Consider the following 144,179-nt stretch of genomic DNA (forward strand, 5'->3'; position numbering starts at 1 on the left):
TCTCCCATCACTATTCGCTCATTCATTAGCAATGTGTTCTTTCTGCCTTGTTCACACATACCTGCTTTAACAATCATTTCATTATGTTTTCCTTTACTCTGTGTTGATACTAACTGTGTTGGGCAGGAGTTCATTTGTCATAGCGATAAGTGTTATAGCGATAGTGTCCATTACCAGGCATTTTTTCATGCATTTATATTCATATATTACTTATCTCATGTGCTGCATGGCTTGTATGTCCTTTTAACCTGTTGGTTTATGGATTCGTTTTTTATTCTAGTACGTCTATATGTTGTTTTTCAATAAAGCATTTTCTCAATTTCATATACTTCTAGTCTTCAGGCATCTTCTTTTGTAGGTTATATATTTATGTTTTGGATGCTCATGTGGGTACACGCCCCAGGATCTAGCTCATATTACATCAATTAATTTCTTGCTTGCTGACAGCCGCAGGGTACTTCTGTTGGGCTGTTCAGATCCATGCTGTGTTTTTCGGTCATATTATTTGTTTTGTTTCTGTTTTTTACAGATAACAGCAGCAATCCAACTATGGATTTTCGGGCCAGGGAATTATCATGGCTCTCCCAAATTTCAAATGTTTTTAGAGATGGATCCTTAACCGCAGGTGCTGGCAGTCAGAGAGATGTTAGGGAGTCCCAGAATTATTTTAAAAACCTCATGCACAAAAGGATGAAAATATGGTGGAACCGTGCTTTTTTGCAAAACTATCTCCAGCATAATCTCATTCCAAGGGGCTTGCGTGTTCAGGTGTTTCCATCGTTTCCCATCGAGGATGTGAATTTCACATCCTCGTGGGAGAATAATTGCAACGCCTGTTCACGTAAAATGATGGATCTTCTTATTGACTTAAACTCTAAGTCGATAGATACTATGGACCTGGAGTTGGAAACAATTCAATCACGTTTCAAATCTGAGATGACTAAGGAGAATTTAGAGATTTTCAATGTACAGCTGGAGCAACAATGCACCATATGGGAGAAGGAAATAGAGTCTATTAAGACCAAAAAACTGATACGTGATCATGATGATTACGTACAGAATAGGATGTATAGATGGAATCGTAGAACGCCTGTTGCCAACATCAGTCGTTCGTCATCTATCTCATCCATATCATCTCTCAGCGACCAATACGAAATGACCACACGCAACACGGTTCCTGGTCGTACTAGCACCAGACTAAAACGTAAAGTCAATTACAACAATTCTGTATATCCAAAAAGAAGGGCCAACAGAGGAACTGATTACAATCCTAGACAATTGAATCCAAATTTTAATCCGGAAACCAATTCAGGCCATCAACATCTAAAGGTAATTAATCTATCTAAGCATTCACTTACTCCCAGTGATATGTCTTTGTTGGCAAGGGGTTTGACTTTCTCCCCTGCTTCTTCCTTTGACCATTTTCTGGCAGTGAAGGATCTACAGTTGTTCGGGAGATCTCTGATTTTTAAGAGGTGGTATTTCAAAGAGGATGATATTACCTTCATAACAGCACAGGAACAAGAAACACTACGTGCACTGGAAGATTTACTTAATCAGGATGATTCCTTACCTAAAGGTAAGATACCCGAGTGCATAGTGAACAAATCCACTAAATTTCCCCCTCTTGCCATCTGTCCAGCAGTGGATCTGTTCGTGAAACTTGTCTCGGATGAGTGGAGTACGATATCTCGTAAAATCAGTTATGATAATTTAAATCAACTAGAGAGGGATAGTCTTGCTAAAATTAAATCATGGAATGATGTTGTGGTGAAACCAGCTGACAAGGGGGGTAATGTAGTATTGTGGCCACGTCAGTCATATGTCAACGAGGCAAACCGTCAATTACGCAACTCAGTTTGCTATCAAAAACTTACTTTTAACCCCCTGTCATCTTTCAGACTTAAGTTTTACAAGATTTTGCAAGATGCTTTGGAAAATGGTACAATCACGAAATTACTGAGTGACTCTCTCTATGTACCAGAACCTACCATACCAACTATGTACCTGTTACCCAAGATCCACAAGGATGCTAAAAATCCGCCAGGTAGGCCTATTATCTCGGGTACAGGGGGTCTGACCGAAAAGGCATGCAAATGGATTGATTTCCATCTTAAACCCTTGGTAGAATGTTTGCCGTCCTATCTGCGTGACTCGGCTGATTTATTGCTGAAGATTGAGGGGATCCATTTAGATCCGGACCATTTATTGGTCACTTGCGATGTCGAGTCCCTTTATACCAGCATCCAACATAGGGACGGCCTTCATGCAGTGGCAAATTTCCTACTTATGAGTGATATTGAGAAGGAAACTTCTCAACTCATTTTGTCTCTTCTTGATTTCACTCTTCATCACAAATTTTTTTTACCTTTAATGGTTCTTTTTTCCTACAGCTCCAGGGCACGGCTATGGGGGCAGCTTGTGCACCCTCATATGCCAATTTGTTCCTGGGGCTGTGGGAGAGGAACCTTTTCATGTCAGATCATGGGCCATCGATGAGCCGTGTCCTGTTTTGGGCACGGTTCATTGATGACATTTTCATGATCTGGCAGGGTACTTCAGATGATCTCTCAACGTTCATCAATGTTTTGAATAGCAATTCCCTCAATATCAAACTCACCTATAAATGGAGTTCTTCAAATATTGATTTTTTGGATATTATGATTAAAAAGGATATTGATGGTCTTTTGCAGACGGACCTTTTTCGGAAGGAGACATCGACTAATTCACTCTTGCATGCCACCTCTTCACACCCTCGACATACTATTGATGCGATCCCAGTAGGCCAATTTTTACGCGTCAAGAAGATTTGTTCTAGTGAAGTTGACCTCAAGTCACGTTTTGATGAATTGGGAGACAGGTTCACCCAGAGAGGCTACAGTCAACGTTGCATACGTAAAGCCCGTCATCGTGCATCAGTAGTGAGTCGACAACAACTACTCCAGGTCACTCCTAAGGAACGTAAACAATCAAAGGTGAGATTTGTTACCACCTTTAACTCACGCTGGGCTGAGATGCGGGATACTTTGAATAAATTTTGGCCCATTTTGATGACCGATTCCATTTTACAGAGGGTTCTTCCACACTACCCTGCCATGGCGCCACGCAGAGCTCCCAATCTGCGTGATGCCATGGTACACAGCTATCTTTCACCTACCAAGCCTGGTAAGGTTTTTGGCACAAAAGGACCCAAATGGGGCTGCAAACCGTGTGGTGACTGTATTAGCTGCCCCAATGTAGAACGGTCGAATACTTTTGTGGACTCTAGTGGTACCAACAACTTCAAAATTTGTTGGCCCATATCTTGCAACACCAAAGGGGTCATCTACTATGCAACTTGTCCGTGCCCGCAGATATATATTGGCATGACCACCCGCGAATTACGGTTGCGAGTCAGAGAGCACGTTAGGGACATTGAAAACGCGAAAAATGCAGACGATGTTGAACAACTTAAAACAATCCCCAGACATTTCCGCCTACACCATGCTTGTAAATCCAGTATGTTGAAGGTGAGGGGCATTGACCACATTAATCTGGACATGCGTGGGGGCGACATTAAAAAGCGTCTACTACAGAGGGAGTGCAAATGGATTTGGAGGCTCCAAACCATGCACCCCAAGGGTCTCAACGAGACCATGGGGTTCTCATCATTTCTCTGATTGCCAGTAATTTTAGTGGTGTTGGTTTCTTTTATTTAGCAAATTCATAGAGATGTGTATATACATAGAGATTTGTGTTTCTGTGATTTTAACATTTTTTTATTTGTATTCGACAGATTAGTTTCTTTTAATTGAGATTTTTCTCAGCATATCCGGATTTCCTGCTTGTCCATGTTTCTTGGGGACTTCCATCTTGAATTATCATTCGTCTGGCCTCTTCATTGTGTTCATCGATTATACTATTGCAACTATTTTTGACGTTTTTTAACACAATAAATATTTATTTTTTATGCATCACAATTATACTACTGTAACTATTTTTGATGTTTTTTTAACACAATAAATATTAATATTGTATATATCACAATACTTTATGTGCACTCATTCTTGTTATGACTACATACATATATTTATTTTGCACCAACACCTCACTTTACTTTAGTTCATTTATTCATGTCACTTACATTTTTATTAATGTTCTATATTTATTTATACATCTTATTACCATTTACCATCCACTGTATACGTTCACTCACATACACTCTTTCATTAATTTCACTGTTTAACATTCCTCATTTTTTATTATTTTTTATTATCACAATTATATGGCCCCATGCGATGGTTTCTTCTTTTTCTGTCGATGGCGCTGTTCGTCACTTTTACACATACACACATGTCACTCACACGGTCTTTTGTCCCTTTCCCCCCCCCCCCTCTTTTTTTCATTATTTCATTCTTCACATGTCATTTTGGCACATATATGTATATTATGTTTCTTGTTGTGGAGTGTTGTTCACAATCCATTCTTACGTCATGCACTTATACACACTTTTTTGTTTGCATTTGTTTATTCATTTATGTCAATATATCAAATATATATATTTTGTATGGTTGCACAGATGATTTCGGCCAAAACACCTAACATTTCTTTATATTTCTTATACCAGCCAATATATTCTGTCTTTGTATCCTAGGGTTACCCCTTCCTCACTGTGTCGCTCCTTTGGGTGGACGAGTGACGGGCCTCCGTTCCATCGCCGGTGACGTGTCGGATCTCGGACTCACGTGACCGTGTCAGCTGACGCGGTGACGCGTCTCTGATTCCGGCCCCTCATCGGCGGTGTTTCCGGCGGCGCGGCCATCTTGCTTCACCTCGAGGCAGCGACCTGTATTCAGACAGCGAGGTATGTATATAGTTTTCACTCTTGGGACCCCTCATTTTGGATACTCTGTTACTATTGGCTGGTCTCCCCTTTTTAAAGTGGCACGTACATTGTCCAGCACTACCCCCAGATGAAGGCATTAGCGCCGAAACGCGCGTTGGGGTGGACATACTGCTGTGCATCCAGTCCTGGACTTATTATGGGTACGTTCTCCCATCACTATTCGCTCATTCATTAGCAATGTGTTCTTTCTGCCTTGTTCACACATACCTGCTTTAACAATCATTTCATTATGTTTTCCTTTACTCTGTGTTGATACTAACTGTGTTGGGCAGGAGTTCATTTGTCATAGCGATAAGTGTTATAGCGATAGTGTCCATTACCAGGCATTTTTTCATGCATTTATATTCATATATTACTTATCTCATGTGCTGCATGGCTTGTATGTCCTTTTAACCTGTTGGTTTATGGATTCGTTTTTTATTCTAGTACGTCTATATGTTGTTTTTCAATAAAGCATTTTCTCAATTTCATATACTTCTAGTCTTCAGGCATCTTCTTTTGTAGGTTATATATTTATGTTTTGGATGCTCATGTGGGTACACGCCCCAGGATCTAGCTCATATTACATCAATTAATTTCTTGCTTGCTGACAGCCGCAGGGTACTTCTGTTGGGCTGTTCAGATCCATGCTGTGTTTTTCGGTCATATTATTTGTTTTGTTTCTGTTTTTTACAGATAACAGCAGCAATCCAACTATGGATTTTCGGGCCAGGGAATTATCATGGCTCTCCCAAATTTCAAATGTTTTTAGAGATGGATCCTTAACCGCAGGTGCTGGCAGTCAGAGAGATGTTAGGGAGTCCCAGAATTATTTTAAAAACCTCATGCACAAAAGGATGAAAATATGGTGGAACCGTGCTTTTTTGCAAAACTATCTCCAGCATAATCTCATTCCAAGGGGCTTGCGTGTTCAGGTGTTTCCATCGTTTCCCATCGAGGATGTGAATTTCACATCCTCGTGGGAGAATAATTGCAACGCCTGTTCACGTAAAATGATGGATCTTCTTATTGACTTAAACTCTAAGTCGATAGATACTATGGACCTGGAGTTGGAAACAATTCAATCACGTTTCAAATCTGAGATGACTAAGGAGAATTTAGAGATTTTCAATGTACAGCTGGAGCAACAATGCACCATATGGGAGAAGGAAATAGAGTCTATTAAGACCAAAAAACTGATACGTGATCATGATGATTACGTACAGAATAGGATGTATAGATGGAATCGTAGAACGCCTGTTGCCAACATCAGTCGTTCGTCATCTATCTCATCCATATCATCTCTCAGCGACCAATACGAAATGACCACACGCAACACGGTTCCTGGTCGTACTAGCACCAGACTAAAACGTAAAGTCAATTACAACAATTCTGTATATCCAAAAAGAAGGGCCAACAGAGGAACTGATTACAATCCTAGACAAGTGAATCCAAATTTTAATCCGGAAACCAATTCAGGCCATCAACATCTAAAGGTAATTAATCTATCTAAGCATTCACTTACTCCCAGTGATATGTCTTTGTTGGCAAGGGGTTTGACTTTCTCCCCTGCTTCTTCCTTTGACCATTTTCTGGCAGTGAAGGATCTACAGTTGTTCGGGAGATCTCTGATTTTTAAGAGGTGGTATTTCAAAGAGGATGATATTACTTTCACAACAGCACAGGAACAAGAAACACTACGTGCACTGGAAGATTTACTTAATCAGGATGATTCCTTACCTAAAGGTAAGATACCCGAGTGCATAGTGAACAAATCCACTAAATTTCCCCCTCTTGCCATCTGTCCAGCAGTGGATCTGTTCGTGAAACTTGTCTCGGATGAGTGGAGTACGATATCTCGTAAAATCAGTTATGATAATTTAAATCAACTAGAGAGGGATAGTCTTGCTAAAATTAAATCATGGAATGATGTTGTGGTGAAACCAGCTGACAAGGGGGGTAACGTAGTATTGTGGCCACGTCAGTCATATGTCAACGAGGCAAACCGTCAATTACGCAACTCAGTTTGCTATCAAAAACTTACTTTTAACCCCCTGTCATCTTTCAGACTTAAGTTTTACAAGATTTTGCAAGATGCTTTGGAAAATGGTACAATCACGAAATTACTGAGTGACTCTCTCTATGTACCAGAACCTACCATACCAACTATGTACCTGTTACCCAAGATCCACAAGGATGCTAAAAATCCGCCAGGTAGGCCTATTATCTCGGGTACAGGGGGTCTGACCGAAAAGGCATGCAAATGGATTGATTTCCATCTTAAACCCTTGGTAGAATGTTTGCCGTCCTATCTGCGTGACTCGGCTGATTTATTGCTGAAGATTGAGGGGATCCATTTAGATCCGGACCATTTATTGGTCACTTGCGATGTCGAGTCCCTTTATACCAGCATCCAACATAGGGACGGCCTTCATGCAGTGGCAAATTTCCTACTTATGAGTGATATTGAGAAGGAAACTTCTCAACTCATTTTGTCTCTTCTTGATTTCACTCTTCATCACAAAATTTTTTTACCTTTAATGGTTCTTTTTTCCTACAGCTCCAGGGCACGGCTATGGGGGCAGCTTGTGCACCCTCATATGCCAATTTGTTCCTGGGGCTGTGGGAGAGGAACCTTTTCATGTCAGATCATGGGCCATCGATGAGCCGTGTCCTGTTTTGGGCACGGTTCATTGATGACATTTTCATGATCTGGCAGGGTACTTCAGATGATCTCTCAACGTTCATCAATGTTTTGAATAGCAATTCCCTCAATATCAAACTCACCTATAAATGGAGTTCATCAAATATTGATTTTTTGGATATTATGATTAAAAAGGATATTGATGGTCTTTTGCAGACGGACCTTTTTCGGAAGGAGACATCGACTAATTCACTCTTGCATGCCACCTCTTCACACCCTCGACATACTATTGATGCGATCCCAGTAGGCCAATTTTTACGCGTCAAGAAGATTTGTTCTAGTGAAGTTGACCTCAAGTCACGTTTTGATGAATTGGGAGACAGGTTCACCCAGAGAGGCTACAGTCAACGTTGCATACGTAAAGCCCGTCATCGTGCATCAGTAGTGAGTCGACAACAACTACTCCAGGTCACTCCTAAGGAACGTAAACAATCAAAGGTGAGATTTGTTACCACCTTTAACTCACGCTGGGCTGAGATGCGGGATACTTTGAATAAATTTTGGCCCATTTTGATGACCGATTCCATTTTACAGAGGGTTCTTCCACACTACCCTGCCATGGCGCCACGCAGAGCTCCCAATCTGCGTGATGCCATGGTACACAGCTATCTTTCACCTACCAAGCCTGGTAAGGTTTTTGGCACAAAAGGACCCAAATGGGGCTGCAAACCGTGTGGTGACTGTATTAGCTGCCCCAATGTAGAACGGTCGAATACTTTTGTGGACTCTAGTGGTACCAACAACTTCAAAATTTGTTGGCCCATATCTTGCAACACCAAAGGGGTCATCTACTATGCAACTTGTCCGTGCCCGCAGATATATATTGGCATGACCACCCGCGAATTACGGTTGCGAGTCAGAGAGCACGTTAGGGACATTGAAAACGCGAAAAATGCAGACGATGTTGAACAACTTAAAACAATCCCCAGACATTTCCGCCTACACCATGCTTGTAAATCCAGTATGTTGAAGGTGAGGGGCATTGACCACATTAATCTGGACATGCGTGGGGGCGACATTAAAAAGCGTCTACTACAGAGGGAGTGCAAATGGATTTGGAGGCTCCAAACCATGCACCCCAAGGGTCTCAACGAGACCATGGGGTTCTCATCATTTCTCTGATTGCCAGTAATTTTAGTGGTGTTGGTTTCTTTTATTTAGCAAATTCATAGAGATGTGTATATACATAGAGATTTGTGTTTCTGTGATTTTAACATTTTTTTATTTGTATTCGACAGATTAGTTTCTTTTAATTGAGATTTTTCTCAGCATATCCGGATTTCCTGCTTGTCCATGTTTCTTGGGGACTTCCATCTTGAATTATCATTCGTCTGGCCTCTTCATTGTGTTCATCGATTATACTATTGCAACTATTTTTGACGTTTTTTAACACAATAAATATTTATTTTTTATGCATCACAATTATACTACTGTAACTATTTTTGATGTTTTTTTAACACAATAAATATTAATATTGTATATATCACAATACTTTATGTGCACTCATTCTTGTTATGACTACATACATATATTTATTTTGCACCAACACCTCACTTTACTTTAGTTCATTTATTCATGTCACTTACATTTTTATTAATGTTCTATATTTATTTATACATCTTATTACCATTTACCATCCACTGTATACGTTCACTCACATACACTCTTTCATTAATTTCACTGTTTAACATTCCTCATTTTTTATTATTTTTTATTATCACAATTATATGGCCCCATGCGATGGTTTCTTCTTTTTCTGTCGATGGCGCTGTTCGTCACTTTTACACATACACACATGTCACTCACACGGTCTTTTGTCCCTTTCCCCCCCCCCCTCTTTTTTTCATTATTTCATTCTTCACATGTCATTTTGGCACATATATGTATATTATGTTTCTTGTTGTGGAGTGTTGTTCACAATCCATTCTTACGTCATGCACTTATACACACTTTTTTGTTTGCATTTGTTTATTCATTTATGTCAATATATCAAATATATATATTTTGTATGGTTGCACAGATGATTTCGGCCAAAACACCTAACATTTCTTTATATTTCTTATACCAGCCAATATATTCTGTCTTTGTATCCTAGGGTTACCCCTTCCTCGCTGTGTCGCTCCTTTGGGTGGACGAGTGACGGGCCTCCGTTCCATCGCCGGTGACGTGTCGGATCTCGGACTCACGTGACCGTGTCAGCTGACGCGGTGACGCGTCTCTGATTCCGGCCCCTCATCGGCGGTGTTTCCGGCGGCGCGGCCATCTTGCTTCACCTCGAGGCAGCGACCTGTATTCAGACAGCGAGGTATGTATATAGTTTTCACTCTTGGGACCCCTCATTTTGGATACTCTGTTACTATTGGCTGGTCTCCCCTTTTTAAAGTGGCACGTACATTGTCCAGCACTACCCCCAGACGAAGGCATTAGCGCCGAAACGCGCGTTGGGGTGGACATACTGCTGTGCATCCAGTCCTGGACTTATTATGGGTACGTTCTCCCATCACTATTCGCTCATTCATTAGCAATGTGTTCTTTCTGCCTTGTTCACACATACCTGCTTTAACAATCATTTCATTATGTTTTCCTTTACACTGTGTTGATACTAACTGTGTTGGGCAGGAGTTCATTTGTCATAGCGATAAGTGTTATAGCGATAGTGTCCATTACCAGGCATTTTTTCATGCATTTATATTCATATATTACTTATCTCATGTGCTGCATGGCTTGTATGTCCTTTTAACCTGCTGGTTTATGGATTCGTTTTTTATTCTAGTACGTCTATATGTTGTTTTTCAATAAAGCATTTTCTCAATTTCATATACTTCTAGTCTTCAGGCATCTTCTTTTGTAGGTTATATATTTATGTTTTGGATGCTCATGTGGGTACACGCCCCAGGATCTAGCTCATATTACATCAATTAATTTCTTGCTTGCTGACAGCCGCAGGGTACTTCTGTTGGGCTGTTCAGATCCATGCTGTGTTTTTCGGTCATATACATAGTTACAAAGGTTGAAAAAAGACACAGGTCCATTAGGTTCAACCTTTCTCAATAAATTACCCGTCATTCATTGCTTGATTAACTATAACCCTCAATGCCATTCCTAAATAAATAAGCATCTAGCTTTTTTTTAAATGCTGACATAGTATCTGCCAACAATACCTCTTGGGGAAGGGTATTCCATAGCTTGAACCCTTTTCTATATTGATGTCTGAAATGTCTTTCTTCCACACGCAATAGATGTCCTTTGTAGAGTCCTTGGAAGGAATAGATTATGTGATAGTTTTCTGTATTGACTACACATATACTTATACATATTAATAAGATCCCCTCTAAGATGTCTTTTTTCCAAGCTGAACAAGCCCAATTTTTCTAGCCTTTTATTGTAAGTGACACCACCCATCCCATTTAATAATCTCGTTGCCCGCCTTTGAACCCTCTCCAGTTCTCCTATGTCCTTTTTATAATATGGAGCCCAAAACTGAATTCCATATTCTAAATGTGGCCTTACAAGGGATTTATAGATGGGTAATATTACATTTGAATGTAAGGTTTTTATCTCTCTTTTTATACACCCTAAAATCCTATTTCCTTTTGCAGCTGCTGCCTGACATTGAGTGCTGCTGCTTAGCTTATTTGTTACCAGAACACCCAGGTCCTTCTCGTGTTCCATTATCCCCAGTTTTATTCCATTTAACGTATATGAATCAGTACTATTATTACGTCCTAAGTGCATTACTTTACATTTATCGACCTTAAATTTCATCTCCCATTTTTTTGCCCATGCTGCCAACTTATCTAGGTCTTTCTGTAATATTTTAAAGTCAAGCTGAGTTTTAAGTATCCTACAAAGTTTTGTATCGTCAGCAAAAACTGACACCTTGCTATCAATCCCATTCACAAGGTCATTAATAAAGAGATTAAAAAGAATTGGGCCTAACACCGATCCTTGTGGTACCCCGTTGCTGACTTCAACCCATTTTGAGTAAGTTCCATTTATAACGACTTTGTTTTCTATTCCTTAAACAATTCTTTACCCACTTGCACACACGTTCCCCCAGTCCCTGTGTCTGTAGCTTCAGAACAAGACTAATGTGTGGAACAGTTTCAAATGCTTTTGCAAAATACAAATAAATCACATCAGCTGCATGTCTAACATCCAGATTTGCACTTACCTCCTCATAGAAACCGAGCTTGTATGGGTATGTGCACACGGTAGCAGGCTTTTACGTCTGAAAAGACAGACTGTTTTCAGGAGAAAACAGCTGCCTCGTTTCAGACGTAAAAGCTCCTCCTCGCATTATGCGAGGTGTCTGTGACACTCGTAAATCTTGAGCTGCTCTTCATTGACTTCAATGAAGAACGGCTCAAATTACGTTGCAAAGAAGTGCCCTGCACTTCTTTGCCGAGGCAGTCCATGTATGCGTTGTCGTTTGACAGCTGTGACTATGCTCTGTCCAATACTTAGCTTAATTCCCTTAAGGGTATGTTCATACGCTTAACAAAAAACATCTGAAAAATACGGAGCTGATTTCAGAGAAAACAGCCTCTGATTTTCAGGCGTTTTTGAAGCTTAGAATGAAATTGGGAGCTTCTTTTGAGGATTCTTTTCAGACGTTTTTTGAAGCGTTTTTTGAGGGGTTTTTCACAGTGTTCAATGGAAAATCAGCTCCAAAAAACGCCTCAAGAAGTGACATGCTACTTATTTTTACGGAGTGTCTTTTTACGCTCCGTTTTTTGACAGCAAAGCGTAAAATAAAGGCTCGTGGGAACAGAACATCGTAATTCCCATTGAAAGCAATGGGCAGATGTTTGTAGGCGTATTAGGGGCGTTTTTTCAGGCGTAATTCGAGGCGTAAAACGCCTCCATTACGTCTGAAAATAGGTCGTATGAACCAAGCCTAAGGGTATGTTCACACGACAGCGTCCGTAACGGCTGAAATTACGAGGATGTTTTCAGGAGAAAACATCCCCGTAATTTCAGCCGTAACGGCATGTGTAGGCGCTTGAACGCCGCGTCCATTACGGACGTAATTGGCGCTGCTTTTCATTGGAGTCAATGAATAACGGCTCCAATTACGCCCCAAGAAGTGACAGGTCACTTCTTTGACGCGGGCGTCTATTTACGCGCCGTCATTTGACAGCGGCGCGTAAATATATGCCTCGTGTGAACAGACAAACGTCAGCCCACTGCTTTCAATGGGCAGATGTTTGTCAACGCTTTCAAGCCGCATTTTTCGGACGTAATTCGGGGCAAAAACGCCCGAATTACGTCCGTAATTAGTGTGTGTGAACATACCCTCATACTCGTGGATGTATGCCGTCTGGGCCAGGGGCTTTATCAATATTTAATTTGCTCAGACTAGCTGTACTTCCTCCTGTGTTAAGCAGGTAATATTGGGTGGGGAACCTTTATCACTGTCCCCCTGAATATCTGGTACTGGCAGCTCATCAGTGAACACCGAGGAAAAGTAGGTGTTTAATATCTCAGCCCTCCCTTTGTCCCCTACAATTGTATTCCTATGCTCATCTTTAAGAGGGACAATATTATGAGATTATTATTTTTTTGGCATTAATATATTCATAAACATTTGTGGGATTAATTTTAATGTCGTTAGCAATTTCTTTTTCTGTAGATAACTTTGCTAACTTGATTTCATTTTTACATTTCGTATTGAGATCTTTGTAAGTCTGGAATGCTTTTGAAGAACCCTCAGTCTTCAATGCTTTTTGTTTTTGTCTTACTATATTCAGCAATTCCCTCTTCATCCATATTGGTCTCCTTTTATTTCTAGACATTTTGTTACCGGAGAATATAAATTTACTACACGAATTTTGCTTTCCTAAAATTCCAGGTTTCTGTTGCTCCCCTTCGTATCGTTTTTTTGAAAATGACATGACAACATACAATATTGTGGTCCCTATTGTCCAAGTGCTCCCGGACCTCCACATCTGATATTGTATCTGGTCTATTAGATAAGACCAGATTCAGCACATTATCCCCTCTGGTTGGTTTATTAACCGAGTGAAATAATTGTCTTGAATTGTGTATAAAAGCTTCCAGCTTTTAGCACATCCAGCTACCTCTATGTCCCAAATAATTTGAGGATAGGTAAAATCCCCCATAACAAGGACCCCATTATTATTTTCTGCTTTTTGTATTTGTTGCAGCATTTCATCCTCAGTCTGTTCCGCTATGTTCAGTGGCTTATAACAAACTCCGTTCCATGAATATTTACCCATAGAGACTCCACACTGTCACAGTCTCCCCCAATGTATTCATTCAGCAATTGTCTAAGGCTGGATTTTACAAACAGACAAACCCCTCCACCTTTTTTATATTTTCTATCCCATTCTAAATACGGTGTAGCCCCCCACATTTGTTACTCAGTCATGGCTCTCATCCAGTCATGACCTGCCTAGGTAGAGTCGTGCGTTAACCTTAGATCATCCTATCCCCCCACCCCCATTTTAGTAAAGACACGTGACACCGAGGTTGGATGTGAAATGGCCACAGCAGCCGTTTATTAATTTCACAGTTTTATAAAAACAATTTAAATCCGAAACATTCGGATAACTAGTTAGGAATCCGCCATAGAATTCCTCCTAATAATTCACATGACCCAACATGGGTCAGAATCGTAAATAACAATTTAACGTTAACATTAACCCGAGCAGAGGAAGTCCTTGAAGCCCCTTCAGATGTTCCTTTTTAAGAACACACCGAATTAGCCATCTGCAAACCACCAATTACCTCCAGCCGTAAACCAGCTCGGAAGCACCGTTCACCTCTGCAGATGGCTCCAACCACTAGAAGTCCACTTCAAGGGGATAACACCCGATGAAGCCCTCAAGTGATATACCGACCACTAGAAGTCCACTTCAAAGGGATAACACCCGATGAAGCCTTCAAGTGATATACCTTCTACCAGAAGACCACTTCAAAGGGATAACACCCGATGAAGTCTTCAACCATGTACCTTTTTTGGGGGACGCATACCCCCGATGCGACCCCCCCACCATTTTGTACTGACTGGCCTCAAGGACTCCCCCCGCCAGCTGCCATGACAACAGAACCTACTCCGGAAAAAAGAAAAACATGTTAAATAAGCGCACAAATAAAACACAACGCTCATAGACGGACGTACATAAGACCTAAGGAGTAACAAAACCAAGGGCGGGAGGGTGGGAGCTTACTGTTCTTGTGTTACTCCTCCCGCTGCTTCCGGCTCAATGCCGAGAAACAGCGGGAAGCGCAGAACAGCCCCCCCGTCCCCCTTAACTCCTCCCCGTCCCTCCTCCAGCTCCTACCAACTCTCCCTCACCTAAGTAACCCTTTCCCTACCAGGACGGTCATGTCGGCCTCCCTTAATCCCTGCGGGCTGCGTCCAGCCTCTTCTTGACCTGCCTAGGTAGAGTCGTGCGTTAACCTTAGATCATCCTATCCCCCCACCCCCATTTTAGTAAAGACACGTGACACCGAGGTTGGATGTGAAATGGCCACAGCAGCCGTTTATTAATTTCACAGTTTTATAAAAACAATTTAAATCCGAAACATTCGGATAACTAGTTAGGAATCCGCCATAGAATTCCTCCTAATAATTCACATGACCCAACATGGGTCAGAATCGTAAATAACAATTTAACGTTAACATTAACCCGAGCAGAGGAAGTCCTTGAAGCCCCTTCAGATGTTCCTTTTTAAGAACACACCGAATTAGCCATCTGCAAACCACCAATTACCTCCAGCCGTAAACCAGCTCGGAAGCACCGTTCACCTCTGCAGATGGCTCCAACCACTAGAAGTCCACTTCAAGGGGATAACACCCGATGAAGCCCTCAAGTGATATACCGACCACTAGAAGTCCACTTCAAAGGGATAACACCCGATGAAGCCTTCAAGTGATATACCTTCTACCAGAAGACCACTTCAAAGGGATAACACCCGATGAAGTCTTCAACCATGTACCTTTTTTGGGGGACGCATACCCCCGATGCGACCCCCCCACCATTTTGTACTGACTGGCCTCAAGGACTCCCCCCGCACAGCGAAACAGGCCTTGACCACCTTAAGCCTGTGAGTTCCTCCACACCACCACCGCCCTTTCTATGCCTTCTGCTATCGCCAAGCTCCAAAGATCAATGCCAACCTCGGTCAGATGAACCCCGTCACTCCTCCAGAAATTCCCCACTCCTGACTCCAAATCCCTATGCCTCACGCAAATGCCCCCGTTTCTTGCCACAAAACGGGACACCGCCCGGTTAACTTTAATGCGAGCCTTATTGACTCTCTCCACAGATCTAGCTAACCGCCAATGCTTTCTTGGGACTATGTCCGACCACACTATCACCAACTTGGGATAAGATACCCACAAACACAACATATCATGTTTGATATCCCGCACCAACTCACGAAAGGGGCGGACTCCTAAGTCATTCCCACCCACGTGCAATACTAAGACCTCCGGAACCCTATCAAGCCGCGCATATGTCTGGAATTCCGCCAACACCCTGCTCCATGACATACCTCTAAAACCCAGCCAATGCACAACCGCGTCCTGTCGCGGAATGCGCAACTGGCGACCATCCGGGCGGACGTCCGCCCTCAAAGCCCCCCAGTGCACGTACGAATGACCCATCAACCACACCAAACACGGAGGCGAATCTGAAACGGAAAACACAGTTAGGCACCACCATATAACATTTGTAAAGCGTAAACAACAACATTATAACATATGGGGGCGGACATAGGACTTAAACCTTTTAGACTCCCAACGACCAATACGCCTCACCCCCTCATCATCCAACCCCCAGCGCCCCGCTTCCGTTGCTGCGCCAATCCTGAAGGAATGAGATGAATATGAGCCTGCCGCAACACCAACCGCCGTCAAACATTTTTTAAATACAGCTCCAAACTGAAACCTGGACAAAAACGACCCGTCCACATGACGTAACAAAGGCAAATCTGGAGACCCCCTGTTTCTCGTAAAACCCCGCATGCACTCTACTGGGCACATGACCGACCCCGGGAGAGCGAACAAAACTATCAGTTTACCCTTTCCTACTTGGTCAGTTTTAGATCGACGCAACCATACCTCCAGCCGATCTGCAAAAAGGCTCACCTCCCCAGATCTCAGCCCCCCTGCCTGTTTAGTACTTGGCGACACCAACTCACCTATTCTAAATGCTCCAAAGAACGCTAACGAAAAAGCCAACCGAAACAAATCCATTTCGTCTGAAGAACGACAGACCGATGCTAATGAACCGCCCAACGAGCTAAGCAAAGCAAACGACACCGGCCTTCTACTATCCGCCTCCACCCTACCTCGGCGCAACCCCTTCAAAGCCTGCGATACCAGAAATTCCTTCGATACATCCTGAAAGCCCCGCAACTTAAACCCAAACGCCACCGCAGATATGAACCGGTTCACCTTCGCTACTGAAAACCCCGCCTCCCAGGCGTCCCCTAACCAGTACAAAAGTGCCACCAACCTGTCTCTATCCGTATTGACGTCACCCAACTCTCTTACCCACTCCTCCCACTGCCTCCAACAAGCAGCATAAGCACTCCACGTCGTGCGCGCCAAAGACCTTTGTAACAGCTGTTCTATGGGACCGATACCAGATCCCAAAGATGCTCCGGACAAGCCAAACCGAGATGTTCCGCTCCCGGTGCCAATTGCCGAAACCGGTCCCACTGCGAGCGAGAAAGAGCATCAGCGATACAATTCCGTACACCCGGGACATGCACCGCCACCACCCACGCGTTCAACGACAAACACACCAACACTAAATGTCGCAACAATTGAACTACCGGAGGAGAGGACGCCGTGATGTTATTAATGGCAAGCACCACCCCCATGTTGTCGCAGTAAAAACGGACCTTCTTATCCCTGAGCCTGTCCCCCCAAATGGTAGCCGCCACCACGATGGGAAACAGCTCGAGCAGGGCCAGATTCCGCGTGAGTCCACTGGACACCCAGCTAGCCGGCCATTGACCTGCGCACCACGGACCTCCCCCGTAAGCTCCAAAACCACCCGCCCCAGCCGCATCCGTGAAAATATTCAAATCACTCGTATCCTGCGCTGGGGCCATCCATAGCGAGCGACCATTGTACTGGCCCAAGAAGTCATCCCAAACCTGAAGATCAGCTCGGTGCTCCTCCTTGAGCCGCACAAAATGATGCGGCGCACGCACTCCCGCCGTTGCCGCCGCCAACCTCCTACCAAACACCCTCCCCATCGGCATAATCCGGCAGGCGAAATTCAACTTCCCCAGCAGCGACTGAAGCTCCCTCAGCGCCATTTTCTTCATTCTACAAGCCTGTCGAACCTCCAGCCTCAACGCACCCAACTTATCCGCCGGGAGACGACACTCCATTGCCACCGAGTCTATTTCGATGCCCAAAAAACAAATCGTCGCTACCGGGCCCTCCGTTTTTTCCGGCGCCAAAGGAATCCCAAACTCCCTCGCCACCTTCTGTAGAGCATGAAGCAAATTACCGCAAACCGGCGAACCCCCCGGGCCAACGCACAAAAAATCATCCAAGTAATGGATCAACGAATCGACCCCGGATACTCCCCTCGTTACCCACTCCACGAAGCTACTAAACGCCTCGAAGTATGCACAAGAAAGGGAACACCCCATCGGAAGGCACCGATCCACGTAAAAAGCCCCATTCCAAAAACAACCCAACAGCCGTTGGCTTTCTGGATGGACCGGCAACAACCTGAACGCCGCCTCGATGTCAGTTTTTGCCAGCAGCGCCCCAGGACCCGCAGCCCGCACTAACCCCACCGCCTTATCGAATGAGGTATAAACTACGGAGCACAACTCGTGATCAATCCCGTCATTTACCGACGAACCCTTGGGATACGATAAATGTTGAATCAAACGAAATTTTCCGGGCTCGCGTTTAGGGACAATACCCAAAGGGGACACAACTAAATCTTTTACCGGCGACTCAACAAACGGCCCCGACATGCGGCCCAACGAAACTTCTTTTAACAACTTTTCCGACACGACTTTTGCATGCAAGTAAGCCGATTTTAAATTCCTCCGCGTAACCGGAACCTCATAAGGAGGCGGAGGAATAACAAAACCAACACGAAACCCTTCATAAAGCAACTTATCCGCCGCCCTATCCGGATACTCATTTAGATAAGGGGCCATCTTTTCCACCCTCACCGGCGACACCCCCTTGACCAGCCGCGTGCTGGTTACCTGACCTCTTTTTTCGCAGACATTTTGCCGCCCCGTGTGATGCACCATTACACTCGGAACACACGTGCTTGAACTTGCACGTGGCCCCGAACTTGCACTGACCTTCATTAAATTGCCAGCAAAACCCCGCCTTTCCCCCGCCGCTTTGTCCAACCTGACTAGACTGGCCTCCCTGGCCGGCGCTCCCGGGAAAGGACTGCCTAACCGGGGCCGTAACCCGTAACCAGAGAGCAATATCCTTCTGGTCCCACCGAATCGCCGGCCGAACCGCCTTCCGCTGACGGAATTGCTCATCGTATCGCAGCCACGCTTGCCCCCCATACGCCCTATGAGCCTCCCCAATAGCATCAAAATAACAAAACAACGCCGAACAATTTTCCGGCGCCTTTTCCCCTATCACACTAGCCAATATGGCGAACGCCTGCGACCAATTAACGAACGTCTGCGGGATAAGCCTATACCGCCGCCGTTCCTCCTCGTCCTTTTTACTCTCATCCCGCTTGCTCTTATCCAAATTAAATTTAGCGAGCGGCAAGAGAGAAAAAATTTCAACATACTCGTCCTTCCAGATCCGCTCGCGCACCTCCTGCTTTAAATGCACCCCCAACGGACCTTCAAAACAAACGTACACCTCCCCCCGAGCACGATCATCAATACGCACCGCGACCGCCTCTCTAACCGCCGCCACCGGACCCGCCTGTAACGATCCCACGTCCCTGGGGCCTTCCCAAACTACCGCAGGGGACACTTCCGCTACTACCGGCGCCGCGGCCCTGTCCAGGCGCCCCACCAGCTCCCGTAAGCAACCCACTAAGTCTGCCAAACCCGCTCCGTCGCGTCCGCCCACGCCACTACCGGCCCCCGATGCAATGCTAGCAGCCCCCCCGCCGACACCCGACATAAAAATCGCTGGATAAGACAATGATGGAGTTATACACTCACCGGGCTGCACAGGCGCTGTGTTCCCGTCAGCCGGACCATCCTGACCTCGACGATACACGTCCAGTTCACCTTCCTCCAATTCTTCTCTCGCCGACGACTGTCCATCCCAACGACATCTTCGGAACGGGGATGAGGACGCGCTGACCGATGGGCCGGCAACCTGCCGCCCGACCGCCGGGACCCAGACTTCCGACCGGACCTGTTGCCTCGACGTCGCTGCAGATCTAGGCGTCCGTCTAGACGTTCCTGACGAAGCCTGCCCCCTGGCCGGAACATCACCATGCGGGGCGGCCGTACCTTGTACTCCACATCTTCCATCTGATGGGGGAGGGGTGACAGGGAGCCCAGCCTGCGACTCCCTGCTTACCGCCGGACCCCGTCGCGGCCTGGGATTCCTGCCAGGACGCAGGGCCTGGGAAGGGGCGGTCCTCCCAGCTGCCTGGCCTGCAGCGTCCGGGATCGGGCTCCCTCTGCGACGCCGTGTCCGCGGGACTGCCTCCGGGCTGAGGCGCTCTGGAGGTCGGGACCGCCGAGAGGGACGGGTCGACCCGGCCTGCGTCGCCGTCACCCCTGGCAACGCTCTCTGCCCGCCCAGCGCAGGAGCGGTTGTTGCCGACTCCCCCCCGCCGCCATAGCCATGCTCGTGAGGGGGCCGGGGGTGGGGAGCTTGTCCTTTGCAACAGACCCCGAACGCCGTGCCCGACGTGGCGAAACGGCGTCCGGGATCCTCGTTATGGCAGCCACGGTCTCCTCTAGCCATCCGGGACCGTGGTGCACAGCAGCGGCACGCAGCCGCTCCAACATTAAGGCCTCTGCCATCACTAAAAGCACGGGCAACGGGGGAGCTTACTGTTCTTGTGTTACTCCTCCCGCTGCTTCCGGCTCAATGCCGAGAAACAGCGGGAAGCGCAGAACAGCCCCCCCGTCCCCCTTAACTCCTCCCCGTCCCTCCTCCAGCTCCTACCAACTCTCCCTCACCTAAGTAACCCTTTCCCTACCAGGACGGTCATGTCGGCCTCCCTTAATCCCTGCGGGCTGCGTCCAGCCTCTTCTGGTTTCAGTTCTGCCCACTACTTAGATCCAGATATGTTATAATTGGTATTATCTGGTATATACAGTATGTGTATATGCACTAAGTTGTGATTCTGGGTACGGACATTGAGAGATATCCTCTTTCTGTGTCTTTGGACATATTTGTTTCCATCTTGTCCCTTTGCTCTCTCATTTTTAACTGTCCTTTTGATACTTTTGTTGCTTAATAATATATATAATAAATATATGTGTTTGGGGCTTTATCCTTCTTTTGGGTACATATGTAGGTTTTACATGCACACAGATTTGCCAGGTGCATGACATCTGGCACATTATATTTTACATCCTGCTTAGGTAGAGTGAATCCAGTTTAACATTTCAGCTGATGTATCAAATAGTTCTGCTCTGGACATTTTTGCATGAACTTTACAATTACATTATAAAAAAGGAGTTTAAAGAGTCTAAGTCTTGATTTATAAGTAGAAATCCACAGCAATGACTATAAAAATGTTTATATGTGTTTTAATGTGTTTTCTTTTTTAATTATTGCCTTACCTTTGTGTATAGATAATGTGCCATGTATAGTACTGGTGTCCTCTTATTTGGCAGATAGATCAAGCCCTTAGAGGCACCAGGGCCCAGGTGCGACTGCTACATATGTACCCCTTTTACGCCTCTGCTTATATAAGGGTATCATATTTCTTAACTTTCTAGTAATTCAAAGCAGAATTTGGAAATTTGCACAGAGACTAAAGAAAATCATTAATATATAGTATCTCCAATGGTTATATGATTGGTTCTCTTCTGGAGTTTGATACAGCTTTGTATTAGCAACTCCAACAAAAAACTCTTTTTGAAAAAAAAAATCACAGCAATAAATGATTGCCCTTTTGTCTTAAAAGGTATGTCATAGTTTATTGCTAATTTTTCATAGTCAATAGAAAACATATTTTTTAATGATAAAACTGTCTACCAATTCTGATAATCGAGTTAAAGGTTTTCTCTTATCAGCACAACTACCGTCCATATGTCCTAGTAGGGCCTTTGCTGGGCCAGATTTACCCATAGGCAAAATAGGTGTAACTTGAAGCTCCTGGGCCCCAATTCAAAATCTATAACATGGTCCCCACCTTCTATGTGCCATGTATAATACAAGTCTTCTTATTTGGCAGAGGAACCTTTGATCCCTCTCAGACATTAGGGCCTGGGTGTGATTGCTACCTCTGCACCCCTTATAGCTACGCCCATGACTTTACGTATAACCACACATTAAACAGTGTATATTAATCTGTGAATTACATGTATTTCTTTGTTATTTAGGCAATCATAATGGTGTTGAAGTGAGAGAAGGACAACAGGTCAGGTTCAAGGGAAAGGCTGCAGATGTTGTGAGAAGCACACTACAAAGTTCTTCTTTATTTTCAAACAGGCAAACGTTTTAAAAACCTACTTGACTTCACGAGACAACTTGATGGCCGCAGTCTAAGGCTAAGTTCGCAGCCTCCTTTGCAGATTCCATAAAATTTGTCTGGGAAAACAATCTGGGCCCACAGGCCCCTGAGACATAAATCCGTACTGGGCATATGGACGTCATAGAGTGAGTTCCCCCTATTAGTGGGAGAGGAGACCCGCTGCAAAGTGCAGCTCCCACTCTGCAGAGCGACCATGTATTTCACCTGCAGCTTCCCCTGATGATAACACAGATTACTGGGGTTTCAGCTGCCGGACCTGCTGCGATCATCTGATGGGAACACTTAAATTACAAACTAAAATGGTGTGTTGTGCCTAGAGCAGAGCCGGGGGATTGGGGAGTGAATGACAAACGGATGCTCTTTCTGGTATTCTTAAAAATCCCTGCTTAATGCATCTCTTCCATCAGAAACATATTGCCAGATGTACTAAGACTGGCGTCCCATACACCAGTCTTAGGGTATGTTCACACGCTAGCTGTCATTTACGTGTGAAAAGACAGACTGTTTTCAAGAGAAAACAGCTGCCTCGTTTCGCACGTAAATGCTCCTCCTCGCATTTTGCGAGCCGTCTGAGACGCTCGTAAATCTTGAGCTGTGCTTCATTGAGTTCAATGAAGAACAGCTCAAATTACGTGGCAAAGAAGTGCCCTGCACTTCTTTGCCGAGGCAGTCCATTTACGCGTTGTCGTTTGACAGCTGTCAAACGACGACGCGTAAATTACAGGTCGTCTGCACAATACGTCGGCAAACCCATTCAAATGAATGGGCAGATGTTTGCCGACGTATTGCAGCCCTATTTTCAGGCGTAAAACGAGGCATAATACGCCTCGTTTACGTCTGAAAATAGGTCGTGTGAACCCAGCCTTAGTCAGAAGCCCGTAGGGGTAAGATGTGAGAAATGTATTAACAGACGCATGCTTCTCAATAAATTAGAATGAAAAGTGATGCAAAAACAGGGATTAAATGTAGGGCTGCTAACATCCAAACGAGTCAATTCGTTTGTAAAGAAAAAAGTATTTATTAACATAACATGAGTGGCTACGTGTTTCAACGCCGGTCCGGCATCTTCCTCAGGTACATACGACTTTTTGATCACTTTTTATAAAAATAAATTCTAAGGAGCTAAGTTAACCAAAAAACAGCGATTTTGGAGTTTTACATTTTTAATTCTTACGGCGTTCACCGCAGGCGTTAAATAACACTATATTGTAATAGTTCAGACTTTTCCGGATGCAGCGATTTTGTTTACTTTTTTATTTTTTACATTACTTTAGAAGAAAAATGGGGAAAGAGGGGGTTTTGAACTTTTAATAGGGTTTTGAACTTTTAATATATTTATATATTTGTTCACTACTAAAAACTTTTTTCACTTTTTTTTTTTTACACATTTTATTAGTCCTTCTAGAGGACTTGAACCAGCGATCACTGGTACAATACATGGCAATATTAATGTATTGCAGTATACTGTCATTTTTACAGGCTTCTGTTAAGCCCTGTTACAGTCAGGGCTTAACAGAGGCAGAGTGAAGGCAGACCTGGGGGCCATAATTAGACCCCTGGGCTGCCATGACAACCATCGGCACCCCCAATTGCCTTTCGGGGGTGATGAACTGTGGGAGGGTGGGTTCCCCACTTTTTAATGCCTCAGATGCTGTGGTCGCGATTGACCGCAGCATTTGAGGTGTTCAACGACCAGGAAAAGCGTGATCGCTGTTCCTTGCCTTTAGCCCGTGTATCAGCTGTAAAACACAGCTGACACCCGTAGCATAAGGAGTGCGCTCCACACTTCTCCCCCTGCACCAGGACGTTATGGCACGTCCTGGTGTGTGAAGGGGTTTAAGTGGCATTACGAACTGTCACGTTGGGTACATGGACCCACTGGGCCGTACCGCCTTGACGGTACAGCAGCTGGCCAACAGGACAAAGGTCACAGTCTATAGTTTGTATAGTGTACCTGTGGTTGTGCAGACAGTAGCAAGACAGTCTCGGCTGGGACTAGGCAGCAAGCAGGCTCCAGGCCTGGTGTAGCAAAATAGGCATGGTATACAGCACAGCACGACTTCAGTTCAACACAGTTTGACCAGGATAGCATGGGATACAGGTTACAGGGAGCAGGAACGTGAAACACTGGGAACTGGGAAACATTAGGAGACCATTTGCATAGACATACTAGGATAATGACAACAACACTCAGGCATTGCAGGGAGGGGCGCAGCCCTTCTTATAGCCCATGGTGCTCTGGGAGAAATCAGCTCAATCTCCCACCTGTGTGCGCTTTGGCTCCTTAAAGAGGCTCGGTCACCACATTATAAGTGCCCTATCTTGTACATAGTGTGATCTGCGCTGTAATGTAGATTACAGCAGTGTTTTTTATTTAGAAAAACGATAATTTTTTACAGAGTTATGACCTATTTTAGCTTTATGCTAATGAGTTTCCTAATGGACAACTGGGCGTGTTTTACTTTTTGACCAAGTGGACGTTGTGGAGAGAAGTGTATGACGCTGACCAATCAGTGACCAATCAGCGTCATACACTTCTCCCCATTCATTTACACAGCAGATAGCGTTCTTATTACATCACTATGTGCAGCCACATAAACACACAGTAACGTTACTGCAGTGTCCTGACAGTGAATATACATTACCTCTAACCAGGACGTGATGTGTATTCAGAATCCTGACACTTCTGTAGCGTTTCTGTGAGATTTACAGCAAGGCAAACGTAATCTCGTGAGATTACGATGTAACCTGTCATTTAAAACGAAATTACGTTTGCCTTGCTGCAAATCTCACAGAAACGCTACAGAAGTGTCAGGATTCTGAATACACATCACATCCTGGCTGGAGGTAATGTATATTCACTGTCAGGACAACTTGCACAAATATAGTAATGCTGCTCTCTCCATCCTGTAATTAGAGCTGTCAGCAGTTTTGTAGGCTCAAAACTGCTGACAGAATCCCTTTAATATATTATGACATTACACAAATCATAATCTCTCCCATTCCTGCACACAAGTACCTTATTTGCATTATATACTGATGTTCATTTTATTAATAAACCACTACAGAAAACGGTCAAGTTAAACCAGTTGAAAAAAAAAAAAAACTTCAGGGATTTGCAAAACAAAAAAAAAAAGTGCTGACGGCTTATTTCCAGAATCAAAAATTATTACCCAGAGGACAGGTGACCTCACTGCTTATCGCAGTAATCGTAACAGCCCGTAGAATAAATGTAACATGTTATTTATACCACACAGTGAGCGCCGTAAACACAAATCCCTAAAAAACAATGGTGGAGGTGCTGTTTTTTGCATTGTCCCCCAAAATTTTATTAAAAGTCAATCAGTACATTATATTTCGACCAAAATGATGACAATTATGTCAACAGATAAATAAAAAAGTTATAGCTTTTAAAAAATGTTGATGGAAAAAAAAAAAGCTGCGTCCTTAAGGCCCACACTATGTCACGTCCCTAACAGGTTCAAGAAACACTCAGAGGGAAAAACGAAAAAGTATGGGACCGATGTATTTATGTAAATTTTCTGATGTAAATACATTGAAAAATATGGCTTTCGGGCTAAACACCATATTAATGAGTCAGTCACGCCAAGTGCAATTCATTTAGCAATTTTTTTTTAGACAATTTTCTAAAAAGAGTGTCATAAAACAACACCAGGGTGTGCACTAGGCATAACACAGTATTTCAGTTTTACCCAGAGTGCTCCTTTAATAGACATATGTACATTCACCCTTCTAGGTGAAGAGACAGAATACATGTAGTTTGAATACCCACACCATATGTGATGTGACTAAGCTTGAACCCATAGACCTCTGGGAGCCTGTAAAATCAAAATGCATACAACATTAAAGCGGTTATCTCACTTTATGGCTTTCCATTCCTTCTTGAACCAATGTGAGTGTGATTGAGCGAATTGTATTTAATGTGGTTTCCAGCCATTAACGTTAAGGGCAGTCAGTGGGGTTCTGACCACTAGGAGCTCCATCAATGCTTAGAAAGAAAGGGCAGTGGCTTCTTCAGCTTGTTTCCAAAACAGCACCACTCCTGTCAGGGGCCCCCCAAGCTATGAGCTTGGGGGACACATGGTCGCACAAACCCCAAAAATATGTGTTAATGACAGTTATTTTATATGGTGTTGTGTTGTGTATTTCTCTTCCCCTTTCCCTTCTTTTTTCCATATGTATTAGAATGGTACTTACCTTATTGGCGTCCCCTTTGTAAGCTGTACAGGTGGGGTTCCAGAGATTTCTATCTCCAGGCAGAAGTTTCCTGGAGATCAGCTGATTGGATGAAGGTCAGCTGTGCCTTGGCACGAGCAGGTTCCAGAGATTTCTATCTCTAGGCAGATTTTCCTAAGGACAGCTGATTGGCCATTGGAATTCCTAAATGGCGGGAATCCAAACTATAAATGACCGAGTTTCTTCGTGGGCAAGCAGTCGTCTGGAAGCACGGACCGTCGCCCACCCACCCTCCCTATTATGTGTATTTCCTTCGTGTCGCAATGTTTATTAGAGGGGTTTTGCCACCCAGCTTATGCTGGGCGGACTTGGTCTTTTATTAATTAAAAGCTGGAATTTTATTGGTGATTTTAATTCATGGTTATATATATATTTTAATTATTCTTTATTTGGTTACCCTTAATAAACATTGTGGCCATTATTATCCAAAAATTCAGTGTTGTGTGTTTATTTTGGTTTATTATTTTGTGGGTTGTGTGCTACCATGACCAGGTGCAGTGTTGGGTATGGCAAATAGAGGGGTATTGGTATTGCAATTCCAACACAACAGTAGGTCTAAAAAAAAATATATGAAGGTATTTGTGGGCGTTACATTGGTCAGACGTTGATCTAATCAATATGCCATCAATGTTAACACCCTTTAATGGCAATTGGATTTTGTGTAACATTAGTATTGAATGTTTGTTACTGGGTAAGGATGTGTGATTTCCTCCCAAATGTCCTCGCAGGCAGTCAGAGGTGCTGCTTATGTAAAGAGGCAGCCACATAAATGAAGCAAAAGTTGTACTTGACTTGTTAACTTCTGCCCTGCTTCTATGGATTGGAGGTTTTATGGTTATATTTTAACTACAAGAGACACTACAAGAGACCAAAAGCTTTAACATTTTGCTATCCTCAAGAATGTGCTGAGACAATGTGATTCCGGCAGCTTTTAGGCTAGTTCTCATTAACACCTGAAGAAAGAGTATAAAATATACTGCACTTATTACGTCACGGGCAATTTACATAGCTATGCAGTTTTGTTTTTTACAAGGTGCTTATTATGGTAACTAATGAAAATAATGACAGACCATGTGACCTCTCCTGTTTATTTATTAACCGGAACAAAATCAGAAACAGTAGAGGACAGACAAAGGAACAGGTGAGACAACAAATACTTAGAGTGTAACTTCTTATAATGGATACAACCATGAGGACACTTTATATAGGCATACATTTCTATACTTCATGTACTGCTATAAGGAGACCATTATCACACCGGTACTGGGTAGTGCCGATCGGAGGAGATCTTATTCTTTTCTATTGATTTTGACTGTGTTTGCTAATAACTTCCTGACATGGTAGAGGTGACCATAGACATCAATATTTTATACATGAAAAATAGAGATAATTTGTACATCTTTGGTAACAAAATGACTGAATATAAATCCAATAAATTACTGGGCACATTTTTCAACCCTGTGTTCACATTTTGATTTGCTGTTGATCGATATTGTGAAATCGTGACAAATATTTGACAATCCGACAGCTCTTATGTCATGGATTCTGAGTTAGTGATTAAATGTGCACAGACAAATTGCAACTTGAATAGGACATTTTTATTTTGATACTTTCCAAAAAATATTGGAATTTGAGTTCAATTTGTTGAATCAAGGGCCAACTTTTAACATAGTTTCAGGCAAAATGCGTATAGGCTGAAAAGGATTTTGTAGGCAGACAAACAATATACATGACTTTAGTAACACTAGCAGCTCATGACAGCTCATATGTCTTGAAGTATGGCTAATGGCTCAAGTTGTACCACACAACAGTCATACTCTGGCAGGGAGATACAAGTCCCCAGGCAGTCAGACCCGCGTAATCGTATTAAAGGAATGATGATTCAGCCTTGGTCGGAGCCACTATCTTCCTCTCCCAGAAGTGCTAGTAGTGTGTAAGTACCACCAGTCTTTCTACCCAACATGAATGACAATGCTTGAGCTCTCTGTCATCTTTTACTAAATGACGGACTGAATATATTTGGGCCAATCCCAGAGCAACAATGACAATGGAGTATTTCTTTAACATAATAACCATAATAACCTTAGCCAATACATACCAAACACATAACATATATTTTGGTATTACAATAAAGAAGAAAGTGGATCCGCTATGTTTAATTTATATTGCCTATTTTTATTTATTTTTTTCCTCCAATGCAGTTCCGCCATTTTGTATGATTGTCAGCCAACAAAATTCAGTTCTCATATGTTCCCAATATGGATGGATATAGACGTGTCCTGTAAACGGGCGCAGTAGTTGAGTGAGCATGCTCAGCTTTTTCCATATCTCCTATTGATTTGAATGAAAAGTGACGCCATGTTTTCCGGCATTTCTTTGCAAGGAACTAGGAACGGGCACCCTTGTTTTTAGGTATGATGAGGTTGGTTTTTTTTAGCAACTTTTATGACAGATCTCCTCTTCTTGCCACAAAAGTATTTAGAGCGTAAACTTCTTTTATTCCTTCATGTTTCAAATGATCACATCTTTAAAAAATATATTATTACATATATTAAGCCTTTACCATTTTGCAAGAAACTGGGCGCCGGTTCCTTAGAATAAGATTGCTAGGAACACAACAAGAAGCCAAAAGTACTATTTACTACAGTGTAACAGTGTTAAACAAGGCAAAGGAAAAAAAAGAATACAGTATCCGTACAGTTCTGAGCTCTACAATAACCCATTTAATGGAAGAACTTGGCCTGCTTCTATTTACTGGTTACATGATGCCAGGCAATATCTGAAGTAGTTCAAAGAAAGAAAATACCCATTGATAAAGAAAAGGAATGAAGCAGTACACACAATACACTGAGAGCAATGAAGGGAATATACCCTTGGAGTGATTGGTGTTTTTACAGGTTGTGATGTAATATTTATATTAACGACTAATGTCTTTTCTTTTTAATATGCAGGTTTCAGAGACACTGAGACAGTGTTTCCTTATCTACGACAGACTGGGAAGAGCTTCTATCATCTGGTATCAGAGGGCAGTTCCTATCCACAATACTAGCTGAGTTATCACTGGGAGAGGACAAGTGGAAAAAGACAGATGCAGACTTAGCTTTCTCTGCAGTAGACCATAGACTTGTGCAGGGCAGGAGGAATATACAGCCTATGCTAACAACCCTCACTGGCTATCACTTTCTATATTCTCTTTTTTTATAGTCACTAACCAGTTCTGCCAGCTTCGTGTAGTTAGATTTCAGCTCTTTGCTCTAATAGCTTAGAATAAACCAGAAAGCACACACAGCTGCTGTACCATGGGTATTGGGGGGTACGGTGGAGGTACATTGGTTCCCTTAGCACTTACCATAAGTGTATGGCTGGCAATGGCTCATTCCCAAGGAGTAGACAATGATTTGGCCTCAGAGCAGGAGTTCATCCAGGCTATACTGATCACCTATGGAGTCAATGGGAACCTCAGTGCCAGTCATGTGGACAGGATGCTGGATGGCTGTGGGAGACCTGAGGAGATGAACGCAAGTTTACACAAGGTAAGAACTTCATTCATGTCCTTCTTCACTACAGGATTCAAAAGTGTGTGGTTCTGGGGCTGGGATTACTGAAGGGTAGCGAAAGAGGGGAGCATTGCCGGGGGCCGAGCGAGGGGCTTAATTACTGTCAAGTTAATCGTTATAATAATAAATGAAGAAATAAATAATTAAGTATTTGTCTATGTAAATGCTACTGACCATTATTTCACTATTTCACTTAAAGACTGATCACATGACGTGGATATATATATATATATATATATATATATATATATATATATATATACAGTTACTTACTTTGAGCTGACTATACCCATTCTTTTTGGCTCAGAAATAACTAGATAATTCCCTTTAGAAATGTGCTGTCTTTAGGTGTATGGGTGACTTCCAATCATACCATGTTCCAAGTCAATGCAAAACTCTTGTAACCTGGAAATTTTTTATGATGTATGCATTACGTTATGTAGAGCAGTTGTTTGAAAGGACTATTTTCAGCGCCCTGGGGGGATGGTAGGGTAATGCCTTGGGCTGCCTTCATTACCATATGACTATTAGGTAAATGTTGACACCGCATTTCTTATTACAATTGTCACTGTTTGCATGTTTACGGACTGATACGTACTGCCAGCTTTAGTAATGAACTTATGTTTAACCTGTTTTACATGTTTAACATAAGTTCACAAATACTAGCAAAACAATGCCGTTTACTAATAAAACAATCATGCAGTACCAAATAACAGTACCATATAGAACCTAAATGATAGCACCATAGCGCCAAACAAAATAACCAGATTTCTGTGGATGTGGATGCAGCAGGACATTGTAGTACACAGTATTTAGCAGCGTTTTCCCGCAAAAAAACAAACCTAAAACCTAGTAGGCCTAATAATTCTTAATAGTGAAGGCCTCTAGATGGAGGGGGCTCAGAAACATTTAGACTTTTTGCCCCTCATAAAATCTAGCCCTTGGCATTAAGCAGCAATAGGTAAATATATGATATGATACACATATCACAGTAACATGTCATTGCTTCATTTGCTTACAAAGCTACAGCTGGTAATATACACAAAAAATGTAGCCAAAATCAGGCAAATGTTCTTTTATAGGAATGTTTATCTTTTGTTGCCAAATCTCTTATTACTGGAAATTTGTGAGCAGGCCGCTTGTTACCTGGATACATATTTCTGTCATTCATCTGCAAATATGCACAAATATTTTGATGATTATTTGGCTTGTATTAAAAACTATGTCGAAAATGAGGTTAATATTTGCATTGGCCTACATGGGAAATGGTTAGCTTTGTTGTTTAACATGCCAGTTATAGTGATAACGTTAATGACTAGCAACCGGGAGTCATTTTATTGTAGGTCTGATACATTTTTGGCCAATGAAATTCATTTTCATCAGTTTCAGCTAATAGAATTCCCCGTAGATTATCTCTCTAGCGGATAATTTTCAGTAAATTGGACTGAAATATCAATATCTTTATATCCATTAGAGTACAAATATATATTAAAATCTTTATAGCTGGAGGGTAGAATCACCTGACATGCACCTCAGTAGCTGGATCTTTTTTGCATTTGAAAGGGGCTATAACATAGTTTGTACCCATTTACATACAATTCCAAACATTTATGATGATTTAATTGAATTTATTAGTTGATTGTCATCCTATTAAGGCTGAATTCAGACGAATGTAGATTACTTGTATTTCAATGGACCATGTGAAGAGTCCGTTAAAAAATAGAACATGTCCTATTTTGTTCGGTTTTCACAGATCCCACCATAGACTCAAGTCTATGGGGATCTGTGAAAACGGAACCCGCACGGGGGCACCTCGGATGTGAAAAACATCAAGTTTTTAATGTCCGAGTTTCCGCACGTTCGTGTGAATCTATCATAATAGATTAGTGTCAGAGATCACCTCCATTTACTTTTAACTGCACTTTAAAGGGAGATGTCTGTGAACACAGAGACATATACACATCTGTGTGGTGTATAGTTTCACTAAAGTTTAAAGGTAGGAAATTGTGATTGTGGATTACAGCAGTTTTTTTATTTAGAAAAACGATTAATTTTGAAGGAGTTATGACCTATTTTAGTTTTATGCTAATGACTTTCTTAATGGACAACTGGACGTGTTTTACTTTTTGACCAAGTGGGCGTTGTGGAGAGAAGTGTATGACGCTGACCAATCAGCGTCATACACTTCTCCCCATTCATTAACCCAGAACATAGTGTTCTTACTAGATCACTATGTGCAGCCACAAACACACACACTAACGTAACTCAAGTGTCCTGACAATGAATAGGCATCACCTCCAGCCAGGACGTGATGTTTATTCACAACCCTGACACTTCGGTAACGTTAGTGTGAGATTTACAGCAAGGCAAGCGTAATCTCGCGAGATTACGCTGTAAACTGTCATTTAAAACAAGATTACGCTTGCCTTGCTGTAAACCTCACATAGATGTTACCGAAGTGTCAGGATTCTGAATAGACATCACGTCCTGGCTGGTAGTGATGTCTATTAACTCTCAGGACACTTGAGTAGCGTTAATGTGTGTGTAAGTGGCTGCAAATAGTGATCTAGTAAGATCACTATGTGCTGTGTAAATGAATGGGGAGAAGTGTATGACGCTGATTGGTCAGCGTCATACACTTCTCTCCACAACGCCCACTTGATCAAAAAGTAAAACACGCGCAGTTGTCCATTAAGAAACTCATTAGCATAAAGCTAATATAGGTCATAACTCCGTAAAAAATTATCGTTTTCCTAAATAAAAAAACACTGCTGTGGTCTACATTACAGCGCCAATCACATTATGTACAAGATAGGCCACTTATAATGTGGTGACAGAGCCGCTTTAAGTACCATTTTCTTAATATATAGCTGTTAGCCGAATGCTTTAACTTCCGTTTGGAGTGTTTGGCTGTGTTATAGAAAGAAGAGAAGATGCACGGCGCCACCATAGTGCAGATAAAAATGATAACCAGATTAAAAAGGGGATGACATGGCCTGCTGAAGACATTGGTTCGATGTCGTAATGCGTAGCCTATTAAACTATTATCTACATTCATCGACCTCTCCAATTTCATTATAGCAGCGTCGTTTATAGGTCATTTTTTGGTCTTTTCCGCAGTTTGGAGTGTTTTGGAATTTAGGACAGGGCAGTCACAAGGAATTTCAATGATACAGGACTTCTCTGCAGCCCATCCGCAAATTTTAGGCTGTACAGCACTATGCAGCCTGCAGAAATCCATGCCTTTAGGCCTCCGTCACACATGTTTTTGTTTGGTGCATTTTAACTGAAAATGAAAACTACATAAAAACAAATCCACATTTGGCCTTATTCACACTTACATATTTTGGCTAGTATTTTCCATCAGAATTTGTACGGCAAAGCCAGGAGTACATCATAAACAAAGGAAAAATATAATGAAAAGATTTGTACCTCTTCTCTGTTTTGCACCTGAAGGAAAATACTGACAAAAAATGCTGTTGGGTGAAAGTGGCCTTCGGGAATATTCGGGATTTGCTTTCTTCATTTGGGTTTTTACAAAATGCCTTTGTTTTGCTGCGATTACAAAGGATGCAAAACAAATGGCTCATGTCAATGTACACATAAGACTACAATCACTCATGCAGTTTTTGATGCAGGTTTTTTTAAACCTAAAAGTCAGGAGTGGATCCAAAAGAAAGGAAAACCTTTGTACTTTGTACGGTGAAGCAAATGTTTGCTATGTTGAAAAATTTGATAAATTCTTTGAAAGTGAGAAACCAATTTTTTTAATCCAGCCTAAGGTCTCATTCAGACAGAAGTATTTTGGTTAGTATCTTTCATCACAATTTAGGGTATGTTCACACACTTATAAAAATACTTATAAAAAGCTGTTTTTTAAGCATTTGAAGCGTTTTTTCCGGCGTTTTTTTTTACAGACGTTTCTTGAGCTGTTTTTCTATGGAGTCAATAAAAAACGACTCCAAAAACGGCTCAAGAAGTGACATGCACTTTTTTTTACGGGGTGTCTTTTTTTCGGAACAAAACGCTGTATTTCCCATTGAACTCAATGGGCAGTTGTTTGTAGGCATTCTGCTTCCAATTTTTCAGCCGTTTTTCGTGCCGCATACGGCTAAAAATGGCCCGTGTGAACATACCCTTATAAGCCAAAACCAGGAATGCAACCCAAACAGAGGAAAAGTATAATGGAAAGATTTATAACTCTACCGTGTTGTGAACTTGCTTTTGGTTTTGGCTTATTAATACAGATGCAAAATGCTGACCTAAGCCACTTTCACACGTCAGTATTTTGGTCAGTATTTTGTATCAGTGTTCGTGAGCCAAATATAGGAGTGGTTGCAAAGCACAGAGGTAAAAATCTTTCCTTTACATTTCTCCTCCGTTTATGTTCCACCCCTTGTAGTGTATTCTGATAGAAAATACTAATCAAAATATGCAAGTGTGAATGAGGACTAATACAACTTTCTAATATACTTTGTTGCAAAATTTCCAACCATTTTCAAGATCTCTGCTTGCCGTAAAGTGGATGAAAACATTGTTCTTTACATCCTAGTCCAGCTCACAGCTAAAAAATTGATACAACTTTGTAAAGTCTAAACCAGGGTTTGGCTACCTGTCAATTGCGATAGTCTGGTCGATCAGCATCGGTTGCCATGTAGATCACGGACAGGAGTTCAGTCAATGCTGCAGAATAAAGTTTATTCTGCAGTACTGACTGAACACTGTCCAGGTTGCCGTGGTGCTGTACTTGTCAACAAACTTACGCTAAGGCAAAGGAGTGGGCACCCCTGCTGTAGCATCACTAAGCATCAGCAGGCTCCACAGAAGACTGCACCACACTACTAAAGGCAATGTGAAATGGGAGTTAAGTGACTATTTATTTATTTATTTTATATCGCCCTCTTTGGTGAACTTAATTTGAGGGGAATGATTGGGGAGCACTTCTAGTAATGGCATGACTTGGGGTAAGTCGAATGATGTATGTGTATGCAAATAACACCTACTATCTGTTACCCAGTCATACCCCACACCTTTCTCTCAAGAAGACTCGACACCGAGGGTTTGGATACAGCAGCCATTTTATTAAGAAATAAATGGAAAAGTTAGTTAACTCAATTAACCATAAATAAATAATACTCATATTATTTATTAACAAAACAATAATAAACCAATAATACACGAACAATAAATTAGGGTTAGGTAGACAGACAGGTGAGCCCTAATCTACCCGCCACTCAGTCCCTGCCTACTTGCAACGGCCCGTCCTAGGCGACGACGTACAACTGGGCGACGATCCCTACGCTCAATAAGTGCACGACAGACAAACAGACAAGGGTACACAGAAGCTAAGGGGAATGGGGCAGTTGCCCATGGCAACACAGTGACCAACAAGAGTAGTGAACGAGCCGAGTCAAACCAGGAGTGCACGAGGTACAAATCGCAGAGCAGGAGCGTAGTCAGTAAAGCCAGGGTCAAAAATTAAGCAAGGTCAATAATCATAGCAGGAGCAGCAGAGCTAGGAAACAGAAAAGAATCACAGGCAAAGGAGGAGCAGGAAATGCAGGTATAAATAGACAGAGGGCGGGAGCTAGCTCCGTCTGGCCAGGCTGTGATAGGCTCTCCCACTCCTCAGCCTCCCAGCCTTACTGGTAGAAGATCGTGTCACTCTCTCAGACTTAGGAGCAGGTGCAGACTGATTAACCACGGGCGTCGACACAGAAGCTGTGTCTGGCAGATCCTTTACATAGACTAGGAGAAGTCCTTGGAGCTATCATTACACTTTTTATGTTACCGGCTATCTGCCCCACCATTTTACCCCAGCCGTAAAAACCCGGCTCAGAGGCACCAATATTCCTGGCAGATGACGTAAGGTAACTTCCACCACTCCCAAGGGATAACACCCTAAGGAATCCACACTATCCAACCGCCAGACAGTGTCCTTTCGTCTTTAAAACCCGGGGGGGATCCATAGCCACGATGCACCCCCCCCATAATTATTTGTCTAACTCCAGAAAGCTGCCATGACAAAAACAAAAAACACCCAAAGAGTCCTCCTAATTCCATGACCAAATGCACCAATACTAACAAGGGGGCGGGCGGGGATGTCTTTACAGTGCGCTGCTCCCGTCCAAAAGACCGGGAAATCAGCAGCACGTCCTAATAACCCCCACCGGATCCCTCCCCTCTCCTGGACCCACCCCCTCTACTAACCCTCCCGTTCACGCTGTGACTACGATCCTCCCTCCAATCCCCGTCATGTTTGGCCTACCCTCCACTGTGGCAGGGTCAGTCGGGACTGTGCTCTCTGGGGAGCACTACTATTAATTGTGGACACTCTGGGAAGCACTATTATTAATGGGGGAGCACTACTATTAATGGAGGCACTCTGGAGAAGCACGATTAATAATTGGGTTCACTCTGGGAGAGCACTATTATTAATGGCGGCACTCTGGGGATAACTTTTATTAATGGGGCACTCCTGGGAGCACTATTATTAATTGAGCACTCTGGGGAGCACTATTAGTATTGGAGGCACTATTCTTAATAGGGCACTCTGGGGGCATTATTACTATGGACAGCACTATTATTATTAAGGGAACTATGAGGGGCATTGTTATTAATGGGGCACTCTGTGTCAGCATTATTACTATTGAGTCCACTTTTACTAATAAGGCTCTCTGTGGGGGAGCATTATTATTATTGGGGGCACTCTAGAGAAGCACTGTTACTAATGGGGGCACTCTGGGCTAGCATTATTACTATTAGTGGCCACTATAACTAATGGGGCAGTCTGGGCTAGCATTATTACTAATGGGGCTCTCAGGGTTAGCAATGGTATTGTTCGGGCCACTTTAACTAATAGGGCACTCTGGGAGACCATTATTACTAATAGGGACACTCTGGGGAAGCACTATTATTAATGGGCACGCTCTGGGAGAGCACTAATTACTATTAAGGCACTATTACTAATCGGGGCCCTCTGGGGGCCATTATTTCTATAGAGGAGCACAATTACTATTAAAGGGGTTGTCACAAGATTAAATGTTATCCCCTAACAACAGGATAGGTGATGCATCACCTGCCGCTCCATTCATTTGGAGAAACAGGACCCTCGTTCTCGTGATCGATGCGGGTCCCAGCTGTCGGACCCCACTGATCAGCATGTTATCACCTATCCTGTAGTTAGGAGATAACATTTAATTTTGTGAGAACCCCTTTAAGGGCACTATAAGGGCATTGTTATTAATGCGGGAACTGTGCTAGCATTTTTAATATTGGGGTGCACTATTACTAATGGGGCTCTCAGTGGAAGCATGATAATTATTAAGGGCACTATAAGGGAGCACTGTTACCAATGGGGGCACTCTGGGCTAGCATTATTATTATTATTATTATTATTATTATTATTATTATTAAGGGCTATTATTACTGATGGGGCCCTTTGGGGGAGCATTATTACTATTGGGGGCACTCTGGGGGAGCATTGTTACCAATTAAAGCACTCTGGGCTAGCAATATAATTATTGGAACCACTATTATTAATTGGGGCACTCTAGGCTAGCATTATTATTATTGGGGGCCACTTTTACTAATGGGTCACTTTGGGGGACAAATATGACTAATGTGGGCACTATGGGGATCACTATTACTAATAGAGGTACTCCGTGCTTGAACATTATGATTGTCAAGTGCAGTATCTACTTCTCAATATAATTTTTTGGGGGTCATTTATTGGGCATTATTTCTGCCAGGGGCACAATTAGCTGGGAACAATTATTTTTGAGGACAGTATGCGTGGCACCAATAACTGTAGGAGGCACTATCTGTGTGGTACTAGAATTTTCAGGGGACTGCCTATATGGCACATCAATTTCTGCAGTACAATACTAGCACTAGTAGCACTAAGCAGCACAGCAGGCACAGTATTAGGGTATGTTCACACAAGGTCATTACGTCCGTAATTGACGGACGTATTTCGGCCGCAAGTCCCGGACCGATCACAGTGCAGGGAGCCGGGCTCCTAGCATCATAGTTATGTACGATGCTAGGAGTCCCTGCCACTCCGTGGAACTACTGTCCCGTACTTTAATCATGTTTTCAGTACGAGATAGTTGTCCGGCAGCGAGGCAGGGACTCCTAGCGTCGTACATAACTATGATGCTAGGAGCCCGGCTCCCTGCACTGTGTTCGGTCCGGTACTTGCGGCCGAAATACGTCCGTCAATTATGGACGTATTGACCTCGTGTGAACATACCCTCAGGGTTAGCAGAAGGTGACACTGTTAAGGCACTAAGATGGCAAGTTTGTGTTGAGAAGGTGGGGTAAATGATGTAAAACTGAGGAACCAAAGATGTCTCGGCAGCAAACTCTGCCGAGATGAGTTGTGGCTCGGAGAAGCATTTCTTGGGGGTCTACTTGGGGGTCTACTGTAGCGACGCCACTATAGCAGAGCAGGGAGGTATCTCCCCGCTCTGCTATGTGCTAGCCCCACTTTAGCTCCTTGAAGGAGCGGAATCCCCGTGTTTTCGGGGATTCCGCTCCTGGACAGAGCGCTTGATGTCTCTGTCCATATCTGGGCAGTGACATCAGGGGAAACTCCTGAAGCGGAATCCCCGAACACATGGGGATTCCCCTTCAGGAGTTGCCGCTGATGTCACTGTCCAGATTTGCACGGCCCGGAACGGATGCAAAACTTTATGCAAACCGGCCGGGCAAAATGGCCGGTTTTACCGGCCGACACTCGGGCTCGGGCGGGACCCTGTCGTGTGAATCCCGCCTTACCCTGATGCTGTTGTATGCAGCTCACAGAATATTGCCTACATCAGATACAATTGTATCCACTTTTCAGCTGAGAGCATTACGAGGAATGTACAGGTTTTCAGCCTCTGAATGTGAACAAGGATGTTTTCATTCACTGCGCGCAAACAAAGATCTTGAAAATTGTTAGGAATTGAAACACAAAGTATATTAAAAAGTTGCAGAATTTTTAATTATTTCTAAAAATGAATTTTGAGGCCAGGGCTTCATGGCGACCTATTGTGATTGATCACCGCATAAGTGAGTTCACGTTAAAAGGCAGGGCGATATCAGCTCTATCCTTAAGTCTATCCGGGTGCCAGACATTGAAGGTGTACATGCAATGTCATGAGTCCGCAATTTCACCATCACAAAAATTCAACATTCATGTATTTTTTTAGATTATCACATAAAACCAATTGAAGTACTTCCTCCACTTACTACTATTGCAGCTAGCATATTGTATGCAAGTTTAGGCTGGGTTCACACAACCTATTTTCAGACGTAAACGAGGCGTATTATGCCTCGTTTTACGTCTGAAAATAGGGCTACAATACGTCGGCAAACATCTGCCCATTCATTTGAATGGGTTTGCCGACGTACTGTGCTGACGACCTGTCATTTACGCGTCGTCGTTTGACAGCTGTTAAACGACAACGTGTAAAATGACTGCCTCGGCAAAGAAGTGCAGGACACTTCTTTGCAACGTAATTTGAGCCGTTCTTCATTGAAGTCAATGAAGAGCAGCTCAAGATTACGGGCGTCAAAGACACCTCGCATAATGCGAGGAGGAGCTTTTACGTCTGAAACGACGCAGCGGGTTTCTCCTGAAAACAGTCTGTCTTTTCAGACGTAAAAGACAGTTCTCGTGTGCACATACCCTTATGTTGCTATCTCACATGAGATCGCAACACATCATGTGCAATATTTTGCTGTGGAACCCCTGCCTAAGGCCCCATGCACACGTCCGTAAAATCGCCCCTAATTACGGGCCCATTAATTTCTGTGTCGGTGCCGTAGAAACCTGCCGAAAAAATAAGACATGTCCTATTTTTTTAATTTTACGGACCGCGCTCCTATACTTTATAATGGGAGCACGGCCGCCCGTAATTACTGGTCGTAAGGGCAACTGAAGGAATTTTTTAAAGGCTTATTCAGACGGATGGGATATACGTCCGTGCAACGCGCGTGATTTTCACGCGCCTCGCACGGACCTATATTAGTCTATGGGGCCGTGCAGACAGTCCGTGATTTTTACGCAGCGTGAGTCCGCTGCTTAAAACTCACGACATGTCCGTTCTTTGTGCTTATTTCGCGCATCACGCACCCATTGAAGTCAATGGGTGCGTGAAAACCACGCATGGCACACGGAAGCACTTCTGTGGGACGCGCATGATTCGCGCAACAGCAGTGAAAAGTATGAATGAAAACAGAAAAGCACCACGTGCTTTTCTGTTTACAAACATCCAAACAGAGTGTCATCATGATGGCGGCTGCGCGAAAAGCACGCAGCCGGGCATCATATGGTGATGACACACGGAGCTGTTAAGTGCCTTTTGCACACGCAAAACGCCGCGTTTTTTTGCGTCCGCAAAACTAACACGCTCGTGTGAATCCGGCCTAATTCCTACAGCTGTCCTGCTCAGATTACTACTACTTGCACCAGGAGCATACAGCTGATGATATTATAATAAGGGAGGTCCCTTCAAACCAATAGACACTTTGTATTAAAAGGGATCAGTGTCAGAGATATCACTTCACTGAGGCCATATTCACACGAGTGCATTTCACATCCGTCTTACGCGCGTTAAAACAACGGACGTCACACGGACCTATGCAATTCAATGGGGACATTCAGTGTTTTTCACGCAGCATGTGTCCGCTGTGTGAAACTCACTGCATGTCCTATACTTGTGCGGTTTTTGTGCATCATGCACCCATTGAAGTCAATGGGTGCGTGAAAATCATGGACAGCACACGGGCGCACATCCGTGTGCCATGCGGTTTTCACGCAACAGTTGCTAAAGAAATGATGAGGAAAAAAACCCACCTCCTGCAGTTTATTTTTCTGACATTAAAAACGCATGACATACGGATGATGTACGCACGTAAAAAATGTAGACACGCACTGTACATGGATGTCACACGGAACTGCAATGCAAGAAAAACGCAGTGTTTTTTACGTGCGCAAAACGTGTGAATAAGGCCTAAGGCTTCGTTCACATCTGCGTCAGGGCTCCGTTCATGGGTTCTGTCTGAGCTTTCTGTCAGGGGAACCCATGAACGGAGCCCTGACTGAAACAAATGGAAACTACAGGTCTCCGTTTGCGTCACCATTGATTTCAATGGTGACGGATCTATTGCAAATGGTTTCCGTTTGTCACCGTTGTGTAAGGGTTCCGTTGTTTTGCCGGAATCCATACTGTAGTGGACTGCGCTATTGATTCCGTCAAAACAGCAGAACCCTTACACAACAGTGACAAACGGAAACCATTTGCACCAGATCTGTCACCATTGAAATCAATAGCGATGCAATTGGAAACCTATGGTTTCCGTTTGGTTTCCGTTCATGGGTTTCCCTGTTGGAAAGCTCTGACGGAACCCATGAACGGAGTCCTGACGCAGATTTGAACGAAGCCTAATAACACAAAAAAACGTAAGTTTTTTTTTACTGTCCGCAACTACGGATCGGCAAATATGGATGCACATCCGTAGCCGTCCAAAATTGCGGAAGCGCCCATAGACGTATGCTGGGTGCCCAATATAACAGATACACAAGCCACATTGGCTATGAAAATCACTGCAAATATGGTAGGGTATATTTCCTGAACGTGGACTTAGTTAATTTACAAATTAGACGTTTAGGTTCTGTTTACACCACATTTAGTATGTGTGTCAAGTGTATATGCTGCATACATCTGCCATTGACTACCATAGAAACATTTTTTTGCAGGATGCCCTTGTGTTGATAAGTATGACCATTCCATTTTTCAATACAATTTAAAAAAAAAGGTATAGGGACTCACACCGCCACGCAGTAGCGTATGATCATATGGGCGGTTCGGGCGGCCGCCCGGGGCCCAGGGCTCCCAGGGGGCCCATGTCCGCCCAAACCGCACATAATTAAAAAAATAACTTCAGAGTTTCATGCAGCTATGCAGCGTGCTAGCGCCACTAATGGCCGCAGCTGATAGGGAGGGAGGGGAGGACTGGAACGGAATAGAGCCGCCGGCGCTGCTGATGATGGGGAGGAGGGGGAGGGACAGCAATAGCAGGGGCTGGATAGGACTAGCAGACGTGCGTCTGCTAGTCGTGGTAGAACACGCCCGTCTTTGACACTGCACGTACCACCAGTGAGGAATAGAAGAGCAGGACGGTGATCGAGTGATGAGGAAGGTTAGTCTGCCATTCGCCTCCTGCCCCAAGCAACAATTGACTGACGGCAGACGCTAAGGGGGGATTAATTATACAGCGGGGGGTTGAGCGTCTAACTCACTGCAGAGGGCTCTATGGGGGGATAATAATTTCCGCCGCACAGACACTCAGCAGCCAGTTAGACGCTCAACCCCTCCCCCCCGCTGTATAATAAATACTGAAATACTGAGGGCTCTATGGGCGATAATTCCCCCCTTCATAGAGTCCTCTGCATTCACTTAGATGGTTAGACCCCCCATTCAGTATAATCCCCCCCCCTTCCCCTCAGTAGTTACTAATATATTGCAAGGGGAGGTCAGATTGTCTGACTGACTGCTGGGGGTTCTATAGGGGGGGGGGGGGGTCTGAGCGACTAACTGCTGAGGACTCGATGGAATGGCTATCTCGCCCATCCAGTCCTCAGTTTTCTCATGAGAGAAATTTATGAAATATCCACAGAATTTGTTATAAATGTCAGCTAGATGTAGGCCCCACCTCTGTGACCCTCACCTATCTCTAGAACGGGGCCCCCTAATCCCCTTACTACCTGTTTCTGCTCTCTCTGCCTCCCAGCCCCATCCTGATTACATGGTCGTGAGTTACGGAAACAGCATAGCTTGCCGAGCTACGCTGTTTCCGTAAGTCTCATAGAACTGAATGAAAGTTACGGAAAGTCCATGAAGTCAGGAAGTGGCCGGGAGGCAGCGATAGCAGAAAGAGGTAGAACAGGGTTTAGGGGGCCCAGTTCTAGAGATAGGTGTGGGTCCCAGAGTTGGCACTCACATCTATCTGACAGGATCCACAGGATAGGTCATAAATTTCCCTCACGGGAGAAACCCCTTGAAAGTCTAACTAAACTTCTAAAAAACTTCTGACATGTCATAGTGAAATGTCAGAAGTTTTGCTCGGTGGGGGTCCGAGCACTGAGACCCCCATGGATCGCTAAAACAAAGTTGCAGAAGCACTCAGGGCACCGCTGTGCCACTTCTTTTCTGATCTGCTTTTCCCTGAAAGCCGAGCAAGCGGTGTATGGACGTACACCACTCGAGGAATGCCGATCAGAAGCGAAGCCGTGCAGCATTCAATGGTGCGCTTCTGCTGCTTCACTTTAGCGATCGGTGGGGATCTCAGTGCTCAGACCCCCAACCGATTAAAAGTTCTGACATATCAGTATCACATGTCAAAATTTTTTTACAAGTTTAGTTATACTTAAAAGAGAGGTGTTACAATTTTTTAATTATTGTTATTATTTTTTTTTATTTAGTAAAACAGTGTATCAGTGTCTGGTGTAGCTTTCTAAATATTTTTTATTAAAAATACGTTTTACTTTTTGCGATACAGCTGCTTTATATCCTGAATACAGAGCAGCTGTATCTAGTGACGGGTACAGTGTCAGCAGGTTTGGGGGGGAGGGGGTTGGATTGCGTGTGAGGGGGAAGGAGGGGGCCCAAGTTGTGTCAACAGCCCAGGGCCCATGGTACACATAATCCGCCACTGCCGCCAAGAGGTACGCCAAAAGGACACTCTTTTGGCATATGTTTGGCCAATAGAACAGAATCTTGGAAAGCACTACAGGATATTTAAAATGCATTAGTAAAATTGACCATATAATCTTTAGGGTATGTTCACAAGTGTACGTCCGTTACGGCTGAAATTACGGAGCTGTTTTCAGGAGAAAACAGCTCCTGAATTTCAGATGTAATTGCAAGTGCAGGCGTTTTTCGCTACGTCCATTACGGACGTAATTGGAGCTGTTTTTCTATGGAGTCAATGGAAAACGGCTCCAATTACGTGCCAAGAAGTGACATGCACTTCTTTGACGCGGGCGACTTTTTTACGACTTTACGACTTTTGTAAAAAAATGACCGTCGGCACAGTACATCGTAAAACCCATTCAAATGAATGAGCAGATGTTTGCCGGCGCTTTGGAGTCGTATTTTCGGACGTAATTCGAGGTTAAAACGCCCGAATTACGTCCGTAAATAGGGAGTGTGATCCCAGCCTTAGGGCTCATTTACACGAGCGTGTTATACGTCGCACAGACCTATAATGGTCTATGGGGCCGTGCAGACAGGTGCGTGAATTTTACGCAGCGAGTCCACTGCGAAAAACTCACAACCTGTTCTATATTTGTGCGCTGTTCGCGCATCACGCACCCATTGAAGTCAATGGGTGCGTGAAAACCACGCATGTCACACGGAAGCACTTCCGTGGGAAAAGCGTGATTCGCGCAACAGCAGTGAAAGAATGAATGAAAACAGAAAAGCACCACATGCTTTTCTGTTTACAAACATCCAAACGGAGTGTCATAATGATGGCGGCTGTGCGAAAATCACGCAGCCGCACATCATACGCTGATGACACACGGAGCTGTTAAGTGCCTTTTGCGCACGCAAAACACCGCGTTTTTTGCGTGCGCAAAACGCACACGCTCGTGTAAACCCGGCCTTAGTGTATGTTCACACAGCTTATTTTCGGACGTTTTTGGGCCGTAAACGGCTGAAAAACGGCCTAAAAATCGGAGGCAGAATGCCTCCAAACATCTGCGCAATGATTTCAATGGGAAACACGGCGTTCTGTTCCGACGGGGCGTATTTGTAAAACGCGAGTTGCTTAAAAAACGCGAGTTGCTTAAAAAACATCTGAAAATCAGGAGCTGTTTTCCCTTGAAAACAGCTCCGTATTTTCAGAAGTTTGTGAACATACCCTTTTTACTTTTCAAGGGAAAGCAGCTCCTGATTTTCAGATGTTTTTTTTTAGCAACTCGCGTTTTTTCACAGCGTTTTTTATGGCCGTTTTTGGAGCTTTTCTATAGAGTCAATGAAAAACAGATCCAAAAATGTCTCAAGAAGTGACATGCTCTTCTTTTTCGTGGCTGATTTTCACGCATCCATTGACTTCAATGGGCGATAAGTGCGTGAAAAACGCACCAATATAGGACATGCAGTGAGTTTCACGCAATGGACACACGCTGCGTGAAAACTCCTGCATGTGTGAGTGGCTCCATTGAAATCAATGGGTCAGTGATTTTCACGCACAGCACACGGATGAGTTTTACGCTCATCTGAATGAGCCCTAAGAGTCACTGAATACTGTCCCATACTGAAATCATGATTACAGTACGGGACAGTAGTGCCACAGGGAGGCAGGGACTCCTAACGTCACAGATAACTTTGATGATAGGAGCCCAGCTCCCTGAACTGTGGTCAGTCTGGGAGATACGGACGACACAAGGAACGTATATCATGGACCGAACACGGCCGGTCTGAATGAGACCTTAGGTATCTTTCACATGGCAGTATTTGGAAGCTAAAAGCAGGAGTGGAAAATAAACAGCGAAATAGTATAATAAAAAGATTTGTATTTTTTCCATGTTTTGGCTTACAAAATTCTTGATGGAAAATACTGACCAAAATACTGCAGTGTGAAAGAGGCCTAATACAGAGCTAATGTTAAAGAGGCTCTGTCACCAGATTTTGCAACCCCTATCTGCTATTGCAGCAGATAGGCGCTGCAATGTAGATTACAGTAACGTTTTTATTTTTAAAAAACGAGCATTTTTTGGTCAAGTTATGACCATTTTTGTAGTTAAGCAAATGAGGCTTGCAAAAGTCCAAGTGGGTGTGTTTAAAAGTAAAAGTCCAAGTGGGCGTGTATTATGTGCGTACATCGGGGCGTTTTTAATACTTTTACTAGCTGGGCGCTCTGAAGAGAAGTATCATCCATTTCTGTTCAGAACGCCCAGCTTCTGGCAGTGCAGACACAGCCGTGTTCTCGAGAGATCACGCTGTGTCGTCACTCACAGGTCCTGCATCGTGTCAGACGAGCGAGGACACCGGCACCAGAGGCTTCAGTTGATTCTGCAGCAGCATCGGCGTTTGCAGGTAAGTCGATGTAGCTACTTACCTGCAAACGCTGATGCTGCTGCAGAATCAACTGTAGCCTCTGGTGCCGGTGTCCTCGCTCGTCTGACACGATGCAGGACCTGTGAGTGACGACACAGCGTGATCTCTCGAGAACACGGCTGTGTCTGCACTGCCAGAAGCTGGGCGTTCTGAAGAGAAGTGGATGATACTTCTCTTCAGAGCGCCCAGCTAGTAAAAGTATTAAAAACGCCCCGATGTACGCACATAATACACGCCCACTTGGACTTTTACTTTTAAACACACCCACTTGGACTTTTGCAAGCCTCATTTGCATAACTACAAAAATGGTCATAACTTGACCAAAAATGCTCGTTTTTTAAAAATAAAAACGTTACTGTAATCTACATTGCAGCGCCTATCTGCTGCTATAGCAGATAGGGGTTGCAAAATCTGGTGACAGAGCCTCTTTAATCTATGAGTCTACACGCTTATATTTAAAAACACAGCATGCACTACTTTCATCCATTTTGTGTATAAAAAAAACACCCATTATAGTCCATAGAGAGTAATTAAAATACGGATGCATCTGTATGATCTGTATGTTATCCGTATTGCATCAGTATTACATCAGTATTGTGTCCGTTTTACAAAGGGACTGTCAAAAGTCTCTTCCATGCAGCAGGATTTGGGTCAGTATTTTACAGCAGGATTTGGAAACCAAAACCAGGAGTGGGTTCAAAACACTGAACAGGAACAAATCTTTCCATTATACTTTTTCTGTTTATTTACCATTCCTGGTTTTGGCTTCCCAATACTGAAGCAAAATACTGACCAAAATAAGGCCAGGATCACACACACAGTTTTGATGCAGTTTTTGCCTCAGTTTTTTGAGCCAAAGCCAGAAGTGGATCCAAAAGGAAGGACCGGTATAAAGAAAAGTCTCATGCATCTCCTTTCTTTTGCTTCCACTTCTGTTTGGTTTGAAAAACTGAGCCCAAAACGGCACTAAAAATGCATCAAAACTGTGTGTGATCCTGGCCTTTATGTAATTGAATCATCTCCCTAGAAGACAGCCTTTCAGTATTGCGGATCTGTTGCAACACTGGTGCATTGTACGGATCCATATTATGGACGTTTACCAATATGCTCCTGTGAAACTGGCCCAAGGAGAGGGGAATGATAAGGTAATGATTGAATTCAGTAATAAGCGTTTCAGAAAATGTGAAACTTATTCAAATGTGAAGCTCCATTTCCAAGTTAATTTGCAAGTTGCATAGAGCAGTGTTAGGCCTCAAACACATCACCATTGTATGGCTCTATATAAGCTCTGAGTTGTACAGTTGTAATATAGCGCCCATAGAAGCCTGTAGGCCTCGACTATACCTCTTTCCGCATACAATTTTATATAGAGGCATACAGACTTTTTCTGTTCGATTTCATATGGATTTCGACAGACAAAAATACGTGAACATGCTCCATTGGATGCCATATAACCGAGAAAATCTCATAAAGCTCTGTTATGTGCAATGAGACCTTGCGCTGTAAACCACATTACTTTATTTATATTGTGTTATGAATATATTGTTTAAACTTAGACTTGTTTCCATGAAAAGAATATAGTTGACATTATCATTCAACATTTCCATAGGGGCTTGCTCAGCTTTTAGGCCTCCTTCACACAAAGATATTTCTGCCATTTTAAACTGCATAAAAAATGCCAGCGTTTTGTAAAATGTAAGTGTTTTTGTTTTTTTATGGCGCTTTTAGTGGGATTTTAAATCTTTTTTTTCATTTAGAGTCATTTTATACATGCTTTTTTTTATTCCATTTTTGAGATCCTGTAGAAAAGGCTTATACCTCATGCACATGACGGTGTGCACCGCCCGTGATCCGTGAAATGATAGGACATGTCCTATCTTTTCACAGAACGGAAAATGGACCCGATTCACCCGCTAATGTGAATGGGTCCATGAAAACTATCGGGTGCCATGAGGATGCTGTGAAAAACGGCCCGAGTGTGCAACGGCCATTAAGGAAAACCGTCGAACCCGGAGCATGCTGCGCTTCAGGGAAAAAACGCCACTGACCACAAAATTGTCTCAAAGGCGCCATAAACAAAAATGCAGTGTATGAGGTGTTGTTTTTTATACTTTACTATAGACTTTAATGTAACATGTGACTACACCACAAACAAACACACCATAAAAAGGCATAAAAACACAGCAAAATTCTGTGTGTGAATACAGCCTTAGGCCTTATTCACACGGACAGGTCCGTATTGCGTGCGCAAAAAACTCATTTTGCGCGCGCAAAAGGTCCATGTGGCATCAGCATATGGTGCGCGGCTGCGTGATTTTCACGCAGCCGGCATCATTATGACACTGGTTTTATGTTTACAAACAGAAAAGCACGTGGTGCTTTTCTGGTTTCATTCATTTATTTTACTACTGTAGCGTGCATCACGCGCGACACCCGGAAGTGCTTCCGTGTGCCGTGCGCGGTTTTCACGCACCTATTGACTTCAATGAGTGTGTGCTGCGCGAAACACGGGCAAATATAGGACATGTCGTGAGTTTTACACAGCGCACATACGCTGCGTGAAATTCACTGGCAGTCTGAACGGCCCCATTCATTAACATAGGTTTGTGTGACGCGAGTGATAATCACGAGCGTAGCACGGACGTATAACACGTTCGTGTGAATAAGGCCTCAGACAGGCAGAAAGCAGTTCTCTAGGACTATACGTAGCAACATACATGCTCTGTTGGGTGTTATCATGGTACGTCAAGTCACTATTTGATGTCTAATATGTGTTTTAGTGGTTTCATGTATGTAATACCTGAGGAAAGATATAGAAGAAATAGTTTTTCTGTTTTGAAGACAAATCGGCCGCATTTTAATTCAGCCTACAAGAAAAACTAAAGAGTGAACAAATCACAGACAGTGTTTTGCTGCGTTTTTCGTTTCGATTTTAATTGCCTTTTTTGCTTCATTTTTTTCATGCAGTTTTAAGCGCGGCCAGATGTTACATCATTAAAGTCTGTAGTAAAATATCAAATGCACTACACACAACTGCATTTTGGTTTGTGGCGTTTTTGAGGCAATTTTGTGGTCAGTGGTGTTTTTTTTTCAAAGGCAGCATGCTGAGTATGGTATCTTCCAAAATAACACCAAATAAAAAATGACACTAAAAATGCCATAAAAAATCCATGTGACATTTAAAAACTTCTAGCGTTGTTCTAAACGTTTTTTGATGCAGCGTAAAATAAGAGAAATTTTCTGGATAGGCAATCAACATCTGATCGGTCGGGGTCCGATTCCCGGGCCTCTCGCCGATCAGCTGTTTGGAAGGGGCCACAGCACTTGCACAAACGCTGCTTCCCCTTCATTCCCTACCTGCTCGTGCTATGAATCGCCGCCGTTGTAGCGGCGGTTCACAGTACTACTGCCTTCTCCCATTGAAGTGAATAGGGGGAGGCTGTAATATTGTGAACCGCCGCTACAAGTGTGTCACAGTATGAGTGTGTCGCTTCAAGTGTGTCACAGTACGAGCAGGTAAGGAATGTATAAAATCAGAGGCGCAATATAGGCCCATAGCAGGCTATGGTATTATGAATCTATTATTTTTAAAGAAAGAAATAAAGTTGGATGTCTTCTTTTTTTATTACAAAGCGCTGGTTCCAGATCCTTTTCTTCTTGAATCAATGTTGTGCATGAGGTTTTTTTTCTTCTTTTGGAAGTCAGGCTGAGGGCTTATTCAGACGAACGTATAATACGTCCGCACTACGCGCGTGATTTTCACTCATGTCGCACGGACCTGTTAGTCAATGGGGCCGTTCAGACTGTCAGTGATTTTCACGCAGCGTATGTCCGCTGCGTAAAACTCACGACATGTCCTATATTTGCCCATTTGTTGCGCATCATGCACCCATTGAAGTCAATGGGTGCATGAAAACCGCGCACGGCACACGGACGCACTTCCGTGTGATGCGCGCTACAGTAGTCAAAACTATGAATGAAAACAGAAAAGCACCATGTGATTTTCTGTTTACAAACATAAAAACAGAGTGTCATAATGATGGTGGCTGCGTGAAAATCACGCAGCCACGCATCATATGCTGCTGACACACGGAGCTTTTATGTAGCTTTTGGGGGCGCAAAACGCTGCGTTTTTTGCGTGCGCAAAACGCACACGCTCGTGTGAATCCGGCCTTATGTTGTAGCTCAAGTAACCACATCAACTGCATAATATATACATATATGTTTTTTGGGAGTCAATGTGACTGTAAAATTATATAGGGACCTTCGTGTAGATGTTTGTTGTAAAATGAATGGTCATGTATGTTGTTAGGTTGCCACTCTCTAATCTCAAAGGTATTAGAATACAGAATTTTCATGACTCAAATAAGTCGAGTCGTGTACCCCTTTATGTCCCTTACCTTTTAATAAAGCAGACACTGAAACAGAGATGGATTTTAATGGCTACAGAAGCCGTTTATTATCTTAACTAACAATGAATTTTGAATAAACAAATAACATAACTTTTTGAATTCCCCCCGAGGAATTCATCATAACATAAATAACCCTGTGACCCTCTCAGGGTCATAAAAAACAAAAAGAATGACAGGGGCAAGTCCTTGAAGCCACCAATATTTTATTTACAGGTCATCTGCACACCAATACCTTACCCCCAGCCATAACCCGGCTCGGGGGCACCGATTACCATTTGCAGATGACCTCCACCATATATGTCACAGCCTCCAAAAGGGGTAACACCCTAAGAAGCCGATTTCTAACTAATTGGCGCGTCCTTGACCTCCTCAAGCCTGTGAGCTCCTCCACACGCCCACCGCTCGTTCAATCCCCTCAGACACGGCCAGACTCCATCTTCCCTCCAATAGTTTCCTGTCCCAGCCTCCAAGTCCCAATGCCTTACAGCAACCCCCCCCCCACTCCGCGCAACGAAACCTGAAATAGCCCTGTTGGCTTTAATACGAGCCTTGTTGGCCCTAGCCACGGAGCGAGCCCACCGCCAACTCTTCCTCAGGACCATCTCCGACCACACGATCACCAGCTTGGGGTGGGATGACCACAAGCACAACAGGTCATGTTTGACATCCCTCACCAATTCCCGAAAAGGGCACAAGCCCAAATCATTTCCACCAACATGTAAAACCAGCACCCCCGGTACCCTGTCCAAAAGTACGAAGGTATTAAACTCCAGCAGCACCCTACCCCAGGTCATACCCTGGAAACCCATCCATCGTAATATCGCTGTATCCCGGGGAATGCTGAGCTGTCTGCCGTCTGGCCGTACGTCCGCCCGTATGGCGCCCCAGTACACATACGAATGCCCCATAATCTATACCAAACAAGGAGGAGGGCCGGCAAGACAAAGGAAAACATACTCGCACGCCACTCACACATGCTCACAACAAAACATCACAGGCGGAAACGCACACACCCAGATGAGTAATGCATAAATACACAGATCACAGCATGTGAGCACGAACATACGAGCGGAAACGCGCTGATTCCCAGCGCCCTATACGCTGCACCCCTGCATCGTCTAAACCTCACCTTACTGCTTCCGTCGCCGTTCCGATCCGAAAGGAATGAGACAAGTACTGTTCTGCCCGCACATGACACGCCACCAGGCATTTCCTAAACACTGCAACAAACTGAAAACGTGGCAAAAAAAGTCCCGTCCGAATGCCTAAGTAAAGGGGAATCCGAAATAACTGCGCCCGCCTAAAACTCCATGAGGCAGAAAACTGGACACACCGCATTCCCCGGCAATGCGAACAACACTAACCTCCTTCCCCTACCCATTTGATCAGTCTTTGAACGACGAAGAACTATCTCCACCCTATCCTCATACACATCCACATCATCCTGTCTCACACCCCCCGGTTTTTAGGCGACACCAGTTCCCCCAACCGAAGAGCCCTGAAGAAAGCCAACGAAAAAGCCAAACGAAACAGCTTGCTCTCACAAGGTGATCTACACACCTGCCACACCACCTCACCCATATCACAAAGCAGTTGGAATGACACTGGACGCCTCTGTTCTCTTATCACCACACCCTTTCTCAATCCCCGCAATGCCTGGCTCACCAAGAAATGCTTTGTGACTTCCACCAACCCCCGGAGCTTAAAACCAAAAGCAATGGCAGCCACAAAGCGATTGACCTTGGCAACCGTGCAACCAGCAGAAAATGCATCCCCCAACCAAAATAACAACGCAAGTATCCTGTTATTGTCAGACACCACATCCCCCAGGGACCTAATCCACTCCTCCCATTGACGCCATCCGGCGGAATACGCTGCCCACGTCGATCTAGCCAGCGATCGTTCGATCAAGGCACTTGCAGCCCGGACACCAGCTCCGAAAAGGTGACTGGGACAGTCCACCCCAGTCAAGTTCGCGTCCGGCACCAGCTGCCGAAAACGATCCCACTGTGAGCGAGAAAGCACATCAGCGATACAATTCTCCACCCCAGGTACATGCACTGCCACCACCCACGCATTCAACTGCAGACAAGTGAGCACCAACTGCCTCAACAAGCGAACTACCGGGGGAGACGATGCCGACACATTGTTTATCGCCATTACCACGCCCAGATTATCGCAATGGAAGCAAACTTTCTTGTCCCGGAACCTATCCCCCCAAATGGTAACTGCCACCACGATGGGAAACCGTTCGAGCAGGGCCAAGTTACTCGTCAAACCCCTCTCCACCCACGTAGCCGGCCACGTGCCCGCGCACCATTGACCTTTACAAAACGCTCCGAAACCCACTGCACCCGACGCGTCAGTGAACAACTCTAGATCGAAACTATCCAAAGCCCGAAACATCCTTAACGAGCGGCCATTATAGGTAGCCAGGAAATGAAGCCACACTCGCAAGTCCTCCCTGTGATCAGCGACTAATCTAATAAAATGATGTGGCTCCTTAACCCCCACCGCCGCAGCTGACAGCCGACGGCAAAACACCCTACCCATCAACATGATGCAGCAGGCGAAATTTAACTTCCCCAACAGCGACTGCAACTCCCGTAACGTGATTTTCTTAAGATGACAAGCTCTGTCAACCTCAGAACGCAAAGAAACCAGCTTATCATCCGGTAATCTATACTCCATCGCCACTGAATCTATTGAAATTCCCAAAAAACAAATGGACGACATAGGCCCTTCTGTCTTCTCAGCCGCCAAAGGGACCCCAAACTCCCGTGACACCCATGTAACCGTCTCCAGCAAGTTCGCGCATATTCCCGAACCCGCCGGACCGTCACACAAAAAGTTGTCGAGATAGTGTATAACCGAATTCAGCCCAGCGACACTTCTAGCAACCCACTCCTAAAAAGACCTAAAAACTTCAAAATACGCACACGACAGAGAACAGCCTATAGGCAGGCAATCATCCACAAAATATCCCCCATTCCAGTAACACCCTAAAAGCCGCTGGCTGTCCGGATGCACCGGCAGTAAACGAAAAGCTGCCTCGATGTCAGTGTTTGCCATCAAAGCCCCTTGTCCATAACCGCGCACCAGTGCTAGCACAGCATCAAACAACGTATAGACGACGGAACACAATTCAGGATCTTTACCATCGTTAACCGACACCCCTTTTGGGAAACGACAAGTGGTGTATAAGACGGAACTTGTTCGGCTCCCGTTTTGGAACCATGCCCAGGGGCGACACTACCAAATCCGGCATCGGAACTGACGTGAAAGGGCCCGCCATTCTACCCAGCGCCACCTCCTTTTGAAGTTTTTCTGACATTACCCCCGCATGCTGATAAGCAGACCGCAGGTTGCGCTGCGTAAAAGGGACCGCGTGAGGCGGCGGAATAATAAAACCCGAACCAAAACCAGAACTAATCAGCAGCGCTCCCTCCCTGTCGGGGTATCTACTTAGAAAGGGGGCCATCTTTGTGACCTTCACTGGCGTCACCCCCATGACCAGAGGAACCACTGGCTCCCCCTTGTCGTCTCCCTTTTTTAAAGCATTTTGACGCCCCGTGTGACTGACTGTTACAATGGGAACAGACATGCTTAAACTTACAAGTGGCTCTGAATTTACATTGGCCCTCATTAAATTGCCAACACGTTCCAAGCTTGGAGCCCGAGGCCTGCCCTGCCTGATTAAAAGTTCCCGCCCCGCTCCCGGGAAAGGACTGACCCTACTTGAACAGTGCAGTTACCTTCAACCACAAGCCTATGCCCTTATGGTCCCACCGTATGTTTGGCCGTACCGCCTTTTTCGCTGATGAAATTGTTCATCATACCGGAGCCACGCTTGACCCCCATAAGCCCTGTGTGCCTCCCCCACTGCGTCCAAGTAGCAAAAGAGAGCCGAGCAATTGTCCGGCGCCTTTTCCCCAATAACACTCGCCAATATAGCGAAAGCCTGCAACCAATTGACGAATGTTTTTGGGATCAACCGATACCTTCTTTTCTCCTCTTCATCCTTTCGTCACGCTTAACCTTATCCAAATTAAACTTTTCCAAAAGCAGAAGGGAAAATATTTCAACGTACTCGTCCTTCCAAATACGCTCTTTAACTTCCTGTTTCAAATGGGCCCCCAACGGGCCCTCATAACACACATAAACCTCACCTCGTGTACGATCATCTAAACGCACCCTGTCCACCTCCTTCAGCGACTCAGTCTGCACCGAAACCGCTATGGCATCCACTGCCTCCCCATGTGCTCAGAATTAGGGCGCTGTTTTGTGAACCTGTCCAAACCGCAACTGGGAACACAACCGCCTGCCCAGGGGATGGGGACCCCCCACCAACCTCCCCACTGTGAACCCGTCAGCCAGACCCACATGTCTACATGTAGAGGCCCACAGCTCACCATCATCCAATTCTCCGGTCCCGCTGTGGCGTCGTCCGCATTGGCAATGGGTGCACAGGGATTTCCAGCTCCTGGAAGGGACTTGGGAAAGGGACATCGCATCATCCTGGCGGCTCTCGACTCTCCTCAGCTGTCCTGAAGCACCGGCCACCTGGTGCTCGTTGCCTGGCACCCACACCACTGATCGCAGTCTGTGACCTCCGACACCATCCAAGACCGTTATCTGCGTGTCTAAACCAGCCGGCCCTCTGGCTGGCACATCGCCATGCAGGGCCGCCGACAAACTTCCGCCCCCGCTGGAAGGAGGAGGGGTGGCCGGAAGTGGAGGCCGCAATCTTGTGGACGTGGCCGCCGGGCGCCGCCGCGTTTTGGGATTCCTCCCAGGACCGGATAGTGGAGCAGCAGATGTCCGCTCCGCAGCCCGGCCTGAAGGGTCCACCGAGGGGCTCCTCCTGCAGCGCCGTGCCCGCGGGATCTCCTCCGGACTCAGCCTCGTGGTGCGCTTCGCACCGGAAGTGCCGGCTGCATCCGGCATCACCAGGGAGACAGGCTCTCTCTGCCTGCTACCTGTCCCCCGAGAGCGCCTTGCTCTTACCTCCGGCAGCTCCTACACCGAAGGAGCCAGCGCTGCGGGGGAGCACTGAGCCTCCGATGACTCCCGGCCATCAGCTGACGCCAGACCCACAATCAGCGCCGCTATCTGCCGATTGAGCCAACCAGGCCCCCTGGAAGCAACAGCGGTTGGCAGCTGCTGCAGCATGTCTTGATCAGACGCCATGGATGAAGAAGAGGGGAAGGACATGTTCCTGCTTCAGCGTCCTGGTGGAGAGGGAGAGAAAGCACAAGGTACTTCCCCCTATTCCCCCCCCACCCCTTTTCCTTACTAGCCCTCCTACTGGCCTTATCCCAAATTCCCATAGGCCAAACCAACTCATTACCCCTCCTATCTATTTTAGTCATGGAGGCCTCCCTTTATTCTATTTTTTTTGTCTGCAGTATGGCCTCTTCTGTAAGGCTTTGTTCACATCTGCATCAGGGCTCTGTTACGATGTTCCGTCTGAGCTTTCCGTCGGAAAGGAGCCCTGACTGACACAAACGGAAACCATAGGTATCCATGTCCATCACCATTGATTTCAGTGGTGACGGATACGATGCCAATAGTTTCCGTTTGTCTCCATTATGCAAGGGTTCCGCCGTTTTGACTGAATCAATAGCGTAGTCGACTTTGCTATTGATTCAGTCTAAATGACGGAACCCTTGCACAACAGAAACCATGATCAGGGGACTGTAGAGTGCGTACACTCGTACCGGGGGCATGTGGCTTCCCTACTCACCTTCCCCATTAACGGCCATACCTTTTCAAAACCCCCCCCCCCCCGTCCCTCTAATAAGACTCAGACACTTGGGTTGGATAAATTTGGCCACAGCAGCCATTTTATTTACAAACCAACATCAAGAACAACAATTTACAAATAATAACAATGGAAGGGGAGTCCTTGGAGTTACAAAAGTCTGTCACGAAACAGCTCACCTGCATAGTATTTTACTCCCAGCCGTCACCCTACTGGCTCAGGGGCACCGTTATACCTGCAGTTGGCTGACCTCAACCTCAACCACTCCCCGGGACACCACCCAGCAGGAGCCCAAATTGACCACTCCCCGGGACACCACCCAGCAGGAGCCCAAATTGACCAGACTACCAACCATAATAAATTGGGGAGGGACCATACCCCCTATGAATCCCCCCCCCCACAGTAATTTACCACCAACTCCAAGGACCCCCAATCCGCCATACAACTGCTGCGACATTGCAAAACTGTTCCACAGCATCCTCCGGTACCTGCGGAAAAACAAAAACAACGAGCAACAAAGCGAAATACCAAAATAGTCACACAGATGAACACAACATTTTGGGAGGGAGGGTGGGACAAGCTTCCCTGTGCTGTTACTAAAGATGGCGACGCCTTCCTCTTTCTTACCCTTAAAGGAACAGTGTCATGGCAAATAATTTTTTTATATGTTAAAGATGTTAGTGCTGTAATAAAACCGTTTATATTCATTTGTGTGTTTGTGTTTTACTGTTTCTTATTTTTACACTTTTTCTTCCCTATGGGGGCTGCCATTTTTTGTTCCATTTCTGTGTGTGTCGATTAACGACACACACAGACATGGAGTACGGCAGCCACAGTCCCATAGGGACTGTGAACGGCTCCCGTCCCATTCACGTCCGTGTACGGCGTCTGTGTGGGAACTGCGCATGCGCCGCTCCCACACAGTCCTATTCGAAATTGGCGCCGTCCGGCGCCATTTTCCTGTGGACCGGAAGTCGCGGCCGGACTGTAATATTACTACTTCCGGTCGCGGCTTCCGGACTTGTGCACATGGAACAGCGGCAGCAAAGGGAGCGGACGGGCCGGAGGGAGCCGCGGCGGCAGGAGCAGGTAAGCGATTTCAATGTATGTTAGTGTTTGTGTGTGTTTACTACTGTATGTAAACCTACTACACTGTGGGTTACCTCAAAAAATGGCGACACACAGTGTAGGAGGTTAAACCTTTCAAACCCCTCGTTTATCCCGGCACTAGCCAGGATAAAGGAGGGGGGGATGCTGAGAGCTCACTAGAGCGAGAGCTTTTAACCCAATGTTGCAATGCTGCAATTTTGGGAACTAGCTCCATCTAGTGACCAAAAATGGGTAGTATTATAAATTTGAAAAAATTTATAATATTTCCTGACTCGCGAAAAAAATAAAAAAAATTTGAAAAATGTTTAATCACCCACACACTAAATGTTTAAATTTTAAAAAAAAAACATGTTTTTCGGGCGACACCATGCCTTTAAGTAAACTGACCTCGCCCCCCTCACATACACCCCATCCTAACCACACCCCTAACTCCTTCCCTTCCTAACATCCCTGATCATGGTGGCCTCCCCCTATGGCATTCTGCCGGGTCCAGCCTGTACTTTGGCATCGGATCCGTCACCATTGAAATCAATGGTGATGCAAACAGACAATGATTGGTCAAACGCTCGTTTCTGATCATTGTCCTGTGTAAACAGGGCAGCGATAAGCCGACTAATGAGCAAATGCTTGTTTGTTGGCTGATCGGATCTTTTATGCGGCCAGAAAAACTATCGCTTGATGGCAGCACAACTCCTGGTGTAAACAAGAGGTTGTGCTGCCAACAAGAAAAATATGTATAGGGACAAATGATCGCATTAACAATAGTTCATCCCCATACATTCCAATCATTGCTCCATTTGAATGGAGCAAACAAGTGCCGATCAACATGCTGTGCTGTCGATTTGGTACTTTTTTAATGGGCAGAATATCTGTCCAGGTAAAAGGGCCTTTAGTTGATAACGCAGCGCATTTACAACTCCACCCTAAAAACATATTGTTTGTCTGTGCACATTGTATATATTTATGCACTTTTTTTGTTCCCAACAGCATTTAAGGGAACATTTTTTTTGAACAAGGATAGACTGAAAAATGTGAATTGAGTTTTCTGGTTAGCAGAAGTTTTCATTTTTTTCACTTTATCTTTCTACCTTTCTACTCAGTCATGAGTTTGCACCATAGGTCAGAGGTTATCCAGTCTGTATACTTGGGATGAATCATAAATATTTTCTCAGGACACAACTCTGCACAATATAGAAGACATTCAGCTGGCAGGACGCCTGTACATACCTAGTAATGTTTACTGCGGAGAAGTGGATACGATTCTATCCAGTCTACACAATCCTCTGTCAGTTAAATGGCCTGGACTCCAGACTAATTTAGCTTTATTCTATTTTGCTTCCTGGTCATATTTCTGGGCCTTCTGCAGAGATTTGTGCTATTGCCAGTGTTAGACTGGGGTTCCTCGGGCCCCACAGATTAAATGGTTCTGAGGGCCCACCTTCTATCTTGCCATCTATGAAGAATACGTATATGTCCTTTTAATTGCATCCTAATATTTGTTAATATATTTGAATATGCAGGACATAGTACCAATCCAAAGTCCACTCCAAATGGGATTGTCTTTTGCTGGACCTTTTAGGGCCCATAATTGTGTTAGAGTCTGTATCCAGCCTCGCTACTTCTGATCTGCCTAGGCAGGCCAGGAGATCTAGGTCGGAATGGGGTTTCAGCTTCAAGATGCAAACAAGAATGGGAAATAAATGGATCAATAATTTGGACCAGTAAAAGCAGAGTTGTATGATCAGCATATGCTTTGCCTTCCACATGAACGCACATATAGCTGTCTCTGTGCAGGAGCATTATACATTATTCTCATTGATCTCTATTTATGCTAATTATATGCAGCTTGACCATACAGTGAATCGTGTGTAGAAGCAGCTGTATTTAGTGTTTACTGCAATAGCTACAAAATGCTAAAATCATAGTCCTTTAAGAAGTGGGAGTAAAATGCAATGCGGAAAAAAAAAAAAGTTAAATCTATGTTTGGAAAAATCTGTTGGGGCGGGTTCACACATGGCGGAATTGCACTTAAATTCCGCTGCGGACACTCCGCAGCGTTAATCCGCAGCGGAGCCGTTTCTACATTGACTTTCACTTTAATTTCGCAGTGTTCGTTTACACGATGCGTACAATTCCGCTGCGGAGCATAGGCTGCGGAGCGGAATTTGGTGTCCGCAGCATGCTCTGTCTGTTGCGGAGCAGTGGCGGACTCATGGCGGAATTTCTCCATTGACTTCAATGGAGATTCAAAGTTCCGCAATGAAGTCCGCAGCTGTCATGCACATGTCATGTGTGCTGCGGATGCGTCTTGCTTTTTTTACTTGACATTTCTTCATTCTGGCTGGACCTATGTATTTCTAGGTCTACAGCCAGACTGAGGAAGTCAATGGGGCTCCCGTAATGACGGGAGCGTTGCTAGGAGACGTCAGTAAATAGTCACTGTCCAGGGTGCTGAAAGAGTTAAGCGATCGGCAGTAACTGTTTCTGCACCCGGGACAGTGACTACCGATCTCAATATACATGTATCTGTAAAAAAAAATGAAGTTCGTACTTACCGAGAACTCCCTGTTTCTGTCTCCAGTCCGGCCTCCCAGGATGACGTTCAGAGTAAGTGACGGCTGCAGCCAATCACAGGCCAAGCACAGGCTGCAGCGGTCACATGGACTGGCGCGTCATCCAGGGAGGTCGGGCTGGATGCCGAAGGAGGGACGCGTCATAAAGACAACGGGCGGTAAGTATGAATTTCTTTTACTTTCACTAGGGAAAGTGCTGTCCCTTCTCTCTATCCTGCACTGATAGGGAGAAGGGAAGCACTTTTCCCGCAGTCCGCAGCAGCTAGTCCGCATCAATTTTCTGCACATTTTGTGCAGATCCGCAGCCGTAATCCGCAACCCGGATTAGGTGCGGCATTGATGCGGACAGTTGCGGAGGAATTCCGCCATGTGTGGTCATGCCCTAGGTGATTCACCCATTAGTGCAGGTGACAGTAATCACACGTCTACCCCCTTCATCTCTGGTCAACCTTCACTTACATATGCAGTGACTTCATTTACATCAATTTATATATACAGTAGATCTTTACCCAAATTGAGAGTGAATCGGGGAACATGGTAGAGAAGGTGCAGGGACCTTAGATTCCCTACACCTTCTCTCACTGGTGACGATCCTCTGAATGAAGAGAGGAGACATGTTGTTGTGCGGTGCATGCTGCCCTCAGGACAGCCCCTCTCCAATTTCAAAATTTAGGCACAACTGCTCTGCTGATGGAACAGAAAACACTAGGTACACAGTACTTCATTTTATTCATAAATGGAGACATTTAGATCACAGATAACTCAAATTCCCTTATATATAACGAATACAATGAAACCTCCTTGAGGCAACCATAAAAATGCAGTAAAAAAAAAATTCTTAGAGGGGTGGACCTCTCAAAAAATAATTCCAATAGACAATGGATGTAAAAGTATTGAAAATCTGGTCTAGGTCAGCAGTGGTTTTCTCAAGAAGTAGTCTTTTGAATAGGTTTTACACTATATAAAAGAAAGCGTTTACCAAAGTTAAACCTTTTACATTGAGGGTAGCTGTAATGAAAAATGTATAAAAGCTTGAAATAAATGATACAAGTTAAAGGGGTTGTCCACCTTATGACAACGGATGACCTATCCACCTGATACGTCATCAGTATATCATCGATGCAGGTCCGACACCCGGACCCCGCTTCGATAAGCCGCTCCGGTGGCAGTGGGCACCCGATGTTATGGCACATAATGCTATGTACGGATATAATGCTATTCACTTGAATAGGAGCAGAGCTGCAGTACTGCAGCTCGGCCGCTTTGCCGTGGCCAAAACGAAGTGCTTCCGGCATGTCCGTCCAGTGCACGGAGGCATCGGACCAGCTGATCTGTGCGGGTTTCGGGTGTCGGACCCCCACAGATCATGTACTGATGACCTATCCAGTGGATAGGTAATCAGTTGTCAGAAGGTGGAAAACCCCTTTAACAGGAGATAAACTTGCCCACACTGTTTGTCAGTCTGCAGGATCTTCTGCATGTTCCAGAAAAAGTCTTGTAGAAATCCTGCAGAGAACCCATGGGTTAGTTTTCTTCTGAGGGTGGGGGGGGGGGGGGTTAGCAAAGAGGTGGGGCGTAACAATCTCTTTGTCCTACTGTAGACAGGGGAGAGGGCGATGCTCCTGCTGCAACCAGTTGTAGGACAGTGAGAAGGATGGGGACACGTAGACAAAATGTCTTTATATTTCTCATTTTTGTTTGTAACATAAGAGAAACTGGATCAAAGGAGAGACAAAGTACTGAAAAATATGTATTTTCTTATTTGTGCATTTTATATATCTAGTGTTCCATTAAGTACAATTTGTGTATGGGGACCTCCCGACAGCAGAAGTCAGGTAAAGATGTGAAATTCAACATGCCTGGTCCTTTATTCGCACATTTTGGTGGCTTGTTTCTCTCTCCTGATTGGGACATATGTGCACACTAGGGTGAACCTGATATAGATGTTTACGGTAGTCTCGGTAGAAAAAGCTGCCGACCTAACAAATGTTTGTGCCAATCAGTAGCAGATTAAAGGGATTTTTCTAGCCAGTAAAAATTTAAAAATGATGGTCGATTTTGCAGCCCATCCCCAGCCTCTATAGCAACACACATATAAATTTAGACCTCAGAACAGATCCCAAAATTAAGGAGTGGAAAAATATTTCCCCAGAGTATTGATTTAACTAAGCAGATTTGCCTTTCAGAAGCTTGGAAAAATCTAGCTGGGAACATTTGAGTGAGCTGCAATGGTGGACTTTTCCACAAGTAGCTGTAGCTCCGTGTGCAATTGTTAAAAATGCGGCATTAGAGGACAATTTAACTACTAATATTTACTTAATCTATATATGATATAGGTTTAATACTTTTACTTGTGATTATTGATTATTAAATTAAAAAAAACAATTTACACATGGACTATAATCTATTTAGATTAATGTCATGTGTTATAATTTATACTAACAGAGAATCGTTGTCTCTGTAGAGGAAACGTCAATGAATTGCTCTTATCTGTTTAACTCCGTTTACAGACATAGTGAAAGAAATGTTATCTTCAAAATTGTCTCAGTCATCAGTTTTCACAATTTCTAGTCACTCCCTTCTTCTGTATCTGATGCCACTAGGACACTTACTTAGTCTGTTATCTCATCCGAAACACCATTCACCCAGTCTCAATTCTCTTACTCAAATACGTTCTAAAAAAAAAATGTTTTCTTCTTGAAATCTGCTTAAAATGAGTGTAATGCATTAGTTATCTTACTAAACAGTATGTGATATACTGTATGCATATCCAAACTATATGCATTACCAGGAGTATCCAAAATACAAGTTGGGGTTGCACGATGCATCAAAACTTCAATACTGTTTCAATACCGTGCACCCTCAAATGGTTCAATAACGTTAATTCATGCATTTCGAAACTAAGCTGTGCGGCTATACAGCGAAGTATAGTAACACATGAGTGTAGTTAGAGCGGGGCTGCGGCTGTGTGATACAGCCATTGCCCCGCTCCTGAGTCCTGACAAGTGTGTGCACACAGTCATCATGATGTGATGCGACCAGTGCTGCACTAATGATTGCCGGCACTGAAGACAGAACATGTTGGGCGCACTACAAACCAGCCCCATGTTCTGTCTTCAGTGCCTGCGCCGTCGCTCATTAGTGCAGCGCTGGCCGCATCACCTCATGCTGACTGTGCGCGCACTTATTATCGAGAGCGGGGCAATGGCTGTATTACACAGCCGCAGCCCCGCTCTAACTGCGGAGATCAGCGAAACCTCTCATCTCCACCGCTATTCCCCTGAATGCTGTGATCAAAGCTGACCGCAGCATTCAAGGGGAAGATAAGATGGGGGGATGCCCTTTAGATCACGTTTCAGGGAATCCCTGTGACGCGATCGAGGGACATACCATATATGGGCAGACAGCCCAGGGTCCATTTAAGGACTCCAGGGCTGTTTTACCATATTTCCTGTTGTTAGAGCATACGTAGTACACAGGCAGTTGTTAGGACATACCTATCAGTACACAGGCTAATGTACTGGCATATAGATATATGCCAGTACATTAAAATTTCAAAATAATAGTAACGTTAAATAAAATAAAAAATACACAAATTTTTTACAATAAACATTAAAATAAGTCTCAATACATAAAATATACACATATTCGGTATAGTCACAACCGTAATAACAAATTTTATAGCATCATTTACGCTGTTATAAAATAAAAACGGCTTTCTTTCACTTATTAATGTATGGCATGAAGTACTATGAATTTTGATCCTCCATGTGCCTCACATTAATAGTAATTAACCAAATCATGTACCTCACACATTAACCCAATGTTGTCCATTATGACTGAGGAACATGATGGGATTAATTACTATTAATGTAAGGCACATTCAAAATTCATCACACCACGTGCTTCACATCAGAAAATGGAAGAACTTTTTTTCTATTATTATTATTCCCGAAGTATCGTTTTGGTATCGAGTATTGCAATACTACACAAATATCAGTATCAAAGTCCAAATTCTGGTGTCGTGACAACCCTAATTCAAGTGATACATTCAAGTATTAATATATAGGAAAAGTAATACGATAATGCAGTCCTCAAGAATGTGTTTTTAGGGGGAGATCTGAACCATATACACAGGCACTAAAGCGGAAAATAGCAACTTGTTATAAAGTCTGAGTGGTATATGAATTGTCATAGAAAATCCTGTACTGTTAGTCAATGAAAAATATACAAAAGAATCAGCGGCAATTCTGTACTTCATTAAACATGTATAAATGTTGGAAAAGATGTGGTTTAGAAAACCCATTTTCAAATAGCCTATTAGTTCATTCAGAATTAAGAGTGGGTTTTCCTATTCGAGACCCCCATCTATTATCCAGAGCCAAGAGTGGCTACATAGAACAACTCTCTGGAGGACCCAGTATGTCTTTTGCTTTGCATAGACGGCCTATGGTTTTACAGGGCACTGTGTATTGCCTCATTTCTCCTGTGGCGGTGCTGTAGGAGAATTGAACGCTTTCTGTCAGGTCCCCAGTAGATTACAGCTAATCACTGGGGGTCCTAGTAATGGGACACCCTATGATCAGTCTTTAACCAAGGAACCCTTCTAACAAAAAGAGATTAAGCGGACTACCCTTTCCAGTTTTCTCTGACATATCTCTAGTCCGAAAAGTAAAATAAAATGAGACGGTGTTGCAGTTCTTACAGGACACCTTGCACTACGTAGGAGAAAAGCTACATATGCAGTCCTATAGAGTTCAGTTTTTTTTTTTTTAAAGAAAATGACAGATTATAAAGATATAGATATATATAGATTATATAGTGTTTTAATCCAATAGTCTTTCCCTTCTGTCTTTTAGTGCTACACTAATGAAGAAATCTTTGCTCACTATGGAAACCAGATTACAGATGTAAATTTTCGAGATGCTTGTCCGGCCCTTTTGTATGTAATGTTTACTCACCCATGTACAAATGAGGAAGAATCCAATGAAAGACCTACCCCCACACAAGGTACAACATGATTAAATTCTCAACTGCGAAATGTGTTATTGGTATGGGACGAAAATCCCTACACTTTACCTATACTTTTAGCAGTTTGGAAGCACAGTTATTTATTTACTTTTTCTGCACATATTGGTGTATTTTGGAATCCGTTCATTCTCGAAGATATTCACAGGGGATAGACCATCAATTTCTTAGGACTGGAAAACTCCTTTAAATTAAAATTCAGCCTTGTTCCCCATAGCAACCAATAAGAGTTAAGCTTTCATTTTTTAAACTCTGAAAAATGAAAGCTGAACAATTATTGGTTGCTATGGGCAACAAGACCATTTTGAAAATGAGGCCCATAGTATATGTGCAAGAGATCATGTAGACACTTGGAGCTTCCACTATTACACTGTATTGTGAAGGATAATTGCACCCATAAAAGAGGTCTTAAAATCATACAGTTGCACTTTTATAAAACTATAGTAATGACCGCCTGGTATGAACCAACTTGCATCATATGTGAGTTTTATATGACACAGCTTGATGTTTCTTCATGACAATTTCATGTTTACAGGACAATACATGCTGGAAGGTCAACAATAACTATAGATACATAAAATGTCCTGTAAAATACCAGAACTTTATTATACTGTAAAAAGACAGATAAGGCAGATTGTCTAAAAGACCACATTGTATTTGAAGACTAGTTAGCAAAAGTACATCAAGATTTGCCAAACAAAGCAGAATATGAAACTGGTTGTATAAATGATATTACTGCTCGCTGCTTCCATCTAATTATTCATATTCCACGTAATCATCAATACCTTCACTTCGTTTAACAACCTGTAAATCTATTTACAGATGACTTGTGATATCTTTGTAACTAATGTTACTATTTTCTGCATTCCAATTTTCTACAACAGGCTTGGTCAATCGTCATGATCCTAGCACAACGGCCTCCCTTCACCAACTTGCATTTGATTTATTTCCCGTTGCATGTACAGTATAGCGCCAACATATTCCATATACCATTCATGTCCCTGTGTCCAATGGGGCTCACAATCTAATTTCCCTATTTGTCACACACACACCACTGGAGCCAGTTTTATCAGTTTATTTTGATTACTCCTTAACCCCTTCCCGACATTTGACGTACATGTACGTCATGGAAAGTACTGACTTCCCGCATCTTGCCGTACATGTACGTCAAACGTTTGGCACCGGCTCAGAAGCTGAGCCGGTCCCATCATCACCGGATCTCAGCTGTATCTTACAGCTGACATCCGACTGTAACGGCGGGGACCGAAATTAGCTTCGATCCCCGCCATTAACCCCTTAAGTGCAGCGCTCAAACGCGATCGCTGCACTTAAGGTGTTTGCAGCTCATCGGAACCCCAGTAATGAAATTGCCGGGGTTCCGGTGGCTGCAATGGCAACCGGAGGCCTAATACTGGCCTCCCGGTCTGCCTAGCACCGAAGCCGGTCAAGATCCGCCCGGCGGCGGAGCCTGATCGGCTTCCGTAGCTGCCGGCAAGATGGCGCCGGGTCAGGAGCTGATCCGGCGTCATCAGCGGTGGAAGTCAGCTGTACTGTACAGCTGACATCCACCTGTAACGGCAGGAACTGGAGCTAGCTCCGATCCCTGCCATTAACCCCTTCGATGCAGCAATCGAAAGCGATTGCTGCATCGTAGCGGTTACAAGCAGATCGCCAGCCCTGACAGGCAATCGGGACTGGCGACTGCTGTTATGGCAACAGGAGACACAATGGTCTCCTGCTCTGCCATTACGGAAGCCGATTTAGGCCCCGCCGGGAGGCGAAGCCTAAACGGCTTGCTGTCAGTGAATGACTGACAGATCTAATACATTGCACTACATAGGTAGTGCAATGTATTAGAAAAAAAAAAATCTGACCGTTGGACCTTCAAGTCCCCTAGTGGGACTTGAGAAAAAGTGTAAAAAAAGTATAAAAAAGTGTAAAAAAAAGTGCAAAAAATAAAAGTTTGAAAACAATAAAAGTTTCAAGTAATCAAATAACACACAATCCCCCTTTTACTCTTATCAAGTCCTTTATTATTGAAAAATAATAATAAACCATATGTATTTGGTATCGCCACGACCGTAACGACCGGAGGTATCAAAATATTATATTATTTATTGCACGCGGTGAACAGCGTAAAAAAAACCCGTAAAAAACGTTACCAGAGTTTCTGTTTTTTAGTCACTTTGCCCTACAAATATTACAATAAAAAGTGATCAAAAAGTCGCACGTATCCAAAAATGGTACCTATAAAAACTATAGCTCGTCCCGCAAAAAACAAGCCCTCATACAACTCCGTCGACAAAAAAATTAAAACGTTATGGTTCTCACAACTTGGCGACAGAAAAAATACATTCTTTTTACAAAAGTAATTTTATTGTGCAAAAAGTTGTAAAACATAAAAAAGTTCTATAAATGAGGTATCGCCGGAATCGTACTGACCCGCAGAATAAAGGTAACATGTAGTTTATAATGCGTGGTGAACTCTGTATAAAAAAAAAAACAAAAAAAGCTGTGCCAGAATTGCGTTTTTTGGTTTACCTGGCATCCCAAAAAATAGGATAAAAGGTGATCAAAAAGTCACATGTACCCCAAAATGGTACCAATAATAACTACAGCTCGTCCCGCAACAAACCAGCCCTCATACCGCTACGTCTATGAAAAATAAAATTAGTTATGGCTCCAATAAGTCAGGAAATAAAAAAATATGCAGTTGTGCCCGAGGAGAACATTTCTTCTGTTTCAAGAGGCGATTTATCAAGGACCTAAAATTAGGGAACCAGGAAGGGAGGGCCCAATCATATCCGATGGAAGCGACGGTGCCCGTATTATACCAGGATAATACTTTCCCAGCAAAATTCCCCAAACTACAAAGGCGCGGAGTGTGGACCAAAAGGGGGATAAGAAATGACACCATTTATCAGTGCGACACCGGCCTGTGCAGAAAGGATTGCTTCACAGCGTAACACACATCTATGGATTATTTTTATTTTTTTATACCACCTGACTATGCCCCTTATATACTCCGCCCCGCTTACATGTACCCCCACATTATAAAACACCAGCAATACTCAAACAAATATAGTACCAAGCAAAATCCGCTCTCCAAAAGCCAAATGGTGCTCCCTCGGCCCTGAACCCTACAGCGTGCCCAAACAGCAGTTTCCTTCAACATATATGGCACCGTCATACCCGTGAGAACCCTTTTAACAATTTTTGTGGTGTGTGTCTCCAGCGTCATAAGCTGGGCATGACATATTTGCCACTGAATGGCATATCTAGGGAAAAATATAAATTTTTAATTTGCACCATCCGCAGCGCATTCATTTATGGAAAAGACCTGTGGGGTGAAAATGCTCACTACACCCCTTAATAAATGCCTTGAGGGGTGCAGTTCCATAATGGGGTCACTTATCAGGGGTTTCTTTTTATTATTTCACATCTGAGCCTCTGCAGTTGTGAACCAATACTTTGTAAATCGCCAAATTAGGCCTCCACTCCGCATGGTACTCTTCACTCCTGAGCCCTGTCATATGTCCAGACAAAAGATTAGGGCCACATGTAGGGTGTTTCTAAAACCGGGAAACACCGCATAATAATTAGAGAGCTGTCTTGTTATGGTGGCACAAGCCGGGCACCACATATTGGCATATCTATGGAAAAAATCCCATTTTCACTCTGCAACATTGAGCGCACACTAATTTCTACAAAACACCTGCAGGGTTAAAATGCTTACTACACCCCTTGGTAAATGCATTGAGGGGTGTAGTTTACAAAATGGGGTCACTTCTGGGGGGTTTCCACTGTTTTGGGCCCACAGGTGCCCAGAAACCAATCCAGCAACATCTGCACTCCAAATGGCGGTCCTTCCCTTCTGAGCCCTGCCGTTTGCCCAAACAGCAGTTTATGACCACATATGGGGTATTGCCGTACTCGGGAGAAATAGCTTTACAAATGTTGGGTTCTTTTTTTCCTTTATTTGTTGAGAAAATGAAAAAATTTGCGCTAAAGCTACGTCTTATTGAAGAAAAAGGACTGTTTTTATTTTCACTGCCTAATTCTAATAAATTCTATGAAACATCTGTGGGGTCAAAATGCTCACTACACCCCTAGATGCATTCTTCAAGAGGTGTAGTTTCCTAAATGGAGTCCCTTTTTGGGCGTTTTCATTGTTTTGTCCCCTCAGGGGCTTTGCAAATGTGACCTGGCCTCCGCAAATCATTCCTGCTAAATGTGATCTCAAAAAGTCAAATAGTGCTCTTTCCCTTCTAAGCCCTGCCGTGTGTCCAAACAGCCGTTTATTACCACATGTGGGGTATTGTTTTACTCGGGAGAAATTGCTTTACAAATTTTGTGGTGCTTTTTCTCCTTCAGTCCTTCTGGAAATGAGAAAAAATTAGCTAAACCTACATTTTCTTTGAAAAAATGTAGATTATTATTTTCAGGGCCTACTTCCAATAATTTCTGCAAAAAAACTGTGGTGTCAAATCGCTCACTATACCCCTAGATAATTTCCTCAATGGGTGTTGTTTCCAAAATGGGGTCACTTGTGGGGGGTTTCCACTGTTTTGTCCCCTCAGGGGCTTTGTAAATGTAACATGGCCTCCGCAAACCATTCCTGCTAAATTTGAGTTCCAAAAGCCAAATGGCGCTCTTTCCCTTCTCAGCCTCGCCGTGTGTCCAAACAGCCGTTTATTACCACATGTGGGGTACTGTTTTACTCGGGAGAAATTTCTTTACAAATTTTATGGTGATTTTTCTCCTTTAGTCCTTGTGGAAATGAAAAAAAATTAGCTAAACCTACATTTTATTTGAAAAAATTTAGATTTTCATTTTCACAGCCTACTTGCAAAAATTTCTGCAAAAAACCTGTGGGGTCAAAATGCTCACTATACCCCTAGATAATTTCCTCAAGGGTTATAGTTTCCAAAATGGGGTCACTTGTTTGGGGTTTTCACTGTTTTGTCCCCTCAGGGGCTTTGTAAATGTGACATGGCCTCCGCAAACCATTCCTGCTAAATGTGAACTCCAAAAGCCAAATGGCGCTCTTTCCCTTCTCAGCCACGCCGTGTCTCCAAACAACCGTTTATTACCACATGTGAGGTATTGTTTTACTCGGGAGAAATTGCTTTACAAATTTTGCGGTGCTTTTTCTCCTTTAGTCCTTGTGGAAATGAGAAAAAAAATCGCTAAACCTACATTTTCTTTGAAGAAATGTTGATTTTAATTTTCACGGCCTACTTCCAATAATTTCTGTAAAAAACCTGTGCGGTGAAAATGCTCACTACACCCCTAGATAATTTCCTTGAGGTGTCTAGTTTCCCAGATGGGGTCACTTTTGGGGGATTTTGACTGTTTTGGCACCACAAGAGCCCTTCAAACCTGACATGGTGCCTAAAATATATTCTAACAAAAATAAGGCCCCAAAATCCACTAGGTGCTCCTTTGCTTCTGAGGCCGGTGTTTCAGTCCAGTAGCACGCTACGGCCACATGTGGGATATTTCCTAAAACTGCAAAAACTGGGCAACAAATATTGAGTTGCATTTCTCTGGTAAAACCTTCTGTGTTATAAAAAAAATTGTATTAAAAATGTATTTCTGCAGAAAAATATGAAATTTGTAAATTTCACCTCTACTTTGCTTTAATTCCTGTGAAATGTTTAAAGGGTTAAGACATTTTCTAAATGCTGTTTTGAATACTTTGAGGGGTGAAGTTTTTAAAATGGGGTGACTTTTTTGGGGTTTCTAATATATAAGGCCCTCAAAACCACTTCACAACTGAACTGGCCCCTGTAAAAATAGCCTTTTGAAATTTTCTTGAAAATGTGAGAAATTGCTGCTAAAGTTCTAAGCCTTGTGAGGTCATAGAAAAATAAAAGGATGTTCAAAAAACGATGCCAATCTAAAGTAGACATATGGGGGATGTTAATTAGCAACAATTTTGTGTATTATAACTGCCTGTCTTACAAGCAGATACATTTAAATTGAGAAAAATGCTAATTTTTGCAATTTTTCGCTAAATTTTGGTGTTTTTCACAATTAAATACTGAACATATCGAGCAAATTTTGCCAGTAACATAAAGTCCAATGTGTCACGAGAAAACAATCTCAGAATCGCTTGGATAGGTGAAAGCATTCCGGAGTTATTACCACATAAAGTGACACATGTCAGATTTGAAAAATGAGGCTCTGTCAGGAAGGTCAAAAGTGGCTAAAGAGGGAAGGGGTTAATATATATATATATATATATATATGCCAATGAATATTTCCAGATTTCCCATTTATGTGGAACAATGGGTGTTCATGGGTAGTGATCTCTCTATTCAGGACCTGTTTATTCACGACATTAGTTGGTGTGCACGATCAAAAATGTAAATAAGTAAATAATGTTGTGAATAAAAAATAATGTAACTACAGAATGTCATTGGATGTCCGTAAAATACATATTACACAGGACAAAATGACAACAGAAGTTTTATAGTTATTAATTTCGAGCTAAAACTCAAATTTCAGCTGTGATACAACCATTCTGTTTTTACTATAAAGCCTTGACAGTCTCCTGTTCGGAATAGTTATTGTGGCACGTTAAAATGGTAATGAGTCAAGTTCCAAGACACATCTGTTTTTTTTCAATGAGTCAGAGGTCTCTCAGAGACAGTGTTTTCTTGCAGGTGCAATAGATGGCGTTTGCCAAGACAGTACAACTTACTCTTCTTTATGTATTTCTTCATTCCAAGAATTGCCCGTATCTGCTTTTCAGCCAGAGTAGCATTTAATTTACAGAAGCTTCTTTTTTCTGTCGTTACGGTTACTTATTTTCACTTAACATGGCACGTCCCTGCAGCCGGGTCTGGTCTTGACTTCTGTTACAATGTTACTTTACTCTTTTACCATTAAATGATGTATTATGTTACTAACTCAGTATCTGGATTAATGGGCATAATTTTCAGCATAGTTTTCTGCAGCGGACGTTCCGGGCGAAAAACTGAACCACAATTTGGTGCAGTTTTTCGCCTGTCATTTCCTGCGGCGCTCAGGGCGGATACGCTGCGTGCCTTTACGCAGCGTATTCGCCCCGTGTGAACTCAGCCATAGGCTGGATTCACACGAGTGTGTGCGTTTTGCGCGCGCAAAAGGTCCTCAAAAGCTCCGTGTGTTGTCATCATATGGTGCGCGCAGCCGGTATCATTATGACACTCTGTTTTTATGTTTGTAAACAGAAAACACGTGGTGCTTTTCTGTTTTCATTTGACTACTGTAGCGCGAATCACGCGCGGCGCCCGGAAGTGCTTCCATGTGTTGAGCGCGATTTGCATGCACCCATTGACTTCAATGGGTGCGTGCAGTGCAAAACACGGCCAAATATAGGACATGTCATGAGTTTCACGCAGCGGACATACGCTGCGTGAAATTCACTGATAGTCTGAACGGCCCCATAAGTCCGTGCGACGCGCCTGAAAATCACGCGCGTAGCACGGACGTATATCACGTTCGTCTGAATAAGCCCTTAAGAAGAGTCAGTTTTATTAAAAAATACTGTCTCCAGGCACAAAGCTAGATCCTTCCACTGTGCTGATGGGGTCCAAAAGATCAAAACGAATTAGGCCATAGTTAAGTGTCTCTGGGTAGCCATGTGTTTACCACTTTATTTATAGTTTTATTCTGTCTGTAGGCAAGCTACTTTCATATTTTTCTCGAGCATTGACGGTTTTCCTGCTGATTGTCCATAAAATGTAAATGTTGCTACGCAAACCTCTCTTTAGACTTAAAGTAAATCTGTCATATTCCAGTTTTTATCGTAATCACATACTAACATCGATCGAATATTCTTAATATACTTTATTTCCTCAAATCAACATTCATGCGCTCTCTGTGCCTGTTTTGAATACATTAATACATCGACAAATTTAAAAGGAGATTTTATAGAACCGCTCGCAGTGGAAATTCTATATCTAATATAAATATATCCAATTATAAAATATATATATAATATATATATATGTGTGTATGTGTGTGTGTGTATATATATATATATATATATATATATATAAATAAATGAATAAAATATTTTTGGATTGTTTTTTTTTTTTTATGACAGACCAGCATAACCGTTTATCACATATTGTAGCAACTGTTATTCTCTTATTACTTGCAAAGTTGTTGAACACGTGGACTTTCTGTTTTTATTTTTTTGCAGTTTGGGGATTTAGCTTTCTGACAGTAACAATCATTAATTTGACATCACTGGTTGGACTATTTATTACCCCTCTAGTAAAGAAGCCTTATTTTCCAAAAATATTAACTTACTTTGTGGGATTGGCTATCGGAACCTTGTTTTCGAATGCTATATTTCAGCTTATTCCAGAGGTAAGTTTCTTTCTCACTTTAAGGTGAGGGGGGGGGGCACCTTTGTATGATTATGATCTAAACATGTTAATAACATTGAATCTATGTACAGTAGTTCTGTTTGTCATGATGCTTAAATGGAAAATAATTATCTAAGGAGAGAAAATTGAACAAATTGAACGTACATTCTCAGGGTCATTTTCATAGCATGGACAAAGGGACCAGCTTCCAAGCGCCCCCCCCCCCCCTCTTTTACCATGTGTGACTCCGCTGCGAAAGGCGTAGTGAGAAACCATAATAAAGAATGGAACACTTTTTGTTCCACTATTAGCCACAAACGTTCTTATCTGCTTCTTACACTTAAAATAGTGGTATTCTATTGGTACTTTATGGCACTAACCTTTTGTGGTGGTTTTAATTAGCTGTATACTTTCCATCTGTAGCCTGATTTTTCCCTCCTTCCTGCTGATGGGACCCACACACGGTCTTTTGCCCAGGGGTCTCCAAAGACCTTGATCTGGCCTTGTACATTCTCATTTATATTTTTATGACGTTTTATATATATATTTTTTTTTAAAAAACTTGCAAAGACTCATTGTGACATTTACTCGAGAATGCCAAAGTAGACAGGACAGACTGTCTTTGTTTTAGTTTGAAAGCAACTACAGTACGATAAGAGATTCAAGCTAACTAACACTTGTGTATCTTGTTGCAGGCATTTGGATTTGATCCTAAACATGATAATTACATTTCAAAAGCAGTGGCTATTTTTGGAGGCTTCTACATGCTAATGTTTGTTGAGAGGATATTGAAAATGGCTCTGAACATCTATGGAGAAGTAAGATTACTATGTAACTATGCAGCAGTTCTGGACTGTGGTTTTTTAAGCGGACTTGAAAACACCATTTCAACTTGTATATTTTTTCTTTGTATTTTAGGGGGTCCACACTCACTTAGAAATTGACCATCCTCCTCACCAGGAAATGAACACAGGACACCAAACGTGCAAAAATAGAAATGGAGCCACCATGTATGTGAATTCTGCTATAACAGAACTAAATGGTACTGTCATCCCGGATCAAGTCAGTGTTATTTCATCAAAGGTATGATATATTCTTTCCATATTTGCTTTTTTCTATACGCTTGTGGTGTTTGGTGGGGGGGGGGGGGCTAGAGAGTATTGAAAGTGAATAGAATTAACTTTTTTCAATAGTATTTTAAAAAGAGTCTTTGACAATGAACATTTGACCCATAAAAAAATCATCTTTTGCAGAGTTTCTCATCTTCAGGTCCAATAGGGCTGGGTACTTGATATAACAAGGCTAACTTCCACTGTAGAGTTTACAAAGGATAAGGCTCTATTCACATCTATATCGTGGCTTCCTCTTATATTAGAATTCCCGACACAGTGCCGGGCTCGTCATACAATAAATTCCACTGGTGCCCAATAGAACCCATTGACTTACAATGGGGTCCGTTAAGGTTCTGTCGTGGTGTCTGTTGATTTGATAGGTATAATAGCGCTGTTTGCAGCGCGATTGCTCCCATCTAAACTGTCAGAATTTGCAATGGAGGCGCCGAGCATATATGATCTTAGCCTTATTCGGATTTCATGGGATGGAGTAAGATTTATAACACTATCCATGTTTACAGAGCGTGACAAATTACAGATAATTTCCTTTCAAATGTCATGTTCTTTGTCTGCGCTCTGACTAGTAGAGGGGCGTCCGGATTGGGGACACCCTGATATCCTAATTTGCTCTACTAGGAATTTTAATGGGGACTGTATGGAAAAGTTGAAATATTGTGCAAATATAAAAAAAATCTGCTAGCCCTATCACTGGGGACAATATGGGGGGGGGGGGGGTATTTGTTTGGCGAATGTTCCATGTGCAAATCCATGTCCAAATCCTGTGATTACTGGCTGTCAATAAATATGACATGTCCTATTTTTTGCCGTTTTCACCTGCCAGGTGGCTCCCATAGAACTCAATGGATCAGTTTTTACCGGCTGCTTTTCAGGAATCAATCCTTGTAACGTCCGGTAAAAACTGTTCCTGGCTGAGGACTCTGCTACTTTTGAGTGCTGAGCCTGGGGAAGCCCCTGACATCACTATCCATATATAGACAGTGATGTTGGGCTTTCAACAATGGAGTCCTCGGCCAGAGCATCGCAAGATCTCTGGCCGGGACTCCTTTCTTGGGAAAGCCCTTGACGTCACTGTCCATATATGCGGACCCCCCCCCCCCAGTAGATAGCACCAACCCCCCATGTAGATAGCAACCCCCTGTTGATGGCAGCCTCCCTCCTCCGTAGATAGCGCTACTGTAGCTCCCTGTAGAAGCAGAATCCGCGACGGCCAGACCCCACTCTGTCCGGGGATTCTGCTTCTGGATAAGCCCTCGGCGTCACTATCTATATATGGACAGTGACATCAAGGGGTTACTCCTGGAATGGAATCCCTGGCCAGAGCGCTGCCGACACTCTGGCAGGGGATTTTGCCCTTAGAGAAAGCCCCTGACATCACTGTCCATATATGGACAGAGACGTCAGGGGCTCAGTCTATGTGCGGAATCCCCGGCCATAGGTATTCAGCTTCTACAGGGAGCTACAGTGGCGCTATCTACAAGGGGTGATGCTATATACAGGGGGGGTGCTACCTACAGGGTGGTGTGGCGCTATCTACATGGGCACTGTGGCACTATATAGGCGGTGTGACATTATCTACATGCCCTCTGTGGCACTATGTGGGCTTTGGCAATTTGTGGGCACTGTGGCACTATCTGCAATGGTCATTGTGGCACTATGTGGGCACTGGCACTTTATATGTGGGCACTATGTCAATTTATATGTGGGCACTGTGGCACTATCTACAGGGGACACTGGCGCTATCTACACCAGCACTGTGGCACTATTTGGGCTCTGGCACTTTGTATGTGGGCACCATGTCACTTTATATGTGGGCACTGTGGTACTATGTGGGCACTGACACTATCTACAATGGGCACTGTGACAATATGTGGGCACTGGCACTTTATATGTGGGCACTATGTGACTTTATATGTAGGCACTGTGGTACTATGTGGGCACTGGCCCTATGTGGGCATTATTTACAGTGGGCACTGTGGCACTATCTACAGGGATATTGCAGCATTATCTACATGGGCACTGTGGTGTTTTCAGGGGGTTGGGACAAAAAAAACAAAAAAATTTAAATCCATCCTTTTAACGGCCATGAAAAACGGATGGCAAACAGATGTCAAACGGCCATTAAAAACGGACAGACGGACTTGAAATGGATGAAAATTTAGAGACCCACTGATGCAAAATGGCCATGAAAAACTGATCGTTGATCAGTTTTTCATGGCCATTTTTTTTCCACTGTCATGTGAATGTAGCCTAAGAAAAGGCAATGGTTTCAACCCATGTGTCTCAATATTTTTTAAAAGGGAAAAACTGTGGCTTTGCAAGACAAACATTCTCTTGTATCCACGGATGGTATGAACTATGTTGATAGCTTTTTAAACATGTGGTTGCATGTTTTTTCTTTCCCATGTCCTAGTTATAACAAGTTTGTCAGATATCAACATGTTAGAGATTAATTTACAAACTTAAAGAGGCTCTGTCACCAGATTTTGCAACCCCTATCTGCTATTGCAGCAGATAGGCGCTGCAATGTAGATAAGAGTAACGGTTTTATTTTTAAAAAACGAGCATTTTTGGCCAAGTTATGACCATTTTTGTATTTATGCAAATGAGGCTTGCAAAAGTCCAACTGGGCGTGTATTATGTGTGTTACATCTGGCCGTTTTTACTCCTTTTACTAGCTGGGCGTTCTGACGAGAAGTATCATCCACTTCTCTTCAGAACGCCCAGCTTCTGGCAGTGCACAGACACAGCGTGTTCTCGAGAGATCACGCTGTGTCGTCACTCACTTCCTGCCCCAGGTCCTGCATCGTGTCGGACGAGCGAGGACACATCGGCACCAGAGGCTACAGTTGATTCTGCAGCAGCATCGGCGTTTGCAGGTAAATCGATGTAGCTACTTACCTGCAAACGCTGATGCTGCTGCAGAATCAACTGTAGCCTCTGGTGCCGATGTGGCCGACACGATGCAGGACCTGGGGCAGGAAGTGAGTGACGTCACAGCGTGATCTCTCGAGAACACGCTGTGTGTCTGCACTGCCAGAAGCTGGGTCTTAACGAACAGAAGTGGATGATGCTGATTCGTCAGCATCATACACTCCCATTCCTAACGCCCAGCTAGTAAAAGAAGTAAAAACGCCCCGATGTACACACATAATACACGCCCAGTTGTACTTTTACTGTAAACACGCCCAGTTGTACTTTTGCAAGCCTCATTTGCATAAATACAAAAATGGTCATAACTTGGCCAAAAATGCTCGTTTTTTTAAAATAAAAACGTTACTGTAATCTACATTGCAGCGCCTATCTGCTGCAATAGCAGATAGGGGTTGCAAAATCTGGTGACAGAGCCTCTTTAAGAAGAGATCAAGTCTATGTTAATACAAAAGGAGTGCTAGTTGTGTTGGCAGTTTGTGTCTATCGTTGTGCAATCCTGTAAAATATGAGCTACGGATCCAATCGCCCCACAGTTCCACCAGCAAATTGGAGAGCAGTTGTATTTAAAACTAGTGTCTGATTTAAGTTGCTGGGGAAATACATCTGAAGGTCAGGAAATATTTCTTGCCATTGTGTTGTAGTTAATGATTTATTTAGATCGTTTTCCCATTAGATCTGAGTAGTTCATAGAAAATAGACATTCCTTAATTTTTCATGCGGCCTTAATTTTCATATGTTTTAGTGTATGTTATTAGAAAGAACTAACAGTACTACAATCTTATTTCTTGCACTTAGGTATTATTTATTTAGCATGTGTGGTTCCATAGTTGTATCATTGTTCAAACCCAGGGGTCCTTCTTCAGGATTAAAGTAATAGACAATAATAGACAAATGTAATCAAAACATACATAAAGTCCTAAATATCAGAACAGAATTTAGTACCCTTAATTTTTTTTTAACAGTAGTGCAACAATAAAAAGCATTGGTTAATATATGGTGTAGTGCCTGGTCTTCTTTTCTTTCTATTGGTCTGCTATTGCTTGGTCTGTAATTCTTCATTGTACCTGAGAGAATAAAAAAACATAAATGCGGAAATCATATATTTATAATAAAAGCATAGGTTATTGGTTATTACATAATAAGAGTAAAATCGCATGTACAGCTTATATTCACCACATAGCTTAATAATATGTGAAGAATGATATAACCACAAGCTATTAGGCTGGGTTCACACGACCTATTTTCAGACGTAAACGAGGCGTATTATGCCTCGTTTTAAGTCTGAAAATAAAGCTACAATACGTCGGCAAACATATGCCCATTCATTTGAATGGGTTTGCCGACGTACTGTGCCAACGACCTGTCATTTACGCGTCGTCGTTTGACAGCTGTCAAACGACGACGCGTAAAAATACAGCCTCATCAAAAGAAGTGCAGGACACTTCTTTCTGACGTAATTTGAGCCGTTCTTCATTGAACTCAATGAAGCACAGCTCAAAATTTACGGCTGTCAGAGAAGCCTCGCAAAATGCGAGGAGGAGCATTTACGTCTGAAACGAGGCAGCTGTTTTCTCCTGAAAACAGTCTGTCTTCTCCTGAAAACAGTCTGTCTTTTCAGACGTAAAAGCCTGCTACCGTGTGCACATACCCTTACAGCAACCTAATTAGTAATTGAATGGGAATCTCTAAATACCTGTGAATAGAGATGAGCGAACTTATGAAAAGTTTGGTTCGGCTAGTTCGCCGTATTTCACGAAAAAGTTAGATTCGGACCGAACTAGTTCTGACCGAACCTGTAATTTCCGTGCGCCGAGCATGGTACTGTCCAGGGTGCTGAAAGAGTTAATGGGCTGCACTAACTCTTTCAGCAACCTTGACAGTACATGCTCGGCGCACGGAAAATACAATTTTAATGTAATAAAAAAATAAAAAAAATACGTTCATACCTACATTCCTCCTGTCCGGCCTCCAGCGATGACGTTTCATCCATGTCGCCGCTGCAGCCAATCACAGGCTGTAGTGGCGGTCACGCACGTCAGGATGACGTCAGAAGGCCGGCCTCCAGGGATGACACTTCATCCCACGTGACCGCCTCTGCAGCCAATCACAGGCTGCAGCAGCCTCTGCAGCCAATCACAGGCTGCAGCGGCCTCTGCAGCCAATCACACGCTCCTCTCCTGAAATACTCTGTGCTGCGCTGCCTTAAATTCTGTGGACAGGTCAGGATCCTGTTTCTTTTAAATGCTGCTGGGGAACCCGCTCGATCCACTATATAAGGCTGCTCTACAGTGCAGCATTTAAAAGAAACAGGATCCTGACCTGTCCACAGAGTTTAAGGGAGCATAGAGTATTTCAGGAGATGAGCGTGCAGATTCAGTGCTGCTGTGAACTCTGCTCTTACCATTACGTAGCTCTCAGTCTGTTACCTCTCCTCCACTCCTGTCCTCAATAACACCTTCACATGATTGGCAAGTCACCACGTAATGGTAAGAGCAGAGTTCACAGCAGCACAGAGTATTTCAGGAGATGAGTGTGTGGATCTTGTGCGGGGTGGTGACTTGCCAATCATATGAAGGTGTTATTGAGGACAGGAGTGGAGGAGAGGTAACAGACTGAGAGCTACGTAATGGTAAGAGCAGAGTTCACGGCAGCACTGAATCTGCACGCTCATCTCCTGAAATACTCTGTGCTGCTGTGAACGCTGCTCTTACCATTACGTAGCTGAGTCTGTTACCTCTCCTCCACTCCACATTCCTGGATGACGTTACAGCCCATGTGACCGCTGCAGCCAATCACAGGCTGCAGAGGCCTCTGCAGCCAATCACAGGCTGCAGAGGCCTCTGCAGCCAATCACAGGCTGCCGCGTCAGAAAAGAAGGTCGGACTGGAGGAAGAAGAGGGACTCGTCACCAAGACAACGACCGGGTACGTATGAAATGCTTTTTATTTTATTTTTAATCAGCAGCCTCTTTTCTGTATCAGTGATTGATACAAGTGGCTGCCGATTTGTATAATATTTTTGACCGGGTTTGGTTAAAACGGGTTCGGCCGAACCTGGTGAAGTTCGGATTCGCTGCGAACCGAACTTTTCCTGATGTTCGGACCGAAACCGGGTTCGGTTGTCCCAGTTCGCTCATCTCTACCTGTGAAGATCGAAACAATTTTTTTATGTTCTGAACTAATGCTGAAAGTGATCATAGTGGAATTGGTCCTTATTACAAATTTTGCTATATATCCCCATAATTACATGTTACATCCCTTGCCTGGATGTACTCTACCGTTGCAAATATTTTTTTATGGCCTTCCAATAATAATAATATTTGACATTGGCACTAGTCAGGTCCAGTTAATGTCAGATTAAAATAATTTTTACTATAATTCAAGGAATTACCCCTATTAAAGGGGTAGTCCGGACACTTTTTTTTAATTTATGACCTTTAGGATAGGTCATCCATATCAGATGCCGATAAGCTGACTGAAGGGCTCGTGGCATTTTTTCCCAGTTTACAGGCACCGTGCCGTACACTTCCAGAGTGATTGTGCCAGGGATTGCAGTTCCGGTCCCATTCAAGAGAATGGAACTAACCTGTTATCCCCGGTACAGCCGCCACCGATGTGTGGCACTGTGTCTGGTAAATTCTAAAGAGGTTGCAGTGACTAACGCCACGGCCCCTTCACTCAGCTGATCGTGTGGGTGCCGGGAATCGGACCCCCACCGATCTGATATTGATGACCTATCCTAAGGAAAGGTCATCAATAAAAAATGTCCGAACAATCCTTTTAAGAGGAGTCATCAGATTTTGCTTTTACAAAGTTATTGTAGCCAGACTTCCTGAAGTCTGTGCTGCACACATAAACTGTTGAAGTATTAAGATGGGTTCTTTCTGTCTCCTAGAAACCCATATTCTGTATGGGAGCCTTGTTATAATTTTCCTATTTATTTTAATAGGAGCTGTATAGCAGGGTTCCCTTACTGAATACGGGAATCTAGGAGGCAGAGAGAACCCATCTTAATATTTCACACCGGTCATGCTGAGTGTGCGGCACAGACCCTAAGAAGTCTGGCTACAATATAAATGCTGGATAATTTTATTTATTTAATTCTGAATGGGCCTCAACTGCAGTTACCCCTCTCAGAAATAAAGTACTTGGGTGTTATATGGATAAACCATTGGCTAGCTAACTTCAACCACTGCTGACATCCATAATTGTTGTACGTGAGTCATTGGGTACCACCATGAGATGTATTGATAAACTCAGCATTTGCGTATTTCACTGCTTTCAAGTATCTGTGTTTTATTATAGGTTTGGTTATAAAGCTGGTATTTAGAGAGGTGATGTAACAGATAAGCTTCTAGGAGTAATTAACAAAGTCTACTATAAATCTTTAATTATAAACTGAGAAAATGCTCATAGATGTTAAAATTCTCTTTATAGCACCTATAATTTTGACAGCTTTGTACATGTTTTGCCAAATATGTAAGTAATGCTCCGTAATTACACAGTCAGAATCTGCTGGTGCAGCTAAATCGCACTTATAAAGTAACTGTGTCACAAACCACATACAAATCTCATAATTGACTGCAATGTGTTAAAGGTATCCATGTTCTGAGCTGGCAGTTCCTTGTACTTTACATTTTTTATATATTCTCTTTAACCTCTCACATATATGTACTCATGAGGTCTACCTTCTTACTGGTAATAGATGATATTGTGTTTCTATTGACTTCCTTGTGCTCATCAAACAAAGATTTTGTAGACTGGGTTTAAACCGTTTACACATACTGGGCCGGATTTACTAAGACTAGCATTTCATACGCCAGTCTTGGCTATCTTCTCCGCTGCAGTAAGATGCAACAGATTTAATAAGAGGCGCAATGACCGAGGCTGTGGCCACAAGTTTAGTGCAATGACCATGGCTGTGCACCATCCAATTTATTGAACATAAATTAAAAAATATATATATATACTCTCTACACCGCTCTTATTCTCCCCTCTGTGTCCCTTTAGGCTCCCTCAGCATGCGTCAGCTCATACAAGGGCCTGACACCAAGCACCGCTAAGACCTTATATTCGACACAGCATTCAAAGTCATCAGTGCTGCATCCAGGGGCGTCGCTAGCCCCGGGCCTTCGGGGCCCAAGCTCCAGATCTTTGGCCCGGTGCTCCGGATCCCCGGTGACTGCCACATTCGGGTCGCAGCGGTCGCAATTGCGACCGGGCCACGGCCACTTGAACTGCATCTGTAAAAGTTACTATGGTAACTGGGGCTTATGTAATCAAATACACAGGCCCCTGTTACTATTGTAACGACACATACTTACCCTTCTTCCCTCCCAAGTGCAGCGGAAGTCCTAACGTCTTTTTCCGTCATGACATCACGACGCTGTGCGCAGCGGATGACGTCACTACGCTAGATGGTGTTGGGACATCCGCTGCACCTGGAACCAAAGAGGAGGTAAGTGTAACGGTCTGCTGGGGTCCTGTATCTAAGCCTGCCTTGTGGTCAGCTTAGATACAGGGTCTTACAGACCGTGCCACACATGGACCCTGTACCTAAGCCTACCACATGGTATTTTTAGATACATGGCCCATGTCTGATCCTGTCTGATGGGCCATGTATCTAAGCTTACCACATAGTAGGCTTAGATATGGGGCCCCAGCAGACAGTAATCTTATACAGTATAAGATTACTGTCTGCTGGGGCCATGTATCTAAGCCTACCACATGTGTTATTAATGTTTCTTTTTGTGTTTTTTTACTGGTTTGGTCGTTGGACTACGTCGGATTCCAGGACTACTTCGATGACCGTTTTTTTAATTTTTTATTCTCAATAAAATGGTTAATAAGGGTTGTGTGCTTTTTTTTTATTTCAATAAAATATTTTATCTATATCTTTGTATTTTCTTTTAAACTTTATTACTACCGCCTTAGTAATGGCCGCTGGCTGATTGACAGCGTCCATTACGAAGGCAGAGCTTAATGTTAGCCGGTGCAGAGGCCAACACTAACCCCTATTATTACCCCGGTACCCACCGCCACCAGGGTTACTGGGAAGAGCCGGGTATGATCCAGTACCCAACTATCTGTAGTGATGGCCGGACTCTGGGGTGGACGCAGGTTGGTATTATTAGGCTGGGAAAGGCCAAAAACAGTGGCCCTTCCCACCCTGGTAATGCTAGGCTGCGGCTGCTGTGTTGTATCTGGCTGGTTGTGAAAATTTGAGGGAACCCACGTCATTTAATTAATTAATTAATGCATTTATTTATTTTTTTAAATAAATTATTGGAAAAAACGACATGGGTCCCATCCCCCATTTTTGATAACCAGCCAGATACAACATAGCAGCAGCAGGCTAGCATTACCAGGGTGGGAAGGGCCACTGTTTCCGGCCTTAACTGCCTAATAATACCAGCCTGTGGCCGCCTAAGTGACCGCCCATCAGTACAGATGGTCGGGTACTGGATCGTACCTGGCGATTCCGGCCACATCTGGTGGCGGCGGGTACCGGGGTAATAATGCGATTAATACTTTTTTTACATTATTTTCTTTTTTTTTAACTGTCTGAAGGGGTGGTAGTGTGAGTGGGAAGGGTTTGCAATGTATGGGGCCAGGCATGGGCCTCTACCTTGCTATGCCCCACAGAGTGAAATCTACGCCAGTTGGGAACGGTCTCTCTGGTGTTCTGGCGGTAAATAGTTGCAGCAGCCTGATATTACTTTGTAGTGAATGGGTTTTTATCAGGGATTTAGCTATAGGGGATGCAGACAGCAGTCACACCTGGAACTTGGTACTGAGGAGGTTCAAAAGGCCCCTCTGCCACATAAGAAGACACCAGTGTATTACATAGCAGATGGTAGAAGGGGGGCAATGTTACAGATTTGACATTGGGCCCAACAATGTAGCAGTCATGCACCACCCGTCACTAGGTATAACACAGTGCATATGTTTTACCCAGAGTCTTCCTTAAATGTCACAGGCTACTTACATTAGAGACCATTCTGATAAGCTGTTTGGACAAAGAAGCTACAGAAGAAAGCAACATTTCTGCTGTCATTTACCTTCTCTTTCACATTACCATATGTTACAGGACTCAGATGAAGGGGCCCATTGTTGCAGAGTAAGGAAATGGACACCACTGAAGGATATTGGAACACTGGCATGGATGATTACAATGAGTGATGCCCTACATAACTTTATTGATGGGCTCGCTATTGGAGCTTCATTTACCATGTCCCCCCTGCAGGGGCTGAGCACTTCTGTTGCAATTCTGTGTGAAGAGTTTCCCCATGAATTTGGTAAGCAGTGTAATATTGTATTCAATATATATATATTCCCTGATATACAGAATTGCTCCATTTTAAATGACCAAGCAAAATTGAATACAAGGGAATGTTCCCTTCCATGTCTAGCCAAGTTCATGGCAGTTCAGTTTTGTAGGTAGGGGTCCATTATATTCTTCCAAAATAAAATAAAATATATTTAATCAAATTCAGGAGATGGAGATAAAGCCTCATTTTTTGGATATATAATAAAATGACATGCCGTTCTGATTGTGGGTTTCTATATTATGTTACTCTGCTGAGTTGGCCTGGTTGGAAAGTATTGATGGCACATTAAGCTAGTCATATCCATAATAATTATTGGTAACAATCCGGCTCCAAAAACGTCCCAAGAAGTGACATGCACTTCTTTTTTCGCGGGCATCTTTTTACGTGCCGTTTTTGGAAAACGAGGTTTAAAAAAACGCCCCGTCGGAACAGAACACCGTATTTCCCATTGAAATGGGCAGATGTTTGGAGGCGTTCTGCTTCCGATTGTTTCTCGGGATGTTTACGGCCCAAAAAACGGTGGAAAACACTGCGTGTGCACATATCCTTAAGGGTATGTTCACACGATTAACAAAATACGTCTGAAAATACGGAGCTGTTTTCAAGGAAAAACAGCTCCTGATTTTCAGACGTTTTTTTGAGCAACGCGCGTTTTTCGCTGCGTTTTTTACGGCCGTTGTTGGAGCTGTTTTCAATAGTCTATGAGAAAACGGCTCCAAAAACGTCCCAAGAAGTGTCCTGCACTTCTTTGACGCGGCCGTAATTTAACGCGTCGTCTTTTCACAGCGACGCGTAAAATGACAGCTCGTCTGCACAGAACATCGTAAGATCGATTGCAAGCAATGGGCAGATGTTTGCCGACGTATTGGAGCGGTCTTTTCAGGCGTAATTCGAGGCGTAAAACGCCTCCATTAAGCCTGAAAATTGGTCGTGTACACATACCCTTATAGTAATCATTATGTCTAGTACTAAAAGAGTTAATTCTATAGTATAGACTATGATAGCTACAGAACAAGCATAGGCTGTGATACATATTGTTCTTTGTCGTTACTGATAAAATTCTGTAGTGTTTGAAGAGAAAATACATATATAATAAAATGTATTTACACATATCAGTACACCATTAAATCAGGGCCAAAACCTCCCATCTATAGTCCGCTTTAGCCAGTATTGGTGAATCCCCAAATCCGGCCTGTAAAATGACTCCTCCTGAGGTTTTTGCAGGCCTGATTTGCGGCCCCTGCACTGATCCATGTAAATCATCATCGTGTGCAAGGCGCCATAGAAAAAAAATGGTTCCGCACTTTATCCACAAAAATGCGAAAAAATTGCATCCGCAAAAATACGGTACTGTGCATGAGGCCTTAGTTAAAGAGGTAATCCAGTTTTAGCAAATAAATATTATTCTCTGTATAATGAAACATTATATATTATTCCAATATACATTCTGCATCAATTTGTAATTCTTTTTTTTTAACCTCTTAATACTGAAGGTATTTTAAACCTTAATGACCGAACAATTTTTTACGTTTTTCCATCGTCACATTCAAAGATCTATAACCTTTTTTATTTTTGCGTCGACAAAGCTATATAAGGACTTTTTTTTTTGCGGGACAAGTTGTATTTTATAATAGCACCATTTTGGGGTACATATAATTTATTGATTAACTTTTTTAGTGGGGTACTGTAAAAAAACAGAAATTTCACCATTTGTTTTGCGTCTTAATTTTACGCCGTTTACCGTGTGGTATAAATAACATAATAACTTTATTCAGCGGGTCGTTATGATTGCGGCGATACCAAATTTATATGGATTTTTTTATGTTTTCCTACTTTTACACAGTAAAAACACATTTTTTTCAAAATGAATTAATTTTTTGACCGATGCAGATGTATGAGGGCTTTTTTTTTTGCGGGACAACTTGTAGTTTGTATTCGTACCATTTTTAAGTAGATTCGACTGTTTGATCACTTTTTATCAAATTCTTTTGAAGGCAGGATGAACAGAAAACGGCAATTCTGGCGTTGTTTTTTATTATATTTTTTACGGCGTCCACCGTGCGGGTTAAATAATGTAATCATTTTATAGTTGGGTTACCAAATATGAGTAACTTTTTACTTTTTTTTCATAAAGTATTTTGTAAGGGGAAAAAGTTTTTTGTTTTTTTAACTTTTTTACTTTTTACTTTTTAACTTTTATTTTTAGTCCCACTGGGGGACTTTACTGTGCAGACTTCTGATCGCTATTATAATACACTGCAATACTTCTGTATTGCAGTGTATTATTGCCAGTCAGTGTAAAACTGACAGGCACCTGCTAGGTCATAGCCGAACAGGCAATCACTAAAGGCAGACCTGGGGGCCTTTGTTAGGCCACCAGGCTGCCATAGAACCCATCGGCACCCCGCGATGAACGCAGGGATACCAGTGGGATGGGAGAGGGAGCCTCCTCCCTCTAAAATCACTCAGATGCGGCGCTCGCTATTCAGCACCGAATCTGAGGGGTTAAATATGATCGGAGACCACTGCTAGTGGTCTCCAATCGTTGCCCTGAAGCCCGAGACTTTTACTAACCGCACGGACTTCAGCAGCACCCCACACGATGCAGGGAAAGTTATTCTGAAGTGCCGACGTGGAAACAGGTCGCTTCAGGAGAACTACCCTGAACGGCCGTCGTAAAAACAATATACGCCGGTCGTTAAGGGGTTAAAGATCACTGCTTGTTGTCATTCCTTGTCCAGCAGACACAAACCTGTCGATCGTCATGTGATGGACACACAAGTGTGCAGCTCGTTACAGTTTGTGTATCAGAGCTGTGTCTTCTAACGAGCCATGCACCTGTGTGATCATCACAGGATCAGGACAGATTTTTATACACTGGAAGTAAGGCCTCATGCACACGAACGTATTTTTTTCCTCCCGTAAAGACTGGCGTAAATACGGGTCCTTAGTCACACGTATTCTACCCGTATTGCATCAGTATTTACGGACCCGTGCCCGTAAATACGGGTCCGGTGTCACCAGTATTCCACCCGTATTTACGGGCACGTTTTCGCTGCAAAATTGCACTGCACTAATCGGCAGCCCTTCTCTCTATCAGTGCAGGATAGATAGAAGGGACAGCCCTTTCCGAGGTAAAAGCAAAAGAAATTCATACTTACCCGGCCGTTGTCTTGGTGACGCGTCCCTCTTTCGACATCCAGCCTGACCTCCCTGGATGACGCGTCAGTCTATGTGACAGCTGCAGCCTGTGATTGGCTACAGCGGTCACATGGGCTGAAACGTCATCCCGGGAGGCCGGACTGGAGGAAGAAGCAGGGAGTTCTGGGTAAGTATGAACTTCTATTTTTTTTACACGTTGATCTATATTGTGATCGGAAGTCACTGTCCAGGGTGCTGAAAGAGTTTCTGCCGATCGTTTAACTCTTTCAGCACCCTGGACAGTGACTATCCCCTGACGTTGCCTAGCAACGCTGCCGTAATTACGGGTGCACACACGTAGTTGCCCGTAATTACGGGATCCCCATAGACTTCTATGGGCCTGCCCGTGCCGTAATTACGGCCTGAAATAGGACATGTTCTATATTTTTCAACGGCAAGGGCACCTTCCCGTAAGCATACGGGGAGGTACCCGTGGCCAATAGAAGTCTATGGGCCCGTAATTACGGCCCATGATTACAGGTGTTTTTTCGTTCGTGTGCATGGGGCCTAAGCAATGAGGCTATGTTCACACGCTTAACAAAAAACGGCTGAACATACGGAGCTGTTTTCAAGGGCATTATTTTAGCCGGTTTTGGAGCTGATTTTCTATTGAGTCAATGAAAAACGGCTCCAAAAGCGGCTCAAGAAGTGACATGCACTTCTTTTTACAGGAAAAAATTTTTACGCGACCGTTTTTCAAAACAGCCGTGTAAAAAACGCCCTGTGGGAACGGAACGCCATTTTTCTCATTGAAATCAATGGGCAGATGTTTGGAGGCGTTCAGCCCCCGCATATTTAGCCATTTTTCAGGGGAGTTTACAGCCCGAAAAATGGCTGAAAATAGGTCGTGTGTGTTCACACGACCCATAGTCCGCTGTTTTTCGGTCCGTAGACTTCCCAAAAAAACGGCTAAAAATACGGGGGCTGAACGCCTCCAAACACTTGCCCATTGATTTCAATGGGAAAAACGGCGTTCCGTTCCCACAGGGCGTTTTTACACGGCTGTTTTGTTCCCATGTGGCCGTGGTTTTTTTATGCACCGATTGTAAAAATGGCACGTAAAATAGCGCCCCATAAAAAAGAAGTGCATGTCAAAACAGCTCCAAAACCGGACAATAAAAATGCATTAAAAAACGGCTGAAAATCAGAGGCTGTTTTCCCTTGAAAACAGCTCTGTATTTTACAGCCGTTTTTTGTTAAGCGTGTGAACATACGAGACGTTCTTTGTTAAGCTTGTGAACATACCATCAGGGTATGTTCACACACTAAGGGTATGTGCATACGATAAGGGTATGTGCACACGATGAGTGGCTTTTAGGGTATGTTCACACGATGAGAGGCTTTTACGGCTGAAATGACAGACTGTTTTCAGGAGAAAACAGCTGCCTTGTTTCAGCCGTAATTCCTCCTCCTCGCATTTTGCGAGGCTTCTCTGACAGACGTAAATTTTGAGCTGTGCTTCATTGAGTTCAATGAAGAACGGCTCAAATTACTTCTGAAAGAAGTGTCCTGCACTTCTTTTGACGAGGCTGTATTTTTACGCGTCGTCGTTTGACAGCTGTCAAACGACGACGCGTAAATGACAGGTTGTCTGCACAGTACGTCGGCAAACCCATTCAAATGAATGGGCAGATGTTTGTCGACGTATTGTAGCCTTATTTTCAGGCGTAAAACGAGGCATAATACGCCTCGTTTACGTCTGAAAATAGGTCGTGTGAAACCAGCCTAACTGCAATTACGTCTGAAATTACGGAGCTGTTTTCAGGAGAAGACAGCTCCTGAATTTCAGACGTAATTGCATGTACTCGCGTTTTGCGGGGCGTCTTTTATGGACGTAATTTGGAGCTGTTCTTCATTGGAGTCAATGAAAAATGGCCCCAATTACGTCCCAAGAAGTGTCCTGCACTTCTTTTGACGAGGCTGTAATTTTACGCGCCGTCTTTAGAGAGCGACGCGTAAAATGACAGGTCGTCGGTACAGTACATTGTAAAGCCCATTGAAAGTAATGGGCAGATGTTTGCCGACGTATTGGAGCCGTTTTTTCAGACTTAATTCTAGGCGTAAAACGCCTCCATTTCGTCTGAAAATAGGTCGTGTGAACACAGCCTTAAGAAAAAAACGCCTGTAAAATACGGGGTTGTTTTCAAGGGAAAACAACCTCTGATTTTCAGCCGTTATTTATGCATCAGTCGTTTTTTGATGCGTTTTTTACGGCCGTTTTTGGAGCTGTTTTTCTATTGAGACAATGAAAAACATCTCCAAAAACAGCACAAGAAGCGACATGCACTTCTTTTTTTACGGGGCGTGTTTTTACGCGCCGTTTTAAAAACGGCCACGTAAAAAACAGCCCGTGGGAACGGAACACCGTTTTTCCCATTGAAATCAATGGGCAGATGTTTGGAGGCGTTCAGCCCCCCGTATTTTCAGGTGTTTTTCGGGTCATTTACGGCCCGAAAAACGGCTGAAAATAGGTTGTGTGGACATACAATAAACCCTTATTCAAACGAGCATGTATCAAATCGTCCGGTTCGCATTCGTGCGGAACCCGTTTTCACGGATCCCTCATAGACTTTTTTTAATTTTTACAAGGAATAATGGGAAAAAAAAAAAAACAACATATGTAAAGCAATTTCTTCCCATTAATGAAATACGCTATATGTGGTAATAAACTGCTGTTTGGACCCACAGCAGGGCTTAGAAGGGAAGGAGCACTTTTGGAGCTCAAATTTAGCTGAAATGTTTTTCGGGTTCCATATTGTATTTGCAAAGCCCCTGAGGTACCCAAACAGTGGAAACCCCCCAAAAGTGACCCCATTTGTGAAACTAGACCACTTAAGAAATCTATCTAGGGGTATAGTGAGCTTTTAAACCCCACAGGTCTTTTGCAGAATTTATTAGAATTAGGCCGGGAAAATTAATATCAACATTATTTACACTAAAATGTTGAATTTTTGTAATTTTCACAAAGCATAAAGGAGGAAAAAGCACCCCAACATTTGTAAAGCAATTTCTCCCGAGTAAGTCTATACCCCACTTGTGGTCATAAATTTTTTATTAAAAATTAATTAACCCTTTCTTGACTGATCCATTTTTTGCTTTTTATGTAGCCATACTAGGGCTTGCTTTTGCAGGAAGAGATGTAGCTTTCATTGGTACCATTTTGGGGTACATGGGACAATTTGATTAACTTTTATTCAATTTTTTAGGGAGGAGAGATGGGGAAAAAAGCAATTCTTTTGGTGTATTTTGCGGGTTTTTTTAAGGGCGTTGTTCACTCTGCGGTTTAATGTGTTAACGTTATTGGTCGGGTCGTTACAATCGCGGCGATACCATATATGTGTACACATAGACTATTTGTTACACTTTGATTAAATAAAATCACTTTTTATGGATAAAATGGTTTAAGGGCAGGATCACACACAGTTTTGCTGCGGTTTTTGTGACAGTATTGAGCACCGTTTTTTGAGCAACTACTGCAAGTTCTAGAAAGCGACTTAGAGACTATGTGGGCCTTTTGAAAGGGATTTTTTATTTTTTTTTTAATAAAAAAAAGTTAATTCAGGATGTTTGGTGCAACTTTAAAATTATTTTTTATTAAAATTATTTTTACTTTTTGAGATACAGCTGATTTGTATGGGCCCTGAACCCATCAGTCTCGCGGACCTGACGGGTACATGATTATGCTTAAAGAGGCTCTGTCACCAGATTATAAGTCCCTATCTCCTACATAATCTGATTGGCGCTGTAATGTAGATAACAGCACTGGTTTTTATTTTGAAAAACGATCATTTATGAGCAAGTTGTGAGCTAGTTTAGATTTATGCTAATGAGTTTCTCAATGGACAACTGGGCATGTTTTTACTTTTTACCAACTGGGTGTTGTACAGAGGAGTGTATGACGCTGACCAATCGGTGACTAATCAGTGTCCTACACTTCTCATTGTTCCAGCCCAGCATGATCCACAGTACAGTGTGATTGTGCAGTGAAAGAAGTAAACACGCCCAGTTGTTAAAAACACAATACACGCCCAGTTGGAAATAAGAGAAAACACGCCCAGTTGTCCATTAGAAAGACTCATTTGCATAAATATAAAATTGCTCATGACCAAAAATGATCGTTTTAAAAAAAAACAAAAAAAAAAAAAACGTTATCTACATTGCAGCGCCGATCACATGCAATAGGAGATAGGGATTTGATAATCTGGTGACAGAGCCTCTTTAAGATACAGCTACTATTTATAGAGAATACAGAGCAGCTGTATCTCAAAAAGTAAAAATAATTTTTCATAAAAAAACTAATTATAAAGTTGCACCAAACATACTGATTGACCCGTTTATTAAAAAAAAAAAATCCCTTTTAAAGGTGTACATAGTCTTTAACCCCTTAATGACCGCCGATACACCTTTTTACGGCAGTCATTAAAGGGCCCTATTCTAGGCCGCCTCATTTCTACGGCGGCTTAATCCGAGTCCTGCACGGGTGTCCTGTGAAGGCTGGAGCGGTAACTCGGCTGTCTGACAGCCGGGCTCCTGCTCCAACGGTAGCGACCGTTTAACCCCTCAGATGCCGCGTCATTAGCAACCGCTGCATCTGAGTAGTTTAATGAGGGAGAGAGCGCCCTCTTTCACCCATCGGCGGCCTGCAAATATGATCGTGGGCCGCAGATGTATTGCCATGTCAGCCGGGGGCCTAACAACGGCCCCAAGGCCTGCCCTGGCTATGTAACGATTAGGACGTGCCAGAGGCATGGCCTAATAGACTGCCTGTCAGTTTACACTTACAGGCAATAACAATTTAGTATACTAAGTATACCAAAGCTTTATATAAGCGATCAAAAGATCACATGTTGAAGTCCCTAGTGGGACTGAAAAGATAATTAATGTGAAATAAAAATTATTAATAAAGGTACACAGAAAAAAAAACATCTTTTTTTTCATAAAAAGTGGTTTTATTTCGTAAAAGCGTGAAAAATAAATAAAAACTACACATATATGGTATCACCGCGATCGTAATGATCCAAACCATAAATTGCTATTTTTTTTCCATCCCCCCCACCAAAAAAATAAATAAAAGTTAATCAACAAGTTCCATGTACCGAACAATGGTAGAAATGAAGTCTCGCAAAAAACAAGCCCTCATATGGCGACAACAACAGAAAAACAAAAAAGTAATGGCTCTTGGAATGCGGCGATGCAAAATAAAATAATTTTAGTTCAAAAGTTTTTTTTATTCTGAAAAAATAGTAAAACATAAAATCGATACATATCGTCCTAATCGTACCGACCCATAGAATAAAGGTAGCATGTTATTTATGCTGCATGGTGAACGGCGTAAATTTGAAATGCATAGAACAATGGCTAAATTGATTGTTTTTTATACCCCACAAAAAAAAAAAGTTAATAAAAAAATTCTATATACCCCAAAATGGTTCTATTGAAAAATACAACTGATCTGGCAAAAAACAAGTCTTCATACAACCATTTCGACTGTAAAATAAAAAAAGTTATAGCACTTTGGATGTGACGATGGAAAAACGAATGAAATTGCTTGGTCATTAAGGCCCAGAATGCATGCAGGGGGAAGGGGTTATTAATAATAATAATATTGATTTCATATTTACATAGTATTACTCATCATGAAATAGTACAAAATATCAAGCAAGTAGAAAGAGTATGAAAACATCAACAATGTATGATCTATTCCTATTATATAATATATTACATGTTCTTACTTTTCAGGTGATTTTGCCATCCTGCTAAGTTCCGGAATGAGTATTCCGCAGGCGTTATTCTTCAACTTTATTTCAGCTTGCTCATGTTACGTTGGAATGGTGATTGGGGTTCTAGTGGGCAATAACTTTGAGCCTAATATCATCTTTGGAATAGCTGGGGGAATGTTTCTGTACATAGGACTGGCAGATATGGTAAGACACAACATAATTTTGTATATCATGACACATCTTAGTCATATAAGAAAAAAAGGCGTTCTTCAGGATACTGTATAAGGAGCTGTAATAACAGAGCTAGGGGAGGCAGTGGTTAAATGTGGCTTATGTGGTTATGGATATCTATGGGAGTATCCCACATGGATAAAATTAAATTGAAATACAATATATACTTCCCACATCCCCACAGTCGAGATCCGTGCTTATGGAGCAAAAGAAATAGAAGCATTATGTCACATGATGGCTAGACCGCACCAAAACCGAATCTACTGACTCTTGTCAGAACACTCATCATTGAAGTTGTGGTTGAACTTCCACCCCCCCCCCCCCCACTACGTTACCTTAACATACTCTAGTATTACAGAAAGATTGTGTCGTACTTGTATGTCACACTGCTTATATTTTATATAAGTATGGACAAAAAAGTAAGTTGATCAATAGTTTAACATGTTGATGTATGTGGTGGTAAAATATTTGATTCCTAGGAATGACCCTGACATTTTTGGGCAGGGGCATACAGGCTTGCCTGTTTTCAATTTATGAAAAATGCAAGGAGATAAATGGCATACTTGTCCTGTGAAACATTTTAGCCAATCATGTAACAGGATTTCTTATTTGCAATGTGATTGGCTAAAAAAGCTCCTCACAACAAGTACAAATGTGCCTAGGATGAATATTTTGGGGCTCAGATCTTTCCACTTAAATGATGTATACAATTAAAAGCTTACTTTAGTTTAGAGGACCCTTACATTCTTCTATGTTTATTTTATAGGGAAACCGTATTGTCAGGTCCTCTTAAATAGACAAAATATAGATTTGTGTGATGATTTAGACTAGGGCTACATTGAGACTTTTTTTTTAGCGCTTCTGCACTGCAACTGTCACTTGATTTATAGTCCCGCTACAAAAAGTCTTCATTTAGTCCCATGTTAAGATAAAAAATGTGAACAACTCTTTCTTTTGTCTTTCAGTTTCCTGAAATGAATGAAATGCTCAAAGACAAGATAAAAGAGAGAAAGACAGACATGGTTTATTTCCTCATTCAGAATGCGGGTTTGCTGTCTGGATTTGCCATCATTTTATTAATAACCCTATATGCAGGAGAAATCAAACTGGGGTAAAATGGATTGTCGTATTGGCCAGAATTACCCAGGAAGACATACTACAAAGACACCTAAATGGCCTTTTACCTTCTCTTTCTTCAAACCTCAAGAAGTAATGATCAATGTTCAATGTTCATGCACACTTGGATTAAAAAAACACAAACAAAAATCCAAAAACTTTGCAATCATATTCAAGGTGTAAATAACAAACTGCTGCTACTTTGAGAGTAGCAAATATTTATATGTATATTTATTGAATGCACCAGGCATTACCTGTACAGTGTTATAGTGAGCCAATGGTGTTACAATACATGACACATATACAGTACTGGCAGCTCTCGCCCCTTCATTTCATGTGATTTTGGAAAATTAAAGAATCATCTAAAGAGCTCACGTCCAAATCACGGCCAAATGATGTTTTTAAATTTTTTGTAACTTTTTTTTTGTATCTATGATCAATGCTTATATTTTCTGTTTTTTGTTTTTAACAACTGAATGTATTGTTTTCTTGATTACACGTGCAATAGGACTAGTGAAGGACTATGGGATATCACTCAATGTGTAAAACTAAAAAGTGGGTACTAAATCAAAAGCATATTTTTTTTATAAGCATTTAAATTCAAGAAAGCCAATAAAAATGTTAAAACGTATAGTTACCCGAAGTGTTTAATTTCATTGCTTATTGTTTGGAAAAACCATTAAAAAAAAAAGTATTTTATTTCACTGTGATTTGAGTTTGTATGGGATGGCAATCTCAAATAACTTATTTGTATGACCTTAAGACCATGTTTACACAAGGCCGAAAATTTTTGCTGAAAATATGGCTGTAAATATGAACTTAGATGTGATAGTTTACAGGTGGATTCCACGTATCAGAGACATGCATGACCCGCTGTAACTGAACCAGTCAGGTCTACAGAGCAGCTGTATCTTAAAAAGTAAAAATTATTTTTAATAAAATGTATTTACGAAGTTTATTTAACACACATGAATTAAAAAAAAACAAAAAAAAAAACACTTTCAAACATTTACATAGCATTTAAATATAAAGAATGGGCAAGTATGCCCATCTCTAGATTCTTTGGCGGAAATCTCATTAATATTTACACAGTAATGTGCCCAGTACCTCACTTTGGCTACTTCAAACCAATGCAGCAATCCTATATAAACCTCACACTGAAGTATATAGCTGCTTTATAAGCTTCCACTTGTGCAGATTAGGCATTCAGAATCTTATCAGTTCTTGCATTCTCCTGCGGCTTCTAATCATTTGTTCCACACGACGACTTGCACATATCACATATTCACAGTTTGTATTTTAGGGAAAGAAACACATACTTGTGTAATATTATTACACTATTTAACCCCTTCACGACTGCCATACGGCTATATACGTTCTAACTGCCGATGCCACGTGCAGTTAGCACGTGTATAAACGTTGACAGCCTTAAAGAGGCTCTGTCACCACATTATAAGTGCCCTATCTCCTACATAATGTGATCGGCACTGTAATGTAGATAACAGTGTTTTTTATTTTGAAAAGATAATTTTTGAGGAAGTTATAAGCAATTTTAGATTTATGCTAATTACTTTCTTAATGCTCAACTGGGCGTTTTTTAACTTTTGACCAAGGGGGCATTGTAAAGAGGAGTGTATGACGCTGACCAATTAGCGTCATCCACTTCTCTCCCTTCATATTCCGCACAGCGTGATCTAACGAGATCATGCTGTGCTGTCACATACACCAACATTAACTTTACTGAAGTGTCTTGAGAGTGAATAGACATCACCTCCAGCCAGGACGCGATGTCTATTCACAATCCTGACACTTCGGTAAAGTTTGTATAAAGTTAATCGCCGCACAGCGTGATCGCGCGAGATCACGCTATGAAAGCGCCACCTGAACTGACTCTAGGAGTGGAATCCTCAGTGTCCGATCACACTGGCCGGAGATTCCATTTCTAGAGAGAGCCCCTGATGTCACTGTCCATTTGGACAGTGACGTTAGTGGCTCTCTCTAGGAGCGGAATCCCCGGCCAACACTCTGGCCGGGGATTCTGCTACTGGAGAAGCCCCTGGGGTCACTATCCATAGATGGACAGAGGCATCAGGGGCTTCCTGTAGAAGTGGAATCTTTGGCCAGAGGGATTCCGCTCCTACAGGGAGCTACAGTGGTGTTATTTACAGGAAGGGGGTGCCACTTATGGGGTAGGTGGCGCTATCTGCAGGGGGGGATGTTGCTATGTACAGGGGATGGCACTATATACAGGGGATGTGGTGCTATCTACATGGGCAATGTGGCATTATATTGGCACTACCTACAGGGGACACTCTGGCACTATCTACATGGGCACTTTGTGTGGCACTATCTGGGCATTATCTACAGGGAGATCTATGGTACTATGGGGACACTGTAACACTATTTACAGTGGGCACTATCTATGAGGGCACTGGCACTATCTATGTGTGTAGTGTGTCACTATCTACAGTGGTATTGCATCACTATCTACATGAGCACTGTGGTGTTTTCAGGGGGTTGGGACAAAAAACCCCTAACTATTAAAATTCATCCATTTTTCTTTAACGTCCATGAAAAACGGATGGCAAATGGCAGTTAAAAAACAGTCAGACGGTTGGGAAATGGATTTAAGTTTTGAGACCCTTTGATGCAAAGCAGCCATGAAAAACTGACAGTTGATCCGTTGTTGACTGCCATTTTTTTCACGGTCGTGTGTATATACTCCCCTCACAGTGATCCAGGGTGACAGAGAGAGAAGAGGACTAATTGTTACAGAGCTCCACAGTGTATGTGTATATATAGATATATGTGTGTGTGTGTATATATATATATATATATGTGTGTATATATATATATATATATATATATATACATATATAAATATGAAAAATTACAAAAAAGTGTTTTCTTCCCACATTTTTTGTGATTTGTCTGCTCATAATAAAAATTAAAAATGCTGAATTAATCAAACTAATCTAGAAAATGAAAGTCTCATAAATCTTGCAAAAAAACAAAGTAAAAATGGTTGTGATATTCAAAGCGGTTCCAAAAATATTATCGTTTAAAGAAGTGCATATCAGAAATGGAAAATTTGACCTGGACACAGGGGCATCAATGACCGTTGGTCATGAAAGGGTTAACATCCTCAAACGATTAGGAATATTAAAATGCAAACTGAATATATACGTGCCCACTTCAGTTATTTTCTTCAGGGTGCTATCCGTTTTTGTTTTTTTAACTGTTTGCTCTATCAATCTAACTATTGTGAAATAGTTCAATTAACCCGTTAGTGACCGGCCCATCGTGTTTTTACGTCGGTCACTAACGGGCCTTATTCCGATGCCATAGACTTTTTACGTCGCGGCATCGGAATAAGTAAACAGAGCAGGGAGCTGTCAAATCTCCCTGCTCTCAGCTGCTAGAGGCAGCTGAGGGCTGGGAGCGTCCCTGCTCTGCCGGGTGAGATCGATATTAGTATCGATCTCACCCGTTTAACCCCTCAGATGGGGTGCTCTTTAGCAAGCACCGCATCTGAGTGGTTTTGGAGAGAGGGAGGGAGCTCCCTCTCTCTCCCACCGACACCCGGTGATACGATCGCCGAGTGTCTGTGTCTCCAATGGCAGCCGGGGGCCTAATAAATGCCCCCAGGTCTGCCTGTAATGAATGCCTGCTAGATCATGCCGGACAGGCATAATACACTGCAATACAGAAGTATTGCAGTGTATTATAATAGCGATCGCAAAATCGAATATTAAAGTCCCCTAGTGGGACTAGTAAAAAAGTAAAAAAAAAAAGTTTAATAAAGTTCATTAAAAAAAATTTGAAAAAAAAATGAAAAACCCACTTTTTCCCCTGCTTTACTATTAAAAAACCAAAATAAAGTAAAAAAAGTTACACATATTTGATATTGCCGCGTCCGTAACGACCACGACTATAAAGCTATTACATTACTTAACCTGCACGGTGAACGCCGTAAAAAATAAAATCAAAAACGGCAGAAAATTTTTCTGTGAATCCTGACTTTAAAAAAATGTGATTAAAAAGTGATCAAAAAGTTGCATCTATTCCAAAATGGTGCCAATAAAATCTACAAGTCGTCCCGTAAAAAAAAAGCCCTCATACAACCGCATCGGCGAAAAAATAAAAACGTTACGGCTCTTCAAATATGGATTCACAAAAACAAATAATTTTGAAAAAAAAGCGTTTTTACTGTGTAAAAGTAGTAAAACATACAAAACCTATACAAATTTGGTATCGCTGCAATCGTAACAACCCGCTGATTAGTTATTGTGTTAATTATACTACACGGTAAACGGCGTAGATTTAGGACGCAAAAAAAAGTGGCGAAATTTCCGATTTTTTTCTATCCCCCCCCCCCAAAAAAAGTTAATAAAAGTTAATCAATAAATAATATGTACCTCAAAATGGTGCTATTAAAAAATACAACTTGTCCCTCAAAAAACAAGACCTTATACAGCTATGTCGACGCAAAAATAAAAAAGTTATAGCTCTTGGAATGCGATGATGGAAAAACGTAAAAAATAGCTTGGTCATTAAGGTCTAAAATAGGCTGGTCATTAAGGGGTTAATGCATAGTTTATGTTTTTATCTTCACCTCTATCATATTCAAGTATTTGGAATGAATTGTAAGTAGGGATGTTGGGTTAGGCCACTGGCCTTTTTTTTTTTTTTTTTTTAAACGTCCGAACATTATTTATGTGACTCAAAAATGTTACTCTCCGTAGAATAAGATTGAGGGAGGTGAATTTTTTTTGACAAAAGTATATATATATTTTTTCTTTAGCTGTATGTTTAGGTCTCTTTGGAGTTTTAGTAATATTTTATTTATACAGATTATATAATAGTAATAGTCTACATAATATTTCATTGAACTGAGGAATTTGATAAGAGGAAAACTTTGAACTTTGGATATTATTGGTGATTACCTTGATAATAGTCAGGTTTCCAAGTAAAATATCTGCCTATAAATAATTTTGGTGAAAATCTCATCTGAAGGAGTGGGATTCAGAATATTGGCATGTCACATTATATATTATATTTCACCATCATCATGGTGTAGATGAAAGAAAGCCGTACAGACAATATGAAAAAATAAATAAACATCAGGGATTCTTATTAGATAATAAATTAGTATTTTGGTATTAATATGTTTGGTTAAAAATAAAAAAAAACTATAGACAGTTTAGGCTTCGTTCACATCTGCGTCGGGACTTCGTTCATGGGTTCCGTTGGACCTTTCCGTCAGGGCATCCCAATGAACCGAATCCAAACTAAAACAAACGGAAATCATAGGTTTCCGTTTGCATCACCATTGATTTCAATAGTGACAGATCCGGTGCAAATGCTTTCCGTTTGTCACCGTTGTGTAAGGGGAAGTTCACACTGAGTTTTTTGCCGAGTTTTTTTACGCAGAAACCGCGCCACAAAACGCGCCAAAAAACGGCCGAAAGTGCCTCCCATTGATTTCAATGGGAGTTGGAGGCGTTTTTTCCCTTAGAGTGGAAAAACCAGCTCGCGGGAAAAAGAAGGGATATGCCCTATCTTTGGGCGTTTACGCCTCTGACCTCCCATTGACATCAATGGGAGGCAGAGAAAGCGTATTTCTCAATGGCCGCGGGCAAAAAACGCCACGAAAAACGCTGCGAAAATCGGCGTGCAGGCAGAGGAAAATCTGCCTCAAAATTCCAAACGGAATTTTGAGGCAGATTTTCCTCCTGCAAAAAACTCAGTGTAAAACCAGCCTATAAAAAGGGTTCCGTTGTTTTGAAGGAATCAATACCGCAGTCGACTGGGCTATTGATTTTAGCTATGGATGCAAAACTCGCTCTTAGTTCACCCAAACTATTTATTGTAATGTTAAGGGATATAACAATTCACACAAACACCAACTAAATAAAAGATTAGATAAGCTTGGCATTTATTAAATAATCATTGAATGGATTCTTCACTTTTATAAATGCTAACATTTTAACATTCTGTTTAGATAAAGTTGATTTTCTTACTTTGACTATTTCTGCAGAGCGGGATTACCTATGTTTAAAAAATAACAATACCTTTATAAAACTCGTACATACAAAAAAGCAATTTGTACTTTGGCTTAAAAATATCCCTAAGGCCTGGTTTACACGACCGTGCGACCTACGTGATTTTCACGCACCCATTGACTTCAATGGGTGGTTGATGCGCTGTTCGCTGTTCGCGTGATTCGTGAACAGCGTGATTCGCGCAACAGATGTCAAACTCTGAATGTAATCAGAAAAGCACCACTGTTTACAAACATCCAAACGGAGTGTCATAATGATGGCGGCTGCGCGAAAATCTCGCAGCCGCGCATCATATGCTGATGACACACGGAGCTGTTAAGTGCCTTTAGCACAAATATAGGACATGTCGTGAGTTTTTTTCAGCGGACTCACGCTGACCAAAACTCACGGACTGTCTGCATGCCCCCATAGACTTACATAGGTCCGTACGACACGCGTGAAAAGCACGCGCGTCGCATGAATGTATATCACGCTCGTGTAAATGAGGCCTAAGGCCTTATTCACATGAACGTGTTAAATGTCCGTGGGACGGCCATTGAAACAACGGCCGTCCCACGGACCTATGTAATTCAATGTGGCCATTCACACAGCCGTTGTTTCAACGGACCGTGTGAAGGGTCCGTGGGAAAATAGGACATATCCGTTCTTTTCACGCATGACGCATCCCTCCATAGACTCTCGGCAGTTTTTCATGTCCGAGATGCGCAGCGCTCCTGTGAATCAGGCCTAAGGCTGTATTCAGACAACCCGGTGTCAAATTGGCCGTGAAAACCTGCCATTTTTCACAGCAGATCTGCGCCTGTGCGGGACCCGTTTTCATAGACTTGAGTCTATTGAGGGATCCGTGAAAACGGGCAAAAATAGGACATCTCCTATTTTTTCTCGGGCCGTTCACACGGTACATTAAAAAAGCGGCCGTGTGAATAGCCCCATAGACATGCATTGATTTCAAAATAACAGCCGTCACACGGCCGAGTTTCCCTGTCATCTGAATAAAGCCTAAAACTACATTCACACGAAAGCGAAAAAAATGGCCATTAAAAACTGATCATCTGTCAGTTTTTCTTGGCCGGTTTGCAACAGTGTGTCTCCAAATTTTCATCCATGTCCAGTCCGTCTAGCCGTTTTTAACCCCTTGGAGAGACCGCCAATTTTGGCATTGTGGACACAGCCCATGTTTTGAAATCTGACGTGTCACTTTATGTGGTAATAACTTTGCAATGGTTTTACTTATTCAAGCGATTCTAATGATGATACTTTGTTAGTGTAAAAAATTTGGTCGATAAATTTTGTATTTTTTTATTAAAAAAAACACCAAAATTTAGTGAAAATGTGCAAAAATTAGCAATTTTCAAAATGTAAATGTATCTGATTGTAAATAAGATAGTAATACCACACAAAATAGTTACTAGTTAACATTTCCCATATATCTACTTTATGTTTGCATAATTTTTTGAACATCCTTTTATTTTTTTCTCCAACAGAGCTGTGTGAAGGCTTATTTATTGCGGGACAATTTGTGGTTTTCATTGGTACCGTTTTGGCACATGCGACTTTTTGATCACTTTTTATTCATTTTTTTGTGTATCAAGGTGACCAAAAAACAGCAATTCTGGTATTGTTTTTTATTGTTTTGTTTTTTTTTACGGCGTTTATCATGCACTATGAATGACATATTTACTTTATTCTGCGGGTCGATACGATTTCAGCGATACCATATGTATATCGTTTTTTATTGTTTTACATGGTTACCACAATAAAATCAAGTTGTTTTTTATATCGTTTATTTTTTGGGTTGCCATATTCTAAGAGCCATAACTTTTTTATTTTTGCGTCAACAAGGCTGTGTAAGGGCCTTGTTTACTTTGGTACCATTTTGGGCTCCTTGCAACTTTTTGGTCACTTTTTAGTCCATTTTTTTGGGAGGCGAGGTGACCAAAAAACAGTAATTCTGGCATTGTTTTTTATTAGGTTTTTTTTACGGCGCTCACTGTGCTGGAAAAATAATGTTATAGTTTTATAGTTGGGGTCGTTACAGACGTGGCGATACCAATATGTGTACTTTTTTTTATGTTTTTAGTTTTTTCCTATAATAAAAGTTTTATTATGGGGAAAAGGTGTTTTTTTGTTTATACACTACCGAACAAAAGTTTGGGGTCACCCAGACAATTTTGTGTTTTCCATGAAAACTCACACTTATATTTATCAAATGATTTGCAAAATGACTAGAAAATATAGTCAAGACATTGACAAGGTTAGAAATAATGATTTTTATTTGAAATAATAATTTTCTCCATCAAACTTTGCTTTCGTCGAAGAATGCCTCCATTTACAGCATTGCAGACCTTTGGCATTCTAGCTGTTAATTTGCTGAGGTAGTCGGGAGAAATTTCACCCCATGCTTCCAGAAGGCCCTCCCACAAGTTGGATTGGCTTGATGGGCACTTCTTGCGTACCATACGGTCAAGCTGCTCCCACAACAGCTCTATGGGGTTGAGATCTGGTGACTGCGCTGGCCACTCCATTACAGATAGAATACCAGCTGCCTGCTTCTTCCCTAAATAGTTCTTGCATAATTTGGAGGTGTGCTTTGGGTCATTGTCCTGTTGTAGGATGAAATTGGCTCCAATCAAGCGCTGTCCACAGGGTATGGCATGGCGTTGCAAAATGGAGTGATAGCCTTCCTTATTCAAAATCCCTTTTACCTTGTACAAATCTCCCACTTTACCAGCACCAAAGCAACCCCAGACCATCACATTACCTCCACCATGCTTGACAGATGGCGTCAGGCACTCTTCCAGCATCTTTTCAGTTGTTCTGCGTCTCACAAATATCCTTCTGTGTGATCCAAACACCTCAAACTTCGATTCGTCTGTCCATAACACTTTTTTCCAATCTTCCTCTGTCCAATGTCTGTGTGCTTTTGCCCATATTAATCTTTTCCTTTTATTAGCCAGTCTCAGATATGGCTTTTTCTTTGCCACTCTGCCCTGAAGGCCAGCATCCCAGAGTCGCCTCTTCACTGTAGACGTTGACACTGGCGTTTTGCGGGTACTATTTAATGAAGCTGCCAGTTGAGGACCTGTGAGGCGTCTATTTCTCAAACTAGAGACTCTAATGTACTTGTCTTGTTGCTCAGTTGTGCAGCGGGGCCTCCCACTTCTCTTTCTACTCTGGTTAGAGCCTGTTTGTGCTGTCCTCTGAAGGGAGTAGTACACACCGTTGTAGGAAATCTTCCGTTTCTTGGCAATTTCTCGCATGGAATAGCCTTCATTTCTAAGAACAAGAATAGACTGTCGAGTTTCACATGAAAGCTCTCTTTTTCTAGCCATTTTGAGAGTTTAATCGAACCCACAAATGTAATGCTCCAGATTCTCAACTAGCTCAAAGGAAGGTCAGTTTTATAGCTCCTCTAAACAGCAAAACTGTTTACAGCGGTGCTAACATAATTGCACAATGGTTTTCAAGTGTTTTCTAATCATCCATTAGCCTTCTAACACAGTTAGCAAACACAATGTACCATTAGAACACTGGAGTGATGGTTGCTGGAAATGGGCCTCTATACACCTATGTAGATATTGCCTTCTTACTGGTACTTGGCTCTGCTCGCATCCACAATAACAATGCATTGCGGCGCAGATGACGTAATCATGTCACGCTGACGTGATTACATCATCTGCGCCCACCGCTTTGTTGTTGTGGATGCGAGCGGCGCCAAGTACCAGTAAGAAGGCAGTGACGGGACCGTTCAGCTCGTCGTGGGAACGTGTTAGGTGAGGTTTTTTTTAAATGATTTTTAGTGGAGCAAAGGCACCAAACTGGGGGATTAGCTTTTATATGGAAGCACAGGCAATGGACTAACTTCTATATGGGGCATGTATGCATGTATGGCCATGTATGATACTGTCTGATGGGCCCTGTATCTAAACCTACCACATGTTAGGCTTAGATACAGGGCCCCAGCAGACAGTAATCTTATACAGTACAAGTTTACTGTCTGCTGGAGCCCTATATCTAAGCCTACCTTGTGTTAGGCTTAGATGCATCGTCTAAGAGACAGTATCACACATGGGCCCTGTATCTAAGCCTACCACACGTGTTACTAATTTTTTTTGTGTTTTTTTTACAGGTTCGGTCGTTGGACTAAGTCGGATTCGAGGACTACTTCGATGACGGCTTTTTTTATTTTCAATAAAATGGGTAATGAGGGCTGTGTGGGGGGGTTTTTATGTCAATAAAATATTTTTTCTATGTCTTTGTATTTTCTTTTAAACTTTAATTACTACCGCCTTAGTAATGGCCGCTGGCTATCCAGTATCCGACCATCTGTAGCGATGGTTGGTCATTGGGGCGGCCGCAGGCTGGTATTATTATGCTGGGGAAGCACAAAAACAGTGGACTTCCCACCCTGGTAATGCTAGCCTGCTGCTGCTGTGCTGTATCTAGCTGGCTATGAAAAATGGAGGGTAATTTATTTCTATTGTTTTTTGTTTGTTTTTTAAATAATTGGAAAAAATGACGTGGAATACCCCCAATTTTTCATAACCAGCCAGACACAACGCTGCAGCAGCAGGCTAGAATTACCAGGGTGGGAAGGGCCCACTGTTTTTTGCTTTTTCCAGTCTAATAACAACAGCCTGCGGCCACCCAATTCCCAACCATCACTACAACTGGTCGGGTACTGGATCGTACTCGGCTCTACCCAGCAACCCTGGTGGTGGTGGGTATCGGGGTAATAATTGAGGTTAGTGTTAGCTTCTGCTCCGGCTAATGCTAAGCCCGCCTTAGTAATGGACACTGTCAATCAGCCAGTGGCCATTACTAAGGCAGTAGTAATAAAGTTTAAAAAAAAACGTTGTTAACCATTTTATTGAGAATAAAAAAAACCGGCGTCATCGAAGTAGTCCTCGAATCTAAGTAGTCCAACATCTAAACATGTAAAAAAACACAAACACAAAAAAAAATTAGTAACGCATAAAAAAAGCAAAACAATTCTAATACTTACCTTTCCTGGGTCCAGCACAGGAGCCGCAATGTCACCGAGCTCAGCCCTATATCTAAGCCTATCATGTGTGATTCTGTCTGCTGAGCCACTGTATCTAATCCTATCCATAGCTATAGGGTCGTAGTGCTATCGATATGCTGTCTCATATATACATACATATATATACACATATACCTACACACACTTTTTTTGGGGGGTGGACATATGTTAGTACAAGCATACTTACTGCTGGGGCCCTGTATATAAGTCTATCATGTGTGATACTGTCTACTGGGCCATGTATCTAAGCCTATCATGTGTGATACTATCTGCTGGGGCCATGTATCTAAGCCTATCATGTGTGATACTGTCTACTGGGCCATGTATCTAAGCCTATCATGTGTGATACTATCTGCTGGGGCCATGTATCTAAGCCTATCATGTGTGATACTGTCCGCTGAGACAATGCATCCAATTCTATCCAGCGGTGTAGCTATAGGAGCCTTAGTCTTATAGATATGCTATCTCCGATATGTATGTAAAAGGTTTTTTTTCGGGGAGTAAATATATGTCTCAGGGCTTGATCTTTTAAGACCCTAGCAACGTCCCTGGGCCTAACTAATATATGGGGTCACAAAGGAGACCTAAAAAATATATAGGGACACAAAGGGCGCCTTGCTAATATATAGGGACACAACTAATATATGAGGGCACGAAAGAGAACTACTATTCTTTCGGGGCAAAAATGGGACATTACTACTGTGTGGGAGCACATAGAGAGGTATTACTGTGTAGGGAGTAGAAAGGTGGCACTAAAACTGAACCATAACTATTTTCTTAAAGTTCACCTTTTTTTGGGGGTTGGTGCCCTGTAAGGGACAGTATAGGTGGTATTGGTAGAGGCCGTTTATCAGCATCACTTTTACCTCTAATTCCTCCAGGTACTGAAATACTCAAGCCTACACATTCGAGGTTTTCCGGAAATCACAACCTCCATGTAACAGGTACATCAAGATTCACACATCGCAGAAACGGCACTATCTGGATTCATTGGCCCATGACTTACATGTGAATGGTAAGTGATCCATGGTTACATCCTTCTGGCATTATGTTTCTGCCTTTATACTGCCGATGCTCAAGTTGCACCGCAAAGGGGCCCACTAAGGTTCTGTCGCCCAAGGGCCCACATAAACCTGGAGTACAGTTACATGACAATGTGCTAACTCCTTGACGGCAGCGACGTAATAGTACTTGACATGTCGTCAAGGGGTTAATGGCCGTTTGCCATCTGTTTTTCATGGACATTACAAAAAAGGAAGGATTTCATTTGTGAGGATTTTTTTTTTGTTCCAACATATGAAAACACTACAGTGTCCCTGTACATAGTGCCGCAATGCCCCTGTAGATAGTGCCACAGTGCCCACTGTAGATAGTGCCAGTGCTCACATAGTACTACAGTGCCCACTTTAGATAGTGCACCCTAGTGCACCACCCACCCTTGTAGATAGCACCACCCTCCTGTAGATAGCGCCACTGTAGCTCGCCCTAAGAGCAGAATCCCCGGCCAAAGCATTGGACAGTCACATGCCAAAGCATCGGTAAACGCTCCTAGAAGGAGCTACAGTTGTGCTTTCTACAGGGGGGGTGCTATCCAGAGGGGGTGGTGGCGCTATCTAAGAGCGGAATCCCCTGCCAGAGCATCGGCAACGCTCTAGATTGGGATTCCACTCCAGGAGGATCCCCCGGTGATGTCAAGTGCTTTCCCAAGACAGGAGTCCCCGGCCAGAGATCTTGCAATACTCTGGCCGGGGACTCCGCTTCTAGAGGGGCCCCTGAAGTCACTGTCCATATATGGACAGTACATCAATGGCTTTCCACGGCTCAGCGTTTAAGGTAGCACTCTGTCCAGGGAGTCCCCGGATCAGTTTTTACCGACCGTCACAAGGATTCCTGAAAAACGACCATTAAAAACTGATCCATTGAGTTCTATGGGAGTTGTCGGGCCGTGAAAACGGGCAAAAATAGGACATGTCTCATTTCTTGACGGCCAGTATTCACGGGCCGTTAAAAAACGGCCTTGTAAATACAACCAAATACCCTTATTGTTCTGGTGCGTGATGACCATTAAAAAAACAGCCATGACACGGCCGTTTTTCACTGTAGTGTGAATGTAGCCTAAAGGAATATTCTAATGATTAACAAGAAAGTTTAGTAAATTTAAAGTAATTGAGTAGCAATTTAATGTCTTTAAAAGGAGCATGGGAAACAAGAAAATAAGTGTTTGGAAAGGTTTAGAAATAGTAGATAACTGAAAGACACAAGAGTTTATTTCTGGTTAACCTAGAAATCCTTATAAAAGTTAAGGGTAACTATCGCCAAAATACAGTTTTTCTCCGCCTTTGGACCAATTATTATCGAATCATAGACAAATATATTCTGCACTATATTAATGTGATTTTGTGATAATGTTGGCAGGGAGGCAGTTTTTTGTCCTTGTCACTGGGGCTGAATACAAAGATAAAATGTCCCCAAAGGACTCTTCCAAAGAATCTCCATAAAATATGATATAAAAAAAATTAGAAAGTAAAATAGTACACAATTAAAAAGTTAAAAAACGCAAACTGACCAAATTGTAGCGGCAGCCACAGTCTGATGCCTCAAAACTGTATATTGCCGACGTTAAAACTTTTTACATGGGAACACACACAGACATGTGAATGTGTCCAAACATATCAGGACAGTGAACAGTAATGTATTATTAGTTGTTATTATGATATGAGATTTGTCGTGTCAGACCAATATAAATCTCATATAGAAACATTGTAGCAAACTTTTAAATAACTGCTAATTTGCTAATAGTATTTTTACCCATGTCATAACAGTACAGCATAACAAGTAGCATGTTTGCGCACCATGCCATACTATTACGCCATTGCTTTAAACGGTCACACAGTAGTGATGGCTGCTGTCACCGACTGCAGCCAATAACTACTAATGGCCGGGTGGCCAATCATGGTGGTCCCCACCCAGCGATCACTGTGATTGGTCAGTCAATGCGACTGACCAATCACAGCAGTATGACAGATGGGGGGGGGGCTTTTTTTTAATGGGAACCCGCGCTCTAACCGCTTCATTTCCTTTAGTGAGACCCCTTGTTCACCCCTAAAAAGGGTGATTAATTTCTGCATAACCCCATCTGTGCCCCCATCCTCCTCAGTGGTGGTGGTCCTTGGATCACCCCCACCAACATACAATTTAACTCCTAATTGGCTCTCGGCACGTTATACCACCTGATTGCTGCACTGCGCCATACATTTTTCTCCTAATTGGTGCATGACAAGTTATATCCCCTGATTGTGGCTCCATAAGTTTTACTTCTAATTGGTGCACGCCACATTATACCACTTGATTGCTGTGCCGCACCATACGTTTTGCTCCTAATTTGTGCACTCCAAGTTTTATCCCCTGATTGCTGTGCCATAGGTTTTACAACTAATTAGTTCACGCAAAGTTATACCCCCTGATTGCTGCGCCATATCTTTTACTCCTAATTGGTGCATGCCACATTATATCACCTGATTTCTGCGCTACGCCATATGTTTTTCTCCTAATTGATGCAAGCCAAGTTATATCACTTGATTGCGGCGCCATAAGTTTTACAACTAATTGGTGCACGCCAAGTTATATCCTATGACTTTTACTTCTAATTGGTACTACCCTATTGATGCGCTGCACGATACATTTTAGTCCTAATTGGTGCACGCCAAGTTATACACTCACATTGTGGTGTTATAAGTTTTACCTATAATTGGTGCACGCCACGTTGTACCACCTAATTGCTGTGCTGCGCCATTCGTTTTACTCCTAGTTTTTCCAAAATGGAGTCACTTCTCAGAGGTGTCTACTCTACTAGTACTTTAGGCACTTTTCAAATGCGATGGAGACCAAACCAGTAAAATCGGAGCTCCAAAAGCCAAATAGCGCTTCTTCTCTTCTGAGCCCCGCCCTATGCCCATACAGCAGTTTACAACCACATATCAGGTATTTCCGTATTCAGGAGAAATTGTGTAACATATTGGGGGGTGCTTTTTCTCCTATTACCACTTGTATAAATTAAAAATTTGCCGCTAAAGCATTATTGTAAAAAATGCAATTTTTAATTTTCACGGCCCACTGTTTATAACGTCTATGAAATACCTGTGGAGTTCTAATGCCTACTACACCCCTAGATAGATTCCTTGAGGAGTTTATTTTTTAAAATGGGGTCAGGAGTTTCCATTGTACTGGTACATTAGAGGCGATATGGTGCCTGAAAAACATCCTAATAAAATCAAGGCCCTAAAATCTATAAGGTGCTCCTTCATTTTAGAGGACAGGTCTAGAGTCGAGTGGTGCACTAGGGCCACATATGGGATATTTCTACAAACTGTAGCACCAGGCTAATAATTATTGAGGTGTGTTTGGCTGTTAACCCTTGCTGTGTTGCCAAATTTATCAAAATTGAAAATCTGTAAAAAAAAGTTGGGGTAAAAAAGTTTTTAAATGCAGTTTTGAATAATGTGAGGGTGCAGTTTCTAAAATAGGGTGATTTATAGGGGTTTCTATTAAATAAGCCTCTCAAAGTCACTTCAGAACTGAATTGGTCTGTAAATAAAGGTAGGTTTTGGAAATATTCTTGAAAATTTGAAAAAATGCTGCTAAAGTTATAAGCCCTCTAACGGCGTAAAAAAATAAAAGGATGTTATAAAAATGATGACAACATAAAGTGGACATATGGTAAATGTTAATTATTAACTATCTTGTGTGGTATGACTGTTTGTCTTAAAAGCAGAGAATATTCAATATTCAAATATTTAAAATGGTTAGCGATAGCAATAATATAACATACATATGCACTTTCAATTGTACCTTTCTAATAACTTTTGGATGTTCGCCCAGCCTGGTTACACTCACAAATTTACAGATGACCGAATTGGTTCTGCGTCTTGAAAACGTTTAATAACTATAAATTACAAAGCAATTTAGATCATAATGGGCTATTTCAAATATATTTATCTTTGTCATAATACTCCTTTAATGCATGATGTACTGTAAAGTAAAAAGTCTCACCTCACTTGTAGAGTTCCTGATAAACTAGAAGCCAACCAGAGCATATATTACATGAAGTTTGCATGTTCTCCCCATACATACATCCTATGAGTACTCCGGAGTCCTCCCATTCTCCAAAATAATAGGTCAATTGGCTTCCTGTTGAATAGATCCTAGTATGTGTGTCAAAACTTGTGAACACCACTGTAAACCGGGGCTGATGTCAAACCAGCACTAAGAAAAATGACCTGAATAGATGAAAGAATGTTTTCTCCATCTGAATTGTATACATGTTGCTAGCTGAAGCTTACCAGGTAATGTTATAATATTTTACTTGAATTACATTGGCTCAAGAGCCTATTCCGAGAGATGAGGTCAATGATTCCTACTGTGACTGGTCCCCAGTTATAAGTGGTGTACTCCAGGTTTCACGGCTGGGACCACTATTATTCAACGTATTTATTAATGATATAGAGGATGGGATTAATGGCATTGTTTATATTTTTGCAAATTACACCAAGCTATGTAGTAATGTTCAGTCTATGGAAGATGTTCGTAAATTTCAAGCAGATTTGGATACACTGAGTGTTTGGGCATCCACTTGGCAAATGAGGTTTAACAGGTTCCCGACCGCCGGCTGTGTTTTTACGGCCAGCGGTCAGGGTCTCTGAGGTCCGCCGTATAGACTAATTACGGCGGCACTTCAGAGACTGTGCACGCGCGATCGCGTGCACACAGCTCTGTGCCCTGGCTGTTGCTAACAGCCATAGGCACTGGGCAGTGTGTCAGGAACCAATCTGATGGTCCCTGAACATGTGATCGCTGTGAAAACCTATCACAGCGATCACATTTGTTTTTATTTTGGAATTTCTGCCAGCAAATCTCCTGCCTTTTTTCTTCTCCTCACACATTGCTTCAGTGTGAGGAGAAGAAGATACTTGAGAGATTTGCTGCCAGAAGAATACTGTGAAAAAAAATACAGTGTTACACTTCAATACACTCTTTGTATGAATAGATTTCTATCTTTTATTATATTATAATAGGCAGGTAGGGAATATATAATTATATATATATATATATATATATATATATACACATATATATATATATATATATATATATATATATATAATATATATAGCAATAGCGGTTTATTTCTTTGTTACAGGTAGTGTATATATACTTTTATATATATGTATATATATATATATATATATACATATAGATATACCAGTTAGTTTGTGTGTTTGTAAAAAATATAAAAAAAGTTTGTTTAGTTAGTGTTAGTGACGTTATGGCGAGGAAGTTTTTTAGTGCGGAGGAGGCATACGCCATGCTGTGGTCTGAGTCTAAGACCGCATCAGAGATGGCGTCAGAGTTGGAACCTGTTTTAGGTAGTAACGATGATAGCGTCACTTCAGGTTCATCTTCAGGTGACGTTGTCCCTGACGCAGTTGAAACTGCAGAACATGGAAGCGCAGGGCCTAGTAGCGCTGTAGCACTGGTCCCTCCAGTTCAGGCTCTTGTTGTAATGACAGGGTAGGGAGACATACAGGTGAGCCCTAATCTACCCGCCACTCAGTCCCTGCCTACTTGCAACGACCCGTCCTAAGCGACGGGGTACAACTGGGCGACGGTCCCTACGCTCAGTAAGTGCAAGACAGACAAAACAGACAGGGGTACACAGAAGCTAGGGAAACGGGGAAGCTGCCCACGGAACACCGTGAGCAACAAGAGTGGTGAACGAGCCGAGTCAAACCAGGAGAGAGCGAGGTACAAAACGCTGAGCAGGAGAGTGGTCAGAAAGCCAAGGTCAATAACAAGCAGAGTATCAGTAGTACAAGCAGCAGCAGCAAGCCAGGAAACAAGCATAGAAAAATCATAGGCAAAGGAGGAACAGGAAAGGCAGGTATAAATAGACAGTGGGCGGGAACTAGCTCCGTCTGGCCAGGCTGTGATAGGCTCTCCCACTCCTAAGCCTGCCATCCTGAGTGGTGGAAGATGGAGTCAGTCTCACAGACATAGGAGCAGGTGCAGACTGATTGCCCACGGGCGTCGACACAGAACCTGTGTCTGGCAAATCCTTTACAGTACCCCCCCTTTTATGAGGGGCCACCGGACCCTTTCTAGGTGGACCTGGTTTATTGGGGAAACGAAGGTGGAACCTCCTGAGCAATACCCCAGCGTGAACATCCCGGGCGGGTACCCAAGTCCTCTCCTCAGGCCCGTATCCTGGAGGGAGCCTTGGACCATCCTGCTGTCCACAATCTTGGCCACCTCGAATTCTACCCCCTCAGGGGTGAGAACAGGGACCGGAGGTTTCCTCGAGGAAGCCAAGGATGGGGAGCAGCGTTTAAGGAGGGAGGCATGAAAGATGTCGTGCACTCGAAAAGACGGGGGCAACTCCAGTCGAAAGGAGACAGGGTTAAGGACTTCAATGACCTTGTACGGTCCTATAAACCGGGGAGCAAATTTCTTAGACGGGACTTTAAGGCGCAAATTTTTAGAATATAGCCATACCAGATCCCCGACCACAAACAAGGGGTTAGCAGAACGTCTTCTATCTGCCTGAGTCTTTTGTATGCTCTGGGACACCTCTAGGTTCTTCTGAACCTGGGCCCAGACTGTGCACAGTTCCTGATGAACGACATCTACCTCAGGATTGTTGGAACTACCAGGTGAAACGGAGGAGAACCGTGGATTAAACCCAAAATTACAGAAAAAGGGGGAGACCCCTGACGAGTTACTGACCCGGTTATTAAGGGAAAATTCGGCGAGGGTAATGAAGGAGACCCAATCATATTGACAGTCAGAGATAAAACACCTTAAATATTGTTCTAGAGACTGATTAGTCCTCTCCGTTTGGCCATTAGTTTCAGGATGGAAAGCCGAGGACAAGGACAGATCAATCTCCAACTTTTTACAAAAGGCTCTCCAAAACAATGAAACAAATTGTACCCCTCTGTCAGAAACAATATTGACAGGAACCCCATGGAGACGCAGGATGTGTTTGACAAACAAGGTAGCTAACATCTTAGCATTGGGTAGTTTCTTGAGGGGCACAAAGTGGCACATCTTACTGAAGCGGTCTACTACAACCCACGCCACCGACTTGCCTTGAGATGGAGGCAAATCGGTGATAAAATCCATGGAGATATGGGTTCAAGGTCTCTGGGGAATGGGCAAAGAACATAGTAAGCCCGCTGGTCGGGACCTGGGAGTCTTGGACCTAGCACAAACCTCACAAGCGGCGACATAGGCCTTAACGTCTTTAAGCAACCCAGGCCACCAGTAGTTTCTGGCAATGAGGTGCTTGGTACCCAGGATGCCTGGATGGCCAGATAGTGCAGAGTCATGATTTTCCCTAAGTACCCTTAGCCGGAGTTGCAGGGGAACAAACAGTTTGTTCTCAGGAAGGTTCCCGGGAGCTGAACCTTGATCAGTCGCAATTTCGGAGACTAAATCAGAATCAATAGAGGAAATGATTATACCTGGAGGCAAAACACAAGCAGGATCCTCCTCCGAAGGAGGGCTGGCCATGAAGCTACGCGACAGTGCGTCAGCCTTAATATTTTTAGACCCAGTCCTATAGGTGACCAAAAAGTTGAATCTGGTAAAAAATAATGCCCATCAAGCTTGTCTCGGGTTTAGCCTCCGGGCAGATTCTAAGAAAACCAGATTCTTGTGGTCGGTAAGGACCGTTACCCGGTGCCTAGCCCCCTCCAGGAAGTGGCGCCACTCTTCAAATGCCCATTTAATGGCTAAGAGTTTGCGGTTGCCAATATCATAGTTACTCTCAGTGGGCGAAAACTTCCTGGAGAAGTAGGCACAGGGACGGAGATGGGTGAGGGACCTGGTACCCTGGGACAAGACAGCACCCACTCCCACCTCGGAGGTGTCAACCTCCACGGTGAATGGCTCCATTTGGTTGGGCTGAACCAGCACTGGGGCCGAGATAAAGCACCTCTTAAGGACCTCAAAAGCCTGGACAGCCTCAGGAGGCCAGTGGAGGAGATCAGTACCTTTGCGAGTGAGATCCGTAAGAGGCTTAGCGATGACCGAGAAGTTAGCACTAAAACTCCTGTAATAATTAGCGAATCCCAGGAAGCACTGTAACGCCTTCAGGGAGGCAGGTTGGACCCATTCCGCCACAGCCTGGACCTTGGCGGGGTCCATGCGGAATTCATGAGGAGTGAGGATTTGACCAAAAATGGTATCTCTTGCACCCCAAACACACATTTTTCGGTCTTAGGAAACAGTTTGTTTTCCCGAAGGACCTGGAGCACCTTCCGGACATGCTCAATGTGGGAGGACCAGTCCTTGGAAAACACAAGTATGTCATCAAGGTACACTACAAGAAATACCCCCAGATACTCTCTTAAAATCTCATTTATGAAATTCTGGATGACCGCGGGAGCATTACACAACCCAAAGGGCATGACGAGGTATTCGAAATGACCTTCGGGTGTGTTAAACGCAGTCTTCCACTCATCCCCCTATTTGATGCGGATAAGGTTATAAGCCCCCCGTAGATCAAACTTAGAGAACCATTGGGCCCCCTGAACGTGATTGAAGAGATCAGGAATCAAAGGAAGGGGGTACTGGTTCCTTACAGTGACCTTATTCAAGTTCCGGTAGTCAATGCACGGTCTAAGACCACCATCCTTCTTCCCTACGAAGAAGAAGTCAGCACCTACCGGAGAAGTAGATGGCTGAATGTAACCCTTGGCCAGGCACTCCTGGATATACTCTCTCATGGCTTCATGTTCGGGACAAGAGAGATTGAATATCCTACCCTTAGGGGGCTTAGCTCCTGGTACCAAATCGATTGCGCAATCGTATTCTCTATGAGGAGGTAACACTTCGGAGACCTCTTTAGAGAAAACATCAGCGAAGTCCTGAACAAACTCAGGCAGAGTGTTCACCTCCTCAGGGAGAGAAATAGAATTAAAGGGAAACATGACGTCATGCATTCATTACCCCATTTGGTAAGATCCCCAGTATTCCAGTTAAACGTGGGACTATGCAACTGCAACCAGGGAAGGCCTAAAACCAAATCGGATGATAATCCCTGCATCACCAGTACAGAGCACTGCTCCAAATGCATGGAGCCAACAAGGAGTTCAAAAACAGGGGTATGATTTTATTAGGTTTCATCTGTATGGGAAATACCTGTGCGCCCAAGTGACCTCCCCGATGATCACTTAGGCGCGGAAGTTCTTCCGGCTGCTTTTTTTTACGCCCAGGACAGTTGTTCACTTGATGCTTGTCATCCCCACAGTAGAAGCAGAGACCATTCTTCCTGCGGAACTCTCTACGTTGTTGGGGGGACACGGAGGCCCCGAGTTGCATAGGTTCATCCGAGTTTTCCGTGGAAGAATGAAGCAACGGAACATCGGGAGCCATCATGGGGGAGTCAGAGGAGAAGGCACAAAAATGTACAAGTCGTCGTTCCCTGAGACGTCGGTCAAGTCGTACCGCTAAAGCCATAACCTGATCTAGGGAGTCAGCAGAGGGATAGCTAACTAGCAGGTCTCTCAGGGCGTTCGACAGACCCAATCTAAACTGGCACCTCAAGGTAGGGTCATTCCACCGAGAAGCTACACACCACTTCCTAAAGTCAGAACAATACTCCTCTACAGGTCTCTTACCCTGACATAAGGTCACCGAAAGGAGAAAAAAGTCTTCCGGTCCCCTGAGAACCGGTCAGGCAACTTGAGGTGGGGTTCAAGAGGTGAGGTGGGGGGCACTACCAGGGAAGCATCACGCAGATTGTCCCTCTGAGCCAGGGCCTGGACCTGTAGGGAGAGGCCCTGCATCTGCTGAGCCAGGGTCTCAAGGGGGTTCATAGATGAGTCAGGGACCAGGGTAGACTAGGTATATGGGCCTGTGATTATGTAATGACAGGGTAGGGAGACAGACAGGTGAGCCCTAATCTACCCGCCACTCAGTCCCTGCCTACTTGCAACGACCCGTCCTAAGCGACGGGGTACAACTGGGCGACGGTCCCTACGCTCAGTAAGACAGACAAAACAGACAGGGGTACACAGAAGCTAGGAAAACGGGGAAGCTGCCCACGGAACACTGTGAACAACAAGAGTGGTGAACGAGCCAAGTCAAACCAGGAGAGAGCGAGGTACAAAACGCTGAGCAGGAGAGTGGTCAGAAAGCCAAGGTCAATAACAAGCAGAGGATCAGTAGTACAAGCAGCAGCAGCAAGCCAGGAAACAAGCATAGAAGAATCGAAGGCAAAGGAGGAACAGGAAAGGCAGGTATAAATAGACAGTGGGCGGGAACTGGCTCCGTCTGGCCAGGCTGTGATAGGCTCTCCCACTCCTAAGCCTGCCATCCTGATTGGTGGAAGATGGAGTCAGTCTCACAGACATAGGAGCAGGTGCAGACTGATTGCCCACGGGCGTCGACACAGAACCTGTGTCTGGCAAATCCTTTACACTTGTATGGGCACCTGCTCCATCTTGTGGGCCTAGAATCCACGGATTTACTGCCACTCCTGGCATAACTGTGGACAATACAAATTTTATCCAAATGGATTACTTCCATTTATTTATTACTGACGACATCCTAAATATAATTGTCCACGAAACTAATTTATATGCCGCTCAGTATATAAGGCAGAAACCTTCATCCACCCATGCCAGAGATTGGACGCCCACCAATTTGCAGGAATTAAAAAAAAAAATTTGGGGCTCACCCTAAATATGGGTATTGTAAAAAGCCCTCTATTAGGTCTTACTGGTCAACAAGACCCGCCCAAGCCACCCCAGTGTATTCTGCAGTAATGCCCAGGTCTCGTTATGAGACAATAATGAGGTTCCTCCACTTCAATGACAACGCACAGGCCCCTCCAAGTACCGATGCAAACCGTGATCGGTTGTTCAAAATAAGACCGCTAATAAATTCCCTCAATAATTTCTTCCTGCAACTCTACACCCCTGAGCAGAATGTAAGCGTGGATGAATCCCTCCTCAACTTCCATGGAAGACTTAGCTTTCGCCAATATCTACCTTCCAAAAGGGCAAGATATGGCGTTAAGCTTTACAAATTGTGTGAAAGCGGGTCAGGATATACCACCGCCTTCAGGAGTTATGAAGGGCGGGACCGCACAATAAATGTTCCTGGATGCCCCCCTGATCTTCCCACCAGCAGTAAGATCGTGTGGGAGATAAAGCAGCCTTAGCTTCACAAGGGGTACCACCTGTACTGCGATCATTTTTATTCCAGTGTGCCCCTGTTTAGGCATTTGCATGCTGCAAGGACTGGGGCATGTGGTACCATGCGCAAAAACCAAATTGGTTTTCCGCAGCAATTAGTGGGGAAGCGCATGGTAAAGGGGGACTCCTGTGCTTATGCATCTGAGGAATTGCTGGCGGTCAAGTACAGGGATCGCAAAGATGTGTATGTACTAAGCACGATTCATACCGCAGGAACAGTGGCAGTGAGTGAAAGAGGGGCAACATCGGACAAGCACAAAGCAGTGAGCGTGTCCGAATATAACAAATACATGGGGGGGGCGGTGGATTTAAGCGACCAGGTTTTACAGCCGTATTTAGTAAAACGCAAAACAAAAACCTGGTACAAAAAAGTGGCCATTTATCTGTTACAGGTGGCAATCCACAATTCATTTGTGCTCTATAAAAAAAAACAGAGGCAGAGACACATATCTGGATTTCCAGGAGAAAACTATCGAAGGCCTCATATTTGATGTTCAGGACACCAGAGAATGCCCCCAGTCTGAGGATGTCACGCGACTGACTGAAAGACATTTCATCACTCGCATTCCCCCAACACCAACTAGAAGCAACCCCCAGAAAAAGTGGCGCGTCTGCAGAAAAGATGTGGCCGCAAATATTCCCAATATTTCTGTCCCTCCTGTCCCTCGCAACCAGGCCTGTGCATTGACCCATGTTTTAAAAAAAATACCACACTGTTCTTAATTATTAGATTTTAGTTAATTAGTTGAAAATATATTTGCCTTACATTACATTTTTATTTTCACCCCCGATTTTACTCCAAGGGTGAGGGAGGGAATGGGTGGGGGGTGGATGTCATGTTTGCATATTTTCTAAAGTTCATCTGCTGGACAGCTCCATTTGCATAAACCTGCAATTTTTTATTTTAGAAAACCCCCAAAAAATTCCCATTATACCCCTAGATGAATATTTTGGGATCTCTGCTTCAAGAGCAGATATTTTGGAAGTGTTATAGAAACTCTGTTGAGTTTTGTAAAACCAGCTTTGAAAAAAAGCGATTTGTGAAATAATCTTTATCTATCGTCCGCCCTCCTACATCTCTATGTGAAAAATAAGGCACACATATTTGGTATCCCCATGCACAGGAGAAGTGGCAGAATGTGAAAGGAGATGAATTTTGTCAGTGGTCTATACCGTGTGTGAAAAATGCTGGTATAAACTGACACATTTGCTTAAAAAAAAAAAATGCTAATTTTATTTTGTTCCATCTTATTGAAGAAACTTTCAGAAGAAAACTGGACTTTCTAAAAATATGATAAACCCCTTGAAGGAAACCTTGTGGGGTCTACTTGTATGAATGAAGTCATTTATGGGGTGTTTCTAATGTTTCAGCAGCATTAGGCCCCCCAGAAAACAGTATGCTGCTATAAAATCAAGTGCAGAATTCCGTGACCGAAAAGGCCAAAAAGACTCCTTTTATGCCAAACCCTGGCACATGCCCGCACAGTGAATAAAGCACACATATTTAGTATCCCCATGCACGGGAGAAGTGGAAGAATGTAAAAGGAGATTAATTTTTTCCGTGGTCCATACTATGTGTGAAAAATGCTAGCATAAACTGACGCAATTGCATTTTTTCCCAATTTTGCCTGCTTTAGAGAAAAAAAGAAAAATGATATATACTGACAAATGCCACTAAAACAAAGCCCTATCTGTCCTTTAAAAAGAGTGTAAAATTCAAATATGAACTTTATTCACCTGCAGAGTTATAGTCATCTAAAGAAGCGCATAGCAAAATTGTGAAATTTGCTCTGGTTATTTAGCTGTAAAACAGCCTAGTCCTTAAAGGGTTATTCCCAAGTTGACAAAAAATTTTTTTTAGACGTTCTAAGCAGGAAATAAATTTTAAAACATTTGCTGTTAAAAAATGTAAAAAATTCATTCCCTAAGTACCTTTTTTTTACACTTGATAACTCAGCAAGTGCTGGTTATCTTTTCCTAAAAAGGGGGGTGAGCGGCTTGATGTCAATCAAGCTGCTCTGCTCTGCAGTCTGCGCGCTCCCGACGTTGCTAGATACTGTAGTTCTAGCAACATCGGGAGAATGTTCGTCTCAAGCGGGCATGGTAAGCCCGGTTCAGGCGAACATACCGTGAATGTCAACTACACTACACTACACTACATTACATTCACCCCGTTTCGGCAACCAACTTTTCCCTCCCCCACCCTGTCACTACATGTAATTTTTGTATCCGCCGCATCGGTGCTGCATCAGCACCCGGCGAACAAAAAAAAATATATAAAAAAAATAAACTTACCTAAGACGTTCCTACGGAGCTCTGAAAGGTCCCGTCACTTGCCATCTTCCTGCTACTTGGCGCTGCTCGCATTCATAGTAACAATGCGTTGTGGCGCAGATGATGTAATCATATCAGGCACACGTGATTACGTCATCTGCGCCCACCGCTCTGTTATTGTGAATGGGAGCAGTAAGAAGAAAAGTGACGGGACCGTTCAGATCTTCGTGGGAACGTCTTAGGTGAGTTTATTTATGTATGTATGTATGTATGTATGTGTATATGTGCATGTATGTATGTATGTATGTATGTATGTATGTTTGCATGTATGTATGTATGTATGTATATGTATGTATGTATGTTTGCATGTATGTGTATATGTGCATGTATGTATGTATGCATGTTTCCATGTATGTATGTTGTCATGTATGTATGCATGTTTGCATGTATGTATGTATGTATGTTGGCATGTATGTATATATGTGCATGTTAGTATATATGTGCATGTTAGTATGTATGTTGTCATGTATGTATGTATGTATGTGTATATGTGCATGTATGTATGTATGTATGTATGTATGTATGTATGGTGTCATGTATGTATGTGTATATGTGCATGTATGTTTGCATGTATGTATGCTTGCATGTATGTTGGCATGTATGTATATGTGTGCATGTATGTTTGTATGTATGGCTGCTTGTATGTATGTTTGCATGTATGTATGTTTGCATGTATGTATGTTGGCATGTTAGTATATATGTGCATGTTAGTACATATGTGCATGTTAGTATGTTTGCATGTATGTATGTTTGCATGTATGTATGTTGTCATGTATGTATGTATGTATGTATGTATGTGTATTTGTGCATGTATGTATGTTTGCATGTAGGTATGTTGTCATGTATATATGTGCATGTATGTATGTTTGCAAGTATGTATTTTTGTATGCATGTATGTTGGCATGTATGTATGTTGTCATGTATGTATGTATGTATGTATGTATGTATGTGTGTTGTCATGTATGTGTATATGTGCATGTATGTATGTATGTATGTCTGTATGTGTGTGTATATGTGCATGTATGTTTGCATGTATGTATGCTTGCATGTATGTTGGCATGTATGTATATGTGTGCATGTATGTTTGTTTGTATGTATGGTTGCTTGTATGTATGTTTGCATGTATGTATATTTGCATGTATATATGTTGGCATGTATGTATGTATGTTGTGTGAGGGTTTAGCATCAGGAGACGTTGGTACAGCGGTTTCTTAGTAGCCAGAGACAGGGACACCGTGCATTAAAGTTCAGAACAGGGCTTTGCCTGTGTTTTATTCTTGTCAAAGAAACAGCCTCTTGTACAACAAGGCAAAATACAAAATAAATCCTGCTCGTCTGAGCACTAACTAAACAAGATATGATCTAACTATACCAAGTGCCTTCCTACCAGGCACTGGACACAAAGTAACACAGGTATTTACTCACATAGAATACAGGCTACTCCAGACTTAGTAGTCTCCAGTCTGAGTCAGGGGTGAGACTGACACACACTGTGTCTGCACCTTTTTATATACTGCAGGTGCAGCTAATTGAGCAGCAGCCTTGTCCTACAAACAGAGATGGAGTAGGGATTTGGGGAACCCGCCCTGCTCTTCCCCAATCCAACTCCAGGCCCTTTTCCCGGCTTTTCCTTAAGCCGAGATTGGAAAGCTAGAGCTTTCTATTGCAAAAACTACTCATTCCCTGGAGCCTAGGATACATATGACAGGATTCTAGGGGAAATGTACCTTCCCTCAATGACTTTACCTGTCACTGTCTCACATACCCTCTTCCTCTGTTCGAGCCCGTGGGATCGGACACATTTAGCTACAAGGCAGTGTGTCCTAGACAAAGCGTCAGCATTGCCCTGCAGTTTTCCTGCTCTGTGTTCCACAGTATTTTTGAAGTTCTGCAAAGTAAGAAACCACCCTGTAACTCTTGCATTTCTCTCTTTAGCTTGACACATCCACGTAAGAGGAGAGTTGTCTGTAACCAACCTAAACCGACGACCCAATAAATAATATCTCAGGGACTCAAGTGCCCACTTAATTGCCAAGCACTCCCATTCAACTATGCTATAGTTTTTCTCAGCCGGGGTAAGCTTTCTGCTCAAATAGGTCACAGGATGTTCCTCACCACCCACCTCTTGTGACAGAACTGCTCCGAGCCCCACATCAGAAGCATCAGTTTGGACAACAAACTCCTTTTTGAAGTCAGGAGTGACTAAGACTGGTTGGTTACACCGGGCCAGTTTCAACTCTTGAAAGGCGCTTTCAGCCTTCGTGTCCCACTTGACCATGACAAACTTACTTCTCTTGGTAAGATCTGTCAGGGGCGCTGCTGTGCTGGCAAAATTTGGAATGAACCTGCGGTAATAACCTACAATTCCTAGGAAAGCTCTGACCTGCTTTTTGGTTGAGGGCTGGGGCCAGTTTTGGATAGCCTCAACTTTGTTGACCTGTGGCTTTATCACCCCTCTCCCAATTATGTACCCCAGATACCGTGCTTCCTCCAAGCCTAAGGAACATTTCTTTGGGTTTGCTGTTAACCCCGCGGCTCTGAGGGAGTTTAGTACTGCTTGTACTTTTGGTAAGTGGCTTTCCCAGTCATCACTAAAGATTATAATGTTGTCCAGATATGCCGAAGCATACCGACGATGGGGTTTGAGGACTATGTCCATTAACCTTTGAAAGGTCGCTGGAGCCCCATGTAGCCCAAATGGTAAACAATTATATTGAAACAGACCATCCGGGGTGATGAACGCAGTTTTCTCTTTGGCGCCCTCCGTGAGGGGTACTTGCCAATAGCCTTTGGTTAAATAAAGTGTTGAAAAATACCTTGAATGGCCCAGTCTCTCTATTAACTCGTCAACTCTTGGCATTGGGTATGCGTCAAACTTTGACATCTCATTTAACTTGCGGAAGTCGTTACAGAAACGTAATGACCCATCTGGTTTCGGAATCAATACAATGGGACTTGACCACTCACTTTTTGACTCTTCAATAATCCCAAGGTCTAGCATTTTCTTGACCTCCTCAGATATGGCTTGTCTACGAGCTTCAGGGACTTTGTAGGGTTTCAAGTGGACCCGAACCTGAGGCTCGGTCACAATGTCATGTTTTATTATACTAGTCTGTCCTGGCAGTTCTGAAAACACGTCTGTGTTTCTCTGCACAAACTCTTTTGTCTCCTGTTTCTGTGGCTTTGCGAGGGATTCTGACACATACACATTATATTCGCTTCTTTTGGACACAGCCGGGTCTTTGATGCTGGGAGAGCATGGTGTGTTGTTGTTTGGCCTAGCAAGCAGGGTAGCCCGCTCTATGAATTATCAAGGCGTCACAAATAGGCTTCTACCTGGCTACACACGTTGCGCCTCATGACTTACACACTATCCCTCCATGTTTCACACACTTGCATCCCATTATTCATTTATTTTTTAGGCACTTTACTCATTACTGCCCCCTATATTTCACTTACATTATTACACTTGCACATACACTATTCATTTATTATTTCTTACTACACATCCCATGCACCACATACCACTCCCCTCAAGACTAGTGGGAGTGGCTATTATTATTTATGGCACCTGCTCACTCGCCTTCATCAGCGTTTCTGACCTGGCTGTGTCCATTTGTAAGTATGGCCTTTTTCGGTGTTTTTCTATAAATGTCCTTGTTTTTATCTGTTTTGTCTGTACATCAGGAGCTTTTTGCTCCAGCTAGGGAGTTAGGGACTCGCAAGTCTGGGGATCCTTGTCGTGGATTGCGAGCTTGCGTCCTTTTGGCCAAAATGATCACTAATACCCCAGGTATTTTTCATTATTACTTATATTCGCTTCTTTTGGACACAGCCGGGTCTTTGATGCTGGGAGAGCCTGGTGTGTTGTTGTTTGGCCTAGCAAGCAGGGTAGCCCGCTCTATGAATTATCAAGGCGTCACAAATAGGCTTCTACCTGGCTACACACGTTGCGCCTCATGACTTACACACTATCCCTCCATGTTTCACACACTTGCATCCCATTATTCATTTATTTTTTAGGCACTTTACTCATTACTGCCCCTATATTTCACTTACATTATTACACTTGCACATACACTATTCATTTATTATTTCTTACTACACATCCCATGCACCACATACCACTCCCCTCAAGACTAGTGGGAGTGGCTATTATTATTTATGGCACCTGCTCACTCGCCTTCATCAGCGTTTCTGACCTGGCTGTGTCCATTTGTAAGTATGGCCTTTTTCTGTGTTTTTCTATAAATGTCCTTGTTTTTATCTGTTTAGTTCTGAAAACACGTCTGTGTTTCTCTGCACAAACTCTTTTGTCTCCTGTTTCTGTGGCTTTGCGAGGGATTCTGACACATACACATCTGGGTTAAGACTATAGGGGGTACTTACTGCCACGAGGGTCTCTCTTTCTTTCCATGGCTTAATTAAGTTTACATGGTATAACTGCACTGTCTTCCTTTTACCTGGTTGGTAAACTTTATAATTTACATCCCCCACCTTTTCAATTATCTCATACTGCCCTTGCCATCTAGCAAGAAATTTGCTTTCTACGGTTGGCACTAAGACCAACACTCGATCACCAGAGTTAAAATGTCTAACTTTAGCAGTTCGGTTATACACCCTGCTCTGAGCATCCTGAGCTTGCTCCAAGTGTTCCTTAACTATCGGCATGACCGCAGCGATTCGGTCTTGCATCAATGTGACATGCTCAATTACACTCCTATAAGGTGTGGACTCTTGCTCCCAGGTTTCCTTGGCTATGTCCAGGAGACCACGGGGTTGTCTGCCGTATACAAGTTCAAAAGGAGAAAACCCTGTGGATGATTGAGGAACTTCACGTACAGCGAACATCAAATAGGGCAGAAGACAGTCCCAATCCTTCCCATCCTTACTAACCACCTTCCTCAACATGCCTTTTAATGTCTTATTGAATCTTTCGACAAGACCATCAGTTTGAGGGTGATATATAGAGGTACGCAGGTGTTTAATTTTCAGCAGTTTACATAATTCCTTGGTGATTTTGGACATAAAGGGAGTTCCCTGATCGGTAAGGATTTCCTTAGGTAAACCAGTACGGGAAAAGATGTAAAACAACTCTCTTGCAATGGCTTTTGAAGAGGAATTTCGCAAAGGCACTGCCTCAGGGTAGCGTGTGGCATAGTCCAACACCACTAGGATATATTGATGTCCTCTAGAGGATTTGACTAAAGGGCCGACCAGATCCATGGCAATTCTTTCAAAAGGGATCCCAATGATAGGCAAAGGCACGAGCGGACTCCTAAAATGTGGCATAGGAGCCGTTATCTGATACTCCGGGCAGGACTCGCAATACCTCTGAACTTCCGTATATACCCCCGGCCAGAAGAATCGTTGTAAGATACGCTCTCTGGTCTTTTCGCAACCTAGATGTCAACCCAGCACGTGTTTATGAGCCAGGTCCAACACCGTTCTACGATACGGTTGGGGTATCACCAGCTGTTCAACAACCTCCCCACGTACGTTATCTATCCGATACAGCAAATCCTGGTTAACCGCCATGTGTGGAAACACCTTATCAGCCCCTGGATGTTGAGGCACTCCATTTAATACCTTAGTATTTTCCCTGGCTTTTAACAATGTGGGATCGCTAAGTTGAGCAGTCCCAAAATTGTTACGTGATACATTTAACTCTGGTATATCAGAAATGTCCTCCTGCTCATCTGTTTCACCAGCAAAAACAGCCAGAGGAAATTTATCAGGCTCAGTGGTCACCCCTACTGCTGGCACCTCAGCATCCTCGTTAAAGGGTTCTGGGCTAATCACAGCGCACACATTAATACCATCATTAACATTTACAGTGGAGGTTACATCTTTCTTCCTCCACAAGTCCCAGAACACTGGGAAGTCTCTCCCCAGGATCACACTGTGCATCAGGGACTTGACCACACCCACTTCATGGCAAGCGGTTCCACAGGAAGTCTCTAGAGTGACCAAAGCGGTGGGGTATTCTTTAGTGTCCCCATGAATGCACAGCACCCCTATACTATGTCCTCTGAATGTTCCAGGGTCTATCAGGCTGGCATGCACCAGGGTAACCAGACTCCCAGAATCCAGCAAGGCACTCACAGTACACCCTTCCACTTTTACGACACACATTTGTTGTTCAGTCTCGTAAACCGTCTCAGCAGAACAAACAGGATGTGCAAACAAGGATATTCGCCTTGCTGCATCACACTCCATTGGCTCAGTAGTCAGGGGACAATTGGCAGCAATATGCCCAGGTCAATAACACCGCCAGCACTGTATGCGGCCCCGGTCCCCAACTTGAGACCCTGGTCTGGCCTTCAGTGTCTCTCTGGGATTTCTTCCCTCCGTCTGCTCCCCTTCTGAGCCACCTCCCTTAAAGACATTTCTCACCCCTCTAGTAAATGGAACAGTCTTACCGGGTGCTCCGCACGATTTGCTGTTCCTGGGGTTAGAACATCCAGGCGGTACTTCTTGGAGTAGATCCTGAGTAGCTCTGTACCTTTCAATCAGGTTCACCAGCTGTTCCGCATCTGTAGGATCTCCTTGACCGACCCAACGCTGAACTTTCGGTGGTAAGGAGCGGATGTATTTGTCAAGCACCACTCTCTCCACGATCTGCGCAGGGGTTGATTCCTCTGGCTGTAGCCATTTCCTTGCAAGATGGACAAGATCATACATTTGTGATCGGGCACGTAGGTATTCCACAAAAATCCAGTTGTGTACCCGTCGAGCACGCACATTCATATTAACACCCAGACGGGCAAGGATCTCACCCTTCAGCTTGGAGTAATCCTTGGCATCCTGCTCATTGAGATCAAAGTACGCCTTTTGCGGCTCTCCGGTTAGGAAAGGTGCCACCACTGCTGCCCACTGATCTGAAGATAACTTCTCTCGTTCTGCCACTCGCTCAAACACCATGAGATAGGCCTCAACGTCGTCGGTTGGTGTCATCTTCTGCAGAGATGTCTGCACCGCTGCACGAGTGGTTTGGCGCAAACCATGAGGTCCCGCTGACCTCTCCACTGAGGCCTGAATTTGGTCTTGCAAATGGCGATTAATTTGCTGCTGTTCTTTTAAGGCCAGTCTGTGGGCTTCACCCAGCAGAATATTGGTTTCAGCCTGTGCACGCATGGCTTCCTGATGCACCATTCGCTGAGTCGCGCTGGCTTCTTGCAAAGCTGTGCTTATCTTCCCCTGGTTGATATTAGCCTGAATCAGCTGTTTAAGTATTTCATCCATTTTAACAGTCTCTTTTTCTAGCCCTGTTGCCGCCTTCACCCAAGACATACACTTCCAAGCACTCTCGGGGAGAAAAAAATTTGTGTTGTTGCCCCTAGCAATGATTTTCCGCTTGGAGCAGCAAAACTCCTTTTAAATAGGTGTATGTCTCTTTAATACCATGCCCGCATCGGCCACCATATGTGAGGGTTTAGCATCAGGAGAGGTTGGTACAGCGGTTTCTTAGTAGCCAGAGACAGGGACACCGTGCATTAAAGTTCAGAACAGGGCTTTGCCTGTGTTTTATTCTTGTCAAAGAAACAGCCTCTTGTACAACAAGGCAAAATACAAAATAAATCCTGCTCGTCTGAGCACTAACTAAACAAGATATGATCTAACTATACCAAGTGCCTTCCTACCAGGCACTGGACACAAAGTAACACAGGTATTTACTCACATAGAATACAGGCTACTCCAGACTTAGTAGTCTCCAGTCTGAGTCAGGGGTGAGACTGACACACACTGTGTCTGCACCTTTTTATATACAGGCTGCAGGTGCAGCTAATTGAGCAGCAGCCTTGTCCTACAAACAGAGATGGACTAGGGATTTGGGGAACCCGCCCTGCTTTTCCCCAATCCAACTCCAGGCCCCTTTCCCGGCTTTTCCTTAAGCCGAGATTGGAAAGCTAGAGCTTTCTATTGCAAAAACTACTCATTCCCTGGAGCCTAGGATACATATGACAGGATTCTAGGGGAAATGTACCTTCCCTCAATGACTTTACCTGTCACTGTCTCACAGTTGTCATGTATGTATGTGTATATGTGCATGTATGTATGTATGTATGTATGTGTGTTTACATGTATGTATGTTGTCATGTATGTATGTTTGCATGTATGTTGGCATGTATGTATGTATGTATGTTGTCATGTATGTATGTATGTATGTATGTATGTATGTATGTATGTATGTATGTATGTGTGTTGTCATGTATGTGTATAACAAATTTGTGGCGTAATTTATAATGTTTACTCTGTTAAAAAATAAAAACTTTCTTTCACTTATTAATATGAGGCACAAGGCGTTATGAATTTTGAACCTCCATGTGCTTTATTATTATTGTTGTCAAAGTATCGTTTTGGTATCGAGTATCGCAATGCTACACAAAGTATCAGTATCTAAGTCCAAATTCTGGTATCGTGACAACCCTACTCCTATGTCTATGTATAGAATTCTTGTTTGAATGTTGATCCAGTCGGTTTGCCGCTTGGCACCAGGAGAGAATTTTTCCTTTTAGGGAAGATTGATTTATACCTTATGGGTAATATTTATTTATTAAGATATTTTTTTGAAACCTTCCTCTGGATCAATAGGGTTAAAACAAATTTCCATAATTTCCATAATTTCTCCCAACCCTTCCTTTTCTCCCATCCCTTCCTTTTCTCCCATCCCTTGGCTGAACTTAATGGACATTTTTTTTCAACCGTACTATGTAACTGTAACTATGTAACATCAAAACATGTTGCTTAAGGTTCAGGCCACCAATTGCACTATATTTGCATACTGTCTCTACATCAAGCAATGTTGCATCAATGCACTAACAGTACCAAGTGCCAGCATTTAATCCTGCTGCTATATTGTCTAACAACATTTAATATCATTTTTTTATGCTGGCTCTAAAGGAGATATAAGTACTTGCGTTATATACATAGTGATACCACGACATAAGGATAATGCACACAGTAATGTCTCTGTACAGGCATATTGCAACAGGTGATGTAATTATACAGGAATAATGCAGGAAGTGACATCACCGTGCAGGATAAAGCACAGTGATGTCCCAGTACACGGATGATGCACAAAGTGATACAAAGTGATGTCACAGCACATGAATTATGCACATAGGTATGTCACAGTATATGAGTAATGCACAGAATGTTGTCATAGCGCAGGGATAATGTTCTGATAGATGTCACCGGACCAGGATAATATACAGAGTAATGTCACACTACGAGCCTAATTTATCATTACGGTGCCCGAGAGTGATTACTTGTGTATATTATTATGTCTATGTTTTGCGATACCTTGCTTAACACATGTGCTATGAGGTACTAAATGAGCATTAGCGCATTACAACTACATGAGCTTAACCCTTATGTCTCTGTAATGACGGGGGTGGGGAGACAGACAAGTGAGCCCTAATCTACCCGCCACTCAGTCCCTGCCTACTTGCAACGACCCGCCCTAGGCGACGGGGTACAACTGGGCGATGGTCCCTACGCTCAATAAGTGCATGACAGACAAACAGACAAGGGTACACAGAGCTAGGGGGAGAAGGGGCAGTTGCCCACGGCAACACCGTGAGCAACAAGAGAAGTGAACAAGCCGAGTCAAACTAGGAGAGTACGAGGTACCAAACGCAGAGCAGGAGAGTAGTCAGCAAGCCGGGGTCAATATGAAGCAAGGACAATAGTACAAGAAGCTGCAGCAGGGCCAGGAAACCAAACGAGAAGAATCACAAGCAAAGGAGGAACAGGAAAGGCAGGTATAAATAGACAGAGGGCGGGAGCTAGCTCCGTCTGGCCAGGCTGTGATAGGTTCTCCAACTCCTAAGCCTGCCACCCTGAGTGGTGTAAGATGGAGTCAGTCTCACAGACATAGAAGCAGGTGCAGACTGATTATATATGGGCGTTAACCCCGAAGCTGTGCCTGGCAGATCCTTTACAGTACCCCCCCCTTTTATAAGGGGCCACCGGACCCTTTCTAAGTGGACCTGGTTTACTGGGGAAACGAAGGTGAAACCTCCTGACCAATATCCCAGTATGAACATCCCGAGCGGGTACCCAAGTCCTCTTCTCAGGCCCGTATCCTCTCCAATGGACCAGGTACTGGAGGGAGCCTTGGACCATCCTGCTGTCCACAATCTTGGCCAACTCGAATTCTGCCCCCTCAGGGGTGAGAACAGGGACCGGAGGTTTCCTCGAGGGAGCCAAGGATGGGGAGCAGCGTTTAAGGAGGGAGGCATGGAACACGTCGTGTACTCGAAAAGATGGGGGCAACTCCAGTCGGAAGGAGACAGGATTGAGGACTTCAGTGACCTTGTACGGCCCTATAAACCGGGGAGCAAACTTCTTGGACGGGACCTTAAGGCGCAAATTCTTAGACGATAGCCACACCAGATCCCCGACCATAAACAAGGGGTTAGCAGAACGTTTTCAATCTGCCCGAGTTCTTTGTATGCTCTGGGACGCCTCTAGATTCTTCTGAACCTGAGCCCAGACTGTGCACAGTTCTCGATGAACGACTTCTACCTCGGGATTGTTGGAATTACCAGATGAAACGGAAGAGAACCGTGGATTAAACCCAAAATTACAGAAAAAGGGGCAGACCCCTGACGAGTTACTGACCCGGTTATTAAGGGAAAATTCGGCGAGGGGAATGAATGAGACCCAATCATATTGACAGTCAGAGATAAAACACCTTAAATATTGTTCTAGAGACTGATTAGTCCTCTCAGTTTGGCCATTAGTTTCAGGATGGAAGGCAGAGGAGAAGGACAGATCAATCTCCAACTTTTTACAGAAGGCTCTCCAAAACAATGAAACAAATTGTACCCCTCTATCAGAAACAATATTGACAGGGACCCCATGGAGACGCAGGATGTGTTTGACAAACAAGGTAGCTAACGTCTTAGCATTGGGTAGTTTCTTGAGGGGCACAAAATGGCACATCTTACTGAAGCGGTCTACTACAACCCACACCACCGACTTGCCTTGAGATGGAGGCAAATCGGTGATAAAATCCATGGAGATATGGGTCCAAGGTCTCTGGGGAATGGGCAAAGAACATAGTAAGCCCGCTTGTCGGGACCTGGGAGTCTTGGACCTAGCACAAACTTCACAAGCGGCGACGTAGGCCTTAACGTCTTTAGGCAACCCAGGCCACCAATAGTTTCTGGCAATGAGGTGCTTGGTACCAAGGATGCCTGGACGGCCAGATAGTGCAGAGTCATGATTTTCCCTAAGTACCCTTAGCCGGAATTGCAGGGGAACAAACAGCTTGTTCTCAGGAAGGCTCCCGGGAGCTAAACCTTGCTCAGCCGCAATTTCAGAGACTAAATCAGAATCAATAGCAGAAATGATTATACCTGGAGGCAAAATACAAGCAGGATCTTCCTCCGAAGGAGGGCTGGCCATGAAGCTACGTGACAGTGCATCAGCCTTAACATTCTTAGACCCAGCCCTATAGGTAACCACAAAGTTGAATCTGGTAAAAAATAACGCCCAACGAGCTTGTCTCGGGTTTAGCCTCCGGGCAGATTCTAGGAAAACCAGATTCTTGTGGTCGGTAAGGACCAATACCTGGTGCCTAGCCCCCTCCAGGAAGTGGCGCCACTCTTCAAATGCCCATTTAATGGCTAAGAGTTCGCGGTTGCCAATATCATAGTTACTCTCAGTGGGTGAAAACTTCCTGGAGAAGTAGGCACAGGGACGGAGATGGGTGAGGGACCTGGTACCCTGGGACAAGACAGCCCCCACTCCCACCTCGGACGCGTCAACCTCCACGATAAATGGCTCCATTTGGTTGGGCTGAACCAGCACCGGGGCGGAGATAAAGCACTTCTTAAGGACCTCAAAAGCCTGGACAGCCTCAGGAGGCCAGTGGAGGAGATCAGCACCTTTGCGAGTGAGATCCGTAAGAGGCTTAGCGATGACCGAGAAGTTAGCAATAAACCTCCTGTAATAATTAGCGAACCCCAGGAAGCACTGTAACGCCTTCAGGGAGGCAGGTTGGACCCATTCCGCCACAGCCTGGACCTTGGCAGGGTCCATGCGGAATTCATGAGGAGTGAGGATTTGGCCCAAAAATGGTATCTCCTGCACCCCAAACACACATTTTTCGGTCTTCGCAAACAGTTTGTTTTCTCGAAGGACCTGGAGCACCTTCCTGACATGCTCAATGTGGGAGGACCAGTCCTTGGAAAACACAAGTATGTCATCAAGGTACACTACAAGAAATACCCCCAGGTAGTCTCTTAAAATCTCATTTATGAAATTCTGGAAGACCGCGGGAGCATTACACATCCCAAAGGGCATGACGAGGTATTCGAAATGACCTTCAGGCGTGTTAAACGCATGGGGGAGTCGCCGTCCCCTCTTTGATGCGGATAAGGTTATATGCCCTCCGTAGATCAAACTTAGAGAACCATTGGGCCCCCTGAACCTGATTAAAGAGATCAGGAATTAGAGGAAGGGGATACTGGTTCCTTACAGTGACCTTATTCAAGCTTCAGTAGTCAATGCATGGCCTAAGACCACCATCCTTCTTCCCTACGAAGAAGAAGCCAGCACCTACCGGAGAAGTAGAGGGGCGAATGTAACCCTTGGCCAGGCATTCCTGGATATACTCTCTCATGGCTTCACGTTCGGGACAAGAGAGATTAAATATCCTACCCTTAGGGAGCTTAGCTCCTGGTACCAAATTGATTGCGCAATCATATTCTCTATGAGGAGGTAACACTTCGGAGGCCTCCTTAGAGAAAACATCGGCGAAGTCCTGAACAAACTCAGGTAGCTTGTTCACCTCCTCAGGGGGAGAAATAGAATTAACAGAAAAACATGACGTCAAGCATTCATTACCCCACTTGGTAAGGTCCCCAGTATTCGAGTCAAAAGTGGGATTATGCAACTGCAACCAGGGAAGGCCTAAAACCAAATCGGACGATAATCCCTGCATTAACAGTACAGAGCACTGCTCCAAATGCATGGAGCCAACATGGAGTTCAAAAACAGGGGTATGCTGTGTAAAATAACCATTAGCAAGAGGAGTGGAGTCGATACCCACTACCAGGACAGGTTTAGGCAAATCAATCAAAGGCATAGCTAGAGACATAGCAAATTCCACAGACATGATATTAGCAGAAGACCCTGAATCCACGAAGGCACTGCCGGTAGCAGACCTACCACCAAAAGAGACCTGAAAGGGAAGCAAGATTTTATCACTTTTCATATTTACGGGAAATACCTGTGAGCCCAAGTGACTTCCCCGATGATCACTTAGGCGCGGAAGTTCTCCGGCTGCATTCTTACGCTTAGGACAGTTGTTCACTTGATGCTTGTCATCCCCACAGTAGAAGCAGAGACCATTCTTCCTGCGGAAATCTCTACGTTGTTTGGGGGACACGGAGGCCCCGAGTTGCATAGGTACCTCCGAGTCTTCCGGGGAGGAACGAAGCAACGGAACCTCGGGAGGCATCATGGGGGAGTCAGAGGAGAAAACATCAAGACGTTCAAGTCGTCGTTCCCTGAGACGTCGGTCAAGTCGTACCGCTAAAGCCATAACCTGGTCTAGGGAGTCAGAAGAGGGATAACTAACTAGCAGATCTTTCAGGGCGTTCGACAGACCCAACCTAAACTGGCACCTTAAGGCAGGGTCATTCCACCGAGAAGCTACGCACCACTTCCTAAAGTCAGAGCAATACTCCTCAACAGGTCTCTTACCCTGACGTAAGGTCACCAGCTGACTCTCGGCAAAAGCAGTCTTGTCAGTCTTGTCATAGATGAGTCCGAGAGCAGAAAAGAAAAGATCAACGGAGGAAAGTTCAGGGGCGTCAGGAGCCAAGGAGAAGGCCCACTCTTGGGGCCCTTCCTGGAGCCGGGACATAATTATACCCACCCGCTGGCTCTCAGAACCTAAGGAGTGGGGCTTTAAACGAAAATAGAGCCTACAACTCTCCCGAAAGGAGAGAAAAGTCTTCCGGTCCCCTGAGAACCGGTCGGGCAACTTGAGGTGGGGTTCAAGAGATGAGGTGAGGGGAACTACCATGGTAGCATCAGGCTGGTTGACCCTCTGAGCCAGGGCCTGGACCTGTAGGGAGAGACCCTGCATTTGCTGAGCCAGGGTCTCAAGGGGGTCCATAGTGGTGTCAGGGACCAGGGTAGACTAGGTATGGGCTTGTGATTATGTAATAACGGGGGTGGGGAGACAGACAAGTGAGCCCTAATCTACCCGCCACTCAGTCCCTGCCTACTTGCAACGACCCGCCCTAGGCGACGGGGTACAACTGGGCGACGGTCCCTACGCTCAATAAGTGCACGACAGACAAACAGACAAGGGTACACAGAGCTAAGGTAAACACCCCGGAATAGAGTAACGAACTCAAGAAAAAGTAAGTTGAAAGGATATGTTCCGCATATATTGCTGGAATAGATGTATATGATGCTAAATATATGGAGAGAAGCCCTGTAGAGTAGAAATTTAGCATAGGAATATAGTGCTAATAAAATAAGTGAAAAAATAAATAAATTAAACCAATTAAATATGAAAAGTACTCAAATGCGTGAATGCAGAAAATAATGAATAATAACAAATAAAAAAAAATATTATATATAATAAATAAAGTGAACGACCACAGCAAAATAACCTACAAAGCTGTGTAGCAATTGAAAACAATCAATACATTCATTAAGTGGTTAATATTAAACCCAATAAACACAATTACAAAGTGAATTATCCCACAATAGAGATAAATAATCATATTTCCTAAAGTGATAGAAATAAAATTATTAAATTATGCATATGTGATATTAAACCCTAATGCTATACAGGGGGACTCTCCAAAAAATATGCATCATTTTTCATAAACAAGGCAATCGAACATAGGACGGATAAATAAAAAAAATACCTAATAAAGACATACAATATAGAAGCATGCCCTATTTGAACAGCAATCTAAAGATCTCAAATCGAGGTTTAGAGACAGGGACTATAGCAATAAAACTATTAAGTCGGGATATAGGAGAGCGAGAGCAACCCCACGTAGTGATCTCTTGAGATCCAAACAACGTGTGAATGACCCAGGTGTACGATTCATACCCACATATAATAGACAGTGGAACAAGATGAGGACCATCTTGGAAAGACATTGGCCCATCTTGAGATCGGAGCCACAACTGGCTCAAAATTTATTGGGGAGACCCATGATGGCAGCCAGAGGGGCGAGAAATCTAAAAGATCTTCTCGTTAAAAGTCATTACATACCACGTCAGTTATGTCCGTTTGGTTATCGTGGACCTAGAAAGGGATGCTACCCTTGCGGAGACTGTAGATCTTGTGTAAACATCTGTCGGGCAACTAACTTCTCTTCAGCTGATGGAACGAGGCACTTTGAAATTAGGGAATACATCTCATGTAGTACGACACATGTGGTATATTATGCCACATGTGGTTGTCCTAAAATCTACATAGGACTCACCTCCAGAGAGTTGAGAATTCGTATGAGAGAGCATGTACGTGACATTATGGGGGCCAGTGAAATTGAAGACCTAACAAAGCTAAAGACTTTGCCCAGACACTTTAAATTACACCACGGCTGCAACCCCAGAACACTATCCTTGCGAGGGATCGATAGAATACATTGTGGCATCAGGGGGGGCAATGTGAAGAGAGTTTTGGCACAAAAAGAGTGCAAATGGATTGTCCTGTTGGGATCAATGAAACCTCATGGACTTTCTTCCTTTTTTATAATCCCTATTATCTATGTTCTTTTACTAATTGTGTTCTGTATTGTATGTCTTTATTAGGTATTTTTTTTATTTATCCGTACTATGTTCGATTGCCTGAGTAGGAGAGAAAAAGATCTAAGCTCTTTGAACATCTTATGAAATTATATCGCTTGGAAATTAGGATCCGCTGCTCTATCTTTGCAACGCTATGTTATGCGGTTTATTTTCCCTATTGCCTTTTTTGTTTTATGTGAAATTGATATGTATATTGTAGCTGGTTCAATATTATTAATTTTATTATTTTATTATTTTTCTCAAATTTTTTCATTGTTTATTGTATTCAGCCATTATTATTATTTTTTGCTTTGTTTATGAAAAATGCTGCATATTTTTTGGAGAGTCCCCCTGTATAGCATTAGGGTTTAATATCACATATGCATAATTTAATATTTTTTTGACTTTAGAAAATATGATTATTTATCTGTATTGTGAGATAATTCACTTTGTAATTGTGTTTCTTGGGTTTAATATTAACCCCTTAATGAATGTATTGATTGTTTTCAATTGCTACACAACTTTGTAGGTTATTTTGCTGTGGTCGTTCACTTTATTTATTATATATATTAATTTTTTTATTTGTTATTATTCATTATTTTCTGCATTCACGCATTTTAGTACTTTTCATATTTAATTGGTTTAATTTATTTATTTTTTCACTTATTTTATTATCACTATATTCCTATGCTAAATTTCTACTCTACAGGGCTTCTCTCCATATACAGTGAAGGAAATAAGTATTTGATCCCTTGCTGATTTTGTAAGTTTGCCCACTGTCAAAGACATGAACAGTCTAGAATTTTTAGGCTAGGTTAATTTTTCCAGTGAGAGATAGATTATATATATAAAAAAAAAAAAAAGAAAATCACATAATCAAAATTATATATATTTATTTGCATTGTGCACAGAGAAATAAGTATTTGATCCCCTACCAACCATTAAGAGTTCAGCCTCCTCCAGACCAGTTACACGCTCCAAATCAACTTGGTGCCTGCATTAAAGACAGCTGTCTTAAATGGTCACCTGTATAAAAGACTCCTATCCACAGACTCAATTAATCAGTCTGACTCTAACCTCTACAACATGGGCAAGACCAAAGAGCTTTCTAAGGATGTCAGGGACAAGATCATAGACCTGCACAAGGCTGAAATGGGCTACAAAACCATAAGTAAGATGCTGGGTGAGAAGGAGACAACTGTTGGTGCAATAGTAAGAAAATGGAAGACATACAAAATGACTGTCAATCGACATCAATCTAGTCCTCCATGCAAAATCTCACCTCATGGGGTATCCTTGATCCTGAGGAAGGTGAGAGCTTAGCCGAAAACTACACGGGGGAACTTGTTAATGATCTCAAGGCAGCTGGGACCACAGTCACCAAGAAAACCATTGGTAACACATTACGCCGTAATAGATTAAAATCCTGCAGTGCCCGCAAGGTCCTCCTGCTCAAGAAGGCACATGTACAGGCCCGTCTGAAGTTTGCAAATGAACATCTGGATGATTCTGAGAGTGATTGGGAGAAGGTGCTGTGGTCAGATGAGACTAAAATTGAGCTCTTTGGCATTAACTCAACTCGCCGTGTTTGGAGGAAGAGAAATGCTGCCTTTGACCCAAAGAACACCGTCCCCACTGTCAAGCATGGAGGTGGAAACATTATGTTTTGGGGGTGTTTCTCTGCTAAGGGCACAGGACTACTTCACCGCATCAATGGGAGAATGGATTGAGCCATGTACCGTCAAATCCTGAGTGACAACCTCCTTCCCTCCACCAGGACATAAAAAATGGCTCGTGGCTGGGTCTTCCAGCACGACAATGACCTGAAACATACAGGCAAGGCAACAAAGGAGTGGCTCAAAAAGAAGCACATTAAGGTCATGGAGTGGCCTAGCCAGTCTCCAGACCTTAATCCCATCGAAAACTTATGGAGGGAGCTGAAGATCCGAGTTGCCAAGCGACAGCCTCGAAATCGTAATGATTTACAGATGATCTGCAAAGAGGAGTGGGACAAAATTCCATCTAACATGTGTGCAAACCTCATCATCAACTACAAAAAACGTCTGACTGCTGTGCTTGCCAACAAGGGTTTTGCCACCAAGTATTAAGTCTTGTTTGCCAAAGGGATCAAATACTTATTTCTCTGTGCACAATGCAAATAAATATATAGAATTTTGACAATGTGATTTTCTTTTTTTTAAAATATATAATCTATCTCTCACTGGTAAAATTAACCTAGCCTAAAAATTTTAGACTGTTCATGTCTTTGACAGTGGGCAAACTTACAAAATCAGCAAGGGATCAAATACTTATTACCTTCACTGTGTTTAGCATTATATACATCTATTCCAGCAATATATGCGGGACATATTCAATCAACTTACCTTTTTCTTGGGTTCGTTACTCTATTCCGGGGTGTTTACCTATGGAGCGAATACATCTTAATATCTTTACTTACACTTCTTGGAATCATCCCTCGCGATGAGGTGCGCATGCTCGCTGTGGTTGCTGGTGGCGATGCATTGCCCTCTTCAGCTCCTCCGGCACACTGCTCATGTCCGGAACTGTCGTTACGCGTCGGGAATCCGGATGTGTGCTCCAGTGCTTGGAGCCGGAAGTGAGGCCTGCCTCGTTTCCGGACGCGTCAGTGAGAATGCGCCGCTGCTGTCTCAAGAATGATTAGACACACCAGGCAGTGGCGTAACTACCGCCGTAGCAGCCGTAGCGGCTGCTACGGGGCCCGCGGCATGAGGGTGCCCGTGTCGCTCGCCGGCACGGGCCCCCACCATGGCCGGAGGCTCCGCTAGCAGCCGCTATGGCTGCTACAGCGCGACGCCACTGAACACTACGGCAGAGCAGGGAGGTATCTCCCCGCTCTGCCATTAAACAAAAGACATGTATCCCCTATCCACAGGATAGGGGATACATGTGTGATCGCCTTCATTGATAGGGAGAACGGGGGACCGAAAGTCCCCTGAAGTTCTCCATCACAAACCTCGGACTGCCGGGGTCTGTGCCGGCAGCTCCGTAGAAATGAATGGAGCACCGGTCGCGCTTGTGCGCATGCGTGACCAGCGCTCCTTTCATTTTTATTGAGCTGCGCAGACTCCGGAAGTCAGAGGTTAGTCATGGAGAACTTCGGGGGACTTTCGGTCCCCCCGTTCTCCTTATCAGTGCCAGCGATCACACATGTATCCCCTATCCTGTGGATAGGGGAAACACGTCTTTTGTAGGACACACTGTAGGTCAGATTTTTTTGAGGGGTTAGGGCTGCATGGCATTACCTACAGGGGGGGGCCTGTGTAGCGTTACCTACAGTGGGGCTGTATAGCGTTACCTACAGGGGGGCTGTATAGCATTACCTACAGGGGGGATGTATAGCGTTACCTACAGGGGGGCTGTATAGTGTTACCTACAGGGGGGCTGTATAGCGTTACCTACAGGGGGGCTGTATAGCGTTACCTACAAGGGGGGCTGTATAGCGTTACTTACAGGGGGGGCTGTATAGCGTTACTTACAGGGGGGGTTGAGTAGCGTTACCTACAGGGGGGGGCTGTATGGCGTTACCTACAGGGGGGCTGTATGGTGTTACCTACAGGGGGGGCTGTATGGCGTTATCTACAGTGGGGGCTGTATGGCATTACCTACAGGGGGCTGTATGGCGTTATCTACAGAGGGGGCTGTATAGCGTTATCTACAGAGGGGGCTGTATGGCGCTATCTACAGGGGAGGCTGTATGGCGTTATCTACAGGGGGTTCTGTATGGCGTTATCTACAGGGGGGACTCTGTATGGCGTTAGCTACAGGGGGGACTCTGTATGGCGTTATCTACAGGGGGGCCTGTATGGCGTTATCTACAGGGGGGACTCTGTATGGCATTATCTACAGGGGGGTTCTGTATGGCGTTATCTACAGGGGGGCTGTATGGCATTTTCTACAGGGGGGACTCTGTATGGCGTTATCTACAGGGGGTCTGTATGGTGTTCTCTATAGGAAGGGCTGTATGGTGTTCTCTACAGGGGGGGCTTTATGGCGTTCTCTACAGTGGGGGCTGTATGGCGTTCTCTACAGTGGGGGCTGTATGGTGTTATCTACAATGGGGGGTTGTGTGAAACCCTGGGGAGGGGGGGCCCCAGTCAAAAGTTTGCTATGGGGCCCAGTCTTTCCTAGTTACACCCCTGACACCAGGTATACTCTCCCTACACTATATAAGGACTGGATTTTGTCAGGACACAACACACACCCCCTGAGGAAGCACCTACAGCGAAACGCGCGTTGGGGTCTATGTGGTAGAGCGAACACTGATCACTATCTCTTTGCTGCTATGGGTAAGGCTGTCGTTTAAGTGATATACTGTATCTATGCACTGGCTGTAGTGATGGGGTTAGGGAAACGGACACGTGAGCCGTAATCTACCCGCCACTCTGTCCCTGCCTACTTGCAACGACCCGCCCTAGGCGACGGGGTACAACTGGGCGGCGGTCCCTACGCTCAGTAAGTGCACGAGACAAACAGACAAGGGTACACAAAGCTAGGGGAAATGGGGCAGTTGCCCACGGCAGCACCGTGAGCAACTAGAGTGGTGAACGACCTGAGTCAAACCAGGAGTGAACGAGGTACCAAACGCAGAGCAGGAGAGTAGTCAGAAAGCCAAGGTCAGTATGGAGCAGGATCAAATAGTCAGAAGCTGTAGCTGGGCCAGGAAACCACACGAGAAGAATCACAAGCAAAGGAGGAACAGGAAAGGCAGGTATAAATAGACAGAGGACGGGAGCTAGCTCAGTCTGGCCAGGCTGCGATAGGCTCTCCCACTCCTAAGCCTGCCATCCTGAGTGGTGGAAGATGGAGTCAGTCTCAGAGGCATAGACTCAGGTGCAGACTGATTACCTATGGGCGTTAACCCCGAAGCTGTGCCTGGCAGATCCTTTACAGTACCCCCCTTTTATGAGGGGCCACCGGACCCTTTCTAAGTGGACCTGGTTTATTGGGTAAACGAAGGTGGAACTTCCTGACCAATACCCCAGCGTGAACATCCCGGGCGGGAACCCAAGTCCTCTCCTCAGGCCCGTATCCTCTCCAATGGACCAGGTACTGAAGGGAGCCTTGCACCATCTTGCTGTCCACAATCTTGGCCACCTCGAATTCCACCCCCTCAGGGGTGAGAACGGGAACAGGAGGTTTCCTCGAGGGAGCCAAGGACGGGGAACAGCGTTTAAGGAGGGAGGCATGAAACACGTTGTGTATTCGAAAAGAGGGGGGCAACTCCAGTCGGAAGGAGACAGGATTGAGGACTTCAATGACCTTATACGGCCCAATAAACCGGGGAGCAAACTTCTTGGATGGGACCTTAAGGCGCAAGTTCCTAGACGATAACCACGCCAGATCCCCGACCATAAACAAGGGGTTAGCAGAAGGTCTTCTATCAGCCTGAGTTTTTTGTACGCTCTGGGACGCCTCTAGGTTCTTCTGAACCTGGGCCCAGACTGTGCACAGTTCCCGATGAACGACCTCTACCTCGGGATTGTTGGAACTACCAGGTGAAACGGAGCAGAACCGTGGATTAAACCCAAAATTACAGAAAAAGGGGGAGACCCCTGACGAGTTACTGACCCGGTTATTAAGGGAAAATTCGGCGAGGGGAATGAATGAGACCCAATCATATTGACAGTCAGAGATAAAACACCTTAAATATTGTTCTAGAGATTGATTAGTCCTCTCCGTTTGGCCATTAGTTTCAGGATGGAAGGCAGAGGAGAAGGACAGATCAATCTCCAACTTTTTACAGAAGGCTCTCCAAAACAATGAAACAAATTGTACCCCTCTGTCCGAAAAAATATTGACAGGGGCCCCATGGAGACGCAGGATGTGTTTGACAAACAAGGTAGCTAACGTCTTGGCATTGGGTAGTTTCTTGAGGGGCACAAAGTGGCACATCTTACTGAAGCGGTCTACTACAACCCACACCACCGACTTGCCTTGAGATGGAGGCAAATCGGTGATAAAATCCATGGAGATATGGGTCCAAGGTCTCTGGGGAATGGGCAAAGAACGTAGTAAGCCCGCTGGTCGGGACCTGGGAGTCTTGGACCTAGCACAAACCTCACAAGCGGCGACGTAAGCCTTAACGTCTTTAGGCAACCCAGGCCACCAATAGTTTCTGGCAATGAGGTGTTTGGTACCCAGGACGCCTGGATGACCCGATAGTGCAGAGTCATGATTCTCCCTAAGTACCCTTAGCCGGAATTGCAGGGGAACAAACAGCTTGTCCTCAGGAAGGTTCCCGGGAGCTGAACCTTGATCGGCCGCAATTTCAGAGACTAAATCAGAATCAATAGAAGAAATGATTATACCAGGAGGCAAAATACAAGCAGGATCCTCCTCCGAAGGAGGGCTGGCCATGAAGCTACGCGACAGAGCATCGGCCTTAATATTTTTAGACCCAGCCCTATAGGTAACCAAAAAGTTGAATCTGGTAAAAAATAGCGCCCATCGAGCTTGTCTCGGGTTTAGCCTCCGGGCAGATTCTAGGAAAACCAGATTCCTGTGGTCGGTAAGGACCGTTACCTGGTGCCTAGCCCCCTCCAGGAAGTGGCGCCACTCTTCAAATGCCTATTTAATGGCTAAGAGTTCGCGGTTGCCAATATCATAGTTACTCTCAGTGGGCGAAAACTTCCTGCAGAAGTAGGCACAGGGACGGAGATGGGTGAGGGACCTGGTACCCTGGGACAAGACAGCCCCAACTCCCCCCTCGGATGCGTCAACTTCCACGATAAATGGCTCCATTTGGTTGGGCTGAACCAGCACCGGGGCTGAGATAAAGCACTTCTTAAGGACCTCAAAAGCCTGGATAGCCTCAGGAGGCCAGTGGAGGAGATCAGCACCTTTGCGAGTGAGGTCCGTAAGAGGCTTAGCGATGACCGAGAAGTTAGCAATAAATCTCCTGTAATAATTAGCGAACCCCAAGAAACACTGTAACGCCTTCAGGGAGGCAGGTTGGACCCATTCCGCCACAGCCTGGACCTTGGCGGGGTCCATGCGGAATTCATGAGGAGTGAGGATTTGACCCAAAAATGGTATCTCCTGCACCCCAAATACACATTTTTCGGTTTTCGCAAACAGTTTGTTTTCCCGAAGGACCTGGAGCACCTTCCTGACATGCTCAATGGGGGAGGACAAGTCCTTGGAAAACACCAGTATGTCATCAAGGTACACTACAAGAAATACCCCCAGGTAATCTCTTAAAATCTCATTTATGAAATTCTGGAAGACCGCAGGAGCATTACACAACCCAAAGGGCATGACGAGGTATTCGAAATGACCTTCGGGCGTGTTAAACGCAGTCTTCCACTCATCCCCCTCTTTGATGCGGATAAGGTTATACGCCCCCCGTAGATCAAACTTAGAGAACCATTGGGCCCCCTGAACCTGATTAAAGAGATCAGGAATCAAAGGAAGGGGATACTGGTTCCTTACAGTGACCTTATTCAAGTTACGGTAGTCAATGCATGGCCTAAGACCACCATCCTTCTTCCCTACGAAGAAGAAGCCAGCACCTACCGGGGAAGTAGAGGGGCGAATGTAACCCTTGGCCAGGCATTCCTGGATATACTCTCTC

General features: G+C 43.5%; 1 protein-coding gene and 1 long non-coding RNA gene across 2 annotated transcripts; one reads left to right on the top strand and one right to left on the bottom strand.

The window, feature by feature from the left end:
- Positions 1–28,690: 28,690 nt before the first annotated feature.
- LOC142738486 (uncharacterized) lies at positions 28,691–34,775 on the bottom strand. Its single transcript, XR_012880595.1, has 3 exons — positions 34,664–34,775; positions 29,844–29,998; positions 28,691–29,019 (listed from the first exon to the last, which is right to left on the bottom strand). It is a non-coding gene; the product is annotated as an uncharacterized LOC142738486 (long non-coding RNA).
- SLC39A8 (solute carrier family 39 member 8) lies at positions 29,449–95,780 on the top strand. Its single transcript, XM_075849763.1, has 8 exons — positions 29,449–30,027; positions 64,885–65,035; positions 73,251–73,420; positions 74,115–74,237; positions 74,338–74,502; positions 84,573–84,780; positions 93,754–93,938; positions 94,931–95,780. The coding sequence occupies exons 1-8, from the start codon at positions 29,794–29,796 to the stop codon at positions 95,078–95,080; spliced, it is 1,386 nt and encodes a 461-aa protein (XP_075705878.1). The 5' UTR covers positions 29,449–29,793; the 3' UTR covers positions 95,081–95,780.
- Positions 95,781–144,179: the final 48,399 nt, after the last annotated feature.

This window comes from Rhinoderma darwinii, chromosome 1, assembly GCF_050947455.1.
Source record: "Rhinoderma darwinii isolate aRhiDar2 chromosome 1, aRhiDar2.hap1, whole genome shotgun sequence".
NCBI lineage: Eukaryota > Metazoa > Chordata > Amphibia > Anura > Rhinodermatidae > Rhinoderma > Rhinoderma darwinii.

Excerpts from the sequence above, each read along its gene's own strand:
- SLC39A8 (XM_075849763.1), top strand. The coding sequence starts at position 29,794 with ATGGGTATTGGGGGGTACGGTGGAGGTACATTGGTTCCCTTAGCACTT. Across the intron at positions 30,028-64,884 it reads TGAACGCAAGTTTACACAAG|TGCTACACTAATGAAGAAAT; the intron begins GTAAGAACTTCA and ends TCTGTCTTTTAG. Across the intron at positions 74,503-84,572 it reads TCAGTGTTATTTCATCAAAG|GACTCAGATGAAGGGGCCCA; the intron begins GTATGATATATT and ends CATATGTTACAG.